General features: G+C 48.1%; 1 protein-coding gene across 1 annotated transcript; it reads right to left on the reverse strand.

Annotated features, from left to right (window-relative positions):
- Window positions 1-16,318: 16,318 nt before the first annotated feature.
- Window positions 16,319-96,829, reverse strand: LOC126526666 (uncharacterized). Its single transcript, XM_050174532.2, has 3 exons — window positions 96,390-96,829; window positions 52,949-53,060; window positions 16,319-18,466 (listed from the first exon to the last, which is right to left on the reverse strand). Exons 1-3 carry the CDS (start codon window positions 96,484-96,486, stop codon window positions 18,316-18,318), a joined length of 360 nt encoding a protein of 119 aa, XP_050030489.1. The 5' UTR covers window positions 96,487-96,829; the 3' UTR covers window positions 16,319-18,315.
- Window positions 96,830-144,179: the final 47,350 nt, after the last annotated feature.

A 144,179-nucleotide genomic window follows, 5' to 3' on the forward strand; every position in this document is an offset into this window, starting at 1 on the left:
TTATAGGTAATCTCCATTATCCTAGCTTCATCGATATTCTAGAAGAAAGTTGGAAGGCAAGGTGACTGAACCTCAAAACGATGTCGATTGAAGACAGCCTTCTTGAGCGACATGGGAGCGATAATGGGTAGGAGTGCGCCACTCTACCGCTTTGCGCCTGGCGTGAGAGCAGTAGGAGGAGCGTCGGGCTGCTGAAATGGGCCCGGCACTGTTTTTTATATCAGCCCACATTTGCAGAGTGCGCATACTTACGAGAGCAGGTCGGAGTGGCCGCGTGCGGCCCTGTATCGCGTCAACCCTCCCGAGGAGATTAGAATGGGCGCTCGTCTGGGTGCTTAATATTTCACAGGACAATCTTCAATATCAGGCATCATATTCAGACCACAAATACCCAAACAAGTGGCCCACAACTTTAAACTGCACTGGAACGGCAAAATTTGTTTATTGAACTATCTCCGATACCGGCCCAGACTGCAGACTCAAGACTGCATAACCTCTGGAATCGGCACGCGAAGAAAACATACCCTAAAGAAAAAGTACGATAAACTTGTTAAGAAAAACATGGTCTCTAAGATACCCATTAACTATTACGAGTAGCTTTTTAAATGGACCTATTGTTTTAGCGCATCGATATACTGTTCTGCTGGGTAGAATAACGCAGGGTTCTTCCGAGAACTCTTTCTGTTTTAAACACTTCCGTGGAACATATTATGATTTTCTTATCATTACTTCTTGATATCCACAAATCATTTCACAGTGGCAATTATGCACTGTTATAGCTCAAACGATTTTACTATTGTTCCACGGTTCTTCCTTTGTCTCCTCAAGGTCTTCTTAAGGGAAAGACGTCAGTATGTTTTGTTATAACAGTTTCAATGCGTCTTTTCGGAAATCAAGTCTGGGGGTCCCCAAGCGTCAACATTAAACCCTATTTTTATTTACCATATACACTATTAACCTTTCAGTAGTACTACCTGTTTCTGATAGCATCACTGCTTTTTTATACACTAATGACACCATCCTTGTATCCAGAGCACCCAATGGTTCAGATGCAATCTCGATGCTTCAAGTCGGGACATGCCGGTCTATGGATTGGTTCGTCGGAATCGTCATCGGTGTAAGCACATCAAAAACGTACTTTATAAGTTTTCATAATTCTTCAAAGAAAGTGTACTCGAAGACCGGTTTCATTACATACGTCCATCTGTTCTGCTCGCACTTGTAACCCCTATCCTTTCGCATCCTTTGTCGAGTATCTTGACATAGGGTTCGATAGCGATATTAGTGGGAACTGGCATCTCGAATCCGTTTACCGTAAAAATCGATGCATGTCATGTACGTGTTCCCATATTCTCTGCTTCATGCCTTGCTCCGTGCGCTAAGCGAATGTGCAAGCTTTTTCTTGCAGTGTGTGGCGGTATATAATTAAACTTTACGGGCATTGTTCTGTGCGCTCACAAGAGTGCGCTATTTCAGTTTTTCGCTCTTTTACACTACAGAACAGACAACCTTAGCCTTGGAAAAAGCAACGTATTCCAAGCATCAGCTCCACCCGGCTTCAGAAACCTATTACTCAAAACTGTCGTTCTCAAAGATTTTTGGCACAGGCCTGACAGAATTCCGTTTGTGTTTCCCGCTGTTTGAGACCTAAAAAACGCAACTGTATTTCTCGCCGACTTACAAAATATGGGATAAGAACGTGTGATTATTACATTCCGTGCGATCTGAACACTGTGCCGCCACGTGTGCTTCACTCCAGAAAATAGCCGAAGAAAGTGGACAGGCAGAAGAAAACGAATCAGTCGCTCAGTGTTACCCTCAAACAATAAATGCAATTAAAGGTAAATTAAAAACACCTATGTTACTTTGATAAATTTTGTGTTCACGGCCTTCAAAATGCACGAATATATTGGCAATTTTTATCAAATATTTTTTTAGAATTCTTTTGACGCTTTTTTCTTGCCCTGGAAACTCATTTAATAAAATTGACACTTTTGTTCACTCCCAGCAAAAAGTACAATGAATAATTGTATCGTGGATTCATTACGAGTATGGTAGTGCAAAGAACGAGGAGAATACAGAAATTGACAGAACGAGTTCTTCCTTGTCCTCATCCCTTTTTTTTTTTTTTCCCGCTGCCATGCTCAAACTTAATCACTGCCAACAATGCAGTCCGGTTGTCCGTTCAATTGTAATAGAAGCCTTGTGGTATCGACTATTTCTTTCTGTATATTTTTACTTCTTCCGAAACCTTTTCTTTTAGTCTTCAGAATTCTTCCACATATCCACTCCTGTCCATGAAAGCAGACACTACAATTTGGGCTCACTATGCCCTTGCTTTCATTTATCTGTTAACACATTACACGATTGAGTGCTACTTCTTTTGTATCCATAGCAGTTTGTTGGTGCCTTCCATACCCTTACAGCCAAGCTCAGTGAGGCTTTGGCAGGTCCGATTCTTGTACCTTTTTCATTGATGCGTTCAATAAAATGGATTGTTGTTGTCGTCGTCGTCGTTGTTAGGCATGTATTGCACGATTGTGCCCAGTAAGGACGGCTGCGTTCCGTGCTCGCGACCTTTCTTCTGGAACAAGCAATATTTCAGATATGATTCCTGTAACATTACTGCGCACGTGACGTGCATCACAATGCCATATAAGAAAGAGCAGGCGCTGAAGTCTGGTTACTGTCCGTTACAGTGCAATCTTTGTGTGAATGCTAACGGAGAGACGGCAAGGGTTAAGCAGGAGACACACGGTCAGATTCGGCGTCCGATGCGACGTGCGGCGCGCCGGAACGACGTCATATCCGGCTGTTTTCGTCGCACCGGAAAGCTCGATCGGACGTCGGGCATGCCGCTGCCAGGCCAGTTTTTCGTCGTCGACGACCGTATCGTCGGAAAGCGACAGCCAATGACTGTATGACTGCACGGATGGTATAAACGTCACGGTGACGTCCACCTGGGATTGGAAATACGGCCACAGCAGCGTTACTGAGGTTAGAAGGGACAGATAACCAGACGAACGAAGAATATGAACAAATCAATATCTCATGAGCTTCTGACATCGGTTCAATGTGGACCAGCTGTGTGCGACCAGCGATCAGACATCTACAGGAGGAACGGCGCTCGACTGAACTCTTCAAAGCGCCAGGCCTCGTCGTGTCGCAAGGTAAGTAGCCGAGAGATATTTTCTAACACAGTGTCCTCGCGCACGGCGTTACATGGCACATTTGTTTGTTTTCACTGTGTTCATGTACCACGTTCTCTCGTGGAAGCAAAACACGCGATTCCTTGTATTCAAATCGCCTGCTTCCTCATTCCTGGTAGCCCACGCCAACTCAAGAAAGGAAAAAAATAAAACGCGGTACGCGGTACAAGGAAGAGGCAGAAAAGATATTTTGATCAGTGAGCAAGATGTTGCTCGTGACACGGCTGCATGCATCCGTGCTGCTTGTTTTGAGATGAACGCATTATCGGTCTCCTTTTCGTGGGGATGGTTGATTGCAGCGCGCACTTAATTGTTTTTGACAAGAAGCAAGGTGCGTGCGACGTGATTGTGAAAAACGGGAGGGAACAGGATAAAGAATATCAGGGACTCTTCTTAGCGTGAATAACATGCCTCTCTAATTATGTGCAGCCAGACACAGCCTTTCAGAAGTTTTCGTGATCTCTTCCTATGGTCGCGCTATTTCTCATTCTTAAGTGCGCTAGCACGCGATAGTGTTACCTATGTGTGTACCTGTCAAAAGGGCATGTTCCATGTGGCCGTATTTATTTATTTATTTATTTATTTATTTATTTATTTATTTATTTATTTATTTATTTATTTATTTATTACGAACCTCAGGCCTTACATGAAGCATTATAGAGGGGAGGGGCTATAGTATATCAGTACATATAAAATAAATACAAGGAGAAGTGAAGAACATAGTTATATCGCGAAGAAAATACAGCAACTACAGGTAAATGAGCACAAAAGTAACACAGCAGAAATAAACACTTAAAAATCAACTAATAAGAATAGAAAATGCAAACGCGGAATAAAATCAATGAAAGAAACGATAGCAATAGGTGATAACGTGGTAGTGACACAGTTTTGAAGTAGGTTTATAATTCGTGCTATTAGTGCTCTGGGAAAACGGTCTGTATTTGTGATAGCGACAGTGATACAGGCGGGAGGTTTAACTCCAGACATGTTCTCGGCAAGAATGAGCATTAGTATGTGACTGCGCGCTGCGCAGGTACATGAACTTTGACGCGATGAGCGACACGTGCGGAGATAGAAGATGCTGCTGTAATGTACCGGGACTTGAGCTCGTGGTTATGATAGTAGATTTTGTGAAAGAGGGAGAGATGAGATAATTTTCTTCGGGAAGAGAGAAGGGCAATGCCAAGAGCAAGTTTCATGTTAGTAACGCTAGCAGTACGATGATAATTGTTAAGAATGAATCGGGCGGATCGATTTGGCCCAATTTCAAGGATATTTATTAGTGTAGCATGCCCAGCGTTCCATATCGAGCATGTGTATTCGAGGTTAGGTCTGACATAGGTGACGTAGAGTTGTTGTTTTAGTTTGGGTGGAGCTAAAGAAAAGTTACGTCTGAAATAGCCAAGCATGCGGTTAGCTTTTGGCGTAATATATTCAATGTGTCTTTCCCGTGAAAGATTGCTAGTCATATGCACACCGAGGTATTTTGAAAAATATTACAGGGTCAAGGGGAGTATTACTAAGTACGTAGGCGGGGCAAGCTGACATGTTACGGGAAAGTCTTACTGTTTTGCATTTAAAAGTGTTAATTTCCATTGGCGAAAGCGCGCAGCATGCAGTAGTGTTATTGAGATAACGCTGGAGTGATCCGCTAGAGTAAGTCCTTTGCAGCGTAATCCTTAATGAACGCGCGGAAATGACCGGCGAGTCCAAGGAAAACACACCGTGAGTGTAGGTCATATGGCTTGACGAGCTTCTGCATCCTTTGTACAGACTCCTCTTTTGTTGTATTAGTTTTCTCGTCAAAAACTCTTCCTAGGAAGACAACATTCGTTTGGAAAAATTAACTCCTTTTGTTAAGATCTCACTTTGACTTTGACTTGCTCAGGGCCCCTAACACGTACTAATGGTGTTTTTTTTTTCATGTTCTTCTCTTGTACGTGAGTATATGATGATGTCAATGTATACGTTACAAAACTTTCCCAGGAACCCATCAAGAATGTCATTCATCATTTTCTCAAACCAAGTTCCAGAATTCTTCCAACCGAATGGTAAGCGGTTGTACTCGTACACATGGAAAGGTGTTACAAAAGCAGTATACTGCTTGTAATTTTCTTGTGCTGGCACCTGCCAGTATCCTTTACAGAGGTCGACCCGAGAGAAAAAATTTTGTCTACCAGTTTCATTGAAGATGTCGCCTATTCGTGGCATTGGAAAAGGAAACAAATTAGTCAGGCCGTTTATCTGCCCGTAATCTGTGCAAAGCCGAACTGAGCCATCGTCTTTCGGTAGTATGGTGGTTGGTGACGCGAAAGTGGATGTTGAAGGCCTTATTTGCTGGAGTTCGGCCTTTAGCAATGTCTTTTCCTCGTGGGAGAAACTATACGCCGTTTTACGCACTACTGTGGCGTCACGAAGCTTAAAGGATACCTCGAGGATATCTGCTGCTGGCGGGTACGTCTTAACACAAATAAGTTCGGGAAAATTTGTCATTACCTCATCAGCATTCTAAATGTTCGATGCGAATTTTCAAATCCACACAACTTAGGCTTAAATGATCAGTCAACGGCCACTTCGCCTCTCCAAGAAATATTCATCTTCAATCGCTTCATGTCAGGTCCAGATAAAATAAACACAAAGTCAACACCCTGCATGACACGGGAATCTACTTTCAAATGATGTCCACCAAATCCGACTTCTACATCTGTGCAGTGTTGCAGCCTTCTAGTTTTTCTAGCATAGTTTTAAACACTTACTATTCTTTCTTCATACACCTTGCTCCGTAGAACAAGTTCCTGTTTTACCAGGCTTACCGATGCTGCAGTATCAGCCAGGGAGATCTCACTTTTACGATTTACCACCGTTTAACAAATTAAAGGATTTGATTTCAAAAGGTATATATTTTCCATCGTTCCACAATGGTCGGACTTGGTATTAAGATACTCTTTCGCCATGTGCGTCAGTGCTCAGTGGTAGAGTACTATGCCTTTTGATGGGACCATCAATCAGACAACCGCTGGACACATACTTACGGCAAGCAAGCAAACCATCCGTGGAGGCTAGACGGTGTACACGAACCGCTCTTTGCGGTTCCTGAGTCATGCCTTGAATTATCAGCGGGAGGATTACAGAGTCCGGTAGATTATGGTCGGCAATGCAGAGTAAACGTCTGTTCTCGAAAAAATAATTCAATACTGTCTCTTCTCTGTGTCTGAAAGCTATTGCGTCGTCTCACCTGTCAACCGGATTTCGCCCAAAGCGGAAAGAAAACTATTTTTCCATTTGTGCCATGAATCACGACATTGACTGACGATTCGCATATCCCACCATTTTATGGCATTCCCAGATAAAGAGCAGCGCATGTTACACACTTTTTCGTCCAATGACGTCCAGTGTTTTTGTGCACATGCGTATTCATAAAATCTGAGCCACAAGTTCGCGGAACAGGACTCCCCGTCGAAACTATCAGGCATAATCTCTTCTCGGTGTGGTTTCCGTGCTCTTAGCGAGTCGCACACCGCTTCGAGAATCAGTCGCTGTTGCTCATACTGCGTGGTCTGTTGCTGCAACAGCGCTTGCAACAAGGCGTTATTCGTGTGCTCAGTCTCGTTCTTCGAATCTAACCTTGAATCCACGGGAAACATAATCTCAAACTCAGACATAGAAGCAGGAATTCGTACCGCACCTTTCTCAACGAGGGCCGCTTCGTTCACTTGAGTTTTCTCAGTGATGATGCGAAGCAGTTCCGATGAAGTCACTGATTCCTGAAGAAGCACTGGGTCTTCGCCATCAAGCTGGTAGGTCTTCACGGTCGCCTGCCCATCTGTTCTTCTTACCAACGTTACTTCAAGCTACACGGTCGGCTGCACTAAGTATAAAATACTGTTAAGAATGGCCATACGGGGTGGCAACACGCCAGCTTTCAGCCCGCTGCACGTGTTCCAAGCCCACCAGTCGGTGCGCCCTTCCGAGAGCTGCGAACGGCCGGCAGCCACGAGGCGCACGATCAACTCCGGAAATTGGTACTTGGCCGCACCACCCGAGACAAAGCAGTTCTACGAGGCCCTCTGACGTCGGCACTGAAAGCTGGGCAGTACCGAGAACTGCGGATGACCGGCAGCCACGTGACGCGCAGTCAGTTCAGGAAGGTGGTACTTGGCCGCACCACCCGAGACGGAGCACGGTTCTACGAAGCCCTCGGTCGTCGACTCCGGAGCCTTTGTGTGTATGAGTTCGCACCTGTGTGTTTGCGTGTGTGTGGGCGTAAACGATACTGCGGAACGAGTCCCCTCGGTCGTTGACTCCGAAGCCTTAGTGCGGGGCGGCGGCAAGTTTACAATGCTTGGACGAACCTTCCCGACCATTCCTGCTCCGTCCTCGTCCGAACGATGACGTCGAACTATGACGTCAAGCGGAGAGCTTATAAGCAGCGTTTGCCGGCTGCTAGAGAGTGCTCGTGTCGTGATCGTTGTCGGGAGCTGAGTGCTCCTTGTCATGCTAGAAATGAACTAGTGAGCTGTGTGCTCGTAAACTGTTTGCTGTATGTTGGTTTTGCGGGCTCCATATGGGAGTCGCGCTAGTCTGCCAATGTATTTTGCTTAATCTGTTAATATATAAATAAATCCTGTTCACCGAATTCCTGTCTACGACCTTCATCTCCTTCAAATGGTGGCAGCGGCGAGATAGTCCGACGACTCCTACATCTGGTCGACAGCGGTAGGACCGTCCGACAACTCTTACATCTGGTTGGCAGCGGAGGGATCCGACTACGGCTCCTAGATCGGCCTACGACTCGGAGACAGCAACGGCAGCTGACGGACGTTGGCACATGGTGACCGGCCGGCATCCTGATCAAGTTGGAGGCGACTTGAGATTGACCACCTCTTGCAACTGACTGGATACGGCGGGGAAGGACTGGTGATATGGTGCTGCTTCAGTGGGTAAGCGTTTGGTTTTGGCTGTAAGATTTACCAGGCTTCCATTTCTCTGTGTTTTTGATTTGATTCGCTGGGGATCTTTTACTTGTATTTTGATTTGCGTGGGTATCGCAGCAAGTATTGCGTGACAGCAGAGCCAAAGCTTGAAGTAGCGACCATGGTCCTAATGTGTTTGACGAGGGCTGACCTGTTGTGGTTGTGTGAGGATATAGAGGTAAACGTAGAGGAGGACTGGACGGAATCAGAAATTCGTAAGACAATTCTCGAAAGTGAGAATGATTTGAAATTCATAGAGCAAATGGGCAAACGAATTCTAAGTAAGAAACGAGAACAGGAAGCAATTAGGCAAGAACAGAAAGAATTTGAGCAAGAACAGGAAAAACCTAGGCAGGAACTGAAAAGCATTACACAGGAAGAAGGCCTAACAGAAGTAACGAGGCGGTACATTGATGCATTGAACAAAGAGATTCAAGGTCTTGAGCAGTCAATCGAGCGAAGTCAACAGCGGCTTGAGTAATCTGTAAGCTGGACGCAGCGAAAGTGGCAGGAAGTAAATAGCAGATTTTGTTCAAAAGCCGAGGAAAGTAGTAGTACCTGTGAGAGTAGCAGCACGTTCACAAGTGAACTCGAAGTGCTAGCAGCTAACGAAGCCTTAGTGGCAGCAGAGGCCGGTAAAGGCCAGAGTGAGAGCGACGAGGTGCTGTGCCAACAGATGACTGTAGAGACAGCTAGGCCAGCTGCGAACAAATTGGCACAGTTACCGCGCGTGTGCGTCGCATCTCATGGTATCGAGGTCGTTAGCGAGGTACAGAATACTACGGACTTGACAGACGCGAGCACCCATGTCAGGTCAGATCTGCCTGCAGTAGTCAAGTGCGAGCTGGACGATGCAGTTGAGAATAGTTCTCGGGGTGGCGAGCTCCGTAGCTCACGAGAGCACAACTGCATTGTTCAGGGATCGGTGCGGCTCTCCGCCAGTCTAGATAGCCTAGATAGGGATGATTCAGTTGTTAATCATTCGGACTGTGCGCGTGAGACAGCGATCGATACCGACGGGCTGTGTGCAGATGCACAGCGTGAGCTGGGCAATGTAGTAGAGGGCAGTTCGCAAGAGTGCGAGTTGTCTAACTCGAGTAAAGCCTGCTGCATTGTTCCAGAGTCGGTTGGGCTGTCCGCCAGTCGAGGCGAAGTGACAGTAGATCTAAATGTAAATCACTCAGTCTGTGCGGGTAAGAGACCGATCCGGGCCGACGAAATGTGTACCGGCCAGCACGAGGCACGAGAAGGCGACATGAAAGAGAGTGCAAAGAGAAAGCGCCGAAATAAAAAGCGTGGTAAAGACCGAAAGACGGTAACTAATGGAGCGCCGCCAAAGATGGCGAGAAACCCGAAAGGGCAGGGCGCGAGGAAAAAGGTGCGGTCGTCACTGACGATGTTGACGCATCGAAAACGTTCGAGCCACCGGTCAAAAGGAGACCGAGAAGCATGTTCTGCACGGACGCGGACAAAGGGCACGGAGCAGTTAGACTCCTCGTCGTTCCGTAGTTCTTTTTATAGCTCAGCGTGCAGTACGAAGAAGCGCAAAGTGGCAAGACGAGACCAGGTGGGGAGTAGCGACGCGGTCAGTCGAGGTCATGTTGAAAGCGGGGCGCGAGGACGCAAATTGGCAGGAGACCGTAACATCTTGGGGGAGCTGATAGTGAGTCAGCCCTTTTGTTGTTCCCCGATAGCCAGAGTAGCTTTCAAACCGCGGCCACCTCGGGTCCGACTGAAAGTATGAGTCAGACGAAAGCGTTTGGAAAGGGAGGCCAAGAGCCCTTCCGTAGAAACATGTTGTTTTGTTTGATTTTTTGAGCATCGGAGAATTTTCGCGAATTGAGACTGGGATTTCTTTCAATGTGTAAGGTTTGAGCTTTGTTTGTGTTTTCGTTAGAGAAGCTCCGAGATTTGAAAGATGCGTTTTATGTAAACCTATAGTCTCGCGAGATGTTCATTACTGAGTACATAGGCTTTCTTTTTTTGTGTGTGTGAGTAACCTGTAGGTCAAGGTTATCGTTGAGAGGCCTATCGTAACGCGCGTGTGTGTTATTTAACCTTCTTTCTTTTTAAGTGTTTTTTGAATTTTCTAAGGTTAAGCGCGTAGATTTTCAGTAAGTGCACGATTTGCACTGAGAAGAGCTCTTAAGTCTATTAGCACGTGTCCTGTGTGGACGGAAGGAAGCAGAACGTTGATGACTGGGTTGCTCGTGTGTGTCGAGGGCAGCCGTATTCTGACTTCTCTGGTGCGCGTGCGAAGAGCTAGTTAGTAAAAGACACATTTGTTCAAAGGTTCCTCTGTGTTGCGTAAGTTACGCAAGTTTGGTTGTTTGTTTAAGGAACGTGTCCTGTGTGGACTAAAGGAACAAATGTGAGTCAGCGTGATGAAAACTTTGTAGAATGCAAGTACGTGTTCGGAATAGGGACCGCAAAGCTAGCGCGATTGTGATTGCGTACCTGTGGAGTTGGCCAGACTGTTCAGTGGCAACAGTACGTGAGATAAGTAGGCCACTGTGATAGGCTAAGAATAGGCTGTTCGTGAAGTTAAGCTGCTTAAGTCATGTTTGAGTATAGGTGTCTGAAAGGCTTCGGTTTAATTCTGCGTAAACCTTTACTCTTGTGCAGTGCGACGGTCGGGTTTGGTCGAACTCAGGAGGAACGTGAACGCTCGCTTTGGTGGCACGAAATTTTGGGGCAAAATTTGGGATTCCCAGTTGAGTGACTTGCATGGAAATTGTGATAGGAGCCCTGGTGGGTTAGCAGCTAATTCCGGGCGTTTGAACGCTGAGCGGTATTGTGTTGCCGGGTCGACTCTTCTGTGCCAGTTGTTGTAAGATGGTTGAAGGCATTCCAAGTACGCAGGGGTTGCAGAGAGCAAAGCCATCGTCTTGCTCGCCAGCCATTCTCTTCCTGCCCAGCGGTTGCCAGCACTGGTCAGGCGAGATTTTCCGGGCCATGGAGGAGCTGTTAAGAATGGCCATACGGGGTGGCAACGTGCCAGCTTTCAGCCCGCTGCACGTGTTCCAAGCCCACCAGTCGGTGCGCCCTTCCGAGAGCTGCGAACGGCCGGCAGCCACGAGGCGCACGATCAACTCCGGAAATTGGTACTTGGCCGCACCACCCGAGACAAAGCAGTTCTACAAGGCCCTCTGACGTCGGCACTGAAAGCTGGGCAGTACCGAGAACTGCGGATGACCGGCAGCCACGTGGCGCGCAGTCAGTTCAGGAAGGTGGTACTTGGCCGCACCACCCGAGACGGAGCACGGTTCTACGAAGCCCTCGGTCGTCGACTCCGGAGCCTTTGTGTGTATGAGTTCGCACCTGTGTGTTTGCGTGTGTGTGGGCGTAAACGATACTGCGGAACGAGTCCCCTCGGTCGTTGACTCCGAAGCCTTAGTGCGGGGCGGCGGCAAGTTTACAATGCTTGGACGAACCTTCCCGACCATTCCTGCTCCGTCCTCGTCCGAACGATGACGTCGAACTATGACGTCAAGCGGAGAGCTTATAAGCAGCGTTTGCCGGCTGCTAGAGAGTGCTCGTGTCGTGATCGTTGTCGGGAGCTGAGTGCTCCTTGTCATGCTAGAAATGAACTAGTGAGCTGTGTGCTCGTAAACTGTTTGCTGTATGTTGGTTTTGCGGGCTCCATATGGGAGTCGCGCTAGTCTGCCAATGTATTTTGCTTAATCTGTTAATATATAAATAAATCCTGTTCACCGAATTCCTGTCTACGACCTTCATCTCCTTCAAATGGTGGCAGCGGCGAGATAGTCCGACAACTCCTACATCTGGTCGACAGCGGTAGGACCGTCCGACAACTCTTACAATACGAGTTAAAATGCACTCATTTATTTACAGGGATCCATCTTGACCACTTCTTTTTCTTCTTCCCCTTCCTGTTCTTGTCTCTTCAGTGTTGTTGTTCTTCGCCGGAACATCACATATTTGATGTATCCTAAAAGCAATATTTTCAATTTTGACATATTGCATTGATTGGTTTTTATCACGTGATAGATTTTTTGTGGTATGTGTCGTTATACCTTTTTTGCGTTCTTCTCAAGCGTCTAGATTATTGGTAATATTGCTTCGAGGCAGCTACCATGCAATACAGTCTCGCATTTTCATTCTGTTTCTTGCAGTTGCTGTGATATCAACTTATGCATATCTATAGTCTGTTTATCCGATAGCATATGCTCTTTACTATGCTAAATAAAAAACTTTAGCACACTCAGCGTTCTTGCTCTTCGTCATTGTATGTGTACTTAGAATTTGGTTTACGTATGTTCTAGTCATTGTTGATCAATTTCTAGTTCATTAAGAATTGTCTCTGGGACTTTTAGTTCTTCTTGATGTGCTTTTATTTCGATTTACATTGCATTTCTGATGTTTTGCTCAAACCTTGCATAACTATTACTTTTTCAATAAAGTGCTGCTCTGTGATATTCTTTATACATGCCCTCTAAGGTCAGAAGCCCTGGCCTGGCTGATTGTCAAGACGCGCCCATTTCTTAGCCGGATGTCATCCCCATTTTGGCTGTAAACATTGCTGCATCCGAAAGGCGGTATTCAGGATTCGGTGTGTGGAAATGTTCCATTTCATGCGACTTGGTCGAGGACGCTTCGAGTTTTATAGGCAACAGTCCTTGGTGCTACGCCAGGAGCTCAGTAGTATTAGACACCAACGCTTCGGCTCACCTGCAACCCGCGAAAACGAGCTTCACATTATCGTAAATCTTTCCAAACTACTTCCAGACCATCTTTTTGATAAAGTCTTAAAACCGCTTAGATATCGCACATGAAGAGCGCTGGCAAATGGATTATTTGTGTATTTTCTAATCCTATTTCAAGAGCAGATTTTCGAATACGTTTTGAAGAGCTGTTCTAGATGGTCTGAAAAAGTAATTAAGCCGGGCATTCGCCGACATATACGCCATTTCAACAATGAAGTTTTCTTATTCGTCTCTTCTTTAAAGGGTGTTGATCATCTCAGACAGAAGCTATAAAAACGTTATGTATCTCTTTTGTGCTACATAGGACGTCCGTCCGAAACCTCTGTGAATTCATTGGGCTGCCCAACTACCACCACCGTTCCCTACCCAACATCGCCCGAATCGTTATACCACTGGCCAAGCTTCTCAAGACCGCTAAAATTCCGCCCGCTCCATTGTGTCCTGGACGCCCGACGCCGAAAAATTATTCCAAGTTGGCAAAAACGCAATGGCAGATGCCACCTTGTGCATCCTTACATGGATGCACATGGGTGCACCCCCTACATGTTGCACCAATGCGTTTTATCACAGATAGATCTATTGCGGTTGCCGGCGTCATCTTACAACCGTTCCAGTGCAATTCCTGCTGCCCCCTCGGGTTTTTCTCCCATATGCTGGAGCTTTCAGAAACACGCTACAGCACGTTCGGTCGGCAGCTGCTTGCAGTGTACTTGGGCATTTGACATTTCCGGCACCTGCTGGAAGGAACCAGCTGTCACGTCCTCACGGATCACAAGCCTTTGACCTTTGCTTTTCGTGGGGATCACAACACTTATACCGCACGAAAGATACGGCACCTCAAGTTCATCTCCGAGTTCACCGTGCATATCGGGTAAATTAAGGGGCCAGTCAACTCCGCCTTTCCTGATGCCTTCTCCTGTATCGACACAATATCCACGGGCACACTTGACTTAGAAGAAATTGTCACGGATCAGTGTTCAGACGTCCAATTTTGGGACCTCCGGTCCTCTGCTGCGTCGTTAGCGCTGTCCGACGCCTCTTTCATTTTTAAAGCAAAAGCTTTACTGGCGGCGAACTGGCGATTCCGCCGTAGCCATGCTCCGATGAGGCACATGACGTCACACTGCGTTCCTCGTCGTTGCTGTCGCCTCCGCTCGCTTCGCAAGCTGCGTCGCATGCCTGATAACATGTCGGAGGATTGAAAAGGAGAGCTCGCGTGCGCCCCAATCATAGTTGAACCAGCAGTAATTCTAATAAGCAGGAGGAAGCCTGGAATCGACATCGGAACGAGATGACAAGGAAACGCATAGACCAGATAACAGACGAACAACGCGCCAAACGACTGCGGCCGCAACATAGTTAGACAACCAGACTAACGTGGACTTGCAATCAAGATTAATCAAGGCTAACCATGCTATGCCTTAGCTTTCGCTACGTATATCCTGGCATAGCCGAGCTACACCACTGCCAATTTTCTTTAGGCACTACCACTTGCGACTTGTCAAGAGGCCGAACACGCCCACTCGTTTAACTCCGACTCCGCCATAACGTATTTGGCAAGCTACACAGCGCAAGTCATCCTGCAGTTGGTGCCAACCAGCGTCTGGTTACTTCCCGCTTTGTGTAGCCGAGTTTGAACTCTAGATCACGCGCGCCACTGGGCTTGCGAATGCCTTCAGTGTAAGCGATCCAAGAGGACGCGACACATGAAGTCACCAATTCACTCATTTCGTCCACCGGACGCCTCGTTGGACTACATTCACATCGACATAGCTCGTTGCCACCATCCCGAGGTGATCGCTACATACTCACTTGAGTAGGCCGTTATACCCGCTGGCCTGAAGCCTTTCCTCTCATTGACATAACGGCACTTACAGTGGCTTCCGCGTTTGCAGTGGATGGATCTCGCGCCTTGGATGCCCCTGCGTTGTTATGACCCATCGCGGCCGACAGTTCGAATGTGATCTCTTTCGCGAACTCATGTGTCTTCTTGGCGTCCGCCATATCCATACTGCCACTTATAACCCACCGCCAAATGGAATAATTGACCGCCTTCACCGTCAACTTCACGCCACCTTGATGGCCCACCAAGCTCGCATTTCTTTCGTCCTGCTAGGCGTGCGCTCCTCCTTCAAGGAATACAATTCGGAGATAGTTATGACCATTCACAAAAAGGTTTTCTTACCCGCTGATTGTTGACATGTATTGCCTTCTAATTCATATCGATTCTTGCGTTTCCTAAATATGATTAAAAGCGAAAGTGAACATCACGCGGTCATCGAAGATGTTCAGATGCTACTGTTCAGACATTAAGCACAATACACAATGACGTTGTTTACTCTCCTTACACAGGCTTTCACCGTTTCTCTGATGTTCACAGCTTCCAAAATTCTTCTCAGGTGAAAGTACACCTTGGTAGCCGAGATTTCATCTAATCGGGCAGCGTTACTGGCAAATGAAGACTAAATGTGGCCCACGGAACTGATCAGCTCTTTTCACGTAGCCGCCATCTTAAGTGCGCACATGGAGGGAGGAAAAACTCAGAAGTGAGCGTCGCGCAATGCGATTGAAGCCAAACCTGTCGGCGCAACACGTGACCGCACGTCAAAGTGCGCGGTTGGCTTCGGTGTTCCCGCTCTACAGGCAGTGCCACGGTAGAGCAGCCGAACAAGCACGCACCGAATAAAAACTACTGGTATAGCTACTGGGAACCAAACGTCTCAGCAAATCCCCATTATTGCTCCGTGGTCTCGACGCAAGAGGTCACGTGTTGGGCCAGCACTCAGCATAGAAACTGGCTACAGGGAGCATTCGCTCGCCAAGGCTGTCTGCGTGACGTAAGGCTCTCTCCTAAATTTTCCTTTCTCTATGCGTGTGCACAGCGAAATGGATTGGATGCAGTGTCCACGTCCGTGCGGCTATGGCTCAAAAAATGCAAAATACTTGCATTTACTTTGAATTGTGCTTCAACTGTGTGTGCCTCAAGAGGTTATAAAACAATTTTGTTTTCAGTAGCACACAATTGTCCTTTTATTAAGCATTTAATCTAAAATAAAGTTGTCATAAGGGTTGTTTAGGAGTAAAAAACAAGCACAACATGCTACCGGAAAAGATGAAGGGTGCTGATTGGGCTGTTTAAGAAATGTCGAGGGTTGTTGCCCCCATTCACATAAAGTGCCAGGTCAGTCTGACGTCCGCACTTAGGAATAACTTCAGTTTCGAACCTTCACTTACAACGAGTGCATAGACAGAGGGACTGAAAGAACGACGAATACAAGTGCTCACTTCAACTGATTTTTATTTTGAGTAACAAGCATATGCACCAAGACACCAAGATAAGAGCGCCCCTTCCAAAGCACGAAGACAGCATGATTACGCATTCAAAATTCATAGGAACCATCACCGCCTCCTTAAGATGAAGAAGCGCGCATGTGCGACGTCAGAGAAGCAAGTTCTTTATCTCTTAATGCAATTGACGGCTTACTAACCGAGTCATCTTCAGGGATAACTGCTGCTTCAAAGATAAGTCTAGTGTTTTCATTAGGATACCTAGCTAAGATACTAGTCTTTTCAAAGAGCGCAATACAGCCGCATTGTGCGCAATGGACACCTAGAAACCTTTCCCGCCCTTTGCGCAATTTGTTGCTATTTTTTTGCAATCTAACATCTAGACACCTTAAAGGCGGTCATGGTTTCTTTGAATTTTGAATGCGCACTCGTGCTGGCTTGGTACTTTGGAGGGGCGCTTTCGTGTTGGTATATATGCGTGTACTCAAAATAAAAATCAGTTGGAAGTGAGCGCTTCTCTGTGTCGCTCTTTCGTTCCCTCTGTCGATTTACGCGCTGTAAGTGATGTTGCCAATGGAATACCAACTAGCCCGTACCCCAATCCTGCTTCCGTTTGGAATAGTCTTACGTTATAATGCCACAGAACACGGTCCTGCGCGACGGTGCGTTTATACGCAGTACCATATCGCTGTGTGGTATTTTGTAGCGACACGCACTACTTGTCCCTTGTTGCTCTGCACTGCAATACGGTGCGCTAGTTGGTAATGCACACTGCAGTAACAACAACGCGATAAATGAAGACTGAGGCTCAGACAACACAAGCGTTTATAGACAGCGCAGGTGTCGTGTGTGTTTCAGTCCTCGTTTCTAACACTGCTTCCACTGCACGTCTCTGCGCTGTCCTTCTCACCTACAGTGCGAGGGCCACGCATGCGGTAACACGGTGGCGGAGGCTGAGTCAACGCTCATCGAATGACCGCAATAAAAATAACCATGTTCTACCGTGGACCTCTTTGCTATCGTTCACGCACATAGGTTGCGTTGTGCACCATGAAGCTTACGTGCAGAGGGACGCGTGGCAGTAAATTAGGGCGGGCACGATCACGGCCACATCTGTTCACGCTGTTGCTGCATTTAGGGGTTAAAAAGTTGCCAGTAACTTAAGTATCGTCACGTAATTTGCATGCAAAACTAGGAGCACTTGTCTAAGTTATCAGCTGAAATTACAACTTCATCTTAGTCCACCTTAATTCTACTTAGAGAGTGGGCCCGATCGTTTTTTTTTTTTTTTTTTTTTTTTTTTGTGGTGCGGGCCTCAGCGTCCAGACAACGCCATCGCTGTTCACCGTGGCATGTCGCAGTGCGAGCAATGAAATCTCCAGCGCCGGAAACGTGACGCCCTTGGGTTTTGCCAGCGCAGGATGACAACTCCAGATTCACTAAATTGGGGAGCATTTACTTCCTTCCCGTTATTATCCGCGACACCCAAATCAGCCACCAGCATTGCGATGAATTATCCTATTAGATTTTAGTTGCCACACACAGCGCTGCGGTGGAAGACCCGTCGCCGTCCAAGTAAGGTACCTAGGTGAGTTTTAGGCAGTGCCATTTCCCCTTTCCCGTCCTCTTCATCTGCCTTCTACATAGAATGCCACCAGCACCCTCACAAGATTTTGTCAGAATCGACGCGCGTGTCAAGACAAAGAGCTTTTGTATCTTATAACGTACTACATTCATTATTAGTTCTCGTTTTGAAACTATCCGTGCAGTAAATTAATATACACGCGTATGTTGCGTAAACCATGTCTCAGGAAAAAGCTTAGGACACTTTTCATGTCACTTGACCGCAGTAAGCCAGCCACGTACGGGCAATGCTGGAAGAGCGGGGGATGAGGAGTACGGCGGATAAATGAAAGAATGATGTTACCTTGAAACTTCTTATCTAGGAACTCGTCGACCTAAAGACATACATGTACAGCGCTACCAACCTTTTGTGAAAATATGGACACTTCATTTATTTTCTATCACAACCATATCCATGAGTGAGTATACCATGAGTCACTCTGAATTGTGTCATTCTTTTGTGGAGAAAAGGTATGGTATGGAGGTGCGAAATTATCAAGTGTGCTTGGCGAGAGGATTGACTTGTGCAGAATCTTGCACCGACTGGTGATGCGGGTGACAGACGATCTTTTCGCAGCAGGCTGGAAATGCCCCCGTTCCGTGTGTCACGTGACATCCGGCATGCGGCAAACCGACAGCGATGCACCTGGTAGGCAGAGGGGAGGGAGGAAAGTAACGCAACACGTCACTGCTTCGTAACATACACGGACTGCACCGTCATCACGGGAGGCGAAACTGACGTTCTGTACCGCGTTTCACAAGTAGTTTGCAGCAGTAGGGAATGTACGAGGCGTACACGGGTAATATCCTTGCGCAGCGGAATATAGTTCCGCACGTAACTAAAATACACTTTGGTTGCTCTAGAGAATTTTATATTTGTTCGCTACGTGATACGGTACAGTGATATATGACACGATAGGACTTGTGCGCATGCGCTGTCATATTCCGCGAACTACTGTGGCGGCTACCCACGGTAACTACAATAGCCACCCTAACCGTGATCACCTAGCAACATGGCAACACCCGTACCGCGCCAACCGCCTGCTTCGATCCGAACTTGCGTTTGTTACTGGTTCTCCCCCTGTGAGCAAGAAACAAGAGGAAATATCCGTCATCAGTAAGTCCCATCTCAAAATGAGGTGAAAGCAGTAGGTATACTTTCTCGCAATTATTCAGATCGGCTGTTTCTTTTCACGCCGCTAGGGCTGCAAATACGGCGCCGATTCGTAAAATTGATTCGTTAAATTCATTTCAAGTTAGCAGATGGCGCTACAGCATTAGCACTGGTAATGTGTTGACTATGCTCAACGCTATAAAGGTCTCCCTGTTCACTGCATCATGAATTTGCTACCACGCTCTACACTCTAAGCAGTTTTACAGCTTTATGGATATATACAGGGTGTTCAGTTGTCGCATAGCTAACACTTTCACATGTAAGGGGTAAGGTCAAATTGTTGATGGACACCAATGATGGCATCTTTTTTGCCCACTTTTTCTTGCAAGTAAAAATGATGACAGTTGAGACAGGCGACATGAAAAGCGATTTAAATAAAGCTTCACGTCCATCCCTGTGAAACTTACTTGTCAGAAATTTCTATACTGCTAAGGCTGTCTAAATAATTACATAGTTTTCAACTACGTCTTTTGTCATCGCACGTGTAGTTAAAGCTCCATTGCCCTCTATACATCTTTAAGGCCCTAACGGTAGGGGTAAGGTAAGGCCCTAACGGTAAGGCCCTAACGGTAGGGTAAACGGTAGGGACAAGTAAACACCCGTAAGGGTGTAAACATTTTCACAGTGAAGCACTATAGGTGATGACAGTAGCGAGCAAGCGCCAAGTAGACGCCAAGAAGACGCTATGGTGCAGCAAGGGTATTGGCCCTTACTGTCGGGTTCAGCAGGCTGCAGTGAAAGCGTACAATTTAATCCTCGCTGTCACATGCATGTACACGCAGCTTAGGGTTACGGTGGTCGTGGCAGTTTTTGCCTCAACCACCAACCATGGAGGCAGGATAGCAAGCAATCGCTCAGCAGACAACGCGGCGCGGATGAGCACATCTCGAGGGGCATTCGGCCTTCCCATTGAGTAAAAATTCGTGTAGCCTCCGGAGTGCTGCAAAGAAGTACTACGATAGAGACATGATCGTCGCCTGCACAATAGTCATATTTACACCTACAAAAAGAAAGCTGCTGCACATGGTGTTAGAACGCTTGCAAAAGTTCGCCCGTATACTTTAGTTCACCCTTTTTCATGTGCTCACCATCTCTCTCTTAACGATCACTGCACTCACTGGCTATGGCTTGGGATAACGCATGCCCTAACCATTTAGCTCCACTGGACACACTTAAAATGAGGCCATCCGTGCTCGCAATTTCCAGCTAACTCCGGTGCAACCCGTTTGCACTCTCGAAATAATAGCGATATTCTACCATTGATGCCGAGACGGCGGAAAAGGGGTTGTGTCGATTCTTAAAAGCAATGAGGCGACAAAAACATGAAAGGAGCCTTCACATGTAGGCGGGGCGTTGTCAACTCTGGGGACTTGAACTTCACAGAAAACCATACAGGATTCGTTTAATACGTCTTTTCAATAAAAAATAAATTCTGACGTTCTGCGTGCAAAAGAACACAATCTGTTTATGAGACACGCTGTAGTGGGGCACTCATGTATTAACATTGGTACGTACGGTCATTGAACGTGTAGCAAAATCTAAGCACATCAGCGTCCTTGCATTTCGCCCTCATGAAATTACGGACGATGCGGCCTGGATCAAAACCGCGGCCCGGAGCTCAGCAAAGCAACGCAACAGTCACTAAGCGACTGCAGCGGCCTTATTCATTCATTTACCCCCGCCGCGGCTGCTCAATGGCCATGGTGTTTGGCTGCTGAGCACGAGGTCACGGGATCGAATCCCGGCCACGGCGGCCACATTTCGATGGAGGCGAAATGCGAACACACCCGTGTACTTAAATTTAGGTGCACGTTAGAGAACCCCAGGTGGTCGAAATTTCCGGAGTTCTCCACTACGGCGTGCCTCAATCAGAAAGTGGTTTTGGCACGTTAAGCCCCATAATTTATATTTATTCATTTACAAACTCCTGGGAAGCTCCAAATAGGTGTACTATGTGAGTAGGGGCAGTACATAAGAAATGTCACATCACATCCCTTTACTACCTTAAAGACCCTCTTTAGGGGATATTACATAAAGGGTGCGCTAACAAATAAGGTTACAATACGTCTTTATACTGAAAAGTGGGCTCTAAAAATCCTGCAAAAATTCATGGACACGTGATAGCTGCACTGTCTCGGGAAGCTGACTCCAGTCCACTGCTGTGCGAAAAAAAAAATGAGGCACCGTAGGGGGTAGTGGAAGCACGTTAGCGTGCAATTTGATACGGATGGGCAGTGGCGTGGGATATGCGCGTCGGTGGGATGATATAGGGCGCACATTTGAGGCAGTTGCGGAAAAACTTGCGAACGAAACAGGTTGGCGATGCGGCAGCACACGAAAAGATTTAGAAGACCAGTTTCGCGTTTATGCTTACGTCATATGAGTATGAAGAATGAATACGCCTAGTGGCACGATTTTGCACGGATCCCAATTCGTTGATTAAGTATACCTCCTGCGGACTCCACATGGGCACCGCACATTCTAGTTTAGATCTGATTAGATACGCGAGAAGCTTTATGTCCTGCGGGGCGTGACGCAAGTGACGCTTGAATAGACCGAGACATCTGTTCGCTGATGAGGTGACCTAGGTGACCTGTGCGCCCCAGGAAAGATCGCAGGATAGGTTATTTATAGGATTGGACTTGTTCAACAGATGAGTTAGAGATTGCGTACAAAAAAAGCAAAGGATTACGCTGACGTTAAAATGAAACGAGTTTTCGTTTAGTGGGATTACGCTTAATTAGCCGAAGATCGTACCACTCCTGTACAGGGTTAAGGCTACTTTGGAGCGCAATTCGATCAGAAAGGTTAGTAATTTATTTATTTATTTATTTACTTTGTTACCCTCAGGGCCCGAGGACATTACAGAGGGTAGTGGGTACGTTCGATAAAGTAGAAAACGAAAAAAGACAGCAGTACATTTCTATAAAACTAAAAAGAAAAAAAAAGGTGACACAAATACAATAAAGCAAATTAACAAGAAATAGCGCACAGTACATGGAGAAAAAAAGAAAAAGAAACGCTGAGCGTAAAAAGCCCAAAGCGATCTTATCAACGAAGAAAGAAAACAAAAGAAGTGAAGGTCAGAACAGTAATATATGCCTACAAAACAAAGATTGGTGGGATCAAAGAAAAGGCTAAGCAAAAATAAGAAGAGTGACAGTGCATCCAATACCACTCGCGCAAGGACGGTTGCGATGTCTCACAGCGGCTTTCAGGCAGCACTTCAAACCACCTGCACAGTTCGGGTAGATTTTTATGTATTGTTTCGTGCCTCGTATAGCACGTCGGCGAGGCCATTAGCAGCTGGGTGATACGGTGAACAATACGGGATTGTCATTCCTCCCATCTCCCGCCCACTTTGCAAGCTTTCTGCTTCGAAAAGCAGGTCCGTTATCACACACTAAGATCGTTGTGCTTCGAAAACACCCAGCCTTAAGAAGAGCTATGAAGCTGTTGGCGTCTTCCTTTCCTGCCCTGACCATAACAATCCTTGTACATTCATCAATAGCAAGCAAGAAAGCTTGTGTTTTCCTGACGTCTTCCCCTTTCTGAGCTCCGCGAAATCCAAATGAACGACTTCGAACGGTATACTTCAATGCTTGGTGGTCATCATTATATCTGTCGACTGCCTGAACTTGACTTTATTCTCCTTGCACAGATGACACTTTCGGATGTAGTTTTTGGTATCATCCTTCATGCCTGGCCATGTAAATCTCTTGAGCACATTATTGCACGTGCGCCAGAAGACATAATGCCCACCGGGTCTTGGGGTGTCATGGTAGAGATGCAGTATTTTGGGAACCATTGTGCCTGGAACACGATATTTGCCATCGATAAACTTCATTTCTTCGGTGCCCTCCCAAATCTTCACGTGATTAATTTCTTGAGGGTAGTCAAACGTGTTCAGTACCAGCAACCTGGGCAGTGCATCAGCGCCGGCGAGGAGACCGGGGCGATGGCAAATGACGAAATCAAACTGTTGGAGATAATTTCCCCATCTAGCGATGCGTCCTCTTGGTTGTGTCATGCCAAGAAGGTGAGTCAGTGCCTGGTGATCCGTGAAAAGGGTGAATTTCGCGCCTTCTATGTAAGTTCGAAAATACTGCACAGCTTTCAATCCAGCCAGTGCTTCTTTTTCTGTTGTAGAGTAGTTGATTTCAGCGGGCTTGAGTGTATAGCTGTAGTATCCGACTACATAATGCTTTTGGTGCTTAGTCTCCGATGATTTCTGGTAGAGAGTGGCGCTGGTCGCAGAATATGAGACATCTGTATTCAGCACAAACGGCAAGAAGTCTGGTATCTCTAGGATAGGGTCCGACGATATCATTCTCACAAGTTCACCGCACGCAATCTCACAGTCATCGTTCCACTGGTAAGGTATACCTTTCTGCATCAAGCGTGTGAGACATCTCGTCTTAATGGCATAGTCTTTGATGAAGGACCTCAAATATCTGGCTTGACCTAGGAAAACACGCAGTGAGTGTATACCATAGGGCTTCACCAATTTTAAAATTATTTCAACCGATTCCTGCTTTGTACTTTTCGTGGACCCGCCAAGAACTATTTATTTATTTATTTATTTATTTATTTATTTAAAATACCTTAGAGGCTCTATGGGGGCATTGTGTAAGGAGGGTTACAAAATCAAGGCAAATCAAAATGAAGTGCCTTCTTCCAAGGAACATCACTTTTTCTTGGAAGAAGGCACTTTATTTTGATGTTCACTTTGAGATGTGCAAGACTGAGAGCGTTCAAAACTTGTGAAAAGTGTTGCGTATGTTCCTCCTTTGTTTTTGAATAAACAAGAACTACGGCTTTGTCTCTAAATGCCAGAAGTATTAAAAATAAAACTAACGCCCTTGAACTACTACTCCTTTCCTATGACCCGCACATTCTTGTTCTTTCAGAAACATGGTTACATGATCAAATAGGTAATGATGAAAATATTCCCCCTGGCTATCACATTTTTAGAAGGAATCGTGGTTCAAGGGGCAGGGTTGTCACCGTTATTGTGAAGTCATTTGTCCTGTCGTTTGTGTTCTTCTTCTTGAGTCCTGGTCGTCTGCGCCTTGCCTTTACTACTTCAAGCATGAACCAACTAGCTCAAGCAAGAGTTTCTCTTGACCAACTTCCGGATCACGAAAGCCTGTTTTTATATGTGTCATGTTTTGGGCTTGACCTTCTTATTATGCGCGATATATCGTGCTCCTGATTCTCAATTATCATTTCTTGAAACCTTATATGACCACTTGTTAACCAAGCGTGAAAACAATGTGATTATGACGGAGGATTTCAACCTACCAGGCTTGGACTGGAGGGGTTTAGCTTACAGGAGCTGTGCCTCTGGAGTTGCAATTATGGACACCATGTCTCCTTTAAACTTTAACCAAATTGTGCGTGACTGTACCCATAAAACGCTGTCTTAGATTTGTTCTTTGTCAGTGAATTGTTCTCTAATGGTGAACTCAGGGTCGAGCCTAGTATTTCTGATCACCATTTGCTTTCTTTTCCTGGTCGTACCACTTGCGTTGATAGTACTCGAAATTTGTCTCTTCCCTACGTCCATGATTTTGACCGCACTGACGACGCTTCTATTATTGATTATTTGGATGATGTACTGCTGCGTACTAAAGAGGGTGATGTACACAGCTTATGGGAACACCTCAAGGAAGGGATATTATTTTGTATCAAAATTTTTGTACCTCAACGGAAATTGAGAAATAAGCGTCGAAACCCTTGGGTGAGTCGTGATATTATTCATTTGAAGCGGAGACTTCAACGTCTTCGGCGACATCATTCTACATCTTCTCATTATTTGCAGAATTTGAAAGATGAATTAGCACAGAAACTGTCAGCTTCGAAATCCCATTATTTTAATGTTACTCTTCCTTCATTCATAAAAACAGATCACTGCAAGTTTTGGAATTACCTTGGCCATCAAAAAGAGGTCATAAGAGAAGTTAAAAGTGATCGTGGGAATCTCGTTACCAATGAGAAGGAAAAAGGTCAGCTCTTTAATGGATACTTTCAAACTGTTTTGGGGGGCCTTTCAGATATGGTTTTTGATGCACCGAAACGATTCATCGATCCTGGCGAGGTTCCTGTCGTTACCACAGAATGTATTTTGTCTTTGCTTCGTAGAATAAATATTCGGAAAGGTCATGGTCTTGACGGCATTCCAAGTGCTTTTTTAAAGCGTTATGCGGACCAGATCTCGGAGCATGTTGCTAAAATTTTCACTTTATCTCTACAAACCAGTGAGTTGCCTAAGGATTGGAGGAAGGCTCGTGTTGTACCGATCCATAAAAAAGGAGATAAGTTACTCGTGACTAATTACCGGCCGGTATCAATTATTTCCACATCCTGCAAACTCCTAGAGCACATCGTGGCCCGTTTTATAAATGACTTTTTAAAGGAAAAGGACATCCTATCACCTTTTCAGCATGGATTCAGGAGGGGCATGTCAATCACTACTCAACTAATTACGACGGTTCATGACTTTCTCAGCGTACTGGATAACTCGGGACAGATCGATGTTCTTTTTCTCCATATGGCGAAAACTTTTTACAAGGTACCACATTCAAAACTTCTTTATAAATTGCAGTTGATTGGTCTTCCGCTGTATCTTGTGGAATGGGTCAGAGGATACTTAAGTGGTAGAACGCAGTCTGCTGATGTGAATGGCGCCCTTTCTAAATCGCTTGCGGTTACTTCCGGTGTTCGTCAGGGTAGTGTCTTAGGACCTTTGCTGCTTTTAATATATATAAATGATTTAGTAAATGTAATTCCACGGTCAGTGTCAATAAGATTGTTCGCAGATGACTGCGTTGTATATAAAGAAATAACATCAGTAGGAGACCATCAATTGCTCCAAGAATCTTTGCTTAAGATATGTCACTGGTGTGAGGAATGGAATATGGATTTACACATTACTAAGAGTATGCTTCTCCGAGTTACGCGAAAAAGAAATGTTAGCTATTACCAATATTGCCTCCACAACAGTCAAATTAGCGAGGTCTCACAATATAAATATCTAGGAATAACTCTTAACGACTGATTAACCTGGGGCACTCATATCTCTGAGATCTGTTCAACTGCATTCTCGAAGCTCTGTTTCTTGAGGCGAAAATTAAAACATACTCCTAACCATATAAGCTCATGGCTTATAAAACTTCTATCTGGTCCAAACTTGAATACTCCGTAATTTGGGACCCTCACACTAAGAAAGACATCTATTAATTAGAGCTCGTTCAGAGAAAGGAAGTACGCTTCATTTTTCATAAATACAGGTCAGACTCCCCAACGCAGCTTATGAAGGACAATAATATCCCGTTGCTAAGTACACGTAGAAAACTGAACCGCACTTCTTTCCTTCACCTGATTTGTGGACCAGTTTGACCTTTCCCACATTCCAGTCATCTGGTAAAACTCCTCCTTCAAGCGACAGTGAAAACAGCATTGAGAAATACACTGCAATTATTATTTTTTGAATTTTTTTTACTGTTTGGAGTTCATTTCGCCTACGCCATCCGTTGATAAAAATTAATTTTGTCGATGAAGGATGAAATGCCAGTAGCAAGGAATGTCACTGAGGCCATCGTTGGTATTGTTGAAGTAGGTGGCGTCATCACCATCATCATCATCATCATCATCATCATCATCATCAGCCTGGTTGCGCCCACTGCAGGGCAAAGGCCTCTACCATACGTCTCCAAATACCCCGCTCATGTACTAATTGTGGCCATGTCGCCTCTGCAAACTTCTTAATCTCATCCGCCCACCTAACCTTCTGCCGCCCTCTACTACGCTTTCCTTCCCTTGGAATCCATTCCGTAACTCTTAATGACCATCGGTTATCTTCCCTCCTCATTACGTGTCCTGCCCTTGCCCATTTCTTCTTCTTGAATTCAACTAAGATGACATTAACTCAAGTTTGCTCCCTCAGCCAATCTGCTCGTTTCTTATCCCTTAACGTTACACCTATCATTCTTCTTTCCATAGCTCGTTGCGTTGTCCTCAACATAAGTAGAACCCTTTTCGTAAGCCTCCAGGTTTCTGCCCCGTACGTGAGTACTGGTAAGACACAGATGTTATACACTTTTCTCTTGAGGGATAATCCCAACATGCTATTCGTGATCTGAGAATGCCTGTCAAACGCACCCCAGCCCATTCTTATTCTTCTGATTATTTCCGTCTCATGATCCGCATCCGCCGTCACTACCTGCCCTAAGCAGATGTATTCCCTTACCACTTGCAGTGCCTCGCTACCTATTGTAAATTGCTGTTCTCTTCCAAGACTGTTAAACATTACTTTAGTTTTCTGCAGTTTAATTTTTAGACCCACCCTTCCGCTTTGCCTCTCCAGGTCAGTGAGCATGCATTACAATTGGTCCCCTGAGTTACTAAGCAAGGCAATATCATCAGCGAATCGCAAGTTACTAAGGTATTCTCCATTAACTTTTATCCCCAATTCTTCCCAATCCAGGTCTCTGAATACCTCCTGTAAACACGGTGTGAATAGCATTGGAGAGATCGTATCTCCCTGCCTGACGCCTTTCTTTATTGGGATTTTGTTGCTTTCTTTATGGAGGACTACGGTGGCTGTGGAGCCGCTATAGATATCTTTCAGTATTTTTACATACGGCTCGTCTATACCCTGATTCCGTAATGCCTCCATGACTGCTGAGGTTCCGACAGAATCAAACGCTTTCTCGTAATCAATGAAAGCTATATATAAGGGTTGGTTATGTTCCGCACATTTTTCTATCACCTGATTGATAGCGTTGATATGGTCTAGTGTTGAGAAGCCTTTACGGAATCCTGCCTGGTCCTTTGCTTGGCAGATGTCTAAGGTGTTCCTGATTCTATTTGCGATTGCCTTATTTTGGAGGCAGCGGACAGTAAGCTGATCGGTCTATAATTTTTCAAGTCCGTGGCGTCTCCTTTCTTATTGATTAGGATTATGCTAGCGTTCTTCCAAGATTCCGGTACGCACGAGATCATGAGGCACTGCTTATACAGGGTGGCCAGTTTTTCTAGAACAATCTGCCCACCATCTTTCAACAAATCTGCTGTTATCTGATCCTCCCCAGCTGCCTTCCGCCATTGCATAGCTTCCAAGGCTTTCTTTACTTCTTCCGGTGTTACTTGTGGGGTTTCAAATTCCTCTAGACTATTCTCTGTACCATTATGGTCGTGGGTGCCACTGGTGCTGTATAGATCCCTATAGAAGTACTCAGCCACTCGAACTATCCCATCCATATTAGCAATGATATTGCCTGATCTGTCTCTTAACGCATACATCTGATTCTTGCCAATTCCTAGTTTCTTGTTCACTGCTTTTAGGCTTCCTCGGTTCTTGAAAGCATGTTCAATTCTATCCATATTATACTTCCTTATGTCAGCTGCCTTACGCTTGCTGATTAACTTGGAAAGTTCTGCCAGTTCTATTCTAGCTGTAGAGTTAGAGGCTTTCATACATTGGCGTTTCTTGATGAGATCTTTCGTCTCCTGAGATAGCTTACTGGTATCTTGTCTAACGAAGTTACCACCTACTTCTATTGTGCACTCCTTAATGATGTCCATATGATTGTCGTTCATGTCTTGAACACTGCGGTCATCTTCCTGAGTTAAAGCCGAATACCTGTTCTGTAGCTTGATCCGGAATTCCTCCATTTTCCCTCTTACTGCTAACTCATTCATCGGCTTCTTATGCACCAGTTTCTTCCTATCTCTCCTCCGGTCTAGGCTAATTCGAGTTCTTACCATCTTATGGTCACTGCAGCGCACCTTGCCGAGCACGTCCACATCTTGTATGATGCCAGGGTTAGCGCAAAGTATAAAATCTATTTCATTTCTAGTCTCGCCATTTGGGCTCCTCCACGTCCACTTTCGGCTATCCCGCTTGCGGAAGATGGTATCCATTATCAGCATATTATTCTGTTCTGCAAAGACTACTAATAACTCTCCCCTGCTATTCCTAGTGCCTATGCCATATTCCCCCACTAACTTGTCTCCAACCTGCTCCTTGCCTACCTTGGCATTGAAGTCGCCCATCACTATACTGTATTTTGTTTGGACTTAACCCATCGCCAATTCCACGTCTTGATAGAAGCTTTCGACTTCCTGGTCATCATGACTGGATGTAGGAGCGTAGACTTGTACGACCTTCACTTTGTACCTCTTATTAAGTTTCACAACAAGACCTACCACCCTCTCGTTAATGCGATAGAATTCCTGTATGTTACCAGCTATATTCTGATTAATCTGGAATCTGACTCCTAGTTCTCGTCTCTCCGCTAAGCCCCGGTAGCACACGACATGCCCGCTTTTTAGCACTGTATATACTTCTTTTGTCCTGCTAACTTCACTGAGCCCTATTATATCCCATTTACTGCCCTCTAATTCCTCCAACAGCACTGCTAGGCTCGCCTCACTAGATAACGTTCTTGCGGTAAACGTTGCCAGGTTCAGATTCCAATGGCGGCCTGTCCGGATCCAGGAATTCTTAGCACCCTCTGCTGCGTCACAGGTCTGACCGCCGCCGTGGTCAGTTGCTTCGCAGCTGCTGGGAACTGAGGGCCGAGGGACTGAGGGCCGGGCCGGGGTTGACGGAGGGCCGGAGCCGGGGTGACTGAGGGCCGGGGTAGGTGGCGTAGGAAATCGTAAATCAGCTTCTTTAGTAAATATGGATGAGAACGCGATGTTAAACATTTCCTGCGCTGCCCCTTTAACATCTTAAACATTTCCCCACAATAACCGTCGCTCACCTCTTCGCCGTTATCATTCTTAAGTGTAATGTCTGTTGGTTGCGGGTTTATGACTTCCCAGAGTTTTCTAGGCTTACTTATCAGAATTTTAGTTAAGTCACTGTGTTAAAATGTCTCTTTAGCATTTCGAATTGCAGTATATAGTAGCATAGTATAGTAAATACCTATCCCATGCGCCCGCACTTCCATTAAGGTTCGCAGTACAAAAAAAAAGTCGTATTTTTGTTGTTGTTGCTGTGTTTCTAAGCTTTTTGAAAACCATGGTTTGTTTTTATTGGCAAGGAAGTTCATCTTGAAAAATGAATTTATTAGTTAGCTCTATTATTGTGTCCTTAAAGGTTAGCCAATTGTCATTAAGACTTTGGGAGTCGAGACTGGATTCAAACGCAGGCAGGAAGTGTCGTAGTTTCTTATTAATTGCATCGTAATCGGCTCATTGTACAAATGAACGTGTCATGTTGTTGGAAAGAAATTAAATACAGTATGAATTACTTTGTGATCACGGATTTCACGTAAGTGGGCGTTAGATTTTAAGCTTTCAAGGTTATTTGTAAGTATCAGGTGTAAAATGTTCGAAGACTCATTATTGACGCGTGTTAGTTCGGTTACCATTTGGCTAAGGTTAAACTTTCAGGCAAACAACGAGAAATTCCCTCGCTTCAGTATTTCATGTGATTGGTGATGTTTGATTCCGCCAGTGAATATTGTTAAAGAAGTTAAAATCTCCTTAGAGGAGAAAATGTGTGGTATGGTGTTTATTGGTAAGCTGGGATAATATTTCATTAGGTTCACGGGCGAAATCTGGATACGTCGGAGGAGTCTGTAGCATACGCCAAGTATTACTGTTTCCGGTGGGGCACGGCACATTACCCGCGGTGATTCAAGTTGTGAAGTATTGTTGATAAGAGAGAATGCTAGCTCTTTGTTAGTCGCGATGAGTACGCCCCCGCCACGTGAGTTTCTGGGGTTATGACGAAAAATATTAAACTTCGGCAAGTCAGTCAGGGCCTCTGTATCTAAAATGTCAAAAAGATATTACTGTTTTTGACTAGAACTAAGACAGGGTAAGATTACGTTTCGCAGAAATGAAGAACAAGCAGCAACGGGAAGGTAAAAAATACATCGAAAAACAAAAGTAAAAGAAACTGAGTTGTATAAAGGGAAGAGGTGTCAGAGTATGAACTACGAATACTACATGCGTTGTCGAAAGTTAAGAGATAGAAACATTCAGGAAATGTAGGGCAACTATAGTGATTATTAACCGCCAATACAAGTTAACAGTAGATAGGAATGCGAATAAATACTAAGGAGTTAGTAGGAACAGCCTGCTGAAAAAGTTGTTGAAATATAATGTTTTGGGGCGGGGAATAGGATTTGCTCTGTTGTGGCGAAATACCAGCCCGCAAAAGTAGGCAACAGCAGTCTGCACTCTTGTGGGCGCTACCCGTGGGCGCTACCGTGCTTGATCACGTGGTGAAGCATCCACTGCTTGCCTCAAATTCCTGCGTTGCCGCCGCGTTTCCCGCGCAAACCTCTATTTCGCGAGATATTGTAGATGATGACATACAGCTTCAGAGAACATGCAAAAGCGCTTCGGGAGCTCATTAAGCTGTGTCCAAGCGGCGCGAGCAGGACTATATGGGGCTTGTTTTAAAAGCAGGACCGAATATGTATTCCAAGCTATCGAAAGTTTCCACTCATGAATTGCATTAGATTTATAGTCTCTTTTACTCTTCGTTCGTCATTTGGCAAATATTCTGAAGCAGCCGCTTGTCACATTTCTGACTCAGCAAATTTCCTCAGTGCGGTCACTGTCCGAATAATTCTGCCGAATCGCTCACGGGTGTGCTCAGTTTCGATAGATTTGTTCTTGCTGCGCGCATGGCTTGAAACGTGACTGTTTTGTACATTATAATACATTGTATCAAAGATGTATTATCGCTATAACTCGCTTACTCTTATGAACCGTCACGAAATATTAAGCTTCGACCATTCGTGCGCTATTGGTGTAGTGCGTCATTTGTTGCGCGTATATGGTGCAATATATTTAATTATTCGTCCATTCGCTTATCGACACGTTGGCGATAGAGTGGGTGCACGATTCCTTGCCGGTTGGGTGTGTAGATACTGTGTATAGATGTGTGTAGATACTGTGCGCGAAACGCACTATGACAGGAAGCGACGCTACTCCCTTTGTCAATGTTTAACGAGTGGTACTCACTCTTGCCGATGTTTCGGGGCTGAAGCACTTTCCTATAAGGTTAGCGATACAACGCCGCCGGATGAGCGAATTTATGTGTCTTCTAAGAAAGCCGTATATCTCGAAGGGCCGGTAACACGTAAGGACAGTTACAGCAACTGTTCGCGAACTTGGCTACACAGATAATTTTCATTTCTTAATATGTCAGTCACTATTGTTGCAGCCAACTACTCCATGCGCCTTCAATCCACATTATTCAATCAGGCATGCTTGGAGCACAGTGCGTTAGCAAAAACTCAGTCGCATTTCTGACAGCCGATCGCACAGAAGCAAAGTGGAAGCGGCAACGATTTCGTATTCGTGCGCTGTCGCTGAGGCGACGTGTGGGGCGCCACCGAAAGCGCCATCTCTTTTGCCTAGAACAAACTGCTCCGCCAAAAGGGTGACTACGCACTTGCTGGCGGAGTCGAAGCCGCTCCCCCCCCCTCCATCCCCCCCGCGCTGCCTGACCGCTTCACTCCATATACGACGTACAAGAATGAACGACAGAAAGCTGAGCTAGTTGGTAAGGATTCATTATGCAAAAAAGGTAAGGCCAGCAGACAGGACACAAGAGTAGAGAAGTGGACAACACGAACACCGACTATCAACTGAAGCGAACACTGAGGCCAAAAAAGAAACACACAAAACTCATCTGAGCAAGCTCAGGAATGGTATCACCACGTGTCAGTCGGGTACATGTGCCGTTCTACGTGAGAGATAACTGTTAAGGCACTTAATTTCTTCTTTATATAAAATAATCGAAGGCTGACTGACGTGCGCACTTCCACCAATATAGATATAACATGCCTCTACCATAAGACGCGTATCTTCATTCTTATGCCTGTAGAATATCGCGCATTCATCTAACTCTGGCCAGCAGTTACAATATTGGCAATGTAGGCAAAGATTAGAAGGCGATCCACTGATTAACGACCTTTTATGTTCCATTAGCCTCTGATTGATACACCGCCCTGTTTGCCCTACGTAGAACTGGCCACAGCTAAAGGGAACATTATAAACCACGCCCATACGACAGTCAGTAAAACTGTTGTTCTTATTGGGCTTCACTGGACAAATATCTGCTCTTTTTTTGCATTTTACCTGCTCCTTTTTCCTCTGTACGGCAGCGCATATCTTACCTAGCTTATTGCGAGCAGTGAAAGCAACATTAACATCATATCTACTTGCAACTTTTTTTAAACCTGTGCGACACTGAATGAATGTACGGAATAGCCACTACTCTTTTTTTTGCTATTACAGTTTTCTGTAATCACGTACGTCCCCCTAGAAACCGACTTCTTTAGGTGCTCAGCCACAGTGGCCACTGTTACGCTAGGACAACCTGCTTCTAATAGGCACCGGACCTGCGCATTAAAACTGGCGCTCATTTTGTGCATGCAGGATCTGGTGGGAGAGGACTTAAGGCACGACATCCAATCCGCCAGCCATGCCCGTTCAAGTCAGCGCGTCCCAGCTGCGTCACTGCCTGGTCGGCCGTCTCTGTCTTAGGAGCTCGTGTAGCTGAGGGGGTCGGCATCAGCGGCCACTCACTGTGACTGGGCGGCTCTAGCCGGGCGATGTCTGCCTGGGGGTTTCCTTCACCTATTTGGCTCCCACTGTTCCCACTGTTCTAGCCGGATCTTCGTAGTCTCGGCGCGTGCAGCTCGGTCCTGCTCGGTGAGACTAGTCAGCGCCAGGCTCTCTGCCAGGGTGCACAATCGGGGATCTGCGGGAAGTCTCGGACTTTGTTGTAGCACGAGGACAAGGGTTTCTTCTGGTGCAACGCACAAGAGGCACGTCGGATCCACGCCGAATAGTTCTTCGCGGCGTTGGTTTGTGAGGAGAGCGCCAGTGCGGGCTTGAAACAGCAGGGCGCTGCCTCTATCTCCTCGGTAGTCTGGTGATGGGCACGTTTCCGGCTTGTGTTGGTAATATAGTGCCAGGCTTTGCTTTTTTTTTCACTGTCGTGCGCCAAATCGTTTCTTCAGCATCATTGATTTCCTTGATGACTGCCTTGCGCCAATCTGCCTCTGTCTTAGTGTCGTGGTGTTTTGAATTTTCGCTATATTTCGTGTCTAGGGACGTGTATTTCCGAATCGAAGCCGTCTTGATCTTTTTGTATCTTAGGTGTAGGTACATTCTGCGACTGTAATTTGTGTTTGCCATGAATCTGAGTCTGCCCGCATATTGTAGTTTGGACCTCGCCTCCCTTGCCTCGTACGAGGACCAGCTCATTTCCCCGCTTACTGCTGCATTTGCAGTGGCTATGCTGCCCCCTAGCAGTCAACGGCCTAGTTCTGTTTGGGGACGCTCGAGGCATTTTATGGTTTCACTGGAGTAGGCCAGCACATCGTCTGCGTATGTTCTCGCTGGTACTGCCACTCTCTTCCACAGTGTGCGTCCGACAGTGTACGGGTTGTATGAATGTCTGGCCAAGTCCCAGATGCGGGCTTTGAGGCGATTAGATTTTTTTACTAATGCATTTTGATACGGATCCAGAAAGTTTGGTCGGTCGCTGAGAGTTACGCCGAGGTATTTGTATTCCGATGTTTTTTTGACGAGGTTCCCTTGGAGGGTGAATTCGTTGTTAGTGTTGCTTGTGTTTATCCCCATCCACTGTGTTTTGTCAGTGTTAAACCTTAGCAGGTCGGGCTTTGTGACTTGGGAGCAGATGTCGAGCTGGTGTTGGAGGTCAGCTGCTGATTCTGCTAGCAGCACAATATCGTCCGCGAATGCGAGACATGAAATTTTGGTGCATTCTTCTTGGTTGTCGGTTGTTATCGTGGACAGACGGAGGCCTGGTCCTTTATTGTGTAATGTTTGGAGTAGTTGTGTGATGTATATGTTGATTAATGTTGGGGACAACGGGCGTCCTTGTTTTAGTCCTATCTTTTGCTCGACTTTCTTCGACCTTAGTTCTTGTAGCGTGTACACTGCTGTGCAATCCGTGTAAAGATTCTTGAGCAGGGCTAAGCTACTGTGTTCCCTACTGTGTTCCCTACTGTGTCCATGGGTGGCGCCACATCCCTGGCAAGCGCCGTTGTAGGAGTCACGTGGACGTTCGCGCCAAGTGATGTTGTGTGGTCGCCATCTCTCCGACAAAGCTACGTTCATTATGTGTACTACGTGCGGAATATAGTAATTCCCAGTACATAACAGTATGTACAGTCACAGACAACTTCTTATTCTTCACACATATCGCTTCTTCAAGAAACACTCCACTCCCAGTTCTTGATTGTCATGAAGGAAACTTTGCAGTCTGAAAAATAGATGGACATATGCTCGACTTGCTGTACCAATGCCTGGTTCGGCGTAGCGCACCTCTCCTCTGGATTCTGGCGGCGACGGCGCTGGGCCTCTGCTCGGGCAGCTCGTTTTGCAGCAGCGGCAGACGAAGGACTTCCAACGGTTGCCTCGCTCATGGCTCAGAAAGAACCGGCTGAGAAAAAACTATTTGTATAGGCGAACGGATTATATTATGAAGTATTATAATTAAATGTATTACAACATATTAATGTATTACATTAAATTATATCATAATTATTATATTATATTATAATATATTATATCATGTATTATGTGAGCCTCGGGCCATCCGTCTTGTGCGGAACATTTCGCACCAGCCGCCACAAACGGAGCGTAGATTGGCGCAACTGCCTCGCTTAACGGGAGGTCATTGGAGGCAGTACGTAGGCGCATAGGAAAGTTGCGCGGCGAAGAGATGGCAGCGACTGACTGACGACGCTGGCTGGAGTCAACTAAAGGTGGCTCTGCGTTTCGGCTTGGGAAGCGCGCACCGTGATCCGCTGATACCGAGGCGGTGCTTCGGCGACCGGAGAACCCCGCGCGCTCTCGCGCCGTTGCCGCTACGGAGGAGGGGGAGGAAGGGGTACACGCATTGGCGAAGGGTGGCGGCTATGCGTTTCCGCTTGCGCAGCAGCACATCACCGAGATCAGCCGCCACCGAGCCGGCGCTCTGATTGCTGCCGCACATGTGTGGCATTGGAGGAGGAGCGAAGACAGGAAGGCTCGCGCCGTGCACGAGAGATGGCGCCAGGAGCGCGCGCAGCTAGAGCAGCACGCCGGCCCCGGCTATGAAGCTGGTTACGGCGAGGCACAACGGCGACGGCGACGCGAAACGATGGAATGGGCGCCGAAGAGCTGCGCTCTAAAATGCGCCTGGAGTGTCCATATAGTTGCTATCAGGATAAGTGTTCAACCTTGGCTTTCCTACCGTTTATAGCTGAGTTGCAGAGTGGAAACTGTGGAATGGGAATCATTCCGGAATCACTCCACATTTTTAAATACCTTGAAAGGAATAGAATAGTCGGGCAGATGAAATAGGAAACGAATGGAAGTCGAGATTACGGAATCAGTTGGAGTAGAATGGCCTCCTACGAGCGTCCTGAAGTCCCGAGTATGTCCTGGAGTGCTAAATGTTCATTTCAAGCAGATACTGCCAAAACTACAAAACCGGCACATTTTCCACTAAGACTACTGTAGCATAGCCATGGCGTGGTCGCAATAACGCCAGACCAGTGAAGCATCAGCGCAGTCAGTAGAACAAAATCAACGTTTAAGCAAAGGTGTAGAGCGTATTTATACGTAGCCGAGTGGCAGGCAGGAAGATAGGAAGGAGCACGTGTTAGTAGTGATAGTCCGAACTCTGAAGGATCGTCAGATGAGGCGATAAAAGGTGCGCGCACTTCGAAAACACGTCAAGTTGCAGCAACTACATAAGACTTGGCCAATATATTGTATTTCTCCTATAAGCACTTCTCTGTATATGTAGCCCAATAAATGCTTTTCACCACCACCTATCGGTCTCTTTCACCACTTGCCTGTGGGCTTCTATCTCGGCCGCGCTACTTATAAACACTGTATTCTGTACATTTTACACTTGTGAAGACACCAGCGATAGTGGCGTAGTGGTTTTGGCATAGTTCCGCTAAGCCCGAGGGGATGTGATTAAATATACCGGGCGCGTCGGCCACATTTCGATGCGACCACAATGCAGAAACGTGCGTGTACCTTAATTTGCGCGCACGGAAGAGAGCATTAAATGGTGAACTTAAGTACGGCGTACCTAATAATAATATCGTGGTTTACGCACGTACAGCCCCAGAATTGAATTTAAACTCATAAAGCTCTTCTGGGTTACGATGTCGAAGTGCATTTAAAGACAGCAACTTCTAATTGTCAAGGAGTATTTGGTCTAGCATTGAAACGATTGACCTAGGACACAAGGATGCAGATAAAGAACGACGTCGCAAATGCTTGCACATTGCGCGATTTCACAGTTATTTAGAACATGTGTCATGTTATTTTACACACTGTCATGTACCAAGGAAGCGCAATAACAATAGGCCAGAGGGGTCATCCAAAAAATATGGCACCCATTTATATGCCACTAGACGTGAACCAAGAAAGATCGCTCTGCAAAACATGCAATTGCGTTTCGGTTTTATGCTAGGTATCTAGTTATGCATGACATGCACAACGACGTAAGACTACTTTCTGCTTTGCTTTACTCAAATAATGATTTACGGCAGAATTACAGGTTTTAAGAATGGTGGACTTTATTTAGAAGACAAACCTTGTATGTTGCTTGTATCGGAGCATGCGGCACAGTCGAGAACCGCCGAACACGTGTGCAGATAAACTGGATCCAGGCTCACGAGCGGGGAGCTGTACGCTAGTATTTGACAAATCAGTGTAGTACGATGGGATAAATTAGCCTCTTGTTTGGTTCATTCCTAAATTAAAGAAAAACCATGTAAGCATGATAATGCGTAATATCACTTACGAAAGCCTCATTCATTATAGACCTTTCTTTACGATGGTTTGAAGAAGACAGACAGTGACCCTGTCTACTGTTTCTGATTTTCCTATGCAGAGAGTAACAAGGGGCTTCGAAAGTGGAGACTACATGACACCCTGTCACCTCAAATGGACTTGTTTTGGGTATGTACTGTTCGCCAGAAATGAATATATCTTGCCATCACGTAACTTACCCATGGCTTCTAACTCACGCAGCTAACATATGTTTGGTGATGGCTTTTGGCAAGGAATACAACAAAATTTTCGGAATAATATCTAATCTATTTGCTTGTCTAGTCCTGTTACACTGGTGATTTTCTTCAATACTCATTGTATATGTGCTGGTAAACGAAGGACCCTTAAGAGGAAGCTTTAAATCGGGCCCAACTCCGATGCGGCCTATTCAAATACATGTAAAAACGCAAAAACGTTTTTCTGAAATAGCACCTGGACCGATTTTAATGAAATTTGTTGCATCTGAGAGAGAAAGTTAAATTCTAGTGACTGTTGGAAGCGGAATATTGATTTAGGGCTTGAATTTTGTTAAAGAGATGTTCAAAAATTCAGAAGTTTCAAAAAAATAGAAGCACGAAGTTTACAAATTCATAGCTCTGCATCAAGAACAGATATCGCGGTTCTGTAAACAGCAGCTATTAGATCATTCAAAGCGGACAAACTTCATATGTCATTTTACATCTTACTTGAAATTGTTACGTTGTTTACGATGGTTCTGCAAAAGTTGTAATTACATATTATTAATTTTTTGAGATTCATGTGTAAGATGTCAAATTTGTCCGCTTTAGATGTGCTATTAGGTACAATTAACAGAATTGCGATATCATTTTTTCTTGCTGAGTTACGGAGTTGTAAACTTGATAGTTTCGTTTTCTGAAAATTTGCGATGTTTGCCAAATTTTAATAAAAAATTTACGACCTAAATCAAAAATTTGAAACCAACAGTCACTAGATTTTAAGTTTTTCTTTTAAATGCAACAAACCCCGTCAAATTTGGTGTTGTGATTGCCGAGAAAAACGAATTCTCCTTTTACTTGTATTTACATAGGAGCACCCGAGCTAAAGCTTCCTCTTAATAGGAAGCTTTAGCTCGGGCCAAACTCCGACGCGGCCTATTCAAATACACGTAAAACGTAAAAACGTTTTTATTAGATAACCCCTGGACCGATTTTGATGAAATTTGTAGCATTTGAAAGAGAAAGTTCAATTCTAGTGACTGTTGGAAGCGGAATTTCGATTTAGGGCTTGAATTTTCTTAAAACGATTTTCAAATATTTGACAGTTTGAAAAAGAATAGAAGCACGAAGTCTACAAATTCATAGCTCTGCATCAAGAACTGATATCGCGGTTCTGTAAACGGCATCCATTAGATCATTCAAAGCGGACACATTCAATATGTCATTTTACATCTTACGTGAATTTGTTACGTTGGTTACAACGGTTTTGCAAAAGTTGTATTTCCCTATCATTAATTTTTTTTTATATGCATGTGTAACATATCAATTTTGTCCGCTTTAGATGTACTATTAGATGCAATTCACAGAATTGTATTATCATTTTTAGTGGTTGAGTTACGGAGTTGTAAACTTGATAGATTTGTTTTTTGGAATATTTTAGATTTTTGCCAATATTTAATAAAATATTGACCACCTAATTCGAAAATTCGAAACCAACAGTCACTAGATTGTAAGTTTGTCTTTTAAATGCAACAAACTTCGTCAAATTTGGTGCAGTGGTTGCCGAGAAAAACGAATTCTCCTTTTACATGTATTTAGATAGGAGCACTCGAGCTAGAGCTTCCTCTACGGGTGCTGTATAGGCATGTACTCTGCAAGGAACAGGCATGTACTCTACGTTCCGATACTTCACGTAGTGCTTCGTTTGATGGCTCATGATCGTTTTTACAGAACATAGATAGACCGCGAAAACCAAAATTGACAGAAATGTTGTTTTAAAGACAGTGTATAATAGAGTGATTAAAGGCAACAACGCGCTACAGAGATAACAGGCCACAATTTCTTCTGCGCAAATAGTGTACGTCATATTAGTTATTACGCTGGTAAGGCTATTAACATACATTCGTACTAGACACGAAAACCTTAGGTACTAAGCAACTACAGTCAAACGCCCTTATAACGAAGTTATGGCGCGCCCAAAATATTTCGTTATAGTGCAAGCTTCGGTGCAAAGATCGCACACCGTAGTGCCCACACTAGAGCAAGCTAAGCGCGTTCAACAAGAAAATGTCGTTAGTTTCTTGAATTCAAGAAACACTTATGGTATCTTCGACTGGTCGCCTCCATCCCCCGAAGCAGAGTCGGGCAGATCCGGCGTTCCCCGAGCTCAGAGGTGGAGGACAAGCGCGCAAGCCGAACGTGCGACTCGTTCTCGGAGGAGGAAATGGCAGATGTGGAACCACGTGACTACTGCCAACGTCCAATGATTCGTCTATCCAAAGCTCCCGGCGCTGCCGGGACGACCGGCGGACGCGCCGGCGGGACGAGCGTTCGTCGAGCCGCCAGCATGCAGCGGCCTAAGTTGCCTAGGTTACGGTGGGCCGTCGCCAGCAGCAGCGACGCAGCGCTGCAATAACGTTTCAGTCTCGACGACTGCTCCGATGACAGGGCTCGGAGCACCTCAGAGCGCTCGAAGATGGAGGAGAGCAATCGAGAGGAACCAGCCGAACGCAGGGCGCGCACCCTCTTTCAACCAGTCGAAGACAACACCGCTCGCGAGAGCGCTCCAGAGCGCTCAGAAACAACCAGCCGAAGATGGCATGAGTGAACGAAGCCGCCAAGTTTTTGTATAAGCTTATTACGCCGAGGTTCACGGCATTATCCGCGGGAGCGACGCGAGGTAGAGCTGCACAAATGCCACTGCCGCCTCCCCTTTCACCAGGCTCCTTCGTTTATTCACAAGCTATTCGTCCCTACTAGCAATTCCTTTCGTTGGCGTTCGAGCCGTTTCCGCTCTAGATTGCTTTGAACACGTCGCCGGTCGCCAGTTATGATTACATCGTCACATCGTCATCAACCGTGACGTATTTGTCAGCCGTCGAACCCGGTGCTTCGTACAAGCAGCGCACCAAGTGAGCGATTTCGGGAGTGGTGCAACAGGTCTGTAAATCTGCTTGTGCACTTTTGTTAAGAGAGTTGTAAGCGCTGCGGTTAGCGCTAGCGCGGAGCGCCGCGATCAGTGGCGTCTGCGGGCAGCAGTCGCGGCACCGCTATAGATGGCGGTGGTGGTGGTGAAAACTTATTTGGAATAAATTTGCTGCGGAGAGACTCCAAGTGGTCGGACTTTCTTGGTTTGCGATGAGCGGCCCCTCAGTTCAGGGCCCCGCTTGCGGCTGCCGCTCTGCGGACCCGGTCAATCAGATTCAGCTGATATTCCAGGCTCTCGCTGGCCAGGAGCTCCTCCCTTCCCTCCGCTGTAGGGTGTTGTACAAGGGGGTGGGGAGGTATGGTAGTACGCCAGTGATGGCCTGACATACCCACGAGATATGGTATAGGATGGCCTTAGCTGAGCGCCATGAGCAGCGAGGAGGGTATATGTTCTTTATTGAAAATGTGTAAATTGGGATTTATGTCCGCTTGGATTTGCCTCCAACTGACCGATTTATTTAGTGGGGTGGGGAATAGGTTTGTCTAAGTCCTCCATAGTGGTTCAAAGTGGCTGAGTAGTCGCACGCGACGGGAACGGCTTCCTCAGGAGTTGGAGGGTGCTCGGCTCGTATACCCTCGAACTACCTATCCACTGCCTGATTTTCCTCCAGCCCCATGTGTCCCGGGGTCCATATTGACACGTGTACTTGTTTGTCTTAATCGGGCGACACGTTTCACCGCCTAACCGTTTCACCGTTATCGTACGACGCAGGATGCGCCTGCATTTATCGGAAGTTTCTGGAATGTTATCGATACTTCCATCCGCTGTCTGTGACCGAGCCTTGTGTAATCTGATCGCTTGTGTGCGCGACGCGAATAATGTAGAACTTTGTAGAAGGCACGCGGGTCCCAGCGATTACTCTGGAACATTCGACGACTGATGTATAAAAGTGGACGCGCTTGACCCGCTCATCAGATTTTCGACGATCGCCGACCGTGTTCGCCACTATCGTTGTGCTATAAGCGTAGCCTGCTTTTGTGGGCACAGGTTCGCCCAATAAAGGTTAGTTTTGACCTTCACAGTATTGCTACTGTGTTCTTCAACGTCACCACCACGTGACATCTAGTGGAGGTGCTTTTCGTTCATGTACCGGACGCCCCCGACAAGCCGTTATCCAAGCCCAGACCGCAAAGAGAACAACGTAGTCCCGGACCATCGAGCAAGTAGCCGTCTTCAACAGCTGCCCCCGGAGCACGGACTTCTACCTGAGAAGACCAAGAACATTGTGGCCAAGGCAACCCCAATGGCAGCCCCAGCGTCCCCCATCGTGCTGCGGCAGCCCAGGGAGCCTCCGACGTTCCGCGGTTCAATATTCGAGGACTCGGAAACCTGGCTTGAGACGTATGAGAGGGTCGCTGCATTTGACAGCTGGAACAGCGACGACAAACTGCGACATGTCTTCTTCGCATTGGAAGACGCTGCCGGGACGTGGTTTGAGAACCGAGAAGCCACTTTGACGACCTGGGACCTTTTCCGAAGCAGCTTTCTGCATGCGTTCTCAAGCGTCGTACGCCGAGAACGAGCCCAAGCGCTACTGGAAACACGTGTGCAGCTGCCCAATGAGACCACCGCGATTTTTACAAAAGAAATGAGCCGCCTATTCCGCCACGCCGACCCGGAAATGTCCGAGGAAAAAAAAGTCCGCCTACTGATGCGTGGTTTAAAGGAGGAACTTATCACCGGAGTGGTACGGAGCCCACCGCAGACCGTCGAGGAGTTTCTTCGCGAGGCCACCAGTATCGAGAAGACACTGTAAATGCGGTACCGGCAATTTAACCGTCGCACTAACTCGACAAACTGCGCCGGAGTTCAGTCGCTGGCCACCGACGACCTGCGCGAGACTATCCGAGGGGTCGTGCGGGAGGAGCTACAAAAGCTGTTCCCGTCATCACAGCCTCAAGTAGGCTTCAATTGCCAATGCCGTCCGTGAGGAGCTCCAACAACAACTCGGAGTAGCCCCTGAATCGCAGCAGCCTCAGCCGCAAGAGATGACATACGCCGCTGTAGCCCGCCGTCACTTTCCCCCTCCGCGCCCACGGCGGGGCCCAGTGACGACACAGTTCCGTCGTCCACCACCACCCCCGCCGCCAGCACGCCAACCCGTCACCCCACGCGGCATTCCAAGGAAGACTGACATTTGGCGTGGCCCCGACCACCGTCCGCTTTGCTATCACTGCGGAGAAGCCGGGCACGTCTACCGCCGATGCCCATACCGGGAGATGGGACTCCAAGGGTTCGCCGTTAACGCGCCGCGACCTCAGATTGGCCAACGATCTCGCGATATCGCCCATTACCTCGCCGCCACTCTGTGGAGCCCTCGACGACCGTCCCGTTCGCCGTCGCCAGGCCGCTACCTGTCGCCGCAGCGCCGACCATACACCGGCCCAGCCCGGGACGGCTCTGCGAGCCCATATCCGGAAAACTAAAAGCAGCAACCGATGGAGGTGCGGTTGCTGTTCGTCGAACTGACGAAGATCCTCCGCCGCCGACGAAGTCGACGAAGAGACCATCTCGACGACATAATAACGACACGCCGCCGTTCCGATGAAGTCAGGAAGCCAAGACTACACCGACGAAAGACGACTTGACGACGCGACGTTCCAACTTCAGTTGAACACGACGCAGCCGTGATCCGACGCCAAGACCTAACTGCAACGCCTGACAAAGAACCACCGACCTCGACGTGGTTCTCGACGGCCACGCAGTTACCGCCTTAGTGGGCACAGGGGCTGATTACTCCGTCATGAGTGGACACACCGCCGCCGAGTTGAAGACAGTTAAGACTACATGGGAAGGCCCTCAAATTCGGACTGCTGGAGGACACCTCATACCGCCGACTGGAATGTGCACGGCAAGAATTACCGTTCATGACCGGACTTGCCCTGCCCCCTTCGTTATCTTCCAACAGCGTTTACGAGACGTCATTCTCGGCATGGACTTCCTGAACCAACACGGCGCAATCATAGACCTGAAGTCGAAGTCAATAACGCTGTCAGAAGATAAAGCGATATCGCCGGAGAGCTCTCGTAGTCACCACGCCTTGAGTGTGCTCAAAGATCAAGTGAGTATCCCGCCGCGCTCCAGCATTATTATTTCCGTCGGCACCGAAACACCCGCTGACGTAGAAGGCGTCATCGAGGGCAACCAACATCTGCTGCTCGACCGTGAAATTTGCGTCGCAAGAGGGATCGCTTGACTGCACGGAGGAAACACGGAAGTGTTGCTGACAAACTTCAGCCAGGAGTTCAAGCACATAAACAAGGGCACGACGATCGCATACATCGACGAAATTCTGGAAACCAGCAATGCGTTTGTCCTCTCGGAATCTGTCGCATCTACACCAACGACCGTAGTTCCCGAGCCAGACCTCGACATAAATCCAAGTCTCCCCGTGATTAAGCAGCAACAGCTCAGAAGTCTGCTTCGACGATACAAAGGCTGCTTTTCGATGTCATCGAGGATTCGACAAACACCAGTCGCAAAGCATCGCATATTAACCGAAGAGTGCGCTCGACCACTCCGCCAGAGCCCTTACCGAGTTTCGACGCGAGAACGCGAAGCTATAAGACAACAAGTCGACTAAATGCTGCGCGACGACATCATCCAGCCGTCAAAAAGTCCATGGGCGTCTCCTGCTGTTTTAGTGAAGAAAAAGGACGGCACCTTACGTTTCTGCGTCGATTATCGTCGACTGAACAAGATCGCGAAGAAGGGCGTATACCCCCTCCCACGGATAGACGACGCATTGGAGCGGCTCTGCAACGCTAAATACTTCTCATCGATGGACCTGAAGTCTGGCTTCTGGCAAATAGAAGTCGACCAAAAAGATCGCGAAAAGACCGCCTTCATCACACCAGACGGCCTCTGTGAGTTGAAGGTTATACCATTTGGACTGTGTTCGGCGACTGCTACGTTCCAGCGCGTGATGGACACGGTTCTAGAAGGATGGAAGTGGCAGACCTGCCTTGTTTACTTGGATGACGTCGTTGTCTTCGCCGGAAATTTCGACGATCACCTTAAGCGGCTTGCGACAGTACTAGAGGCCATCAGATCACCAGGGCTTAGTCTGAAGCCGGAAAAGTGCCGCTTCGCTTACGGCGAGCTGCTGTTTCTAGGCCACGTAATCAGCAAGTCTGGAGTCCGCCACGACCCGCAGAAGACAGCTGCCATCGCAAAGTTCCCGCAGCCCATCAACAAGAAGGCAGTGCGTAGATTCCTTGGCATGTGTACCTACTACAGGCGCTTTCTCAAGGACTTTTCACGCATCGCAGAGCCGCTAACGCATCTAACCAAATGGGATGTCAAGTTCAAGTGGGAAACGCCGCAAGCCGACGCATTTCAAGAACTCAAAACGACGCATGCAGTCGCCGCCGGTACTTGCACACTTCGACGAGAACGCCGATACCGAAATCCACGCTCACGCCAGTAGCCTAGGCCTCGGTGCGGTCCTAGGCCATAGGAAGGAACGACTTGAACGGGTGATCTCTTATGCTAGCCGGTCGCTGTCAAAAGCGGAAGGCAATTATTCTACGACTGAAAAGGAATGCCTCGCCATCATTTGGGCTACAGCAAAATTCCGCCCTTACCTCTATGGCAGGCCATTCAAAGTCGTCAGCGACCATCACGCGTTGTGTTGGCTAGCTAACTTAAAGGACCCTTCAGGACGGCTGGCGCGATGGAGCCTCAGACTGCAAGAATATGACGTCACCGTAATATACAAGTCCGGAAGAAAACACTTTGACGCCGACTGCTTATCACGCGCCCCCATCGATCCCCCGCGGCAAGACGACGAGGACGACGACGCCTTCCTTGGAATAATAAGCGCAGAAGACTTCACTAAACAGCAGCGAGCAGACGCGGAGCTAAAAGGCCTGGTCGAGTATTTGGAAGGGAACACCGACATTGTCCCTAGGGCATTTAAGCGCGGGTTGTCTTCGTTCACGCTACAAAACAACCTGCTCGTGAAGAAGAACTTCTCACCAGTCCGCGCCAGCTACCTTCTTGTTGTACCATCAGCGCTGCGTCCAGAAGTATTGAACGCCCTACACGACGATCCAACCGCTGGGCACCTCGGATTCTCCCGGACGCTCTCGAGGATACAGGAAAGGTATAACTGGCCGCGTCTGACCGCCGATGTCGCCCGTTACGTCAAGACATGCCGCGACTGTCAGCGACGCAAGACACCACCGACAAGGCCCGCAGGATTACTACAACCGATCGAACCTCCTCGCCGACCATTCGAGCAGATTGGGATGGATTTGTTGGGGCCGTTTCCGACGTCAACATCCGGGAATAAGTGGATCGTTGTGGCGACGGACTATCTCCCCCGCTTCGCCGAAAGTAAAGCTCTACCAAAAGGCAGCGCCGCCGAAGTGGCGAAATTTTTCGTCGAGAACGTCCTCCTGCGACACGGTGCCCCAGAAGTACTCATCACCGACAGAGGAACGGCTTTTACAGCAGAGCTTACCCGAGCCATTCTGCAATACAGCCAGACCAGCCACAGGAGGACAACTGCCTACCACCCGCAGATGAATGGTCTCACGGAGCGCCTGAACAAGACCCTCGCCGACATGCTAGCAATGTACGTCGACGTCGAACACAAGACCTGGGATGCCGTCCTGCCGTACGTAACATTCGCTTACAACACGGCGGTGCAAGAAACAACACAGATCACGCCGTTCAAGTTGGTTTACGGCAGGAACCCGACGACGACACTCCCCGCCATTCTGCCACGCGTCACTGACGAAGAGAGTCTTGACGTCGCTACCTATCTCCAGCGCGCCGAAGAAGCCCGACAGCTCGCCCGCCTACGGATCAAGAAACAGCAGCGTACCGACAGCCGACAATACAACCTCCTACGACGCTTCGCCGAGTACCAGCCCGGCGACCGTGTTTGGGTATGGACCCCGATACGCCGACGAGGACTGCGTGAGAAACTATTGCGACGCTATTTCGGACCCTACAAAGTCATCCGGCGTATTGGCGCGCTGGACTATCAGGTCGTGCCAGACGGCATTTCGCATGCATAGCGGCGCCGCGCACGATCTGAAGTGGTCCACGTGGTGCGTCTTAAACCATTTTATGGACGCTGACGAACTTTCCTTATTTTGTTGTTTTCTTTGCTACAAGTGCTTTTCTTTTACTTTCGTTTGTTTGCAGCATCGGGTCGATGCTTTTTGAGAGGGGGGTATTGACAGGTGTACTTGTTTGTCTTAATCGGGCGACACGTTTCACCGCCTAACAAATGTTATCGTACAGCGCAGGACGCGCCTGCATGTATCGGAAGTTTCTGGAATGTTATCGATGCTTCCATCCGCTGTATGTGACCGAGCCTTGTGTAATCTGACCGCATGTGTGCGCGACGCGAATAATGTAGAACTTTGTAGAAGACACACGGGTCCCAGCGATTACTCTGGAACATTCGACGACTGATGTATAAAAGCGGACGCGCTTGACACGCTGATCAGATTTTCGACGATCGCCGATCGTGTTCGCCGCTATCGTTGTGCTATAAGTGTAGCCTGTTCTTGTGGGCACAGATTCGCCCAATAAAGGTTAGTTTTGTCCTTCACAGTATTGCTGCTGTGTTCTTCAACGTCACCACCGCGTGACAATATGATCCGAAGCTGAATCTGGGAGGTTGGGGAGGTGTATTGTGATGCTCGTCAGTGTGTGTCACGCTCAGAATGGAACTGTGGATAGGTTGGCTGATTTGCCTTTGTGGGTAGTTCCGGCAAGCCGCCTGGGAGTCCGTCAGAACTGTGAACGATCGTCTATGTCTGTAGCCGTGGGCAAGAGCGAGCGCAATGGCTGTTTCTTCGGCCTCGGTGGTGTTGTGGCTGCGTATGGAGGCACTGGTAAGTTGTTGGAGTGTGTTGTCCAGAACTGTGGTCACTGCCTTGGAGTTCGCTACACGTGGCGTTCGTTTTAAAGCGACGAACTAGCCGTCTGGGACGCCTAAATTTCATCGCTCTGCAGGTATATTTGCGTAGTGGCCGTGGTTGTAGAGGCGTTCACAACACGTATGAAATGTAGGATCTCGGCCGGTACGTTATCAGTCCTTCGTTATAGTAGATACGCGTATCATTTCGTTGCAGTAGCGCTCGTTGCAGAGGCGCTCGACTCAATAGAGCAAGCGTTTAAGTTCCAGAACTTGGAGGAGTGGAATGGACCGGCTCAGCAACTCCATGAGTTGGAAAGGTCCGCCTTTCACCCTTCCGAGGAGTTAAATGTAACCCAATTGCGACGACGACAATTCGGTAGAATGAAATGCCAATAATATGGAGGGTACCATACCGCTACTCTGCGTGGTTTGGAGCCGATATATGAAAGCTTAAAAAGGTTACTCGCAATCTTGGGAGGACCAAGAATTGCAGATATTTCATTATTACAAGAAGTAGGCGCCACATTATGGGAGCGGTGTACCGAAAGATTTACGGTTGTATGTTAAGCAGCTACTTCAAAATAATTACGCAATACTATTCTTCCTATTGTTACGCGTTGTTCGAGAAATTAAGTTGCCTGTCCCGTACCTCGCCGAATAAATATGCGAGGCGCGGTGTTCATGCTTCATTAAAGTAGGAAGCCTCTTGTTAGTTACAAGTGATTAATGCTTAGTTTGTGCATATTATTTGCAACCTTTGTAGGAAGTCACCTATTTAAGGTTTCTCTAGTATCATACTCCCCTAACCGTAACGTTTCATAAAATCCCAAAACAAACGCAGCAGTCACCTACGTCAAGCTGAGTGAAAATAGTAAAAATACTTAGCTTATTCGGTGGCGAAACTTTTACATTCGGGGCGTAACAACAAGCGTTTCGGATAAGTACTGAATCTTCCTATTTTACCCTATTTTCATGTGTCGTAAGGGGTTCGTAGTTGATTTTTCCAGTGCCCTCAATCAACTGCATACGCAGGGCAGCTATTTATATTTGGTAGAAGTAAGGGGCACGTATGCGTTATCGGTAATACGTAGGGCAAGTGCAAAGTTTGTGGGTTCATTGCGGCCCTTCAGGTAAATTACGTATCCACATACCGCCAAGTGTTATGATTGCGTTTTACTAGCGACGCAGAAGTTAGCCGGCTGCCTTGGTGTAACTACAAAAGCCAGAAACATCGAGTTCAATGAACACGGAGACAGCACCGTGCAAAATTTGTGTGCAAAAGTAAATAAATGCGTCTAGATGATATACAGCCTTTGGAAGAAATTTAACAAGTGCTCGAAAGCTTTATAAGACCATTTTACGCCATGTTGCCCAGTGTCATGGAAGAACGCCATATTGCACAAGTTTATCGCGCAGCCCTGGCACGGCCAGCAAGGCTACCGGGACGAAACATAGCAAGAATGGCCAGACCGCTATGGATAACCCGTGTGCCAAGATGACTGCTTGTGGATGAGTTAAACCTTTTGCAAAAACATTTCTTACTCAACTCTTGGAAAATCTCCTGCTGCCGTTATGAGCTACGTTTTTCAGTGCCCTGAAAGAACTCTGCATTAGGCAATTTATATTTACCTGTAACATGAAGTGCATCCTGTCATAAAATTTTAACGTTTCTAGCCTGATTCAAAGCGTTGCAAATACGAATTGGAAGTCACTTAAGTATCCTTATGCGATTTCAATGCGAAATCCACCTTAATCCACCGTAATCCAATTTAAGCCACCTCAGTCTACTTTAATTCACCTTGCTGTAATTTGTTCTAGCTTTGCTTATTCCTAATAATGCACTTTATTTACTCACAATTACTATTTATTAACGTTGTCATACTATTTACTACTTTCTGTATTACTACGGCGGTAATACACGACGCTGAGGACGTCAGCTCGTCCCCATTGGCTGCGCCGTCACGTGCCCAAGAACGCAAGCACTAAGCCACACGTTTAGACAGCCGGATGTCTGATACGTGACGCGTGCAATGACGCACTAGACACACTTTTAGTCGACCACAACCGAGGAGCCGCCGTGGCGTCGGGAAAGCGCGCCCGTCTCGCACCCTCGAAGCGCGGATTCGACTCCCACGCGCACCGAAATTTTCTTTCAAATGTCAATAATTTGCTTTCTGTTCAGGAACCTACTTGTTGCACGTGAGGTCTGTCCGAGCATTTTTCGACGTGCTTTCGCTCTTTGCGCAGTCGGCCATTTTTGCTACCATTCCTTGATCCCGTTGAATTTTCCATCTCATGCGACATAATATGTCTTCGCAATACTAATTACTGGACCTTTTATTTCTCTGTATTTCAATACGTAATACGACTAAACAAACCACTTTGTTTTTGATTGGTGAAAGTAAGGACGACAGAACGCTAAAAAATTTAATTTTGGGGTAACCACTTTCTGATTATGAGGTACGTCGTAATGGAGGACTCCGGAAATTTGGACCCCCTCGGTTTCTTTAACGTGCACCTAAATATAAGCAGACGGGTGTTTGCGCATTTCGCACCCATTGAAATGTGGCCGCCAGGGGCGGGATTCGATCCCGCGACCTCGTGCTCAGGAGCCCAACACCATAGCCACTGAGCAACCACGGTGGGTACGACAGAATATGCCCAGTAGGTAAAGTTCAAAGTTAGTGGGTTTTTCGTGGCCTTTGCAATAAATTACGTACGCAACTCCTCAGGTGTGTTATGAGGCTGTTACGAGCGCGCCAACTTTTAGCCCGTTTCCCGGCAGAATTAAAAATGCCACTGAGATAAAATTTAGCAAATATGAGGGAAATGGCAATGGTAAATATGTGTGCGTATAGAAAGGCGTGCGCATTTCATCCTGCCTTTTAATAAAATTCTTGGACAAGTACTTGAATGTTTCATATGGCCTTTATCAGCGTTGCTTAACTTATTTGTTAGATAACGCTACATTACAGCAAGTCGACGTTTGGTAGAAATGGAGATGGTTTAGTGCAATACGTGATGAAGCTTTAATGTTCCCGGCTTCGTTAGAAATACCTGCAATAATTATAGAATACTCTTTCTTTTTCTCTTTTGCGTGCGTTATACTTGGTTCGCAATATGTTTCTCCAGTGTCCCCGGTAAAATAAGAGTGCCCCTTCTTTAGATTCATTTGAAACAGAAGGCACGTTAAAAGTTATGCGTAGACGAAACTCAGACAGAGAGGTGGGATGTTACACAGTAAGGAGTATGGTTGGCTACCCTACACTGGGGAAGCGAGAAGGCGAAGAGAAATGAGGGCGACACGGCGTGCACGGACCGTAATACAAAGTCGGAGGCACTCGTACCAATTGGACGTTCTCAAAAAACACAAAAGGGCCTTCACTGCCTGCTGAGCCGATGATCGACGGGGACGATCTTCTAGTAATATTTCGTCTGGTATTACCAGTTCTAGTATTATCTGTTAATCAGGATATAAAAACCTTCTTGGCGACTAAGCAACTTGACCCCCAACTGCGCTGAGCTTGCACTTCCATTGCCCAACTCATTGCATATAGCTTCCCCAGCACTGCAGGCCAAGTAAGAAATGGAGTGCATAAAAACGCGTGCTTTCCCGCCTCTACAGAATAATTGTTGTCTGGTGGTTTCTAACGCCCCAAGGTGGCTCCTAAGCTCTCAGATACAAAGCCATGTAGGGGTCTTCAAAACATTTTCGTCCACATGGGGTTCTTAACGTGCACCGACGCCTTACTGCACGAGCTTCTTTTAGAGCGCAGTTCTTAGGCACTCGTTCCTTTCACCCGTCAACATTCCGCCTACATTGATGCCTTCAGGCAGCATGTGTGGGTTTATTGACCAGTGGCCTTCACCCAAAAAGATCACGTACTCGTGAGGCCTGCGGCAGAAAGGAAGTTCCACGTCCACCGCCAAGGTTTGTGAGTGGTCGCACTGGCTAACACTCTGAAGGCTAGTTCTAGTAGTAATAGCATAAATACTTTAAAAAGTACATGGGGAAACGGCGCCGCGGTAGCTCGTTGGTTAGAACATCGCACGCGTAATACGAAGATCGTTCACCACCTGCGGCAAGTTGTTTTTTCATCCACTTTCACTGCCATTAAGTTATTATTTATTTAATTCAATTAGAAAGTACAAATAATTTCCCCTATGTTGTCCATGGTATCTTTTATTGTTGGCTTCTGATGATCTGTTTACTCAGAGGTCGATCATCTAGTTTCCTGAATATGTTGGGCACAGATTGTCCTTGTGCTTCAAATTGAGGACTGTAGCACAATAACTGGTCTGTGTGTAAAATTACGGCATTACCAGTGAACTAAGTATGCAAGCTATAGGGAGCTTTGTAACTCTGTTTTACCAACAACGCAGAATTTACACTCCTGCCTAGGGGGAACTACAAACGCACACGAAGGTCACATCTAGAGAAAATTGTGGGAAGGTTATAGCCAAAGTTCTGCCAAAAAATATCTGAGTGGATTAATTACTGCTTGTGTAAAGATCCTTTCAAATATTTGATAGCGTTATGTGTGGGCAGGACTTGAAACAGGCCAGTCATATTGGGAAAACGTTTTAATGCATGTGATTTGTTTACACGCAGCTGAAGTCGCTATTCCAACTACTGGTGTCTTCTTCGGTACTGTACGTATGTTCCCGCTTTATGAAATTGGTTTCGTTACCATCCGAGATTTTGTTTTCCTAGTTTCGGCGTCTATAAACTGAAATTTTCACATTACACATAAGTTGCAAGTTAGCGTTTGCGCATGTCGTTATGTGTTTTGTCGTCTATATCATACCACATGAAAAATATAACTGGTGTAGTTTATCAACTGGTCCGAATCAATGTTCTGCTTCAGACCTTTGGTTTGGGTTCATGGGCAATTTCGCCGGAATACGCAATCTATTGCGCTCAGAAAAAACGAACAAATAAGGGTCTCGTAAAATAGGACGGCCGAAACGTTTTGCTTTGTGGATTGTTGCCGCCGCCTGTCTGCTTCCGCCGTGCCTTGTCAGAAAAGCCGAGAGGAGGTCAAACACGCGCTCACCCTTCGACGTAGACCACCTTGTGACGGGCATCGCAGTGGAAGGACTCGCACGGCATCTCGCTGTGCAGCGTCTCGTTGTTCTTGATCTTGCGCTGCTCGTACAGGCAGTTGTCTGCGGGTGAAGAGAAAGCGTGCAGTAGACATTCGTCACCGACTCGAAACATGCGAAGCGTAGAAAGGAGAAAGTTGAATTGTGTGAAAGGTCGAGCCTGCACTGCATTCCTTGTGCAGCCAGCCAGCGGCAGAGGAGAAGTCACACGTAAGAAGATTTTGGGTGCTCAGTAAGAATATTCATGCTCGACGAACAAACGGCTTTAACTTGATGGTGCGCCAACATGGCAGCCGCGACGACAGGGTGGAAATGCTGCTGGCGCCTGGGCTAGAACCACAACAGAACCCCCAAACCATGTAGTCGCCTACTGAGTTTGATATATAGCATCAGGGGCGGGGCTAGTAGGGCTTCTTGCAGCGGGTGCATTCGCACCGAGAAATACTGCGGTGTTTTTACCAGCAGTTACGTTAAATTGTTCTTTATTTAGGGTCAGTAAAAAAAAGGTGTTAGACCTTAAAATGAACAAACTGTGTTATGTGGCTGTTAATACGTTATTTAAGATTATTTTGCATTTCGTTGTTTTCCTTTTTCTCGTCTTTAATTTGCCACCCGTCGTGGTGCCTGACGCGCAGAATTGCGCTGGGTTCGCGCAAACCATGGCTAAACTCACAGCGCGTACTGCTGGTACACAAGCTCACGCACATGAAAAGACCGGACATGGCGCTTTTCTTGTGCCCCAGCAGTTCGCGCTCCGAATTTGGCCATGTTTCCATACCACCTCACCCATTTTTCCCTTTTAATCAGGTTATGAAAACCTTCTTGGCGACTTAGCCACTTGACCTCGAAACACGCAGAGCTTGCATTTTCATTGCCCAACTCCTTGCCTATAGCTTCCACAGCACTGCTGGCCAAGTCTGAAATGGAGTACATAAAAACGCGTGCTGTCCCGACTCCACACAGTGATTGCTTTCTGATGGTTTATAATGCCCCAAGGCGGCTCCGAAGCTCTTAGATACAAAGCAATGTAGGGGTCTCCAGAATATTTTAGTCCACATGAGGTTCTTAACGTGCACCGACGTCTGACTGCAGGAGCTTCTTTTAGAGCGCCGTTCTTAGGCACTCGTTCCTGGGTTCACCCGTTCCGAGCGAACGAGCACAGCGAAAGATGAAGGAAGGAACGCGGAGTGCTAGACAAAGGACGCGAGCCGCGAACGCTGGATACCAACGTGAGTGGCCCCTTCAGTCACGTACGCGTGGAAACCGGCGTCTTGCAGACCCACCTGACCAATCGGTGCGTACTCGTATTTGGGTTCAGCCGCACCGATCGTTTCGTATTATCGTCTGCTCCCGTCAGCTCACGCTCGTTTTGTTTGGTTTGCTTGACTTGGTCTCGTTAGCGCTTGTTTCTATTGTCACGGTTCGCGACTGTTTTGTAATTTCGTTGTATGCGCTACGGGAATTGTGCTTTCTGGATGCGCCCGTATAAGTCGTTTGTGTCTCACTTCGTCCTCATCTGCTCAGGGCCGTGACCATTGTTTTTAAGTCATGAACCAACAGCTCAGCAACAAGTTTTCTGGAAGCTATGCGGTCATGTATAAAAGTCGACGGGCTTGACCCGCAGATCAGATTTTCGACAATTGCCGTCACTGCTACGTGTTTATCTCAAATTCCTTGCCTCAATATATCGCGAAATAAAAAACCACGCATAGAGTGACGCTCAAATTGCGGATTAGGGGGTATCGTAATCATCGGTGAATTTTTTTTTGCATTCCACCGCCACAAGCCTGGATGTGAAGCTTTTCTCATACGACCGCTATATTGTAGCGATTGCTTATCTCGACTCTATTCCTTTCTTATGATCGACAGTTCACAACTAGCCAATGCTCGTAATAGCACAGGCGGAGCTTTCCACAAACCACCCAAGAAGCGCCGAAACGAAAAGAGTTGGAACAGAATCGTAACATCCCAGCTCTTAATTTCTATTAATGAACGCAGTGTAAGAAGATGGTAATTAATAAACTACAACAATTCAATGCTTGCCAAGTTTGCGATCCAAAACTTCTCTTTCCTAGGAACGTGTAAACTCTTAGGATTATTCCAGTTTTAAAGAAGAAAAGTTTTACAGTCGAACGTGCCAAAACCACAATCCGATAATGAGGCACACCGTAGTGGGGGACTGCGGATTAGTTTTCACCAACTGATACTTAAGATTCACCCAGTGCACGGCACATGGGGAATGTTACACCTCTTCGCAATCGAAATGCGGAGGCCGCAGCCGGGATTTCTTTCAGTCGGCAATAGAACTTACGGAAGAAGTTGTGGTTGCTTAACGGCTATGGCGTTGCGCTGCTAAGCACGAGGTCGCGGGATCAAATCCTGGCCATGGCGGCCGCGTTCCCACAGGGGCTAAATGCAAAAACTTCTGTGCGCAGTGCTTTGTGCCTGTTAAAGATCCTCAGTTGGTAAAAAATCCGCAGTCGCCCAATATTCCGTGTCTAACATATTCAATAAAACATAAAGGTGCTTTTCATTTTCGCTTGAATCGTCTCACGGCTAGGTAAATATTTATCGCTTCACAAAAATAAGTTTAATTTTTTACGAAAATGTGCGCGTCCGCATTCGCAGCAGTGGCAACGGGTGCGACGACAGCGCTAAGCTTTTTTTCCTATAATAACGCTACTCTGGAGCGACCGGTCTTCTCGGTGTACGTAATTTACAGGACAATAAAATTCTGTTCGTGTCGTCTGTTTTATAGGCAGCTGCAATCTTGCGCCTTGCGAGCGACTGAAATGGTGACATCCGCTATGTTTCCAGCCCTGACTACATGCGTCATTGTTCGCTTTATTTATATTTTCTTGTGGATATTTAGGCTTGAACATTATGTGTTTAATTTCTGCTCCATATTCACGTTATTGCCTCAGTGGAAAAGTTCAGCGACGATTAAGATACTTCTTAATGCGAAATTTTAGCGCAGCTCCATACGCGTTTTCATCTCGCGATATATTGGATGGCGCGGACAATCTGTCTGACATCGTGGACAATTGTGGACAAAAGCAGCGAAGTGTGCGCGACAGCCTCGCTAATAGAGAGATGGCGACGAGAGAAAGTACGTGGGCGACGCGTGGGCGACGCGTGGGCGCGATTCACAACAGCCGCCGCAAACAGACCTCCGCTTATGCAGCGCTTTGTTTCCATATATGGTATCGTTGGACGCGCTCGCCGCATGCCGTCGGTGAACAGCCGACGCGCGCTACTCTGGCACCATCTCGTAAGAAACGTCGACGCATAGCGGCTCTACGCTTTTCTGCTCACGCTTTCTCCCTGCCCTCCTCCTACATTTTCCGCATCAAGCTTCCACATTAGCCTTCTCCTCCGCTTTTCTCCTCGCGCTCTGTTCGCTTTTCATCCCCGGCTGCACGCCGCGTTCGCTCTTTCATGCGTCGCTCGCTCGGTTAGGCCGACGACGCCGAGGCGCGCCGAAGCTCAACGCAGGAACGAGCGCTTAAAATCTGCGCTCTAAATTACACCCACTTCGCCAGCGGCATTGCAGTGTCTGCAAGGTGGAACATGACGCTCACTTTTTACGCCAGCTGTAGAACGTTCCGTATCCGCAAGACCAACCAATTTTTCACGAGACGCCATCGCTAACTTCTGAGGTTGATACCAGAAACACAAGGTGCGGTGTCCACTCGCGTGTTTCTAACAGACTGGCTAGCGTTTTTTTTTTTACTTTCTTTCGTGGTTCTTTTTGATTGCTACTTTTAGTGCTAATAAAACTGTTGCTTTAACAACAACCTCTTGACTTAGACGAACTGGTTCATCTTGACAGTTCTTATAGAACAACGCAAAAGATGACAAAACATACGACAAGAATGGCCGGTGCTGATGGTGTTCAACAGGTAAATTTAGCACGCTAAAATGATTCACTGCTGCGTTTTAACGGCGCAAAAGCTAGTTCTCGCTAAAGAGCGGAAACAATTAGCGCGATAAAAGGCACATACACGAGGAAGGGAGACAAAGTCGCTTTATTTCCTTTTCTTGTGTTTATGACTCTTATCGCGTTGATTTACCTTCTCAGCTAACATCATCATCATTATAATCCTGGATACGCCCACTGCAGGGCAAAGGCCTCTCCCATACTTCTCCAGCTACCCCGGTCATGTACTAATTGTGGCAATGTTGTCCCTGCAACCTTCTTAATCTCATTCGCCCACCTAACTTTCTGCTACCCTCTGCTACGCTTCCCTTCCCTTGGAATCCAGTCCGTAACCCTCAATGACAATCGGTTATCTCCCCTCCTCATTACATGTCCTGCCCATGCCCATTTGTTTCTCTAGATTTCAACTAACATACCTTTAAAGCGCGTTTGTTCCCTAACCCAATCTGCTCTTTTCTTATCCCTTAACGTTACACCTATCATTCTTCTTTCCATACCTCGTTGCGTCGTCCTCAATTTAAGTAGAACTCTTTTCGTAAGCCTCCAGGTTTGTGCCCTGTACGTGAGTACTGGTAAGACACAGCTATTATAAACTTTTCTCTTCAGGGATAATGGCAACCTGCTGTTCATGATCTGAGAATGCCTGCCAAACGCACCCCAGCCCGTTCTTATTCTTCTGATTATTTCAGTCTCATGATGCGGATCCGCAGTCACTACCTGTCCTAAGTAGATGTATTCCCTTACCACTTCCAGTGCCTCACTACCTATCGTAAACTGCTGCTCTCTTCCGAGACTGTTAAACATTACTTTAGTTTTCTGCAGATTAATTTTTAGACCCACCCTTCAGCTTTGCCTCTCCAGGTCAGTGAGCATGCATTGCAGTTGGTCTATTGCTTAAATGATATTGCGCGACATAAGAACGACACGGACGTGAAAGAAGACGACACACCAAGCGCGAACTTTCAACTAAGTTTGTTGTGCCACTGCGTCATTTTATACATGGCAGGCAACGTAGATCGCGCATGCGCTTACAAGGAAATGAAGTGCGAAGTCATGTAACATGGTTACGTGTCATGTCATGTAGCAATGTATTGATAGGTATGGTGCTGTTTCCTTCCAGAATGAGGCCGGCATATCTTGCAGTCAATTTTTAGAACATTTACAGATTTATCTTAATTCCACCTTTATCACTTGGGATAACCAATGTTTTTTTTGCAGAAGAGCGGAGTTTGTATTGGCTCTTGCATTGCTCCCATTCTTAGTGACTTGTTTTTATCCTGTTTAGACCGTGACATTTCTTTACAAGTGCAAGGCATTGCAGTTTTTAAAACATTTAGATACGTTGATGACTTTTTAATTTTCATTGACTGCTCTTCTGATGCCTTCATTCTGGAAACTAAGAAAGCGTTAGACACGTTTCAGAAGTGCTTAGTCCCCCTTCAAAATACTCATGAGATGCCGGTAGATAGGTCTCTTCGTTTTCTTGATCTTCGCCTGAACTTTCAGGACAGCCACACGTGTTGGTCGTATGAGCCGCGAGCCAACAAACCACTTCTGCCGTATACGTCCGCACATTCTAAGCCTGTTAAGCGTGCCATCATCAGTTTGTGCTTCAAGAATGCCCTTAGCAAGTCTTGCTGTCATGTTGTGGACGCAAGCTTAGCAGCGCAAACTTTACGGTTGTCCCTGGCTGGATATCCTAGGGTTGTGCTAGTGTCTGTCGCGGAACGCATCTTAAGAGAAGCGCGATCCAGCACGCAGAAGTCAGTTGCCGATGCCCCTCCTGGCATACGCCCTAAAGTAAGTGTCATACCATACATGCACGGGATATCCCACAACATGAAAAAGATTGCCCAAAGGGCGAACGTAAGAGTTGTTTTTTCTGCTCCCGACAAGCTCGGCAAGCTTTGCAGGCTGACTGATCCAAATCCGTCCCTTCCGATAAGTGCAGAAAGCATCGCCGAAAAAAGTTTGTCGAGTGTGTACACCGGGTGGTGTACAACCTCCCGCTTTCATGTGGGAAGAAATATATCGGACAAACTGGGCGTTGCCTCAATGATCGGCTCCGCGAACACAGCAACAATGTAAAAAATGGCTCAGGTGGTTTCTTGGCGATCCACTGTCGCGATCATGGGTGCAAGCCTCTTGAGGATCCATGCACGACTGTTTCCCGTGGCAGAATGCCGCTCATCCGTCAGATATCTGAAGCGCAGATGATCGCGAAATTGGGTGATGCGTGTGTTAGCTTCCCGTCTCTGGCTCTCACAGAAAAAGAATTACGTTACTTGGATGCGGCGTCACATGACACGTAACCATGTTACATGACTTCGCACTTCATTTCCTTGTAAGCGCATGCGCGATCTACGTTGCCTGCCATGTATAAAATGACGCAGTGGCACAATAAACTTAGTTGAAAGTTTGCGCTTGGTGTGTCGTCTTCTTTCACGTCCGTGTCGTTTTTATGTCGCGCAATATCACTTAAGCAATGGATTACCAACTTGCCCGGAATGCTGCTCTCATGCAGTTGGTCCCCTGAGTTACTAAGCAAGGCAATATCATTAGCAAATCGCAAGCTACTAGGGTATTCTCCATTAACTCTTATCCCCAATTCTTCCCAATCCAGGTCTCAAAATAACTCCTGTAAACACGCTATGAATACCATTGGAGAATATTGTATCTCTCTGCCTGACGCCTTTCTTTATTCGGACTTTGTTCCTTTCTTTATGGAGGACTACGGTGGCTGTGGAGCCGCTATAGATATATTTCAGTATGTTTACAAACGGCTCGTCTACACCCTGATTCCGCAATGCCTCCATGAATGCTGAGGTTTCGACTGAATCAAACACTTTCTCGTAATCAATGAAAGCTATATATAAGGGTTGGTTATATTTCACACATTTCTCTATCACCTGATTGATAGTGTGAATATGGTCTATTGTTGAGTAGCCTTTACGGAACCCTGCCTGGTCCTTTGCTTGGCACAAGTTTAAGGTGTTCCTGATTCTATTTGCGATTACCTTAGTAAATATTTTGTAGGCAACGGACAGTAAGCTGATCGGTCTATAATTTTTCAAGTCCTTGGCGTCCCCTGCTAGACTCGCCTCACTAGATAACGTTTTAGCGATAAACGTTGCCAGGTTCATATTCCAATGGCGGCCTGTCCGGAGCCAGGGATTCTTAGCACCCTTTGCTGCGTCGCAGGTCTGACCGCCGCCGTGGTCAGTTGCTTCCCAGCTTCTGGGGACTGAGGGCCGGGGTTTGATTGTTGTGTTCATATGGGAGGTTGTGGCCAAGTACTGCACCAGGGTGGCCAATCCTGCTCTGGTGAGGGAGTGCGTTACCAGTTCTGGTCACCGGGATCAGGCCGCACTCCATCCCTGTTTTTGCAATTTTATCAACACGCGGGTTCTTTTTTTAATCCGGTGGAAAATTGCGCGGCACCGGGATTTGAACCACGGTCCTCTTGCACGCGAGGCGGATGCTCTACCTCTACGCCACCACTGCACTTGCTATATGTAAGACCAACTAGCCGAACAATTAATTCTTCCGAAGGTCATGTCTTATATGCTGGTCTCGTCCTCGTCTTTAGAGCTGTTCTATAAGCATTGTCACCGTATTTTTCAGACTGCCCCATTTAGAAGGCCGAGGTACCACGAATCGAGAGAAATACACACTTGCCTTTTCCAAGTTCCACATTTTTAAAACATCATCACCACCCTGATTTCAAAAGATGGCCGTTTTCATCTTCTTCAATGAGCACTAGCTTAAGTACAACGAAGTTACCCCTACATTTCTATAAGGGCTCAGCGTGTAAAGCAGCGTTCTCCTTTGCTTGGTCCCATGAATCCTATAGAGCAGAGATCTCAAAGGGAGACTACACGGAAACATCAAATAAGTTTCGACTACTGAAGTACTCTTGCAATATTTCCGTATATGCTAATTTCGCGGTGATTCACGGATTATTAGAACAGGAAATAGAGGCCAAAGTTATACTTGTTCAAGTTGGCGCTGGACCTCAGCGCCGTTAAGGCAATGCGACAGCACACATTTGAAAGCATATTTTGTTATTTGTTTCGTTGTGGCAGGGTAGAAGTGCATCAAAAATCTCATGTTCGGTTTCGTGACTCCTTCAGAAGACAATACGCTCCACCTTTTAACCACAATGAATTAACAAGGATTGAAGAGACTCAAAATCCATAACGTCGCGTCAAGCTGGTGCGGTGTTGCCACCCGTATTTTATTTTTGCGCATTTTGCGGCCAATCATTAGGCTTCTTCTCGCAGTAAGAGTGGCTTCTTTGGCTTTGTTAGAGAGAGAGGCGCTTCCCTTGTTTCCTTTCGTCCTTCCTTGTTTGCGCCATAGCGATCATATTTATGGTCTACTCAGCAACGAAGAGGGAGGTTAGCCAGTCCGGTTTACTACCCCGCACGGGGGAGAGGTGAAGAGGGAGGCAAGGGACACGGTTGGTCGACCTCATCCATCATCGACCCAGAAAACTGCGTGTGCTCTGTGGGGATGCGCGAGTCTCACGCGTCCGCTTACGTGTTGTTTTCCCCGCATGTTTAGCTTCTCCTGTAATCTGGCTTCTTCGCGCAGCTTAGTGCTGGCGGCGGTCGGTCTGGTTGCGGCGCATTACGAGATGGCGCGACTGTGGCGCTGCTAGGGCCACCTAACGGCAGGGTTAGTCGGGCGCGACAGGGAGCAGGCTCTTTGGCTCCGGATCGGCTGCGGCGCGCGCCTTCCGCCCGTGCGCCGATCCACGCTTCTGCGAGACCGTCTCGCGAGGCCTCGTTCGAACGCGCCACCATTCGTGTGACAGTACGCCCAAGCGACCAGGCGTTAGTGTCCAGCATGGGGCGAACTTAATTGCTCGCTATCCGGTCGCAATAAGTCGCACTTCCTAGATTTGTCGTGCGCCCATCGGCAGGTTTTGTGGATAGCAACTCGGCTAGCAGGCATTGATCTATGAAAGGTGCCATAAATGCCCTTGTGATTGTTTGCACTACTGTGTTGTCGTTCCTTTGTCCTGAGAGTACGAGTGAGAACCCCACAGCTCTCGTGACTTTTCTAAAATCGACGGACCTGGGTTCAGTGCTATGCGCGTTATCTCCTACGCCTTCTCAATTTTTTAAATTTTTATTCTTGGTATTTTGCAATGGTATCTTACTAACACCGCTGAAACAATCGTTCCACTTTATTGTTCCCTTAAGGCAGTTCCTCTCGCGAATATGCTTTTTAATGATGCATTTATCTAAACTTCTAAATAAGCAAGCTGTTTTGTTTTTCTGTTCTTCATAAAACAATCTTGCGCGCGAAAGGTAAGCCGTTGCTGAAACACCATATATTCATATTTGATTTCCATCGAAATTCACACCTCGATTGCGAAACCAGACTTCGGCTGAGTCGCCAGAGAAGACGGAACCTCGAAGACAGTTTTCTCGCTGTCGCATCGGCGTCTGTACGTGACGCGAATGTGCAAGCGGCGCACGCGGTAATAAGAAAGGCGGGGGAGTCCTTGGCTGTCCCGCTTTTGCACAACGCACATCCGCATGACATCCACGTGCGTTTACAGGATCATGCACCCATGTCACTCGTGTAGAGCCGATCTCTGATTTACGCGGAAGACAGGTTTACCGAATCGCCGCGTACTCATCTCAGCGTTCCATTCGGTTTGCGCAGAATGGGCGCTCCGTAATGCAAGGTTTCTTTTTTTCCCCTTAAGTATCCATGCATCGTTTCGTTTTTCAATCTTTGTTGTTATTTCTACCACACGGCACATTTGTTCTTTTCTTTTCTAGCCTAAACTATAATATTTGCTCCTTTACTTTCATCCAGCCACATCGAGCAAGAGGCAAGATAAATGCCAGTTGAGCTTCTAATCATTTTACTACAACTGCATTATTACCGGTACAGAGAAACAAACTGGAGATTGCACAAATAGCTCATGGGGAATCGAAAAGAAGGTTTACAAACCAAGGAACCAAACAAGTCAAAGCCGAAAGCTTAACAATCGTAAAACTCTGCTGCTCTGCAATTCCCTCGTAAGCGTTTCAATAGAACCTCTTAAAGTGTGAAAGGTAGTTCAACGTGGTCCAGACCCTATGCTACCTCGAGGTGCTAGAATTTAACTTCATCTCTGAATGCTACGCATTTCATTCAAAATGGTGCAGGGGCTGTCTGATAGAAACATTTGTGCGCTTCCCGCGTATTACAGTACGCGGCATCGGAGTTGGCCCCCAGTTCTTCTTTATGGCAAACTGAGTAGAAACCGTAAATCAGCTGATACCGATAAACCATTTGTTTCAAATATCTATATTCGTGAATATTGAGATAATTGGGCTTATTAGTACAAGTGAAAATGAAGGCAAAAGTTCTATTTCCTGAATTTTGTACCGGAACCCTAGCTCCGGCACGTCATTGTCACGTCATGAATTGCCATGTATTTTTTTCGCACTTGAGCAGTTTCCTCTTACAATTTTTAGGCTTGGAAAGTTCTTTGCATGGCTCCTTTACTATACAATGCAGCGGTTTTTTTTTTTTATGAAACATTCACTAGGCCAGAACCGGGACCGTCAAAATACATGACGTCAAGGCGGGCAAGTGGTGGTGGGGAGGTCTCCTCAAGCCTCTTTCTCACGCTAAAAGTGACTTTTTTCCGTATTGCAGAATTTTCTGACACCGCTCAAATAATGCTTCTCTATAGTGTCCATTACTATCAACAGCTAACAGGGATTGGCTGAGCCCTCTACTGTCGAAGGTAACCAGCGAAACAATTCCAGCACGTTGGAGGCCGCCTAGGTGGCGGCTCGGGCGAGGCGCCACCGTTCCGTCCCACGCAGAGCCGCACGCTTCAACAATGGGCAACAAATGCGCGAACCCACCGCTGAAGTGCCTCCGTCACGCACCCCTGTGTGCCTTCATTTTGTGTCATTCTATCTACTTGCGAGCATCTGCCTCTCAGCAAACCCCGAATTAAAAACACGACGTTCCAGAGAAAGAAATTCGCTCGCGCGTTTCACTTGGACGTGCGCAGCACTGTACGGTATACGCCGTTAAAGTGTACTGGACCACGTATTCTGAAAAAAAAAAGGCAGATTTCCGTGGAGTTTGTGACCGTAGCCAGTAAAGCAGTAGAATACGATGTTGTCGACATATGCTAGTGTGGCACAAGATGGAAAGCTGAGCGCCAGGCTGCGTTGTGAGGCTACGGAGATACAGTAATGGCGCATGTACTTGTTTATCTTTTTTCGGGCGAACGCTTTTCGCCATCCAACAAATGCTATCGCTCAGCGCGGCACGCGCCCGCATGTGTCGGAAGTTTCTCGAATGTTATCGATGGTTCTTTCTGCTGTCTGTTGTCACCGAAGCTTGTGTAATCTGATTGCATGTGTGGCCCGAATCGTGTAGAACTTTCTGGAGGACACGCGGGCACCAGCGAATATTATAGAACGTTCGATGGCTCGTATATAAAAGCCGGCGCGCTTGACCGGCAGATCAGTATTCACCGCTATCGCTGCGCTAGGCGTATAACTTGCTTTTGTGGGCACAATTTCGCCCAATAAAAGTAAGTTTCGTCATTAACAGTATTGCTACGGCGTTCTTTACCCTACTATTATGTGAAATCTGCTACGTGCCAGCTTTTTGTCAAGTCATTTGGTCCGTAGATTTTTACAGCCGACTGTGTATGTTTACCTATAGCTCTTAGAATATGCAGTGCACGGACGTCTAAATTTACGGCTTCAGTAACCTCATAAGGAAAAGGCCAACTAATGACACGGACTGCTTATAAAGAACAACAAAAGTTTTCGCGCCTTTACTTTCGCTGGCAAATTTCATGTGCTACGACCTCTATATTTGTGACCATTGTATCGTTTCCACACAGCCCGTAGGGATTTATTCATATACTGCCAAAGCCTATAAGCGGGCATGCTAACTGCAGCCGCAACCTGGCAGGACACCCAGATAAACATATAAGCATCAATTTCACTGTATTCAAGCGTGTGCATGACACGAAAGTGTCCCTAACATGAATCTGCATGCCTTCAGACAGAGGTCAACAAACCGTGTGACACGGATGAGTAAGTGCACTATTCAATGGCACTCTTAAGAACAGAAATAAAGAATAATTGTTCAGACCACCTGGAGTCACGTAGTAGTCTAGATTTTATTTTTTTACTGCGGGGCAAGAGGAAGACGACGCAGACGGGCAAGCGCTGTTCCGGTCTGTCTGCCCTCATTTGGGCCCATGGATTACGCTGCACCGTAGTCAAGTATGCATCATCCAACTAGCCCGCAGTACTACTCCTCTGTACTCCTACATTCTTTAAAAGCTAAAAAAGGTGCGTTGCGCGGTTAGGAAAGAAGATCGGCACGTATATAAAAAGACATTGCCTCTTTGTAATAAGTAAGGTGCTATTTCAGCGACAAAATGAACTGGGCTAGATATACAGCAAATATACGATTGAATGATATGAGATCGAATGGTAACACGAATAAAATTCACTTTTGGCAAAAGAAGTCGGTAGTAATACAAAATTCGTACCATATTATTGTTATAAGCACCATACTGCTTCCCTGCACTAACAATGCTAGGCGAAAAATAATTAGTATTTATACAAGTGGGTGGCTTGGAGCGAGTAACAGGAAATCTGACGACACGAGGAATTGATGCTGTTTGATTAGCCTGGATCAGAAAGTATAGTCTTACTTTCTTCATGAACAGAAAAACATTTCTACAAGTTGGAGTCATTTGTACAGAAAAAAAGCTATACATTTACCACACAGTTACTATATGGCTATTACCAAATTCGGGACCGAACCCGAATCCAGAAAGTACCAGATATGTCGTGATCCAGACTAATGCAAGTGTAAGGTAACTAATGACATGGAATTTCGGTTAATTTTGTTACGAGTGAAAATTGCCAAGCGAAGCTTATTCCGGAAAGGGTGTAGGGTATTAAGTTTCTACAACGTTAATACTCGAGCGTCGGGCACTTGAAGAGAATATCTAAGCAATCTCTTGCATGGCAGCTCGTCGGTCGGAATCCGGCTGAATACAGCTTGAAACAAAGTGGCGGGCGAGTCTAGACTTGCCCACAGCAGCCGTGACTTGGCTCAATGAAACTTGGAGGGCCGCGCAATAGCGTGCGCAACGATACTACGCTCCTCTATGTTGTGTCGCGTTAGAACAGGCGCCGTCTGCTGCAACCGCTTTTGACATTACTAGTACGTGACTTGAACACGACGTTGAACCGAAGCTGCCGTCTCTCGCGTCGTATGTGGTGCGATTATTCATTGCGCCGCCGCCCGTTTCTATATCGGTGTCTCGGTGCCCTTTTGCTGACGACTGCTGCTCTCTCTATCACGTTGCATAACGTCCCGACAAGAAGAAAGTAAAAGCCGAGGTGTAGTCTCTGAAGCCGGCGTAACTGGCAAACAGGCTTCAGTGTCGCAAGCGGGCATAAATTGGAGCCCGGGATTACTCCTGGCTTTCGCAACAGCAGCGGGAGGGTGCGTTTGTACTGCCGCCCATAAGAGCTGGCGACCTGCGTCGCGAAGTCCGCTCCCTTGACCTTCGCCTGCTGACCTGTGTGGCCTCGGGCCAAGCCATTGCGGAGCTACTCTTGCATTGTGCAGCTAGCGCGAGTTCAAGTTAGAAACGGGAAAAGGCTTTAGTTACCTTGTGCTTTCCTAACGAGTAAAAAAGCTCTTACATAGCATTTTAGCGGAATAAGTAGTTAGACCAGACCCACATTATGTATTCGAACGTATCCGTGACGACGTGTTCCTGGCATTCTCCGCAATGTATTATGCCAGACTGAATCATTTTTATTTCACGATCAAACCGATAACGTTCAGCGGAACTCCGAATGCAATATCTTATTTGATCTGCCCGCGGGGCCACCTGGCTGGTGCTTGCTGCTGCTGAGGGAGAGGGCGCGAGTTCGATTGCCGGCAGCGGTGGCCACATTCCGTCTTGAAAGAAACGATGAAAGACTCCTTCCTACACAGGGCTCTGAAAGCACAGCAAAGAACTCGAAGCAGCTGAAATTTATTCCGACATCCATGCTACGGCGTAGGTGATAGGCTGTGAATTGCTTCGGGTACGTTAAACATTATAAGTTAATAATTTCCTTTTTTTCTTATTTCTCGTTCAGCCACATTTTTGAACGTTATTGCTATGGCTACCAATGTGTGCTCTTTGGCCCTTCTGCTGACAGCTAACATATTGAAAGGAGTTCTGTGACCTATGGTATACTTGGCAGTCCTACATCCCCCATTGTCTAAAGAACTACCTCAGTTGTCACCAATAAGCATCAAAAGCAAAGAACACTAACTCATGCGATATGCATCAATGTAAGCGTTCAAAATATTTCAGGTTCTACTCCTGACAGGCTCGCCACTTATGTTGTCACGTTTCTCGGCGCATAACATTCGGTTATTCAGAAGATTATGCTTAGCGTTGTTTGCCTCAAGTGTTTTTGTTTCAGTTCATATATGTTTGTGTCTGGTTCTTCTCTATGTTCAAGCTCTTGCCTCACGCGACGGAAACCATGACAAAGTAAGTGGCGAGCGTGACAGGGTTGTCTTGTTTTTTTTCATTTGTTACAAAACGTCGTGCTGGGCTAAACATTAACAGAGACAACTTAATGGTTACGGCGGAAAGAGGAAAGAGGAAAGAGATAGCGAATATTTTACTAGAATAAAGTGTATTTAATGTGAAATGCGCGAGAAGTGTGACATTGTAGAATGAGTTTCCAATGAGGAAGTAGAGGGAATGAGCAAACAATTTGCTGTAGCTGTGATAGGTTATACGCAAAGGGAACATTATTAGTTTTCTTATGGTAGACCGAGAATTTCCTCGTAAAATGCTCCGTGTGAGGAAGACAGAGAAAAACATCGTATATGCAAGGAAGGGCACGAAGATGTAATTAAGCGATTAACAGAACAATTGCGTTTGTTGAATGGGTGAACTTATGGCGTTTTACGTGCCAGAACCACGATCTGATTATGAGGTACGCCGAAGTGGGGGACTCCAGAAATTTGGACCACCAGGGGGTCGTTACGTGCACCTAAATCTAAGTACACGGCTGTTTTCCCATTTCGCCTCCATCGAAATGCGGTCGCCGTGCCCGAGGTGACTAACAGAATAAACCAGGATGTCCCACCGAATCGGAATTGAAATAAATAATAACGGCTATCCGTTCGGCACGAAACGGCTCAAGCATATAAGGGGGCAACGGGTGCTCAACCGTTTGCACGATCGCTCGAATAATTACTTTTTTCAGTCGGCACACCCTACTAGCAGATTGTTACGGCTCACGACTTACTTTTTCTGTGAGAATGAAGAGAGACGATGTGCTGGTAACGACGGCCACCAACCACACCTCGGCAGAGGCTCTTGCAAGTCGGCCATACCAATTTCGCTCCGCGGCCAAAGCGTTGCTTTAAGGGGCTCCATGGAAGGACCATTTTCGGTGATGCTCCCAAGTCCACTTATTACAAAAACTAGATAAACACGGTGAGCGGGAAAGAAGATGTCCTCGAGGCTCGACACCAACGAGCTCAGCCGCATCACTTATCGTAACCATAACACTGTGATCACCAATGAATGCCGTGATCTTCTCAGTAAGCGGCAAGCGGGGCCGTAAGTGGTACGCGAAATCCGCTTTTATTACGTGCCATCGTTCAACGCGCGTTCGGGGCTTAGTGAAGCAGAGCTCTTCCAGTTGTAGAAATTATTCGTGGTGCACAGTGTGGGTGCTCTTGACTTTTTTGACGGCCAGGGCCATGTGCACAAGAAATGCCCATGTAACTTTCGCGCCTCATCATCATCAGCAGCAGCCTGGCTACGCCCACTGCAGTACAAAGGCCTCTCCCATACTTCTCCAACTACGGCAGTCATGTGCAAATTGTGGTCATGCTGTCCCTGCACACTTCTTAATCTCATCCGCCCACCTAACTCTCTGCAGCCCCCTGCTACGCTTCCCTTCGCTTGGAATCCAGTCCGTAACCCTTAATGACTATCGGTTTGCTTCCCTCCTCATTACATGTCCTGTCCATGCCCACTTCTTTTTCTTGATTTCAACTAAAATGCCATAAACTTGCGTTTTTTCCCTCACCCAATCTGCTAATTTCTTATCCATTAGCTTTACACCTATCATTTTTCTTTCCATAGCTCTTGCGTCGCCCTCAATTGAAGTAGAACCCTTTTCATAAGCCTCCAGGTTTCTGCCGCGTACGTGAGTGCTGGTAAGAATAGTTGTTATACACTTTTCTCTTGAGGGATAAAGGCAACCTGCTCTTCATGATCCGAGAATGCGTGCCAAACGCAATTTCGCGCCTCAGCTACTTATAAAACAGCAGCAAACTGAGCGCAATGTCAAATGCTGGCTTCTTTCTTCGCTGCAGGCTACAAGTTTGAAATTGCTTTTCACGTAATGAAGTGTGAATTCGCGCAGTGCATACTACAAATGAATGTCAGAGTTCACTCATCACCAATCTTGCAGTAAAAAAAAACAGTAGCAAAACGACACAGCTCGACTACCACAACAAAACGACTATCACAGTAACGAGTGCACAAGCCACGCAGACCTTACGCTGATGCAGGGATATGAAGTACCTATGTCTTTTGTATGTAGATGAATATTTCAATCCAGTTGTGTTTTCCGAAACTTCGTGCCTCCCATTTATGAAACTTGCGCATGCTCCATCTGTACAAGTCGATAGTAGTATCGACCATATCGCCATGGGGCAAGATAAAATAAGCTGCGCCTAACGAGTTCGCGAAGTGGTTCAAGGTTGTGAACCAGTTCGCGAATCGTTATTCAGAAACTTAACGCGAACATAATTGGAGCGCGTTGAACCTAAACCTGAACCGATAGTTTTTTTCGGTTTGACACCCTGGAAGAAACATGGGTGCTAAATCTGAAGAAATCAAAGAAAGATGAGCAGCATTAGACACAAGCTAAGGATCCTCTGTCACAAACAGGAAATGAAGCAACGGAAAAGAAAGAGGGTTCCGATGAGGAGGCGAACACGAGACGTATTACAGGAAGCCTTGGTAGCAAGTATAATGACGGCGGCAATGGGCTAACCCGGAGCGGGTAAGATTGTGACTTAGAAAATGCAGAAGGCGACATACAAGCGATGAGGTAAGTACCCAGGACGCTTGGAGAACCACCGACGACGCGGGTATATATTTTTGATATCTGTTCTCGCTGCTTAGTTCCGGAGGTCTAACCTTATATTTGCCGTCATACCGCATTATCATCGATTCCTCTCCATTTCTTTGTGCTAAATTGCAAATTCGAGCCGTATGTTTGCACACGGTCGAGCTATATTGCACTTTTATTACCCCCCTTACTAAATGCCCTGTCAAGGGGCCTGCAAGGTATTTTCAATAAATAAAATAAATAAATAAACATTTTACATTAATATCACAGATTGTGTGTTATTTGAGTAAAATATTTCAGACTGCAACCCAAGAGATAGCTATCACTCATAAATTCCGAAAATTTCATTGTTTCAACGGTTGTCCGCTGCGAGCGTTTCTCTGTTTCACATGCATCCCAATTCATCATTTCCTCTATTCCTCTGTTTTTCAAGTACGCTGACGAATTTCCTCAATGATTCTCCCAAAAAGTTCTGGCGTTACTTAAATCCTAAAGTACATAATGAAGGTGATCAGTCATCGGAGGAAAACCGAAATACTGCAACCACACTGAGTGACTACTTTTCTTCCATTTGCACTGCAGACGATGGAAATGCACCTCGCAATAGCCCCTGCACCGACAAGCAAGTAAAGCCCTTTACTGGACCGATGCTGAAGTCTTAAACCTTCTACTAAATTTAGACACTAAAGAAGGACCGGCGCATAATAACATTTCTAACACATACCTGCGCAGATATGACAAGTGGATTGCGGAGTTTTTAGTAATACTCTTTACTAAATTCCTGTCATCCTGCACCCTTCCTAAATAATGAAAACAGCTAAAATAACATCAATCCATAACTCAGGAAGCAAATCAGATCCCTCAAACTTCATACCAATCTCACTAACCAGCACAATATGCAAGCTACTTGAGCACATCATCTTAAAGCACATAACAACCTATCTAGAACCTATCTACTCACTTGCTTGGCCAACGCCGGGTTGCAACTTAACCTGAAGAAGGGTCGACTTGCTGTTCGTCAGCTCACAATTTTAGGCCATGTCGTGTCAAAGGAGGGCATTCGCTCGGATACCGAGAAGCTACGTGCTGTTACTGCATTCCCAAAACCTACCACTATGAATGAGCTACGCAGTTTTATCGGCCTCTGCTCTGACTTCCGGCGACTCGTTCGAAACTTTGCGTCAATTATATCGCCTCTCCCGCAGCTCCTTGGTGGCACTAGATATCTCTCATCATGGTCTCCAGCGTGTGACGACGCCTTCACAACCTTGCGCCGTCTTCTCACGACGCCACCCATCCTTCGCCATTTTGACACTCAAGCGCCAACCGAAATCCATACCGATACAAGCGGTGTAGGCCTTGGTGCTGTGTTGGCACAGCGTCAACCTGGCCACACAGAATACGTCGTCGCATACGCGAGTCGCACGTTAACCAAGGCGGAGACCAATTACAACGTTACAGAAAAGGAGTGCTTGGCCATTGTGTGGGCGCTTGGCAAGTTTCGCCCATTTTTATACGGCCGATCGTTTGACGCAGTGACCGACCACCATGCACTATGTTGGCTGTCCACGCTCAAAGATCCATCGGGCCGCCTTGCCCGCTGGGTACCGCGAATCCAAAAATATGACATCCGCGTGGTTTACCGATCCGGGCGAAAGCACTCCGACGCTGACGCGCTATCCCGATCGCCGCTTCCCCCAAAGGCCAATCACGACTCCTCCTACGAGAGCAAATTATCCTCTCTGGATGCTGACACTATCGCTGCTGCACAGCGTAATGATCCCTGGACTGCATCTCTGCTCGACCTTCTCTCGGATACGTCGAAAGTTCCGGCGTCACGTACGCTTCGGCGCCAAGTTCCTCATTTTGCGATTCGAGAACAGCTACTATATCGACGCAACTATGCCCCAGAGGGACGCACCTGGTTACTCGTCATTCCGAGAATCTTGCGATCAGAGCTCTGCTCCTCGTTCCACGTGGACCCTCTGTGTGGCCACGCGGGAGTCTTCAAGACCTACGAAACACTTCGACACCGCTATTACTGCCATGGAATGTACAATTTCGTTCGAAAGTTCGTCCGCTGTTGTCATGAGTGCCAACGCCGCAAAGCGCCACCGTACAACTCCACCGGTGAACTCCAGCCTTCACAATGCCCATCCCGACCTTTTGATCGCGTGGGCATAGATCTCTACGGGCCACTTCCGTTTACTCCTACCGGCAACAGGTTGATAATCGTTGCGGTAGACCACTTAACCCGGATGCATGGATGCAGTTCACGGATGCACGGATCTAGGATGCACGGAGCAGTTCCCGAGCTCGAGCCTCTGCTGCGCGCTTGATGCTGCCGGTGCTGCTGACCTTGTACGCACGTTCGTTATCTTCCTTACAGTATTTTCTGTTCTCGTCATCCTTCCGCCGCGCGGTCGCCCTACAGACCATATGAAGTATCCTCTTGGACAGTTGTACTGTCAACATCCTATTTCCGGACTCTGTAGGGGCCGCGGAAACGTCAGAAAAATCGGGCAATTCGAAAAAAATGAATGCATGCCTTTTTTTTATTTATAGATACTGCGATCTGAAATCAGATCATAGCAGGGTTGGTATACATAGAAATATACAAGCATGTAAACACATACAAATCTATCACATATGCAGGCATTTTCAGACATTGGTGAAGAATACATAACATACAAGAAAAAAAAACATACAAGCAGATAACGCACACGAATTCATAACATTTGCAAACATTTGTCAAACATTGATAAGGAATTCTGGGTAACAATATGAGAATTAAGATTATTCCAGTCTGTTATTGTCCTAGGAAAAAAAGAATATTGAAACAGTTATTCCGTGCGTTGATGGGGGTTATCGATAAAGCATGCCTTCGTCTCGTGTTATAAGATGAGTAAGTAAAGAACTTGGAAGTGTTAACCTTATAATGGTCGTTTACAAGTTGAAAGAGGAACTTTAATCGACAGATACGGTTGCGCACAATCACCGGGGGTAATCCACTGCGCCTTACGAGCTCACCAACAGACGCGCGGCCGTATGAACTAAAAACAAATCTAACTACCTTGTGCTGTACACGTTCCAGTTTTTTTTTTAATATTGGTTAAAGTGAATGGGTCCCAAATAATTACGGCATATTCCAACAACGGACGAATGTAGGAATTGTACGCCAGTAAACGAACATCAGACGTAGATGATTTCAGTGAGCGCCTCAAGAAAAACAGTTTACACAAAGAATTCGCAACAACAGTATCTATGTGCTTCGTCCAGGAAAGCTCATTGGTTATCCATAGGCCCAAATATTTGTACTCTCTTACCTCTGATAGAGATACGTTGTCAACATTATATGCAAATTGAAGAGGTTCTTTCTTATGTGTGATTCTCATAAAAACAGTTTTTTCAAAATTAATAGACATTTGCCATTGTTCGCACCAAGCAGTGACCTTTGCCAGGTCATTATTTAGACGCACCTGATCATCAACAGAAGATATCTTTTCATATAAAATACAGTCATCTGCGTAAAGTTTCGCGGAAACTGAAAGTTCTGCGACTATGTCATTTATAAATAATAGAAATAAAATTGGTCCCAAAACTGATCCCTGGGGGACTCCAGACGCAACCTCTGTGTTGTTAGAAGAAGTATTGTTTAAGGTGACAAATTGGGGTCTGTTAGTAAGATAGGCTCTGATCCATGTAAGTATCTGCTCATTTTTTATATAATACCCTAATTTATGAATTAATTTGTTATGTGATACCTTGTCAAATGCTTTACGAAAATCCATGAACACAATATCTGTTTGCTTCCCTTCATTAATTGCCTGTGCGAGATCGTGAACAGTCTCAACTAACTGAGTACATGTAGAAAACCTATGCCTGAAACCATGTTGGGCATCTGTAAGTACCTTGTGCTCTTCTAAGAAACCTAATATATGTTTATGAATTATATGCTCCAAGAATTATATGCTCCAATGAATTTATGCTTTCAAGCGCCTCAAATCGCCACAGGCATGTCTGAAAAAAAGCTCTGAAGGCCTGCCAGAACACTTATTAGGCATATCGGTGGTGTTAATGTGATAGCAGACGGCATGTGCACGCATGTATAATCAAATACATACTGTGTCCCGTGACAATTGCTCCTTCCCACGCTTGTTGAGCTTCACCGCAATACTTTACGTATGCTACACCGCGTCACATTGTTGTACTGAGACAAAGCTGACATTCAGGAACCAGCATAAGGCAATGCGCCGTGCTTTCAGAGTTTCCAAGCCATTCTGGAGGATTGCAGAGGCGGAATCGGTACCATTGCTGACAGCGGCGAATTCTTTCAATGAAAACCATAGCATCGCACGGCAAGAAGTTTAATAGTGAACGTCGAAACAGCTAGGCCTAACGTTGCCGCGGCTGGTGGCTACGGGTGCTGCAGTGGATCTGTCTGCCACAGCACCGGTTCGAGGCGGTAAAATAATCAAAATTGTGGCAGCGCCGCCTTTTATTATTGCCGTTCGGGACCTGCGGTCACGGCATAAAGTACGGAAAATCGGACGGCAAAGGGTTCTTGCGTCCGAAATTTCAGACGTTTCTATATATCGACTCTATCGGGCACGTGGTTGTGCCTCGAAGCCGTCAGAATTATCGGGCATATCCCAAAGATCGAGCGTTCGGAAAATCTGTAATTGGCTGTACAATGGCAACTCCTCCAGCAGACGACACGGCGTGAAAGGCGATTCGTTGCGATCCCTCTCTGTTGCTCTAAGCCAGTATTAGCGCGACTTTCGTTCCCTTTCAATAAAATAGTTAATTTTGCCTCATAGAAGCACAAATTCTCTGGGTACTTCCAGACTATTCAAAATCCCTCAGAATTGTTGGTTTTCCCCGTTGGTGGACACCCTGCACTTATGCTTTCCCACACTTCACTATCTGTTGGCTACATACGGGTGTGAGTAAAAAATCGGGCCTCTCGGTTCCCTTCTCTCAAAGGTACCCGACCCTTACTCGATTGTGAGCCAAAAATTGGTACGGAAACAGAGTTTCCAGTGATTGCAGTTCGACGGACATCTTTAATATATAGTCCAGTGGGTTAACCTCTGCACACGGCCATATTAAGCTCCCCCCCGGGTCTCATGAGTTAATGACAGTGTTAGCCCCGTGCCGCCGAAAATGCGGCGTCGATGACCGGCGTCCAGCGTGAAACATCGCTTGGGCAAAAAGCATTTCGAACTACGCATACCCAAGCACGGAGGCCCTCCATGTGGCATAAGCAAACCACTGAACTAATTGAATTTCATCATAAAAAATACGTCGAAAAATCGCAAAGTACACTTATACGCAAGCTACAGACATGATAGCGTCGGATTGTAATTTGAATATAGCATATATGGACGATAACGAACTAGTTCCGCACACAATGTTCGGCTTCAGACCTAAGCTATCAACACAGGACGTGCTCCTTCATATATATGAATATGTACTCCGAAATGTTCCTACCTACGGAGGAAACGTAATAACGGCCATAGGCATCAGAGGGGCATTCGACAATGCAAGCCACGAAGCAACCCTCACGGGTTTGAACGACCTGAACTGCGGACGAAGGATTCACAGTTACGTCAAGGCTTTCCTGTCAAACAGAACGGCAACCATAGGCATGAGAGCACTCAGGTCGGAGAAGTTTCAAACAACTAACAATGGAACACCGCAAGGGTCGGTCATCTCGCCCATGCTATTCAACGTCGCAATGATCGGACTGGCACGAAGATTAGGGAAAACTGGTGGCATACAACACGCAACTTATGCCGACAACATCACCATATGGACCAACACAGGCACACACTGCGAAAAAGAAGAGAAGCTGAAGAAAGCGCCCACCTGTGTACAAAACTACGTTAAACAAAGGCAATTAGCGCACTCGACCGAAAAGTTAGAGCTCCTACAAGTATGGAGAGAAAAACAAAACCGAACGCTCCCGACCAATGAGGAGCTGCCGCTTAAAGTCTACCAGAAAGGAACACATACCCGAAAAGACAATCATACGACTCCTAGGAATGTGGCTACACTCAAACCAGCACTGTTCTCACACGCCTACGCTACTAAAGGCATCTATCCAAGTAGCATGCATGATCCCGCGCGTCTCGAACAGGCGCATGGCTTGCGAGAAGAAGGCAGACTCAAGCTAGTTAGAAGTCTGGTTGTCAGCCGAATGACATACAGCCTCCAGTACCACAGCAGTATCAATAACGAAATCGAAAAGGTGGATCCGATAACATGCAAGGCGTACAAAACTGGGCTCCTACTACCCCACAACGCATCAACCGAAGAGCTCATAGCCCTGGGACTGCAGAACACGTTCGCAGAACTACGAGAAGCGCAACTCACAGCCCAAATGTGCAGATTGAAGCAGACAGCCACAGGCCGAGCTCTCCTCCGGAGACTCGGCTACGTTGAACAGATACGGGAAATCTGGAGGACCGAAGCTATCCCCGGCGAGTACTGCAGCACGCTTAATATGGCACCAATCCCAAGGAACATTCACCCCAATCTCCATAAAAGTCGCAGGGAGGCAAAGGCCGAATACCTCTAGAAAACTTACGCTCCTCAAAAGACAACGGCGTATGTGGACGCAGCCATATACACCAGACAAAGGGGAACCAAGAATGTAGTAGCAACGATGGTCGACTCAGCGCTACGAGAGAGAACCAGCGTTTCGCTACAAGACTGTACGGTAGTCGTGGCTGAAGAAGTGGTCGTTGCTGTAGCGGCAGCGGAGTGCTATCGGATCGGACAGTCTCTAACAATACTCTTGAACTTGCAAACAGCCTGCCACAACTACTCGCATGGCAAAATCAGTCACCGACCACTTCGCATGCTCTGCTCAGTAGACTGTGAAACACGACGACAAACAGGCATACAACCACATGAAGCGCTCACATAATAGTTTGTATGGGTACCGGGACACACGGGTTTGGCAGGGAGCCAAGAGGCGGACAGGATAGCTCGAGAGTACGTCCAACGTCGACAGCCTCGAGGAACCCACGCTTGTACCCTGGTGGTACTCGTCCATGTTAGACAATTACAGAGGTAGCACGAAGCCGCACTCCCCGCCGCACAAGTCCCTTAGCAGGGAAGAAGCTGTCGCATGACTCACACAGGGTCGTACCCTAAGCTTAACGTGCAAGTAAAATGCTCCCCACACTATACAAGGACAAATATCCATAATGCAATGAGGAACCCACATTATACCACATAACATGGGCATGTCAACAAACTGATGTCGTGCCAATCATGTCACACCAAAGTGCGGAGCAATGAGATGAATTGCTGTCGAGCGACCTCTGTGACGACCAGATAGGTGTAGTGTGACGTGCACGACGGACAGCAGAAGCCAGCGGAGCCATGGACTGAGGGCAGCGGACCACTGCGATAGAGGACGAACGAAGCTGCGGGTGAGGACCTCCGAAGAAAACACAAGGAGGAAGGCTCCCCTGAAGAATCCGGAACACCAAAAGAACACCTGTATTACTAGAGCTCAATAATGTTTTCACTCACTAATTAACCCGCAGAACATAATGTTACATAAGCTGCAGTTATCGGGAAGAGAAGCACTCAGGGATCTTAAAATGCTAACGCGTTCCACTCTTAAAAACAAAGCTTAAGCGTCCTCCAAATTTTCCGTTGCATATTATAGGGCGTGATCATTTTTAAGTTCGACGTAATTTTGAAATACCACCTATGGCAGATAGCATAATTCTTTTTCTTCAGTTCGAATATTTACAGAGACGGGTCATTGACGTTGCTCAATCAACACTTTTTGTGATATTACTGGCACAAGGAAACGAAGCATATATTCAACTTAGCAGCGAAAATTTATTAATCTATTGATTAGTTACTTCATCCCAAATTGATTTGTAAATTGCACATATTGCAATTTACAAATCGTAGCCAGTGACTCTGCGAGATCTTTCGACATATTTTCCAAAATGTGGGACTAATGCGCGTGCAGCGGAAGGAGACCGCACCGCCTTCCTCGCCTGACACCCTGCCTCGTACGTTACAGCAGAGGGCACGCATCAGGGTCACGTTCCTTTCTCTCGATTAGGCGAAATTGAACCGCTTTCGCCGGCTCACCCTCCACGCACTCTAACATACGGCGTACGACGACGATCTTATCGCCCTCGGAATTTATACTGCCACGTAGTAGTGACGGTGAAGTGAGCAGAAAAACTGGCAATGACGAAACTAACGTTTTATTGAGCGAACTTGTGCCCTCGAAAACAGGCTACACTAAGAAAAAGGCGACAGCCGCGAACACAGTCGGCAACCGTCCATAATCTGATGTACAGTTTAAGCGCATCGGCTTTTATAAACGAGTGATCTAAGCTCCAGACTAATCAGAGGTGCCCACATGTCTTTCAGAAAGTTCTATACCATTCGCGTCGCGCATACATGAAATAAGATAACACAAGCTTCGGCGACAACAGACAGCGGATAGAAGCATCGATAACTTTCCAGAAACTTCGGATACATGCAGACGCGTTCCCGCGCTGTGCGATAACATTTGTTAGGCGGCGAAACGTGGTCGCCCGATAAATATAAGTACACGTGTCAATACCACCCTATTAAAAAGCATCGACTCGATGCTGCAAACAAATGAAAGTAATAAAGAAAAGCACTCGTAGCAAAGAAAACAACAAAATAAGGAAAGTTCGTCAGCGTCCGTAAAATGGTTTTAGACGTACCACGTGGACCACTTCAGATTGTGCGCGGTGCCACTGTGAATGCGAAATTCCGTCTGGCACGACCTCATAGTCCAGTGCGCCAATACGTCGGATGACCTTGTAGGGTCCGAAATAGCGTCGCAATAGTTTCTCACTCAGTTCTCGTCGGCGTATGAAGGTCCATATCCAAACACGGTCGCCGGGCTGCTCCTCGACGTAGTGTCCTTGTAGGTTGTAGTGTCGGCTGTCGGCACGTTGCTGGTTCTTGATCCGTAGGCGGGCGAGCTTTCGGGCGTCTTCGGCGCGCTGGAGATAGGTAGCGACGTCAAGATTCTCCTCGTCAGTGACGTGCCGAAGCATGGCGTCGAGCCTCGTCGTCGGGTTCCTGCCGTAAACCTGCTTGAATTGCATGATCTGTGTTGTTTCTTGCACCACCGTGTTGTAAGCGAAGGTTACGTACGGAACTACGGCATCCCAGGTCTTGTGTTCGGCGCCGACTTACATTGCTAGCATGTCGGTGAGGGTCTTATTCGGGAGCTCCGTAAGATCATTCGTCTGCTAATGGTAGATCCTTGTCATCGTGCGGCTTGTCTATCTCTTTTTCAGAATGGCTTAGCTGATCTCCGCTGTAAGGGCCCTTCCTCCGTCGGTGATGAGGGGGACATTATGGGGACTATGACGCAGCAAGATGTTCTCGACTAATTTCGCCACTTCTGCTGCACTACCTTTCAGAAGAGCTTTCGTTTCAGCGAAGCAGGTGAGGTAGTTCGTCGTCATGATTCTCCACTTATTTCCGGACGTTGACGCCTGAAATGGTCCCAACAAATTAATCCACATCGGCTGAAATGGTTGATAAAGAGGCTGGATGGGCTGTAGTAATCCTGTTGGTCTTGTCGCTGTCTTGCGTCGCTAAGAGCTTCGGCATGCCTTGATGTAACGGGCGTCGTGGCGGTCAAGCGTAGCCAGTAATACCTTTCCTGTATCCTAGATAACGTCCGGGAGAATCCTAAATGCCCAGTGATCGGATCGTCATGAACGACGTGCAGTACTTCTAGACGCTGCGCTGAGGGAACGAGAAAAAGCTAGCTGGCGCCGACTAGTGAGAAGTTCTTCACGAGTAGAATAGTTTGAAACGAGAACGAAGACAATCCTTGCTTAAACGCCCTAGGTCGGTGTTCCTTTCCAAAAACTCAACGAGTCTTTTTAGTTCCTGGTATACTCGTTGCTGTTCACCGAAGGCTTCCGCGATTATTGTACAGAGGAAGGCGTCATCATTGCGGTGGCGGGTCAATTGGCTGCGCGGGATGGGCAATAAGCATCAGAGTGTTTTCGTTGGACTTGCAGATTACACGGGCGTCATATTGTTGCATGCTGAGGCTCCACCGCGCCAGGCGTCTTGAAGGTTCCTTTAAATTCGCTAGCCAACACAACGCGTGATTGTCGCTGACGACTTTGAACAGCCTGCCATACAGATAAGGGTGGCATTTTACTGTAGTCCAAATGATGGCGGGGCATGCCCTTGCGGCTGTAGAATAATTGCCTTCCGTTTCTCATAGCGACCGGCTAGCGCAAGCTACCACCCGTTCATGTCCGTCATTCCTCTGGACTAGGACGGCACCGAGGCCTCGGCTACTGGCGTCAGTGTGGATTTCTGTATCGGCGTCCTCGTCGAAGTGCGAAAGTACCAGTGGCGACTACATGCGTCATTTGAGTTATTGAAATACGTCGGCCTGTGTCGTTTCCCACTTGAACTAGACACCACATTTAGTTAGATGTGTCAGCGGTTCAGCGATGCGTGAAAATTCCTTGACAAAGCACGTGTAGTAGGCACACATGCCAAGCAACCGACGCACTGCCTTCTTGTCTGTGGGCTGCAGGAAGTTTGCGATGGCAGCTGCCTTCTGCGAGTCGGGGCGGACTCCAGATTTGCTGATGACGCGGCTCAGGAACAGAAGCTCATTGTAATCGAAGAGGCACTTTTCCCGCTTCAGAGTGAGCCCTGACGACTTGATGGCCTCTAGTACTGTTGCAAGCCGCCTAAGATTATCGTCGAAATTCCAATCCAAGTAAACAAGACAGGGCTGCCACTTCAATCCTGCTAATACCGTGTCCATCACGCGATGGAACGTTGCAGGCGCTGAACAGTCCGAATGGCATGACCGTAAACTCGTAGAGGCCGTCTGGTGTGATGAAGGCGGTCTTCTCACGATCCCTCTCGGCGACCTATATTTGCCAGTAGCCAGTCTTGAGATCCATCGACGAGAAGTATTTAGCGTTGCTGAGCCGATCTAATGCGTCGTCTAGCCGTGGGAGGAGATATCCGTCCTTCTTAGTGATATTGTTCAGTCGACCATAATCGACGCAGAAACGCGAATCGACGCAGAATCGAGAAAACAGGACATGCCCACGGGCTTTTCGACGGCTGCATGATGTCGTCGCGCAGCATTTCGTTGACTTGTTGCCTTATAGCCTCACGTTCCCCGTCGAAATTCGGCAAGGGCTCTGGCGGAGTGGCCGAACGCACTCTTCGGTTATTATGCGATGCTTTCCGACTGGTGTTTCTCGAATTCTCGGTGACGTCGAAAAGCAGTCTCTGAATTGTCGGAGATTTCTGAGCTGTTGCTGCTTACTCACGGGGAGACTTGGATTTATGTCGAAGTATGTTTCTGGAACTGTGGTCGTCGACGTAAATGCGGCGGAATCAGAGAAGACGAACACACTGCTGGTTTCTTCAATTTCCTCCATGTATGCGATCGTCGTGCGCTTGTTGACGTGCTTTAGCTCTTGGCTGAAGTTGATCAGCATCACCTTAGCTTTTTCTGCATTCAGTAAAGCAATCCCTCCTGCGACGCCAATTTCACGATCAACAAGTAGGCGTTGATCACCCTCGATGAGGCCTTCTACGTCTGCCGGTGTTTCGGTACCGACGGAAATAACAATGCTGGAGAGAGTCGCGATGCTCACTTGATCGTCGAGCACACCCAAGGCGTGGTCACTACGACAGCTCTCTGGTGGTATCGCTTAGTCTACCGACAACGTTATCGACTTCGACTACCGGTCGATGATTGAGCCGTGTTGGTTCAGGAAGTCCATGCCGAGAATGGCGTCTCGTGAACGCTGTCAGAGGATACCAAAGGCGGCAGGGTCGTGAACCATAATGCTTGCCGTGGAGATTGCAGTTGGCGTTGTCACGTGTGCTCCAGCTGTCCGGATTTTGAGGGCCTTCCCATGCAATCTTAACTTTCTTCAATTGGGTGGCAGGGGGTCCACTCATCAAGGAATAGTCGGCTCCTGTGTCCGCTAAGGCGGTGACTGCGTGGCCGTCGAGAAGCACGTGAAGGTCCATGGCTCTTTGTCTGGCGTCGCAGTTAGGTCTTAGCGTCGGATCACGGCTGCATCGCGTTGACGTGTGGCTGGTACGTCGCGTCGTCAGGTCTTTGGTCAGTGCAAACTTTGCTTCCAGGCTTCGACGAGATAGCGGCGTGACGTTGTTATGTCGTCGAGATAGTCTCTTCTGTGTCTTCGTCGGCGGCGGAGGATCTTCGTCAGTTCGACAAACCGCAACCGCACCTCCATCGGTTCTTGCTTTCAGTTCCCCAGATATGGACGGACTTAACATATACTGGCCCCGGGCTGGGCCAGCGTATGGACGGCGCTGCGGCGACAGCCAGCGGCCTGGTGACGGCGAACGGGACGGTCATCGAGAGCTCCGCTTAGTAGCGGCGAGGTAGTTGGCGGTGTCACGAGGGCGTTCAACTTCCTGAGGGCGCGGTGCGTTGACGGCGAAACCTCGCGGTAAGTACATGGGCGGTAGATGTGGCGCGCTTTCCCGCAGCGATACCAAAGCACGCGGTAGTCGGGGGCGCGCCAAATGTCTTTCTCGGGCTGTTTGGCTGCCCGACAGGTGGGCGGGGGTGGCTGCGGCGGCGGTGGAGGCGTCTGGCGACGGAATCGCGGCGTCATGGGGCCCTGGCGCGGGCGCGGGTTGGGAAATGTGGTGACGGGCGACAGCGGCGTATGTCATCGCTTCGCGCTGGGGCTGTGGCGATGGCGGTTGCACTTCAGTAGCCCCAAGTGATCGCTGGACTCCTTCTTTGACGATGTCGGCCATTGAGGCCACTTGAGGCTATGACTTTGTGAAGTGCTTCTGCAGTTCCTCGCAAATAACCGCTCTGACGATCTCTCGCATGTCGTCACTGCCGAGTACCTGAACATTGGTGCAGTTTTGGCGATTATATTGCCTTGTCAGCATATCGAGCGTCTTCGCAATGGTTGGGGCTTCAGAAACAAATTCAACAACATTCCTGGGCTCGTTGCATATCAGTCTGGCGAAGAGGTCTTGCTTTAGCCATACATGAGGAACCGATTTTTTCTTTTCTCCTCACCCTATCCGGGTCGGCGTGGCGGAACAGATGCATCATCTCCTCGGTGAAGATCGCAATGCTCTCGTTGGGTGAAGGTTTACTCGGGCTTCTAGCATAGCTTTGGCACTTTTCTTGTGCACGACGCTTGTAAAGCCCCGCAGGAAGCCGCTACGGAAGAAGTCCCATGTTGTCAGGGTCGACACCTGGTTCTGAAATTATTGAAGCGTGTACTTACCTTCATCGGGCGACCACGTTTCGCCGCCTAACAAATGTAATCCCACAGCGCGGGATGCGCCTGCATGTATCCGAAGTTTCTGGAAAGTTACCGATGCTTCTATCCGGCTGCCTGTTGTCGCCGAACCTTGTGTTATCTGATTTCATCGCGTGACGCGAATGGTGTAGAACTTTGTGGAAGGCACGCGGGTCCGAACGATTAGTCTGGAACATTCGACGACAGCTGTATAAAAGCCGACGCGCTTGACCCGCTGATCAGATTTTCGACGATCGCCGACTGTGTTCGCCTCTATCGTTGTGCTTTAAGTGTAGCCTGTTCTGTGGGCACAGGTTCGCCCAATAAAAGCTAGTTTTGTCTTTCACAATACTGCTACTGTGTTCTTTAACGTCACTGCCACGTGACATCTGGTGGAGGTGCTTTTGGTCCATGTACCGGACGCCCCCGACAAGCCGTGATCCAAGCCCGGACCGTAAAGAGAGCACCAACGTAGTCACGGACCATCGAGTAAGCCGTCGCCTACAACAGCTGCCCCCGGAGCACGGACTTCTACCTGAGCACACCAAGAAGATTGTGGCCAAGACAACCACAATGGCTGCCCCAGTCTCACCCATCGTACATCAACAACCCAGAGAGCCCCCTACCTTCCGTGGAGCTACGTCGGAGGATCCTGAAACCTGGTTCGAAGCCTTCGAAAGGATCTCGACCTTCAATAACTGGACCTCTGAAGATAAGCTACGATACGTGTACTTCTCCTTGGAAGATGCCGCGAGGACTTGGTTCGAGAACCGGGAGTCCACCCTAGCAACATGGGACCTGTTCTGCAGTAACTTCCTGAGGACGTTCACGAGCGTTGTCCGAAAAGAAAGGGCCCAAGTTCTGCTGGAAACCCGACGCCAACTACCCAATGAGACGATCGCTATCTTCACAGAAGAGATGGCCCGTCTTTTCCGGCACGCCAACCCGGAAATGTCGGAGGAGAAAAAAGTCCGCTTCCTGATGCGGGGCGTCAAGCAAGAACATTTCGCAGGACTTCTTCGTAACCCGCCGAAGACCGTTGCTGAGCAGCATCCAGCGGAGCCCTGGACTAAGGGCAACCGACCGTTGTGCTAGAAGATGGACGATTCCATCTAAAGACCGCAGAAGACCAGCGAATCTAGAGCTGATAAAGTTTTTCACTCACTCACACACTCTGCAGAGGCATCGACGATTGAGAAAACTCTGGAGATGCGCAGCCGGCAATATAACCGCCAGGGGCTCACGCAGCAGTAGGCCATCCAAGGACTGGATTCCGGTGACCTTCAGGAGACCATCAGGGCCATTGTGCGCGAAAAACTGCGCAAGGTCCTGCCTCCGTCGCAGCCCCAAGTGGCTTCGATCGCCGACACTGTGAAAGAAGAGGTGCACCGATGGCTTGGAGTTCCCGAGCTGCAACTACAATTACCGCAGCCCCAGCCAGAAGCGATGACATACGCCGCCGTCGCACGCCGTCAAGGTCCCCCTCCGCGACCACGCCAGGGCCCTGCAACGACGCAATTCCGTCGTCCGCTGCCACCAGCACGCCCACCCGTCGCCCAGCGTACCTACGCGAGGAAGACGGACATTTGGCGAGCCCCCGACCACCGAACGCTCTGCTATCACGGCGGAAAAGCCGGCCATGTGTACCGCCGATGCCCATACCACGACATGAGACTCAGAGGGTTCGCCGTCAACACGCCGTGCCCACAGCTTGGGGAGCGCTCACGTGACATCGCCGATTACCTAGCCGCCACTCAGTGGAACTCCCGACGACCATCCCGTTCGCCGTCACCAGGCCGCTACCTGTCGCCGCAGCGCCGACCATACACCGGCCCAGCCCGAGGCCGCTCTGCGAGCCCATATCCGGAAAACTAAAATCAGCAACCGATAGAGGTGCGGTTGCTGTTCGTCTAACTGACGAAGATCCTCCGCCGCCGATGAAGACGAGGAAGAGACCATCTCGACGAAATAATAACTACACGCCGCCGTCCCGACGAAGTCAGGAAGCCAAGACTACAACGACGAAAGACGACTTGACGTTGCAGCTTCAGTTCAACGCGACACAGCCGTGATCCGACGCCAGGACCTAACTGTAACGCAAGACAAAGAACCACAGACCTCGACGTGCTTCTCGACGGCCACGCAGTTACCGCCTTAGAGGACACAGGGGCTGATTACTCCGTCATGAGTGGACACGTTGCCGCCCAGTTGAAGAAGGTTAAAACTGCATGGGAAGGCCCTCAAATTCGGACCGCTGGAGGACACCTCATTACGCCGACTGGAATCTGCACGGCAAAAATTACCGTTCATGACCGGGCTTACCCTGCCACCTTCGTTATCTTCCAACAGTGTTCACGCGACGTCATTCTCGGCATGGACTTCCTAAACCAACACGGCGAAGTCATCGACCTGAAGTCGAAGTCGATAACCCTGTCTGAAGATCAAGCGATACCGCCGGAGAGCTCTCGCAGTCATCATGCCTTAAGCGTGCTCAAAAGTCAAGTCAGCATCCCGCCTCGCTCCAGTATTGTCATTTCCGTCGGCACAAAAACACCTGCCGACGTAGAAGGCGTCATCGAGGGTCACTAACGTCTACTGCTAGACCGTGAAATTTGCGTCGCAAGAGGGATCGCTCGACTACACGGAGGGAAAGCAAAAATGATGGTAACCAACTTCAGCCAAGTGTTGAAGCACAACAGCAAGGGCACGACAATCGCGTACATCGAGGAAATTGTGGAAACGAGCAATGCCTTAGTCCTCTCAGATTGTGCCACATGTACCCCGCCGACCATAGTCCCCGAACCAGACTTCGACGTAAATCCAAGTCTCCCCATAAGCAAGCAGCAAGAGCTCAGAAGTCTTCTCCGACGATACAAGGACTGCTTTTCGACTTCATCGAAGATTCGACAAACACCAGTTGCAAAGCATCGCATAATAACCCAAGAGTGCGCGCAACCACTTCGCCAGAGCCGTTACCGAGTATCGACGCCAGAACGTGAAGCTATTAGGCAACAAGTCGACGAACTGCTCCGCGACGACATCATCCAGCCGTCGAAAAGCCCGTGGGCATCTTATGTTGTCGTGGTGAAGAAAAAGGATGGAAACTTACCTTTCTGCGTCGATTATCGTCGTCTGAACAAGATCACGAAGAAGGACGTACACCCCCTCCCACGAATAGACGACGCATTGGATCGGCTCTGCAACGCTAAATACTTCTCGTCGATGGACCTCAAGTCTGGCTACTGGCAAATAGAAGTCGCCGAAAGATATCGCGAAAAGACCGCCTTCATCACGCCAGACGGCCTCTACGAGTTTAAGGTTATGCCATTTGGACTGTGCTCGGCGCCTGCAACGTTCCAGCGCGTGATGGACACGGTTTTAGCAGGATTGAAGTGGCAGACCTGTCTTGCTTACTTGGATGACGTCGTCGTCATCGCCGGAAATTTCGACGATCACATTAAGCGGCTTGCGACAGAATTAGAGGCCATCATGTCATCAGGGCTCACTCTGAAGCCGGAAAAGTGTCGCTTCGCTTCCGATGAGCTTCTATTCCTAGGCCACGTCATCAGCAAATCTGGAGTCCGCCCCGACCCGCAGAAGACAGCTGCCATCGCAAAGTTCCCGCAGCCCATCGACAAGAAGGCAGTGCGCAGATTCCTTGGCATGTGTGCCTACTACAGGCGCTTTGTTAAGGACTTTTCACGCATCGCGGAGCCGCTAACACATCTAACGAAATGTGATGTCGAGTTCAAGTGGGAAACGCCGAAGGCCGACGCATTTCAAGAAATCAAACGACGCATGCAGTCGCCGCCGGTACTTGCACACTTCGACGAGGACGCCGATACTGAAATCCACACTGACGCCAGTAGCCTAGGCCTCGGTGCCGTCCTAGTCCAGAGGAAAGACGGACTTGAACGGGTGATATCTTATGCTAGCCGGTCGCTGTCAAAAGCGGAAGGTAATTATTCTACGACTGAAAAGGAATGCCTCGCCATCATTTGGGCTACAGCAAAATTCCGCCCTTACCTGTATGGCAGGCCATTCAATGTCGTCAGCGACCATCACGCGCTGTGTTGGCTAGCTAACTTAAAGGACCCTTCAGGACGGAAGAATATGACGTCACGGTAATCTACAAGTCCGGACGAAAACACTCAGACGCCGACTGCCTATCACGCGCCCCCATCGATCCCCCGCCGGAAGACGACGAGGATGACGACGCCTTCCTCGGTATAATAAGCGCAGAAGACTTTACTGAACAGCAACGAGCATACCCGGAGCTAAAAGGCCTCGTCGAGTATTTGGAAGAAAACACCGACGTAGTACCTAGGGTATTTAAGCGCGGATTGTCTTCGTTCACATTACAAAACAACCTGCTCGTAAAGAAGAACTTCTCACCAGTCCGCGCCAGCTACCTTCTTGTTGTTCCGTCAGCGCTGCGTCCAGAAGTACTGTACGCTCTACATGATGATCCAACCGCTGGGCACCTCGGATTCTCCCGAACGCTGTCGAGGATACAGGGAAGGTATTACTGGCCGCGTCTGACCGCCGACGTCACTCGTTACGTCAAGACATGTCGAGACTGTCAGCGGCGCAAGACACCACCGACAAGGCCAGCAGGATTACTACAGCCGATCAAACCTCCTTCCCCACCATTTCAGCAGATCGGGATGGATTTGTTGGGACCGTTTCCGGCGTCAACATCCGGAAATAAGTGGATCGTCGTGGCGACGGACCGAAGGGCAGCGCAGCCGAAGTGGCGAAATTTTTCGTGGAGAAAATTCTGCTGCGACATGGTGCCGCAGAAGCCCTCATCACCGACAGAAGAACAGCATTTACAGCAGAGCTCACCCATGCCATTCTGCAGTACAGCCATACAAGCCACAGGAGGACAACTGCCTATCAGCCGCAGACGAATGCTCTCACGGAGCGTCTGAACAAGACCCTCGCCGACATGCTAGCAATGTACGTGGACGTCGAGCACAAGACGTGGGACGCGGTCCTGCCGTACGTAACCTTTGCTTACAACACGGCGGTGCAAGAAACAACACAGATCACGCCGTTTAAGCTGGTTTACGGCAGGAACCCGACGACGACGCTCGACGCCATGCTGCCGCACGTCACCGACGAAGAGAATCTTGACGTCGCGACCTTTCTCCAGCGCGCCGAAGAAGCTCGACAACTCGCCCGCCTACGGATCAAGAACCAGCAGCGTACCGACCGCCGACACTACAACCTCCGACGACGCTTCGTCGAGTACCAGCCCGGTGACCGTGTTTGGGTTTGGACCCCTATACGCCGACGAGGACTGAGCGAGAAGCGTTTGCGTCGTTATTTCGGACCGTACAAGATCATCCGACGTGTTGGGGCACTGGACTATGAGGTCGTGCCAGACGGCATTTCGCTATCACAGCGGCGCCGTTCACGACCTGAAATAGTCCACGTTGTGCGACTCAAGCCGTACTACCAGCGATAATGAACTTTGGGACTTCGCGTAACTGACCTTTGGACTTTGTTTCTTTTCGTTGTTTTGTTACTTATGTTTAAGTGTCCTTTTGTGTTTCGCTCTCTTTGTAGCATCGGGACGATGCTTTTTAAGAGGGGGGTATTGACGCGTGTACTTATCTTCATCGGGCGACCACGTTTCGCCGCCTAACAAATGTAATCACACAGCGCGGGATGCGCCTGCATGTATCCGAAGTTTCTGGAAAGTTATCGATGCTTCTATCCGGCTGCTTGTTGTCGCCGAACCTTGTGTTATCCGATTTCATCGCGTGACGCGAATGATGTAGACCTTTGTGGAAGGCACGCGGGTCCGAACGATTAGTCTGGAACATTCGACGACTGCTGTATAAAAGCCGACGCGCTTGACCCGCTGATCAGATTTTCGACGATCGCCGACTGTGTTCGCCGCTATCGTTGTGCTTTAAGTGTAGCCTGTTTTTTGGGCACAGGTTCGCCCAATAAAAGCGAGTTTTGTCTTTCACAGTACTGCTACTGTGTTCTTTAACGTTACTACCACGTGACACTATGCTCTGGCGGGCCTTCTCAGACGAAGTATACATGCCGCAGCTTGCCGTTGCAGTCCCAATTGTTGCGAGTCGCGATTCGTTTGTAGGTCTCCAGCCAGGATTCCGGGTCTTCTGTAGCTGCTCCATGGAAGGTTGGTGGTTTCGAGGTTGTTGCCGCAGAATAGGGTACGCTGGGGCAGCCATTGGGGTTGTCTTCGCCACGATCTTCTTGGTCATCTCAGGTAGAAGTCCGTGCTCCGGGAGCAGCTGTTGCAGTTGGCGGCTTGCTCGATGATCCGGCACGGCGTTGGTGTTGTCTTCGCAGTCCGGGCTTGGATCACGGTTGTCAGGGGAGTCCGGTACATGAACGAACACCTCTACCAAATGCCACGTGGTACTGACGGTGAAGAAAGCAGCAGTACTGGGAATGACGAAATAAGCGTTTTATTGGGGGAACTTGTGCCCTCATAAACAGGCTACACTCAAAGAAAGACGATAGCGGCGAACGCAATCGGCGATCAGCGAAAATCTGATCTCCTGGTCAAGCGCGTCTGCTCTTACATACGTGGTTCTCGGTGGTTGCCGGAGTCTTCCAGAAAGTTCTACGCTATTCGCGTCACGCACGCATGAAATAAGATTACACAAGGATCGTTGACAACAGACAGTGGATAGAACCATCGATAACATTCGTGAAACTTCCAATAAATTCAGGCGGATCCTACGTTGTGCGAAAACATTTCTTAGGTAGTGAAAAGCAGTCACCCGAAAAAGATAAAGGAAGTACACCTGTCAATATGAAACCTCACGGCGACGCCAGAAATGCGCCTGCAGTGTCCATAAATTGTTATCGCAGGAAAACGAAACTGATTCTTAATAAAATAAAAGCTCAATTTAAGGTAACCAGCCACACTGCCATTGAGCGCACGTTCTTTTTTAATGCATGGTGCAAAGAAAATCATCATCATCATCATCAGCCTGGTTACGCCCACTGCAGGGCAAAGGCCTCTCGCATACTTCTCCAACAACTCCAGTCATGTACTAACTAATCGTGGCCATGTTATCCCTGCAAACTTCTTAATCTCATTCGCCCACCTAATTTTCTGCCGCCCCCTGCTACGCTTCCCTTCTCTTGGAATCCAGTCCGTAACCCTTAATAACCATCGGTTGTCTTCCCTCCTCATTACCTGTCCTGCCCCTGCTCATTTCTTTTTCTTGATTTCAACTAAGATGTCATTAACTCGCGTTTGTTTGCTCACCCAATCTGCTCTTTTCTTATCCCTTAACGTTAGACCTACCATTCTTCATTCCATAGCTCGTTGCGTCGTCCTCAACTTAAGTAGAACACTTTTCGCAAGCCTCCAGGTTTCTGCCCCGTACATGAGTACTGCTAAGACACAGCTGTTATACACTTTTCTCTTGAGGGATAATGGCACCCTGCAGTTCATGATCGGAGAATGCCTGCCAAACGCGCACCAGCCCATTATTATTCTTCTGATTATTTCAGTGTCATGGTCCGGATCCGCGGTCACTACATGCCCTAAGTAGTTGTATTCCCTTACCACTTCCAGTGCCTCGCTACCTATCGTAAGCTGCTGTTCTCTTCCGAGACTGTTAAACAATACTTTAGTTTTCTGCCGACTAATTTTTAGACCCACCCTTCTGCTTTGCCTCTCCAGGTCAGTGAGCATGCATTGCAGTTGGTCCCCTGATTTACTAAGCAAGGCAATATCATTAGCGAATCGCAAGTTACTAAGGTATTCTCCATTAACTCATATCCCCAATTCTTCCCAATCCAGGTCTCAGAATAACTCCTGTAAACACGCTGTGAATACCATTGGAGAGATCGTATCTCCCTGCCTGACGCATTTCTTTATTCGGATTTTGTTCCTTTCTTTATGGAGGTCTACGGTGGCTGTGGAGCTGATATAGATATCTTTCAGTATTTTTAAATATGGCTCATCCACACCCTGATTCCGTAATGCGTCTATGACTGCTGAGGTTTCGACTGAATCAAACGCTTTCTCGTAATCAGTGAAAGCTATATATAAGGGTTCGTTGTATTCCGCACATTTCTCTATCACCTGATTGATAGTGTGAATATGGTCTATTGTTGAGTAGCCTTTACGGAATCCTGCCTGGTCCTTTGGTTGACGGAAGTCTAAGGTGTTCCTGATTCTATTTGCGATTGCCTTAGTAAATACTTTGTCGGCAACGGACAGTAAGCTGATCGGTCTATAATTTTTCAAGTCTTTGGCGTCCCCTTTCATATGGATTAGGATTGCGTCAGCGTTCTTCCAAGATTCCGGTACGGTCGAAGTCATGACGCATTGCGTATACAGGGTGGCCAGTTTTTCTAGAGCAATCTGCCCATGATCCTTCAACAAATGTGCTGTTCCCTGATTGTCCCCAGCTGCCTTGCCCCCCTGCATAGCTCTCAAGGCTTTCTTTACTTCTTCCGGCGTTACTTGTGGGATTTCAAATTCCTGTAGACTATTCTCTCCTCCATTATCGTCGTGGTGGTCACTGGTACTGTATAAGTTTCTATAGAACTCCTCAGCCACTTGAACGATCTCATCCATATTAGTAATGATATTGCCGGCTTTGTCTCTTAACGCATACATCTGATTCTTGCCTATTCCTAGTTTCTTCTTCACTGCTTTAGGCTTCCTCCGTTCCTGAGAGCTTGTTCAATTCTATACATATTAAACTTCCTTGTGTCAGCTGTCTTACGCTTGTTGATTAACTTGGAAAGTTCTGCCAGTTCGATTCTAGCTGTAGGGTTAGAGGCTTTCATACATAGGGGTTTCTTTATCAGATCTTTCGTCTCCTGCGATAGCTTACTGGCATCCTGTCTAACGGTGTTACCACCAACTTCTATTGCACATTCCTTAATGATGCCCATAAGATTGTCGTTCATATCTTCAACACTAAGGTCATCTTCCTGAGTTAAGGCCGAATATCTGTTCTGTAGCTTGATCCGGAATTCCCCGATTTCTCTCTTACTGCTAACTAATTGATCGGCTTCTTATGTACCAGTTTCTTACGTTCCCTCCTCAAGTCTAGGCGAAGTCAAGTTCTTACCATCCTATGGTCACTGCAGCGCACCTTGCCGAGCACGTCCACATCCTGTATGATGCCAGGGTTAGCGCAGAGCATAAAGTCTATTTCATTTTTAGTCTCGCCATTCGGGCTCCTCAACGTCCACTTTCGGCTATCCCGCTTGTGGAAGAAAGTATTCATTATCCGCATATTATTCTGTTCTGCAAACTCTACTCATAACTCTCCCCTGCTATTCCTAGAGCCTATGACATATTCCCCCTCTGACTTGTCTCCAGCCTGCTTCTTGCCTACCCTGGCATTGAAGTCGCCCATCTGTATAGTGTATTTTGTTTTGACTTCGCCCATCGCGAATTCGACGTCCTCAGAGAAGCTTTAGACTTCCTGGTCATCATGACTGGATGTGGGGGCGTAGACCTGTACGACCTTCAATTTGTATGTCCTATTAAGTTTCCCAACAAGACCTGCCACCCGCTCGTTAATGCTATAGAATTCCTGTATGTTACCAGCTATATCCTTATTAATCAGGAATCCGACTCCTAGTTCTCGTCTCTCCGCTAAGCCCGGGTAGCACAGGATGTGCCCGCTTTTCAGCACCGTATATGCTTCTTTCGTCCTCCTAACTTCACTGAGCCCTATTATATCCCATTTACTGCCCTCTAATTCCTCCAATAGCACTGCTAGACTCGCCTCACTAGATAACGTTCTAGCGTTAAACGTTGCCAGGTTCAGATTCCAATGGCGGCCTGACCGGAAAATAGGCGGGGACATTACGTCACGCTGCCAGCCTTGGCAAGCGAACGCTCGGTGAAGCCAAAGTGCTGGCCCAACACGTGACCTCTTGCGTCCAGATAACGGAGCCAGAATCGAGATTTGCTGAGGGTTTGGTTTCTAGTAGCTATGCCAGTAGCTTTTATTCGGCGTGCGATTCTTCAGCTGCCCTGCCGTGGCTTTGCCAACAGGGCCGCAGCACCAAAACCAACCGCGCACTTTGACGTGCGATCACGTGTTGGGCCACGAGGCTTGGCTTTATTCTCGCTTCGGTATGCCCCCGCCTATCATTGTAATCATAACATCATCGAAATCCTACATGAAACGTTTAATGCGGTATTTAAATTCATACGAACTTCTGGGGATCACGGCATTTTTTCGTCTCCGCACACCACCATCTGCTTTACACTGGTCTGTATTTCCCGCCAATATGCCGTGAGGCGCAGCCGAAGCGCGAACCAAGAAATTGCAATGGTGGGACTGAAATTCAAACATATTTTTCTCGGTGAAAACACGAATCACTTCGATTGAAATTTCCATAGGGAAAGTAGCTACGCTTCTTAACTATATCCGTTTATCTGCGTAATTTTTTGTGGACCACCTCAGTGTGTTACCGACGTCTAAACATAGGCCAAAATAGCATTTGTGCCACTTTCAGACGTTTCTTGTAGATCATGTGCGCAGCACAGAAGTTAACATAAAATTTTAGTGGATAGCCCATATTAGGGACATTTCTATGAAAATAAATGCGAGTTTTCTTCCTTTACAACTGTCTGTAAAAACAATTCTCTGAAACCGCAATACTTTCCGCATTTTTACCTCGTTAAGGATTAAAGAACAAAAATATTTGTGATAACGTTTTTAAATGAAACAAATAAATGTTCAGACAACGTAAAAACGCAGATGTTGAAAGAATGCGCGACACGGTCAACTTTCGGCAGACTTTGTTTAGCACATGGCTTTCCGTCGTTTCGTTCGTGAAATTGAAAAAAACATTACGGGGTATTACGTGCCAAAACCACTTTCAAATTATGTGGAACGCCGTAGTGGAGGACTCCGGAAATTTGGACCACCTGGGTATCTTTAACGTGCACCTAAATCTAAGTGCACGGGTGTTTTCGCATTTCGCCCCAATCCAAATACGGCCGCCGTAGCCGCTGCTTCCGCGTTCAACTTTTGCTCTGCTTGTTCGCTCGGTTACGCCGCCGAGGCTCAGCGCCGTCGCTCAATTTTCAATATTATTACTTACGGTGCGCGCTAAAAACACGAAGCAGAGAGACGAAACACGAGCATTGCCCCAAAACTAAACCTTTATTGCATTGCCGTCACTAAACGCAGGAACGGGTGCCTAAGCTGCGCTGTAAAAAAAAAAAAAAAAGAAGAAGAAGAAGCTTTCTTGTCGTGAGCGCACTGTAAGCCATGCTTCACTTCAATACGAGAGACAGAATGAAGTTGTATACAGGCACGACTTGTGTGAAGCTGCTCGTTGTTCTGTAACACTCTCGTCGATATTGTATCGTGTCACACGCAGCAATACAGCAGCACTACCATGACTTGAGCACTTTGTCCAAGGTCATGATTTGTATAATAATATAACGCTTGAAAAGGGGGCAAACGCGTATTCAGTACTTATCGGCAAAGAAGTTTTCACCTCGGCCGCGCATCACCGATTCGCCCCTTTCCCTTACATGAACTCGCTGGACTATTTAGCACCCTGGTAAAATCATATGTTCACTTTCGAACGCTTTTATGTTCGCGATAACAGCTTCGCCATTAAACAAAAGCTTAAAAAACAAATATTTCGCTTCTCAGTTAACAAGGGCTCGAAGTTGCTACCGCTGATGAGGCGCTTTAGTGGCGCACACGGCTATCCGAAGTGCGGCACGATAAAATGCTATCGAAATTTAATCCTTTATGATGCAAGTTATATTCTGGTGATTTAAAACATTCACCACATTTGGGCCATCTTCAGAACCATACAAAGCGTACATCTGTAGATTAAATTAGGAGTTTTTAATTATTTAGCGAACTTTCTGAAGTTTACAGAATGTGCGAAAACTGACAACAGGAACAGCAGACATGAGAACGACTATGTCGTATCCAGCAGGCTCGAAAAGCACCTATCCAGTCACTTTTAAATTATGCCTTCTGCAACACATTGCGAAACATAGTGAAAGAAGTGATCGGGGTGCATACAGCGACGTACTCACGCCGAGCAAGATATCCAATCTTCCCAACCTTCCCAATCGTATTACTGAAGCATTTTGCACAAGTTCAAATTTGCATCACAAATGCAAGTAGACGTGTTTCAGGCTGTAGGCTAAGCCCTTTAAACGCCAATACGTTCATCAATGCTTTTGCTGTTGATGCACAGTCTTGTAGTCAACTGTTGTGTACACAGCACGAGAAAGGGATACACGACGACAACATTTTTTTTGCGAACAGTGAACGCTTAAAATTTTTTATCATGTCGCAACACAACAGCGGCCAACAATGGTACACGCCTCGAGCCCTGTGTGTCTGTTTTTTCAACAATCATTCTCTCTCTTTCTCACCACATAAACTGCATTCGAGCGGCGACGTCTGTGTGTTACTCATTCATTTATATGTAATTCAAAATTAGGTTAGCGCCTCTATTGACACCGTCTACTACTCATTGCAGGGCAAGCAAAACTAAAAGCATAAAAAAATAATATTTCTACAGACTGGCAAGGTAGGGCACAGAACGAAGTAAAACTACACTAACAGACGGTAATTTCGTAAAGAAGTTTCGTTCATCGAATTGCTGACGCCTCTGCGCGTGACTCAATAAAGTATGACAAAATCAGACGTGAGCTACACATATACGAGCTGTGAATATTTGCGCAAGTACCTCATTCTGTAGCCCCATTGTTAGTCATCAGCTAAGAATTTTCTTTTTTCAGAACGAACGCTACATATTATGTACAAGAGTGTGCATAAACCATCTACGATGATTGCCTGAATGAATGAGTGAGCGAACGACCGAACGAACGAGCGTTTTCCTTGCCGAATCTGCCCACCGGCGAACCACGAAAACGGGCGATAAGAGGCAAAGAAAGCTATTCGCTTCAATGCACGTGGCCGCTCACCTCCGTCCATGGTGGCCGGGGCTACTGCAACGTAGCCGTGGCAGCAAGTGGCGCACAGGACAAAGGCTACGGCGATGCTCAGCTGCGTTCTCTGCATCTCGACGGGGCGGCGTCTCAACAGGAAACTGATCTCCGTCCGCCCGAGGTGTGGAGAGACAATTAGGCGCGCAGTCGCCGAATGCTCGATATTCAATGGTCACGTTCCTTTCCTTCTCCTCCGCCTCGATGGCTGCAGTCCGTTCTCCACTCGCTTTCAAAGCGCAATACCGGATTTGGTTACTCGGCGCAGAAAGGAGGCTTCGAAGAAGAGTGGAAGAGGCTTTCTAACGTCGACGTTCGCGTGTGCCGACATGCCCACTGCGGAGTGCCGCCGTCCCTCAGTTGGTTGATCATCCGTGGCCCACCTGTATTGCGTGCGCCGCTACAGTCATCGACGAGTACGCCGGGGGATGCGGGAGACACGCTCGGTGCACTCCACCTATCCATCACTCTACGCACTGACGCTTGGCCAGCCAGTGTTGTTAAGAGTGTTGTCAGAGCACGCTTGTACACATGCCTTCCTAGTAGCAGACGCTTGTTTTTCACTTCCCACGTCCTGGTTTCGCCGTAGCACCGAGGGGAAGAAGCTTTCTTCGCCCATTGCTTTGCCGATCTATGGCCTTGCAGAGTTCTACCCATCCCATACCTAATAAACACACGTTAGGGTCTAGACGCAAATGTTCACAAAGGGCTTTGAAAAATTCTTCGGAAATTTCAGCAAATATTACTCTTTGATAAGGACAGCCTGATCACGTCAGCGCTGTCCAAAGCGCCGTTTAACTCTCAGAAAAATAACAGTAGCCACGACCTCTTAGCTAACTAAACAAATTTAAAGCGTGTTGCTTATTTTAAGTCACCTCAGATCAAATGCAACAACTAACGTAACCTTTCGCGGTGCTAACCATTAAAAATTGACGGTGTCCAACCGAACCAGAACCTAAAACCATACTCTAACTGAGATTTTGACGCGAAATTGAACCCAAATTCGCCCCATCATTCTTGGAATATGTCACAACCTCAACCCGAAAGAAATGATAACGGTCACCGGTTGGGGGGAGGGGGGGGGGGGGGGGACACGAAACGGTTCTAGCATAGAGGGCGAAAAATGTTATCACTAGATTGCGCGATTCTGCGAATAACTGCTTATTCTGTCGCCTCACCTGATGAGTTGTTGACGAGTTGAGAATGACCATTGCGTTGTGAGCGAGTAGTGTGGCTAAAGGACGACTTTTTGCTGCTAACCCCGGCAGACACCCATGCACGTCTGGGTCGGTCATATGCCAATTGTGTTCAGGTTTTAAAGTTTTTAAAGGTTTTAAAGGTTTTAAAGGCCTCCGCGGAATTGCCTCCAAGGAAAGCATATGTCGCCTTGAAAAAGACAAGTATACTTGTCGAAACGCTGGCACCCGCTTTCACCTTGTTCTTGTTTTGCTAATCGTCTTGAATTTCCATCTCCCGCTTTCCCTCTGTTTTGCATGTATGTGTGTATGTATGTATGTATGTATGTATGTATGTGTGTGTGTGTGTGTGTGTGTGTGTGTGTATGTATGTATGTATGTATGTATGTATGTATGTATGTATGTATGTATGTATGTATGTATGTATGTATGTATGTATGTATGTATGTATGTGTGTATGTATGTATGTATGTATGTCACGGGGTAGTGACGGTGAAGAAGGCAGCAAAAGTGAGATTAACGAAACTAGCGTTTTATTGGGCGAACTTGTGCCCTCAAAAGCAGGCTACACTCAAAGAACGATAGCGGCGAATGCACTCGGCGATCGTCGAAAATCTGATGAGCGGGTCAAGCGCGTCGGCTTTTATACATCAGTCGTCGAACGTTCCAGACTAAACGCTGGGACCCGCGTGTCTTCCACAAAGTTCTACATTATTCGCGTCGCGCACACATGCAGTCAGATTACACAAGGTTCGGTCACATACAACGGATCGAACCATCGATAACATTCCAGAACCTTCCGCTACACGCAGCGCGTCCTGCGCTGTGCGATAACATTTCTGAGGCTGTGATACGTGTCGCCCGATAAAGACAAGTCCTTCTTAAAAAGCATCGACCCAATGCTGCAAACAAACGAAAGTAATAAAGAAAAGCACTCGTAGCAAAGCAAAAAACAAAATAAGGAATGTTCGTCAGCGTCCGTAAAAGGGTTTAAGACGCACCACGTGGACCACTTCAGATCATGCGCGGCGCCGCTATGAATGCGAAATGCCGTCGGGCACGACCTCATAGTCCACAGTGCGCCAATACGTCGGTTGATCTTGTAGGGTCCGAAATAGCGTCGCAATAGTTTCTCACTCAGTCCTCGTCGGTGTATGAAGGTCCAAACCCAAACACGGGCGCCGGGCTGGTACTCGACGAAGCGTCGTCGGAGGTTGCAGTGTCGGCTGTCGGTACGCTGCTGGTTCTTAATCCGTAGGCGGGCGAGCTGTCGGGCTTCTTCGCGCTGGAGATAGGTAGCGACGTTTAGATTATCCTCGTCAGTGACGTGCGGAAGCATGGCGTCGAGCCTCGTCGTCGGGTTCCTGCCGTAAACCAGCCTAAACGGCGTGATTTGTGTTGTTTCTTGCACAGCCGTGTTGTTAGCGAAGGTTACGTACGGCACGACGCCATCACAGGTCCTGTGTTCGACGTCGCCGTACATTGCTAGCATGTCGGCGAGGGTTTTATTCAGGCGCTCCGTAAGACCATTTGCCTGTGGGTGGTAGGCAGTTGTCCTCCTGTGCCTTGTCTGACTGTACTGCAGAATGGCTTGGGTGAGCTCCGCTCTAACGGCAGTTCCTCTGTCGGTGATGCGGACTTCTGGGGTGCCATGTCGCAGCAGGGCGCTTTCGACGAAAAATTTTGCTACTTCGGCTGCGCTACATTTCGGCAGAGCTTTAGTTTCAGCCAAGCCGGCGAGGTAGTCCGTCGCCACGACGGTCCACTTATTTCCGGATGTTGACGTCAGAAACAGTCCCAACAAGTCCATCCCGATCTGCTGAAAACGTCGGCAAGGAGGCTTGATCGGCTGTAGTAATCCCGCTGGTCTTGTAGGTAGGTGGTGTCTTGCGTCGCTGACAGTCTCGGCATGTCTTGAAGTAATGGGCGACGTCGGCGGTTAGGAGCGGCCAGTTATACCTTTCTTGTATCCTCGCTAGCATCCGGGAGAAACCGAGGTGCCCGATGGTCGGATTGTCATGTAGGACGTTCAGTGCTCCTGGACGCAGCGCTGACGAAACAACAAGAAGGGAGTTGGCGCGGACTGGTGAGAAGTTCTTCTTCACGAGTAGGTTGTTTTGAAGCGTGAACGAAAATAATCCGCGCTTAAATGCCCTAGGGAAAACGTTGGTGTGCCCTTCCAAATACTCGACGAGGCCTTTTAGCTCCGGGTCTGCCTGTTGCTGTTCAACGAAGTCTTCCGCGCTTATTATTCCAAGGAACGCGTCGCGGTTCTCGTCATCTTGCGGGGGCGGGTCAATGGGGGCGCTTGATAGGCAATCGGCATCAGAGTGTTTTCGTCCGGACTTGCAGGTTACAGCGATGTCGTATTCTTATAGTATGAGGCTCCATCGCGCGAGTCGTCCTTTATATTCGCTAACCAACACAACGCGTGATGGTCGCTGACGATTTTGAATGGCCTGCCATATAGATAAGGGCGAAATTTAGCTGTAGCTCAAACGATGGCGAGGCATTCCTTTTTGGTCGTAAAATAGTTTCCTTCCGCTTTTGACAGCGACCGGCTAGCGTAAGCAATCACCTGCTCGACTCCGTTTCTCCTCTGGATTAGAACGGCACCGAGGTCTAGGCTACTGGCGTCAGTATGGATTTCTGTATCGGCGTACTCATCGAAGTGCGTAAGTATCGGTGGCGACTGCATGCGTCTTTTAAGTTCTTCAAAGGCGTCGGCCTGCGGCGTTTCCCACTTTAACTCAACATCACATTTAGTTAGACGTGTCAACGGCTCGGCGATGCGTGAAAAGTCCTTGACAAAGCGCCTGTAGTACGCACACATGCCGAGTAATCTACGCACTTCCTTCTTGTCGATGTGTTGCGGGAACTGTGCGATTGCAGCTGTCTTTTGCGGGTCTGAGCGGACACCAGATTTGCTGATTATGTGGCCTTCTTAAGCGAAGCGGCAGTTTTCCGGCATCACTAGTGAGCCCTGATGTCTTAATGGCCTCAAGTAGTGTCGCAAGCCGCCTGTGGTGATCGTCGAAAATTACGGCGAAGACGACGACGTCATCCAAGTAAACAAGACAGGTCTGCCACTTCAATCCTGCTAACACCGTGTCCATCACGCGCTGGAACGTTGCAGGCGCCGAGCACAGTCCGAATGGCATGACCTTGAACTCGTAGACGCCGTCTGAGGTGATAAAGACGGTCTTTTCGCGATCTCTTTCGTCGACTTCTACTTGCCAATAGCCAGACTTGAGGTACATCAGCGAGAGGTTTTCACCGTTGCAGAGTCGATCCAATGCGTCGTCTATTCGTGGGAGGGGGTATACGTCCTTTTTCCTGACCTTGTCCAGACGACGATAATCGACGCAGAAACGTAGGGTTCCGTCCTTTTTCTTCCCCAAGACTACAGGAGATGCCCACGGGCTTTTCGACGTCTGGATGATGTCATCGCGCAGCATTTCGTCGATGTGATGTGTGTGGTGCGCGACATGTTGCGGTGGTCGGGACTGACAGAAGCAGACGAAAAGTAGTGCGCGCGCCGAGGCGAATTCCGTGCTGGCAGGAGAAAACGACAACGCCGAAGAGCGTCCGGTGCGTGAACACGCGGCGCAAGAAAAAGAAGCCAACCAATTAGGAAAGACCACGGGGCGCAGGCAGCCAATCGGAAAATGACTAATCGGCCAGAGCGGAAGAAAAGGCGAGGCGCGCTGGCAGAAGAGGGGAGACGCCGGGAGAATTCCAGGAAGCGACACCAGGAGAAGGTCGGCCACCGGACCGAGAGTTGAAGCCGGGCCGTCGGGTTCCGGACCCGAGCCACCAGGACTTCACCTGACCGGGGCCTCCTGATAACCCGTTCCTATACGCGTCGCCAGTCTACCCGAGCGTGCCGCCAGCTGCTCAAGGCCGGCGAGCTTCTGCGCCCGTGGGCAGGACGCGAGCAGTCGTGCTACGGGCCCGAATTCTACGCCCAGCTGCCCGGCCAGAACGCCGCCCCCGCTTGCCGTGCCACCTGATGCCCGAGGCCAGCGTTCGAGCTTCTGTGCCCGTGGCCAAGACGAGAGCAGTCGGGCTACGGGCCCGAGCTCTACGCCCAGCTGCCCGTTTAGAACACCGCCGCCGTCCGCTCGTGCCGCCAAGCCGCCTACCTTTTATCTCCGAGCCAGAGCTGGCGCGCTCCGGTCGCCCGGTCAACCATCCTACACCCCGACCTTTCGTGAGACCGGCGCAACTCCTTTCATCAACTTGTCTCCACGTCGAGACTGTTATGCGTCCCTGCCGTCATGGCAAGCCCGGACACGCGCACTAGTTAACGTCATACTAGCCCCAAGTCTGTTTCTTACTGCCGTAATGTATGTTTGAGTGTTTATTTTATGCTATTTATTTGAAGCCTGTTTCTAGTTTCATTAAAAGTTTGTGTGTGTTTTCGAAACCAACGGCTTTGTCCCCAATTGTGCATCACGGTCGACTTGGTGCCTTATAGCTTCACGTTCTCCCGTCGAAACTCGGTAACGGCTGTGGCGGAGTAGTCGAGCGCACTCTTCAGTTATTATGCGATGCTTTGCAACTGGTGTTTGTCGAATTCTTGATGACGTCGAAAAGCAATCATTGTATCGTCGAAGCAGACTTCTGTGGTGTTGCTGTTTAATCACGGGGAGACTTGGATTTATGTTGAAGTCTGGGTCGGGAACTACGGTCGTCAGGGTAGATGCGGCAGAACCTGAGAGGACAAACACATTGCTGGGGTGCTATGCAGGATGCGCCGAGTTTCTCGTTCACCCGAGTTTTACCCGAGTTTGCTCGACGGCAGTCAGTTAACGGAGACAGCGTGAAACGCGCAAAGGCTGCAGGCAAAAAAATATGTAGACAAAAAGCCGCGTATGACAACATGAGCGCACCCCGCGCGGCACGCTGCTTCCACGTTTCAAGCGCAGACGGCTGCACAACGAAACGAGCCAGCGCCGCGTATTGTTATCAACGGATTATCGCAACTTAGCAATACCGTGACTGCCCCGCTGTCTGTCTGCAGACTTGCCGTGAGCCGCTTGCCACGCCTTTCCCGGGCGCGTCAAGGGCGTGCCTCCTCTTTCGGCAACTATCTTTATATCCTCGATCGAATGCGAATACAGGGTACATGCGGCGCATTCTTGCACCTACGCTTTCGCTCAAACGAATGCGTTAAAATACAACAAATAAAATAATGAACATTATTATTTCTTTAAGTGTCTGTTTTTCGTTTTGAATGCTAGAAATTCTGATCACAAACGGAGATCGAGCAAATTATTAAATTTTGCACTTCTTGCCGCTTGTGGCGACAGTGAGGAGAAAGCTTAGAAGCGAATAAATTGAAGCGGGTCGCACGCACGAGGCAGTTCATACGGTGAGAAGTCGCCTAGGGGAGCTACAGTGCTATTCTCAATAATGTCAGTGATTACCAGTCCTTCTCTATTAGGTGAATAGAAACGCAGCGCCGTGGTACGGCTGTTCATCGCAGGCGCCTTAAGGCGCCCGCTTTACCAACTAAAAACGATACACTAGTCATAAATACGGGAGCAACGGCAGTCGCTGCAAAATGGCGGCCCGTAGTGCCCGTAGTGACGCAGTTTAGTGAAAATGTACCAGTTTATCTTTGTGCGTGAAGCCTCGGCGATGCATTGCGAAGAAGTGCGTGCTTCTCATCGACACAATTCATCGCTTGTCATCGCTTGCCAAGTGAAAGTGCCTCTGAGCGCATGTACGCAGTATTTGAGTGTTTTGTGCGCACCAAGGTGCTTGCGGATTACTTATGCTGGAGCCAGCAGCGATCGCAGAAGGATATCGTAACGACACCGCAGCAATTGCATTTTGGCAGGTGAGGGCTCTTGTGTGCGGTTATGAAATGAGACTTGGAACTGAGGAAGGTGTTGGAACTGTTGAGTGCGCAGTGCTTGTGATGAAGAAATGCCATTGCACTGGGTCTAAAGAGCGAGCGATTCTCGGACGCTGATCGTGTTTACGACGTTGTGGCTCTGATACATCACCGATGACAGAGCGGCCATCTCAAACGACTGCTGCGATACGCACTCCTCAGCATCGTCGTCACCCTCACCGCATCGACGCCTTGCAAGCAATTACAGTGACGTGCCGATAATTATTTGCTTTGCGCTACGTCGCCACAATGCAGGCAATGAAACCGTGCTGTGGGGCCATCTCAGCCCGAGAAGCCAGCGACAGTCAACGCTTTGTTTTTGATAGTAGTGCGCAGTACATCACCGATGACAGTGTGTTGTGCGTGTTTTATGTCGGTGGTGAATATTGTTGATGCCTCTCAGCTCGGCACCGCGTCGCTGTTGCCGAAAGATAAGTTGGGCGTGGCCCAACCGTGGTGGGTGCGCGCACAAGAGTTACATGCCTCGCGCAGGGCGTGACCTCTGGCTTTGATTGACAGGCGAACTCCTGCTCAACTCGTACATCGCGAAACCCCCTCCGAGTGCAACTCGGGAACATGGCGGCGGCAGCCTGTGTTATTGCAGCCAGCGGCAGCAAGCGTCAGTATGACCGTCTGTACCCGTTCGCGTACATGACCGCCGTGGAGTTTCAGCGTCATTTTGGCCTGTAGAAGACATCAGTGCGCTGGCTGTGTGACGAGCTAGGCGAAGACTCTCGTCTGTGGAGACAGCGTGGCGGGCTTCATTCGCTCACCGCTGAAGAGCAAGTCCTCTGCGCCCTCCGTTTCTACGGGACTGAGAGTTTTCAGGGAAGCGTCGGCGCCGAGCGTTACATTGGACGTCATCAAACTATTGTGAGCCTCTGTGTCAGAGATGTCTGATGCGCTTATATCAATAAGCGCATCAGGCAGTGCGGAAGCGGTGGCTGGCTTTCCCGAAGACTGCGGCTGAGCGGGCATTTATAGAAAAACGCTTCTTGCTTCGCGGAAACATTACGAACGTAGTCGGGTGTGTCGACGGAACGTACGTAGGAATTAAGGTGCCTTCCATGTCAGCGTTACTGTGATTAGCATTGAAGCAATGTCTAGACGCACCATGTTGCCAAATTTGTCACTTCTGTGTAGCCGACTTAAATTTTGTGTTACCGACGTCACACATGCGGCAGCCTATGATACTGACTTTTTCGCTAGTTGCTGACTTTTTACCGATTGTCCTACTTGTCTATCAGGGTGCCTTCCAAATGGCTCACTTTTTTGGGGAATGAGGTTAATGAAGTATAAATAGATAAATGGATATCACAAATTGTGTGAAGTACCCTGTGAATGCTAATTTCATAAAGAACTTGGTTTTTTTTATGAGATTACTTAGTACTTAGTACAAGTTAGTATGCATAATGCTGAATTTTGGTCATGCGTCATTTATCGGCCACACTATGAAACAGCAAGGCATTGAACAATTTGTTGCAGTGCGAGATGCGGATGTCGCGCCAAGCCGGTTGTGCCTATGCATTTATGGCAAAAGGAAAATGCATTGAGAATCTTAGTGTGCTGGCTTGCATGAAGAAAATACTTCAGAGTGGTTGCAGTGTTCACTGTTCGTGCATGTGAAAGTGGTTCAGTGTATTTTCTCTTGGGGGGGCAGCGTTATTCTGTATGGACACATATTATATTTTCGTCTCATAATGGGGCTCTAATTCTTCAGCAGTAGAACAATGCAGATCCAATGCTCTGCAGAACTCTGTGTGCGTGACGATGTCGTGAACCACCAAGGCAAAATTACATATCGGGAGAAATGTGGTGCAGATGCCAATGAAAAGTTGGTCTTTAACCCGCAATGATAAAAATAAAGATTGCAGAGCAAATAGACCTTTTGTACAGCTTTAGAGCAATGATTACACAAACTGTGACATGCTCAAACGTGTAAAAGCTTGCCGCAATGCCAAAATAGGATGAGCGATATGCAGCATATTTTGGCATTGAACATGTCTGGTAAATGCTATTTTTATTGTAAGCCTCAAGCCTCGCTGTCACGCCTTTCCCTCCGGCACTCCCTTTACTGAAACGCTGCACTGTCTTTCTATTGGTGTCATGATGATGATGGTAACGGCAGCAGTAAGGCTGGTTAATGCTTGCCCCTTTGATTCCTGCGAGTTTAGTGGTACAGAATATGGCACGTGCATACACCTGTGCCGCAAAATTTTATGCTTGTGGTGATTTGTTGGAAAGCTAATTAGTGCTGGGATATTTCAAAGATGTGCGCCATTGTGGCTTAATAACTAGATCATTGGTGAGGTTGAAGACTCGTTGTATCGGTATAGAAGCTTGAAGCTGAATTGCACCACAATTCGACGGGACACAAAGAAGGGAAATACACACAGCAGAACGCTCTGCTGTGTGTGTTACTCTTCTTTGTGTGCCGTCGAATTGTTGCGCGATCCAACTTCAAATAGAGCATTGGGCCTCTTTGGTGCAGGACCGAGGAAGAGAAATACACACAGCAGAACGCACTGCTGTGTGTGTTACTCTTCTTTGTGTGCCGTCGAATTGTTGAGCGATCCAACTTTAAATAGAGCATTGGGCGTCTTTGGTGCAGGACCGAGGAAGTGTGAGCTATTCGACACCATGCCAGCGCCTGGCCACACAATTATGGAAGTCTGAAGGTTTGCAAACAAAGCTTTGCTTTCAAATCCACCTGCTCATGTAATACAAACACTGATTGAAAGAACCATCATACAAAAATAATGGTGAAATGAATGGCCTTTGAAAATTTGTATGTTGACACTAATGACATAATAGGTGCCACAGCGAACTCGACAATTGTACTGGACAGAGCACTTTGTTTCCTACATGAAACACAAGCTTTCATTACATGCTGTGCAGATAACCAAGCTCAGTTTGTTTTAACGTGGTACACAGCATTCACTGTAATCTGTTTTCTATTCTAAAGTGCCAAACACCACCTCTTTTTCAAGGATGTCATGGGAATATTTGGCGAGAACTGTTTACAGCCCCTCATAATGTAAGTGTGGCCAGCCAGCTTTGCTTGGGTGCCTTATAGATTTCTGTTCCTGATCATTGTGTGCTGTCAAGTTGCTAAAGTCTATGCAACCACTGCAAGGCATTACGTGATTCTATAGTCAGATACAACTTTAGGAGGCCGCAGAATCTGCACTTCAACGGCAGGTGAACACAAGCCTGCACCAACGGGCACACACTCTACACTGACATCTTGCCGCTGGACGCACTAATACCCGCTCATTGGAGAGGGACTATTTCTTTATACGTGGAGGCAATCGGCTGCTGTGCTTTGGTCATCTGGGCGGGGCCTCTCCTGTCTTGTGAAGTTGTATCCGACTAGAGGATGCCGCTTTTCATACAACACAAAAGGAAAAAGTGTACAATTATTTGGCCAATGAAATGGATACATCACAAGTGAGCTATGCATGGGCTTAAGCTGTGTGAAAATTAGTACATGCAAATATATGACATTGTTAAAGCATATGTGGTATCGAACATGCATGTAATGGCACGTTTAAATCGGGGAGTGTTGCATTCATGTGCACAGTGTATAGGTGATAGCATTATTAAGGTCATGCCGTTTCCTGTCTTTTCATTGTGAAATACACACACCGTTCATCTTGTGGCTAATCAACACCCACTGTATTCTTGCACATAGAAAGAACAAACAGCAAAATGATGTATATGCTGCATTAGTGTCTTTTTCATTTACACGGTCCAGGTTGTCGTACGTGTTTGACCATTTTGAAGAGACATCAAGTGCATGTTACAAGTGTCCCAATATGCACAGCACAATGTTTACTGCAATAATTTTATTCATGCTCTTGAATAATACACAAAATAATAAACTGAAAGCTCCTTTATAAGGTGTGTTCTGGGGGCTCGACTGGAAAGCAGTGAGTGCACTGATCCTACTGTTGCAGAGCAGCCCTCTGGACCTTGCCACACTCTCAAGAGCACGTGCCCGGCGCTCGCCTACTGCCACCAGGCGGTTGAGTGCCTCCAGCAGCAGAATGTTTTGCTGCAAAAAAAAAAATGGATTGTTGGAATGAATCAACCGCATATAAACCATTATTTACAAATAAAGATGCTCATTGCACTATTGGTACTAACTGCCCTTAACTGTGGAAGCCTTTAGTGTATGCCATTTTATATGCTGATGATACCACTATTTCCATGTATGATAACTCTTTAGCAACCTTACTCCTTAAACTGAACAATGAACTAGCGAAAGTCGTTGAGTGGTGTCAGGTAAATCATATAATTTTAAATCCTCTCAAAACTCAGTTTATGTCATTTAAAACAAAGCAGAAGATCGTGCCGTTTTCCCCGCAGGTAACTCTCGACAGTCACCTTATTCCTGCAGCATACTGTGTTTTGTTCTTTGGCATAAAATTAGATTCTCACTTGAAATTTACTAATCATATTGCGTTTGTTAAACAGAAAACAGCTTTCGGCATAAGAGCTCTCATAAAATCACGTGCGTTCTTTCCAGAACACGCATTATTATCTTTATACTTTGCGTTCATTCATAGTCATATCACCTATGGTATTGCTTCCAAGGGAAATACGTATAACTGCCACCTCTCGTCTATTCAACACATACAGAACCAGGCTATTCGCATAATCACCAACAGTTCTTTTTACTCAAATGCTCTCCCGCTACTCCAGGCAAACATTATACTACCTGTATCTGGCTTGTTTAGGTATCATATAAGTGTTTTCTTTTTCAAATTACATATCAAACAGCTTCTTTACGAATTTGTGGACTACAAATTACTCACTAATACCAACCACACTAGGTTTGCGCATAATTACAACTTTTTATTACCTAAATGTAACACAAACTATGGGAAAATGGCATCCTCGTTTCCAGCATTAAAAATATGGAATGACCTACCCCATTTACTTGGCAGTGTCTTCCATCCAATCACAAGCTCCTCTTAGACGGTCAAGAACAACAAGCGGCGTCGCAGAGCGGGCGTGCAGGTTTTGGCACAAGCCTTGCTTGCGTAGAGGCGTCATTTGCCACACGAGATCACCAGAAGCAATGCGAAGGATTTCTTGGCGAATGCCACTTTGACAGTATCTATCTAGCCGCCTACGTCTTGGTGCTCTCATAGTCGTTTCGTTAACTTGGTATGAACAAAAGATGGACATAGTATGATAAGATTGTACCAGGATATAAATGATCCGTCATGACATGACTGTCGCGACATGTGTGTCGTGTATTTCATGAACCAACCACCTACGTCTTGGTGTTCTCATGGTCGGTTCGTTAACTTGATATGTACCAAAGCTGGCATACTATGATGAGATTATATCAGGATATAAATGATCGGTCATGACATGTATGTCATGTAGGTCATGAAACAACCGCCTACGTCTTGGTGCTCTCATAGTTGTTTTGCTAACTTGGTATGAACAAAAGATGGACACAGTATGATAAGATTGTATCGGGATATAAACGATCGGTCAGGACATTTGTGTCATGCAGGTCATGAAACAACCACCTACGTCTTGGTGCTCACATAGTCGCTCTGTTAACTTCGTATGAACAAAAGATGGACATAGTATGTTAAAGTTGTATCAGGATATAAATGGTCGGGCATGGCATCTGTGTCATGTAGGTCATGAAACAACCCCCTACGTCTTGGTGCTCTCATAGTCGCTTCGTTAACTTGATATGCAGCAAAATTGGCATAGCAACACAACAGTGTACGATGAACATAAATTATAGGTCATGACATTATAGTTATGAGATGCGTCTCATGTCGGCCATGGAGCCAACGCCACCGTCTTGGTATGTACCACAATAGGCATATTATTGGGGCGAGCTCCACCAGAAAACCTGGCGCCACCGTCAGCGTGACGGGGCATGAGGGATCAAGTGGACACAGCGGCCGCGTTGGCTGCTTCGGAAGCGCCGAAGCGAGCTGAAAACGAAAGTTTTAAGTCCCACCTGGGCCGCGGATCTGATTAAGTGGTGAGGCTTTACCGCCTTGGGTGTCACGTTTCCGTTATGAATTAATGCACTGGATTACGAAAAAATGCAGAGGGAAAACGCACGCTGAGAAGATCAATAAACATACAGTGCGACGCAACTTGAGAAATAATATTGAAGTGTCCATGAATTTAGAAGCCAAAAAAAAGATTGAATCGTCGCGACGGCACATCACAGTCGCCGTAGGCGTCGAAGTCTCTATAACGAAATTATTTTTGAGCAGTTCTCATAGTGTCCACGCAACAATAGTTGCTAGTGTGCTGTCAAATGCTCATATGCTGCGGCCTACAGCTCAAGGCACGGTGCGAAAACGCGCTCACAGAGAAAGCAAAACATTGTGTGTGGACATGCATACAGACGCGCAGTCGGTCGCTGCGAACCCGTTCGATCGCTGCACTGAGGCTTCACTCTGTTATGCCCCATTTAATTATACAGACAGCCCGCTATAAGAACATATTTCACATAGCTTACTCACAGCGTTTGCCTACCTTTCACGCAAGAAACCGGTTCGGGAGACTCCATCGCGGCGAGCGCGCACAGTGGCGTTCGCTGTACCTATTCGGTAAAGAGATAGCGTCTGTAAACGATTCTGCGCTTTCAGTTTGCCCAAGATTATTATATCGACAGTCAAAAACTTCCTTCCTTCCTTCGAGAACACCTACATAAATATCCAGGAGGGCTGCCGCGTGGTGTTTTTATTGAGCGCCGTAAGCGATACCTATGAGTAGCGCGCCGCGTGATCCCTCATAAACGCAAGGAAGGCGCTTCCGACAGATAGCGACTCCGTAACTCCACGCCCCCAATAAGAAGGGGAGAGCCGCGTCCGGTGAGTGAAGCGATCGGACGCATGTCCCCTCGGCTCCGTCATTTTTCGACAGAAGCCACGGACCAATTCGTCGAACCCTACCAATTTTGCATCCATCGGACGCAGCAAGTTGCCCGGCACACAGGGACATCCCTTTCATCCAGGTGGGCCAAATTTTTCGCCAACTTAGAGCGGACTTTCACTCGTGCTTGGCGGCGCCGCCGCTAAGCCTAACGGCTGTACCGGCACCCGGCGTCGAAGAAGCCGCTCTCCGCACCAACATGGCGAACTCCCCACCTCAACGCGGCTACGACCCGGAGGCCATGGCCTGGTCGACGATTCCTCAAGCCAAGGAACCCAATTCGGCAACATCGGACCAGCTCCGGAACGAAAATCTCCTGCGTCTCGTTGAGAGCCGCTCTCAGCGCCGGAACGCCAAATTGACGGCAGACGCCACAACGACAACCGGCAAGTCGACCTCACCTCAGTACGGTCCCGTCTCGCGTGTGGCCAAGGACCGCCAACTTAAATCAACATGGAGGCCCAAACCTCTCCCCAAGTTCCAACCCGACGATTTCGTCGTGATCATCAAGCCCCGAGCCGCTGTGGCCATCGGGAGTGCCTTCCAATATGGTGATCTGGGCCTGGCCTTGTGTGCCTACCTCGGACCGCAAATGGCGGCGGAACTCAGCTTCGTCTTTTCCCGCGAGCAAAAGCTACTCATTGCGAGCACCAAGAACGCCTACGTGGCGGACCGCCTGCTTGGTAATTTCGTGATCAAAGCGGCTCAGGGAGACGTGCCACTGCGGGGCCATCTCAAGCAAAATGGCGAAGAAATTTGCTACGGCGTCATCACTGTGGCAAATCAAGAAACAGGGGAAACTCTGAAAGATGGTATCCAGTGGAGGCATGGCACCTTAGAAATTCGTAAATTTGGAACCTCCAATAAGGCTCGCCTGACTTTTGCCGGAAAAGTGAGGCCCTGGACAGTGAATTACAACTCGGAGATTGCCCAAGTGCAGCCCTACCTACGCACTATCCCTGCCTGTGGTGTGTGTGGCACCGTGGGCCATAGAGCAGACTCATGTCCAAATACAATGCAAGACAAGTGCGGCCTGTGTGGACTGCAGGCTCCTTTCATGGTAGGGTTGCGGGCCCCTCATGAGTGCAATCCGAAATGTGCTGTTTGTGGTGGCGGCCATGCCACAAACTCCAGAGACTGTAATGCCAAGTACCGCCTCGACACCAAGATGGCCGCCCAAAAGGGCGGAAAACCTGGCGCGACGAGGAAGAAGCCAGGTCAGCAGCATCGCGCCACCGGCGATGACTCAACTCCCCGCGGTGACGTCACCAACTCCAAGGAGCAAGCGTCCCCAAGCGGGCGTGACGCTAAGGGCGACCAAGCGCCACCACCGCCCCCATATGGCGGATCGGGGAAGCAAGCCCACTACCAAGGCGAGACCGATGCCTGGGCAACTGCGGTCAAAAAAGGAAAACAGGTGAGCGGCTCGGGCAGGGTTGCCTCTTCCTCCCAACCACGTTCTCCTTCCCCTAGCTCGACGACTGACGCCGAGCTTCACAATTTGGTAGCATCTCTCCGGGTCCAAAACGAGATGCTACTTGCCAAAATTGAAGCCTTAGAAGCTAAAACCGCTGCTCCCCCCCAATCTGCACCCCTAGCAGAACCCATGGAGAGCGACGCGGCGGCGCCGGTGACGTCGGACGCCTTTGTGGCCAATCTTGAAGCACGTCTTAACGCCAAATTCGAGACCCTTATCGGGACGGCAATGGAACGCATCATTGCCAAGGTCATGGAGGCCCTTCCTACCATGATTGCCCAACATGTCGCGAATCTCCCCCGCACGTCTCGCAGGGCCGGTCTTCTTAAAGATGTATCCGGCCGGCCCTCCAAATCGTCGCGTCGAGCATTTGATCTGGAAGATGATGAGGACAGCTGCCCCCTATCAGGAGCTGAATTTCAGCCCCTGGTTGCTGGCTCCGGGACAGCTACCTTCCCTCCTCTAACCCCTAAATCCGAAATCCGAACATGGCGGGACAACCTCGGTGTAGGTGTTCCCCCTTATCTAAATTGGCATATCCGGTCACTGTAACTCAATGGAACTGCCGAGGAATACGGTCTCGTACTAAGCGGGCCAACCTTCGGCTTTTCCTTTCAACTTTTGAGCATATGCCCGCCGTGGTGGCCCTTCAAGAGCCAGGAAGGGGCGCCACCTTAACAAACTATACGACGTTTCAGCAGGACCCCTCGTCTTGTATATGCGTTCATAAAAATTATACTGCAAATATGGTCGACTTAGACCTCCACCTTGAGTTTTCCCATGTAATGGTGACTCTCCTCCCCCTCCGCAAACAGGACTCACCATTGCACATTCTAAATCTCTGCTGCACACCCAAATTGCCGAATGTATCATTCTCCGACCTTTTTAGCCGTGCGCTAAGAGTTGCGGGTCGGGACCCCCTCTTGATTGTTGGCGATTTCAACGCCCCCAGTCGAGTCTGGGGCTACCAGCGTGAAGAGAAACGGGGACGCCAGTTGGCGGAGCTTGCGTCAACGTTGGGCCTCACTCTTCACACGGACCCCGTCCACCCAACCCGTATAGGCAATTCCGTGACAAGGGATACATGTCCGGATTTGACCTTTACCCGCAACATTCAGTATGCAGACTGGGTCAACACAGAGGAAAGCCTCGGTAGTGACCACTGCATCCTAAACACTACAATTCGGACCAAGCCATTAGCAAAGCCCACAACACAGGCCCGACTCCCAGATTGGTCCAAGTTTAGGCAAAATTACAACACAGCGACATCTATACTCGAGCAAGGCTACCAGTCATGGTCCCAACAATTGGTTTCTAGCCTTCGCTCCACCGAAACCAAAATTCAGCTTTCCGAGGCGGTATCGGACGTGGATAACCACCTCCTCCACCTCTGGGAAGCGCGGCATTGCCTCGTTCGCCGGTGGCGCCGACAAAAGCATAACCGCAAGCTTAAGGCTCGAATTGCCGAGCTCACCCAGCGGGCAGCCGAGTATGCGGCCCAGCTCGCAGACGCCAACTGGGTGGATCGTTGCAACACGGCGGCGCGGCAGATGTCCAGCAGGAATACCTGGCGGCTCTTCCGCGCCCTTATCGACCCAACGCAGACACGCACAGAAACTCATAAACATCTACAACGTGCCATACACAGTTTTCACGGCAACACAACTCAGCTAGTGCACAAGTTACGGGGCCAATATTTGTGCACTACCCAGGACCCCTGCGGATCGGCGTACTCTTATGCAGGTTCGGAGAACGCTGAGCTGGATCAGCCGTTCCAGCTCCACGATTTGCGGGCAGCCCTGGCGAAAATGAAACGTGGCACAGCCCCGGGTCGGGACAAAATTACAGTTGAGAAGAGGTTTATTGGCGGCTCCTAAGGCAAAAGCGCACCGACCGGGAACGGCGAGACAGCCCGAAGCACTGTCCAAAAAAAGGCGACAGTAATCAACAGCGCGAGCGGAGCCGCGCCGCGCGTTGGCGATGTGTCTGCGCCGCGAGGCGCGTCTTCTTCTTCACAATCTCCCCGGGTATCTCATTCTGGCGCCCCTGAAGTGGCGCCCCTGAAACTACTTCAGGGGCGCCAGAATGAGATACCCGGCACCAGACAAACAACTCAACAGAGAAGAAGCCGTAATCTGGCAGCAACTACAAACGGGCACATACCCGAACTTATACATTCTAAATAAAATTTACCCTACCCAATATGAGAACACATGCCCCTGGTGCGGGGACAAGCCCACGCTATATCATATCACGTGGGCCTGCCAAAAAGCAAAAGAAATAACCATAATAGAAAACCCGAGTGCGGAGCAGTGGGAGAGGATGCTTTCCAGCGACATCCTGAAAGTCCAGCAAGGGCTAGTAAGGCGTGCTCGCACGGCAGCTACCCTCAGTGGGGCCCTGGACTAGGGGCACCAACCCTGCAAATCAAGATGGAAGAAGCCATCTGAAGAACCGATAACTCCATATGTAAATAGAGCAAATAAACGTTTTTCACCACCACCACCACCACCCCCGGACATAGATAGATAGATAGATAGATAGATAGATAGATAGATAGATAGATAGATAGATAGATAGATAGATAGATAGATAGATAGATAGATAGATAGATAGATAGATAGATAAATAGATAGATAGATAGATAGATAGATAGATAGATAGATAGATAGATAGATAGATAGATAGATAGATAGATAGATAGATAGATAGATAGATAGATAGATAGATAGATAGATAGATAAACTTTATTAAAATAATAATAAAAAAACAGCTAATGGTCGGGGCCCTTAGTCCAGGGCACCGCTGGCTCTTGCCATCTTCTCAGCTCTCTTCACCAGCTTGAGCTGGTCGTCGAGGGCCGAGCTGGACAGCAGTGCCTCCCATTGCTCCCTCGTGGTGTTCGTGTCTGGGTGTTCTATGTTGTGTAGTGTGCACTCCCACGTAATGTGGTATAGGGTTGGTGTGGCCCCACACCATGGGCATTCGTCCCTCTAGGCTGTGGGGTGTATCCTATGTAATATGTGTAAGTTCGTGTAAGTGCCTGTCTGGAGCCCCCGGACAAAAAGAGCCATCCTGGCGCCTTAATAATCAGGAGGCAGAGGGTCGTGGTAGGGCTTGAGACGCGAGACGTGGACAATGTCACGTCCACGCCGGCGCAAGTCTTCAGGTGGTGACAGTGGCTCAATTAGAAAATTCACCGGAGATGTTTGCTCCAAGACTCGGTAAGGCCCTTCGAATTTTGGGACGAGTTTCGAGGAAAGCCCCGGAGTCTGGAAAGGCACAGACAACCACACAAGAACGCCTGGAGCGTAGGTGGTGTTCGGAAGCGTGTCGGTGCGGTTTTCTTTCTGGCGCTGCTGTTGCTCGGCCGTAAAGGAGCGCGCTAGCTGGCGGCATTCTTCGGCCTGTCGGGCGACGTCGGACACAGGTAGACACTCGGAGGCGTCAGAACGGTATGGAAGGAGCGTGTCGATGGTATGTAGGCTGGCGGCCATACAGGAGGAAGAAAGGTGAAAATCCCGTAGTGGCCTGGATCACGGTGTTGTACGCGAACGTGATGAATGGAAGGATGCGGTCCCAGTTACCATGATCAGATGCCACGTACATCGACAGCATGTCACCAAGTGTGCGGTTAAATCGCTCTGTGAGTCCGTTCGTCTGGGGATGGTATGCCGTGCTTGTCCGATGAATAATACGGCATTCCGAGAGCAAACTTTTGACGACTTCGGAGAGGAAGGCGCGACCTCGATCGCTGAGGAGTTCTCGAGGTGTGCCGTGTCGAAGCACGAAGCGATGTAGAACGAAAAAGGCTACATCCCGTGCCGTAGCACTTGGTAAAGCAGCAGTTTCGGCGTAGCGTGTCAAGTGGTCAACAGCAACTACGATCCACCGATTGCCGTCTGGCGTCATAGGAAGCGGGCCGTATAGGTCGATGCCGACGCGATCGAAGGGTGTGGCAGGGCACGGGAGCGGCTGCAAGGCACCAGACGGGCGTAAAGGCGGCGATTTGCGGCATTGACAGTCAAGACAGCACCGAACAAACTTTTGTACAAAATTGTACATGCCGCGCCAGTAGTAGCGGTGGTGAATTCGTTCGTACGTCTTGAAGACTCCGGCGTGCCCACACTGTGGATCGTTGTGGAAAGCGGCACATATTTGTGACCTTAAGCTGTGGGGAATCACCAGAAGGCCTTCAGGAGAGTAACTGCGTCGGTGGAGCAGCTGGTCACGAATGGCAAAATGAACTGCTTGGCGTCGGAGGGTTCGGGATACAGCGATGGTCGATGATCCAGATAGTCGAAAAGAGAAGCGATCCACGGGTCACGACGTTGTGCGGTGGCAAAGGAGTCCATGTCGAGAGATGAGATGGAGTATGCGGAAGTTGTTCCGCAGGCCGAGTCTGGAGGTAAAGGTGAACGAGACAGGGCGTCGGCGTCGGAGTGTGTTCGCCCACTGCGGTATACGACGCGAATATCGTACTCCTGGATGCGTAATGCCCAACGGGCTAGGCGGCCAGTGGGATCTTTCAAGTTGGCAAGCCAACAAAGCGCGTGGTGATCTGTGATCAGGTCGAATGGGCGCCCGTACAGGTATGGTCGGAACTTGCCAAGTGCCCATACTAAGGCCAAGCACTCTTTTTCGGTTGCGCTGTAATTGGCCTCAGGCTTCGTCAGCGTGCGACTCGCATAGGCGACTACGTATTCGGGGTAGCCTGGCTTTCGTTGGGCGAGGACGGCGCCGAGACCGACCCCGCTGGCATCTGTGCGTACCTCAGTTGCAGCCGACGGGTCGAAATGGCGAAGAATAGGTGGGGAGGTGAGAAGACGACGCAGCGTAGCGAAGGCGGAGTCACATGCAGGGGACCAGGAGGAGAGGGTGGTGTCACCGCGCAGAAGCTGAGTCAATGGCGCCATGATCGATGCGAAATTCCGAACAAAGTGCCGGAAATATGAGCATAGGCCCACAAAGCTCCGAAGTTCTTTGATGGTCTGAGGCTTCGGAAACTCAGCGACTGCTCGAAGTTTTGCAGGATCGGGTAGAACGCCGTGCTTGGACACAACCTGGCCTAAAATGGTGAGCTCTCGCGCGGCGAAGCGGCACTTCTTGAGGTTGAGTTGGAGGCCAGCGTTCGTTAGACAGGTCAAAACAAGTCTGAGGCGGAGCAGGTGAGTCGGAAAATCAGGCGAGAAAACCACGACATCGTCGAGGTAACACAGACATATGGACCGCTTGAGGCCACGCAGCGTGTTGTCCATGAGTCGTTCAAAGGTGGCAGGGACGTTACAAAGCCCGAACGGCATTACGTTAAATTCATATAAGCCGTCAGGCGTAATGAATGCGGTTTTCTGGCGATCGGCTGCAGCCATCGGTACCTGCCAGTACCCCGAACGCAAGTCAAGGGACGAGAAGAATTCTGCTCCCTGAAGACTGTCGAGGGCGTCGTCGATGCGCGGCAAAGGATAGACGTCTTTGCGCGTTACCTTATTTAGCCGACGGTAGTCGACGCAAAAGCGAATAGACCCGTCCTTCTTGCGAACGAGAACGACAGGCGGTGCCCAGGGACTGTGCGAAGGTTCAATAACGTCACGGCGCAGCATATCTTCGACTTGGGTGGTAATGACACGACGCTCTTCGGCCGAGACGCGGTAGGGTCGTTGACGTAACGGCTGATGTGAACCGGTGTCAATGTAGTGCTGCACTTCCGCCGTGAAGCCCAAGTGAGGTTGTGAAACGTCGAATGAACTTCTAAAGTAGTGCAGGAGATCAAGGTCGGCGCGTTCGGCAGGTGTGAGGGTATCGGCGATGGCACTCGAGAATGCATCCTTGGACGTCTCTTCAAGCGCGGAAATCGAAGACGACTGGCCGGAGTCGACATCAAAAGAGTCTCCGGGGACGTCAACCAAAGACGAAGAGTCGAGGAGTTCCACGATGCCAAGACATTCACCAACGAGCAATGTAATAGGCGCACAGAGGGGATTGCAGAAGTATATATTGCTGCAGCCGCCAGCCATGTCAAGTGTTGCGAAGGGTAGTCGGAGAGATTTACGGCTCATGAAGACGTCGGAAGGTGTGAAGAGGACCGTTGCATCAGTGATGGCATCGCAAGAGACGGGTACGAGAGCGAAGGAGCCAGGTGGAATATCTGTGTCCTCGCGCACGGCAAGTTTAGAAGGGCGGTCACAATCTTCGTGCAAAGGTGCGTCACAAGGGGAAAATTCAACTTCGGCGCGTGCGCAGTCGATCACGGCTTTATGACGGGATAAGAAGTCCCATCCGAGAATGACGTCATGCGAGCAGGTGGGAGGAACAATGCACTTGACTATGTAAACAATGCCGTGAATAAGCACACGTACAGTACAGGCTGCGTGCGGAGTGACGTGCTGAGCGCTTGCCGTACGAAGCGACAGTCCAGAAAGCGGCCTGGTCACCTTGCGCAGCGAACGGCACAGTTTGGCGGCTATCACAGAAACGGCTGCGCCGGTATCCACAAGAGCGAATGCAGGAACACCTTCTACACTAATTTCGACCACGTTAGCAGGACAGGCGCGAGGACTTAGACAGTTCGAATGGGGCGCAGTTCTTGCCTCGTGAACTGCGACGTTCAGTTTTCCTGGTCAGGTGGTGCGGGTCGCCGACGCATTGGGGAGAGCGAGCGTCGGCGAGGGGATGGCGAGCGACGCGAAGGAAATTCTGGAAGGTCAGCACGAGCATACGGTTGGTGGGAAGGAGTGGCGTATTGGCGAAAGGGCTGGCTGCCGTACTGGGAGGGCCGAGAGGCGTCGCCGATCGCTTGAGGCCGACGTCGGCAATATCGGGCGACGTGTCCGGGAGTGCAGCAAGAATAGCAGATGGGACGATTATCAGGCGTCCTCCAAGGATTAGCTCTCGGTGCGGTCCAAGATGCAGCATGGGCTTCCGGTGGCACCGGTTGGGAATGGGTCGCGAAAGACGCAGGCGGAGGCCTGCGTACTGCCTGCGCGTACGTAAGAGGCGCAGCCACAGGCCGGACTGGCTGCGCATAGGTGGGAGGAGTCGCGACAGGCTGCACTGCCAGAGCAGAGTTGAGATTCGTGGCTGCAGGCGGCTGATGGTGTGCGGAGGGGACAACTTGAGCGATCTCTTCGGAGATGAGAGAGCGGAGCGTGTTTGGAAGACGGGAGGTGGGCTCCTGAGTGAAGGGGACTAAAGAAAGTTGGCGGGCAACTTCCTCACGCACGAAGTCCTTGACCCGTTGAAGTAATGAGCATGGGTCGTACATGCTGTCAAGGCTTGCCACCAAGTCGTCGCTGCCCAGAGCACGCCGAGTCGAAGCGCGTTGCTTCCGTAACTCATCATAACTTTGGCATAGGCTGACGACTTCGGACACAGTGCGCGGATTCCTCGCTAACTCGCTAAATTACTCGCTAACTTACCCGACCCGGCCTACCAGTCCTTATTGGATTACATCAATTTAATCTGGCTCAGGGACGCGCCACTCCCCAACGATTGGAAAACCACTCTGGTCACTTTCATTCCCAAACCTGGCAAGGCCATCAACACGGACAACCTTCGCCCCATCTCTCTCACCTCGTGTGTGGGCAAACTAATGGAGACGATGGTGCGTGACAGGTTGTCCGAGTTCATGGAAAATCAACACATTTTCGCAGACTCCATGTTCGGATTTCGCCCGCACAGGTCCGCACAGGATGTTCTGCTACAACTCAATCGGGACATCCTTGACCCGGTCGAATGCCCCCACAACGATAAGGTTGTACTCGCCTTAGACTTGAAGGGGGCCTTCGACAACGTTACTCACGAGGTAATACTCACCAATCTTTCACAAACCGGCTGCGGACGCAACGCGTTCAGATACATTCGGCAATTTTTGACAGATCGTGACTCCTACATCAAAATCCAGGACACTGAACACGGTCCCTTCCGACTTGGAACCAGAGGAACACCACAGGGTGCAGTGCTGTCTCCTCTCCTATTCAATCTGGCTATGATGCACCTGCCGGCCCAATTGGGTGCTGTCGCTGGTGTGCAGCATGCGCTGTATGCCGACGACATCACCCTGTGGGCCACGCAGGGCTCACTCGGAGACATTGAGGCCAACCTGCAACAAGCGGCGACCATAGTGGACCGTTATGCTCGCCACTGTGGCCTGCAATGCTCCCCTCAAAAGTCTGAATTTGTACACATACGCCCCTCACCAAAGTGTACAGCCAAAATTGAGCTCTTTCTGGAGACAGGACCAATTCCTGAACACACAGAAGTCCGGGTACTGGGGCTTTTCATTGCTCAACATAGACGGTCGAACACTACCCTGGCCCAGCTTCGTAAGGTGGGGGACCAGGTGGGCCGCATGGTCCGCCGGGTTTCCAAAAAACGCGGGGGGTTGCGGTGCAAAGACGCCTTGCGGCTGGCGCATGCATTCGTGACCACTCGAATCTTATATTCGACTCCTTACCTCCACCTTCGGAAACAAGACTAGGATGCACTCGAAGTCATCCTCCGCAAAATTATTAAGAGAGCCCTCGATCTCCCGGTGAACACCTCCAACCAGCGACTCCTGGGTCTAGGCATGGTGAACACGTTCCGGGAGCTCCGAGAGGCTCACTTAACCAACCAATGCACACGCCTCTCTAAGACACTGTCGGGTCGCCGCCTCCTTGCCCGACTACACATCCAACACACCACCCTTATGGAAGAGCGAGTACGACTCCCTTTCGAGTGGAGATGCGCCCTCCACGTACGCCCTCTTCCTAACAACATGACACGAGAGGACCATAATGGTCGGCGCCTGGCGCGGGCGGAAGCCCTGGGCCGCCATTATGGGTCGATACCCGGCACTTATTACGTGGACGCCTCCGGCCCCCACCATGGAGGATGGTACACGGCCGCAGTCGTCCACCAGTCCAAAACAGTTAACGGGCTTACATTTCGCGCCCGCGACATAACTCATGCGGAGGAGGTCGCCATTTCACTGGCTGCTACCCACTCTGATTCCAAAACAATTATCTCCGACTCGCGAGGGGCCTGTCGGAACGTCGAGCAAGGCTGGGCTCCATACCTAGCCTACCGACTACTTCAAAGTTGCACCTACACCAAGGACCCCGCTCACCGGAACATAGTAGGGGAATGAGGCAGCCGATGCCGCCACCCGCGCGCTCTCTCTCCGGGCTTCCTTTCTCAACCCCCTAAATCAGGATCTTGAATTCAATCCCGCGTATTCTTTTAAAGACATTGTCCTGCATTATCAATCTGGCCATAGCCTTTACCCTCGCCCGAGTACAGGTCTATCTAAAACGGAGGAGCGGCTTCTACTCCGTCTCTATACGAACACTCTGCTGTGCCCGGCAGCACTCAAACATTTTGATCGTTCTTTCACGGGCAGTTGTCCGCACTGTGCGGAGAAGTCTTCGGACATCTACCACATGGTGTGGGCCTGCCCATCTAACCCAGCTATTGCCCCTCACCCCAACCCCACTCGGGAGGACTGGGAGGCGACCCTGCTCGGCTGCTATGACCTGCAGGCCCAAAGGGCCTTGGTCGAGCGCGCCCGGGCAGCGGCCGACGCCACTGGGGCCCCGTACTAGGGATTCCACCCAGTATTTTAAGGGCCGGGCCCTTAAGGACCGGCCCATGTGCGTGCCTCCATGTGCTTCTCGTCTGAGAGCAATAAAGGTTTTTCACCACCACCACCAATAACAAGAGTGTATGACAAACATAAATGATCGCATATGTCAAGCGTGTCATGTGGGTAATGAAACAGCCGTCTACGTCTTGGTGCTCTCATGGTCGTTTCGTTAACTTGGTATGAACAAAAGAAGGGCATAGCATGACAAGTGTGTTATGACGAACATAAATGGTAGGTCATGACATGAATGTCATGACATGCGTGTCATGTAGGTCATGAAACAGCCACCTACGTCTTGGTGCTCTCACGGTCGTTTCATTAACTTGGTACGCTTCCCGCACATTGCTTCGCATAAGATCCATTCACACAGGGCGTGGCATCTGCCGGCTTTGCTAGACTCTGCCCCCAACGCTGATCGCTCTCAAGATATGGCCGCGCGACTTCGTGCAGTTGTCACATGCGCAGTTGCAGCCGGAGTAGAACGCCGAGGCCCTCCCCTTCCTCCGGTGCCTCGCAACGTTGCATTGGTTGGGTGCCTCGCTCACGACGCAAGACTGCGAGCTTCCTTCCCACTTTCGTCTCTTTCGCGAAGGCGAGATTGACCCCCGATTATCGGCTCCCCTCGCACGGCTTCCATCGCACATACTGCCACATCCTATATGGTCGCCGCGCGTATGTGCCAGGCGATGAAAAGGACGCTGAAGTAGGGTGCGGGTAGAAAAAAACAGAGACGACAACGACGTCACGTTGACTGCTGACAAAGTGCTTTTACACGTCCTCTACACCGGCTTTCCCGTCTCCTACTAGGCTGTGATACTGGTGCAGGTGCTGGGTAGGATTTCCTCATGCTCGGATCCCCTTCGCGGAGCCATACACCGAACGCGGAATCACCTTCGTTCATCAAAACTGCTGTTCACCGGTATAGTCGCCGCCTGCTAGGCCTGACGTCCGAGTTCAACCCTTTGCAGGACCCTGCAGGAACGCGTCTACCGACTTCCGCCATGGCCACTGCAACTCCATCGCAGGTGACGCTGCAGAATCGTAAGATCCCAGAAAGTTTCCATGGTGATGCTTTTGAAGATGTCCAAGATTGGCTGTACGAATTTGAGCGTGTCGCCAGTTATAATAACTGGGGCTCCCAGCAAAAGCTGGCTAATGTCTATTTTGCACTTCAATATAGTGTGCGGACGTGGTTTGTGAACCGGGAGAGAAGTTTAACCACATGGGATGCCTTCCGCACCCAGCTGCTAGGCACCTTCACTAGTAGCGACAGAAGAGACAACGCGCAGTGCGTTCTCGAATCCCGTATTCAAAAACCAAACGAGAGCGTTGCCGTGTTTGCAGGAGTTATGGCCCGCCTTTTCCCCAGAGTAGACCTTTGATGGCCGAAGAAAAAAAGTTGCGCTAGCTCTTGCGCGGAGTGAAGGAGAAACAGTCGCCGAATTTACCAAGGAGGCTACCGCTACAGAACGGGCACTACAGCAACGTTACCACCAATATGATCGCGAGAACTCACCGGTGAATGTTTCAATTCTACCTGAGAGCTGCGGCACGTCTCTACGTGAAGTCATCCGAGAGATTGTGCGGGAGGATTGTGCCGTATCGTCGCCAGCCGATCGCTGCGCATCGTTCTTACGGCGAATGCCGTGTAGGCTACCCGCTTCAAAAGACCGAATTGTGGCGCACCGCGCTGACCGCCGGCCGCTATGTTTTCATTGCGGCGAAGCAGGACATGTTTACCGCGCGTGCCACTACCGCGCAGCTGGGTATCGAAGGTTTCCCAACTGCAATTACTCTGTGTTTGATGCTGCACGTACCTGCGACGGAAATTCTACAAACTTTCGGCCGGAAGGTTCGACGACGCCTCGATCGCGTTCCTCTTCTCCGTCTCGTTACACCCACCGACCCATCGCGATTTTTTTGACGTCTCTAGGGGCAGGTTCCCTAGCCCACGCCGGTGAAATTAAGAGGCAGCGACCTCCGGGACTGAGGTTGCAAACCCGCTAGCTTTCCAAGAGCTCCTATCACCGACGATTGAAGACTCTAAAACTCCGACGACTCCAACCACACCCCCTATAACCGACGCCGTCAGCGCCGGTCTTGTCGTTTGCATTGACGCCCACCAAGTGGCCGATGTCATCGATACTGGTTTGCATTATTCGATAATAAGTCAAAAGCTGGCCGATAGGCTGAGAAAAGTGAAGACGCCGTGAACCGGGCCCAACATCAGAACTGCCGCCGGCCAGTTAATGACGTCGATTGAAAAATGCACAGCCAGAATAATAATCACCAGTGCGACCTTCGTCGCCACCCTCGTCATTCCCTTTGAGTGTTCTAAGGAACATATATTGGGGATAGATTTCTTGAGAGAGTATGGTGCAGCGATTAATGTCCGTGACCTCGTCGTCACAATTTATACGAGCTCAGAAGACGTTGACCCCGCGGAACACCAGCGACCTTGCTTACGTATCGCCGACGACATTACGCTTCCGCCACGAAGCTTACATGTAATCTGCGACAACTTGAACACCGGGACTGGCGTCGCTGAACACATCGACGCACTGGTACTGAGTCGAGGAGTTTCCATCACCAGGGCCGTAATTAAGGTGTAGGACGGACATGCTGAATTCCTGCTGACACATTTTACCAGGGAACGTCGACACATTGTTAAAGGCACGGCTGTTGCTTACTTAGACGAATTTACCTCAATACAGGACTGCCTCTCAGTGGAGCACGCGACGTCCACCGTGGTTATGTCTGCCCCTGTGGTTGGTATCAGTCCCACCTTATCGCCCGTCGAACGCAACAGCCATGGGGCAACTGCCACATCCTATACGGTCGCCGTGGGTATGTACCAGGCGATGAAAACGACGCTGAAGTAGAGCGCGGGTAGAAAAAAACTTGGCCTTCAAGAGTGGAACGCGATAGCGTTATCGCACTCCGTTCGCACCACCCACTCATTCGCTCGGCATGCTCTTGAGTCACACAAAGACGAAACGTGCTCCTCAGCGAGCGGAAAGAACCAAATAACTCGGTATCTCGGAGAGAGAAACGATCTACGCGAGCCAAACCTTGTGGTCGGCATAGACAGCCGGGCCGCGACGCGCCATGAAGGCGGACGCGATCATGGGGCTGACGCCTCGATGGGATCTTCCTCTATCTTGCTTGAAAGCACCACGCAGATGCATGACTCTTCGCCAGCAGCCGGGCACACATCGCAGGGGACGCTTTCCCACCAGACGCGCTATGGCGCAGCGATCACGTCTGAATCGTCCCCCACCGGACGCTGCACCTAAGAATCGCGCTGTGAGCGGAAAGAGGAGCCGCGTCGCCTAAACACGAGGGTTCGAGTGACGCACGCTGGAAGTTGGAAGCGGAGAGAGCGAGAAAACTTATTAAACGCAGGGGTATTGGGGCATCCTGGCACCGGTCCCCGCATGGCCCCAATGCGCTCAAACGAGACGAAGCGGGCGAGTGGCGCGCCACCTGTCGGGGCAGCGCTATACATTGCGAGGAGGGGGTCTTCTGTCTTTGCCGCACGATGACTCTGCGTGTGCGCCAAGCGCAGAAGAAATGTAGCGGAAACGTACTTCGCTACTCGTTTAACTGCGACTTCTGTAATTTACATGCTCATAATTACCGATATACACCGCAGTATAACTTTCTGCGGCACGTTTCTAAGGCAACACCGCATTCACTAGAGGCGCTTTCGTCCCGCTTTGAAGCATCGAACTCATGGCTGAGTCATACTGCTTCTGGACGCCGCGCAGTACGGACGCAGAATTGAGGGCTCCTCGAGAGCTGCGAAAGCGGCTGACGTTGGCCGTGGTACCCCGTGTTCTGCGTTGCCCAAGGATTACCGTGTCATCTTGCCTCCGTTACCAAGAGGGGAAGGACAAAGGCGTGCAGTTGTATTGCACTGCGACGTCACTGGACGGCCTTATAGAATCGACGACTTCGGGAAGCCCTTGAAGGATGCTGGAGTAATTCAGCAAGTAGGTGGAATTGGTGCATACCACATGTGGCTGCTGAACATGAAGACAGATGAGGCAAAGCAGACGCTGCTAGACGCCGGACCGCTACTGGTGAAGAACCGGCCATGCCTCGTCATTGATCCAGCGCGGCAAGAACTCAGGATTAAGCTACATTGGGTCGCGTTCGATGTCACCTCTGAGACCATTCGACGAGCCTTCCGAGAGTATGGCGAGATAAAGGAAGTCATCAGTGATCGGTGGAAGGCCGAGGACTTTGAGGGCGCCGAGTCAACGACTCGTCTAGTGCGTCTTTTGCTGCGCGATGGTGCCACACCAGACCGCATCCCACATCAGATGCGTCTTGGTAGCGGCACTGCGCTAGTGGTTGTGCCTGGACATGCCGCGTTATGCCTTCGTTGTCACAACACTGGACACATACGACGTGAATGCCGAGTGCCCAGGTGTGCTGCTTGTCGAGCGTTCGGGCACAAGTAGGCTAATTGTACTCGCTCGTACGCCAGAGTTGCAAGCGTAGGCGGTGGAGCAGACCGGAGCGAGATGCTCATGGACGAAGAGGAAGCGGAGAGCGTGGCTGGGATGGGGGCGTCTATCAGCGACGTGGCCGCAGTGGCGGTGTCCACCAGCTCAGCAGGTTCGCAAGAGAACAGGGCTGCAGACGCTCGGGCAGGAGACGCCACTGTGGAAGACGCTTCGACAGGAAAGTACAAAGAAGGTTCGGCAGAGCGCCCTTCTGAAACCCACTCTTTAGGAAAGCAGCTGCCACTAAGTGCGTCCTGGAGTGGTGAGAAAACAGCTGAACTCAAGACCGTAGTAAGCGAGGTCGTTGCGACGATCGAAGACAGTGATTCGACGGATGAGGCTGCAATGGATGCCGAGGCAACACCTACGAAGCGCCGACTCAACAAAGCAAGCACGGGTTCTCAAGACCCCCGGCTACGAGCAACGGAGAGGCGTGGGACCGTGTCTGGAACCAAAAAGCCTCGGGTGGCCACCAGCCATCAGCGGTCGGCGTCGCTTACACGCGGCGGCGGCAAGTCGACGCCCTGAACGTCGACTGGACTGGGTGTTGCTATGAGGCAAGGTCTGTGAGGGGAGCACCGTAGGCTCGGTCTGGTGTCACTTAGAGAGGTCGATAAATATTGCAACACTTAACGTCCGAGGGCTTAGTGCCAAGAGGCGGCAAAACCAACTTCACCGCCTCGTAACGGAGCACGATTTTGATATTGTAGCCATTCAGGAGAACAAAGTAGAGAGAGAGGATCAGACAGAGCGTATGGTGCGTCCTTTCATCAGACGCTATAACGTGTGTGTTGCCCATGCGGTGGGGAGGTCTTCGGGGTGCATTTTGTTAATTCGGTATAGTCTTGGTGCTGTAGTGCAGTCGGTGACTACCTGTGAGTCAGGCCGTTTCATTGTATCTGACTTTTCCCTGTCAACAGAAAATTGGCGAGTAATTTCTCTTTATGCACCAACTCAGGCTCGAGAGCGAAAGCTTTTTTTTTGAAGAAATAGAGACGTACTTGAAATGCGAGCGTAGACTAATCCTGGCGGGAAATTTCAATTGTGTCTGTACGGAACGTGACAAAACCAGTGGGAAACACAGTGATGCAAGTACTGCTGTTTTGAAAGACTTGATTGCAGAATTTCATCCAGAAGACGTGGCTGAATGTCTTTGCGGCGGAAAAGCGGTCACCTTTACCCACTTTCAGGGTGCGAGCCATGCTAGACTTGACAGAGTGTACGTGTCGGCTGAACTAATTCAGTCATGTCGAGATTATCGAGTTACACCTGTTGCGTTTAGCGATCATTGTTTGGTTTCTTTCCGTGTTGGAAAGGAAAAAACAAATAACAAAGAAATTTCCTCGGATCTCTGGAAATTTATTGCAAGCTTGCTGAAAGACGACGAGTTTTGTGAGCAGTTTCTCAAGGCTATAGATAAAACAACTCAAAACTTAGATAGTTGGGGACATAAATGGGAAGTTTGTAAGCAAACAATTAAATTGAAAGCACTTGAAAGGGCCAGTGTTTTAAGTCACGCGAAAAAAGAACCCGAGTCTTGTTTTAGATGGAATCTGAAGCAATTATTGGAAGCTGAAAGTATACAACCCGGTTATTTCTTAGAAGACATAAAAAGCATAAAGCAAAAACTTGAGCTCATCGACCAAGAGCGATACAATGGAGCATTGATTCGAGCCAGAGCTGAAAAATGGTGCACAGGACAAATGCCAACAAAACGTGCCTTGGGAGTCGAAAAGAAATATGCTTCCCAAAATGCAATAACAGAAATAGAACATAATGGGTCACTGTCTACCAACAAAGAAACAATAGCAAGCTGTTTTTTGGAATATTACAAAGTATTGTTTTCTCGTAGCCAACTTGACACTGATAGATTTAAAAATGACTTCATGTCATTGATGCCAACATTAGCTGATGAAACTAAGGAAATATTAGAAGTGCCCATAACAGTGGAGGAAGTTAAGAATGCGATTGACCATTTAAATAATGGCAAATGACCGGGACCGGATGGCTTAAGCGCTGCATTGTACAAGGCGTTTAAGGGTGTTATCGAGCCTGTTTTGACTGAAGTATACAACGAGGCTTACGCGAACAAACATCTACCGCCGTCCTTCTTGTCAGCACACACGGTCCTAATACCAAAAACTGAAGACCCAATCAAATTACGTAACGTCACATCGTATAGACCGATTAGCCTGACAAATATAGACTATAAAACATTTATGAAAGTATTGGCTAACAGGTTGCAAACAGTAATGAAAGGTTTAGTCGGTCCACATCAAACGTGCGGAATAAAAGGAAGGACAATTATGACAAATATACACATAGCACGATCAATCCTTGAATGCTGTGACGCAATGCAACTCAGTGTCGCTATGCTGCAAGTTGACCTTGAGAAGGCATTCGACCGCATGCCGCACGATCTGCTTCTATCTATACTTGAATATGTGAATGCAGGCAATGTGATCAGCGAAGGTGTGCGGATGGCTTACGCCGGATGTACGACGAGATTGATAATAAACAAATCAGTAGGTGAATACATACCAGCACAGCGCTTGGTCAGACAAGGGTGCCCATTATCACCGCTTCTTTTTTGCATATATATTGAGCCCTTTTGTCCAAGCGTAATTACGAACAACGCGATACGTGGATTTCAGTTACATCAAGCCGAGGTAAGCCTCGGCTTGATGCTCTATACAGCTGTTTCCAGCTGTAGCTGGAAAACTTCCAGCGGAAAGCGCTGTTTCCAGCTGAAAAATGCTGTATCCAGTTGTTTCCAGCTGGAGCTGGAAAACTTCCAGTTGGAAGTGCTGCTTCCAGCTGGAAAACCAGCTGAGGTGGATTCAACTTCCAGCTTGAAAGTGCCATTTCCAGCTTTTTCCAGCTGGCTCTGGAAAATTTCCATTTCCACCACTTCCAGCTGGAAATTCATAGTCCATTTTCATGTGGGTCGGACAGCCGCCGGAGGCCGTTGTGACGCTGCCCCCTGACGCGCCACATCGGTAAAGGTTTTCTTGGGCAGGTAGGATATCCGCCTGCGTGCCTCCTTGAAAGTTATATTTTCCTTTACTTTTATCATCACAATTTCTTTTTATTTCTTCCAGGATGGGCACGACCGTGAGTATGCGGCGTGCTCCCCTTCACAGTTTACACAATGGAGAGTGTTCTCGCAAGCTTCAGAAGTATGTTCATGGGCACTGCACTTCGCACAGGTTTGACGGCCTCGGTAGCTCTGCGAACTGTGGCCGAAACGTTGGCATTTAAAACATCTGAGCGTATTGGGGCACATTTGGCCTAACACGGAGCTTGATGTACCCTGCCTCGATTGACTCGGGCAGGACACTTGATCCGAAGGTGATTATCAAGTGCTTAGTTTGGATTTCTTTGCCATCTCGCCTCATCTTAATTCGTTTGACATTGATTGCAGTCTGTCCACTGAAGCCCTCCAAGAGTTCAGCCTCAGTGAGCTCCAGCAAGTCATTGTCCGACACAACGCCGCGGGTGGTGTTCATAGTGCGGTGCGGGGTTACTGTTAGTTGGCTCTCCCCAAATGACACTAGTTTCGGCAGTTCATCGTATTGCTTCTTATCGCGGAGCTCCAGCAGGAGATCACCGCTTGCCATCCTGGTCGCCTTATAACCGGCTCCAGAAATATGAGTCAAAGTCTTCGATACAAGGAAAGGTGAAATGGTGCGCACTGGTATGCCGGGTTTTTCCGCGTGAACTACATGGAAACGTTGGAAGTTGTGGACTTGGCGTCCGAAAAACTGAAAAACTTCATCGGTGTGCCCTTTTTTCTGAGGGCGATCAGGGAGTTGAGGAAAGGAGCTCTCCATAAAGATATGTGATATATGTGATATTTCGGCAGTAACGCCAGCCACCCACCCTGGAGTTCTACAAGGGGACACTGCAGGACCTGTGAAACACGGCCTGCAAACTCCAGCTGTAAATTACCACTATAACCAAATATGAAATAACCTAGGTTGGCTATTCACACAAGGTTAACCCTTGCTGCCTGGAAAAATTGGAAATAAACGGGAAGCCAGAAGAAGACAGGAAAGGTGGAAAGTAAGGGAAAGACGAAGGTAGTAGGGAGAGAGAGACAGGAAAAGGCAACTACCGATTTCCCCCGGGTGGGTCAGTCCGGGGGTGCCGTCAACGTGAAGCAGAGGCCAAAGAGGCGTGTTGCATCCGCCGGGGGGCCTTAAAGGTCCGAACACCCGGCATCGGCTAAACCTCCACGATCCCCCTTTCCCCGGACACGGCTAAGCCGCGCACGGTTAGACGCGGGAGGGTCCAACCCCCATGTGCTCGGGTACGTGGTGTCGCAACACACCAAACGCTTGCTCACGCATACGCCCCTGCGGGGTACTAAAAAAAAGCGATTATGTCAGTAGTAAGACCACATAGTGGTGTCCTACGTATATGACACAAATAAAATCGATGTAGCAATGCTCATAGGTCACACATGGTCAGGAAGGGCAGCTAAAAATGATTTAACGCTAGCTAAATTTGTTACTTCTTGCGGCAGTGAATTCCACTCTGCGATAGTCCGTGGGAAACACTAAAAGCGGTAGACCGAAGTTTGTGATTGTGGTATGAGAATACTCGTTTCATGCTTGTCTTGTGAGTCATGATTTGTTTAACTGCATGTATTTATCAAATTCCAGCTTTGTCGGGATGTTCACAATGTTATACATCATTTGTAATGATGAAATTTCCGGCATGAATCGAGTGTTGCAAGGCCTGATCGAATTCGGATTTCACTAATAGATGTGTTTCGGCTGTAGGCGTTATTAATGGAACGATGTGCTTTTCTCTGTACACCTTCGACAAGGGTAATATTTGTCATAGAATGCGGCTCCCAAACGACATCAGCATATTTAGTAACTTTCTCACTAATGATGTGTAAGTGACAAGTTTTGTTTTACTTGAAGCATGTTTCCAACGGTGTCTCAGTAACCATAATTTGCATAATGCTTCTGATGTTATGTATTTAATGTGAGCATTCCATTTCAGTGTTTTGTGTGTGATCACACCGAGATATTTGTATCTGTCAACTCTTGTAATTGCGACATTGTTTAAGGTGTATGTGTGTTCTAACGTATTCATCTTTCTTGTTAATGACTTGCATGTTCACTTTGAAATATTAAGGCTCGTCTGCTTTTTCTGGCACCAATTGTTAATGGATTTCAGGTAATCATCCAATATTAGTTGATCTTCAGATGACTGAATATTCAAGCAGACAACGCAATCGTCTGCAAATAAACGGCAATTAAAATTCTATGAGCGTGCTCAGTCCCCGATTCAAGAAGGTTCTTTGGGCATTTATGTTATTATCAAAACTCAGTCTTACTTTGAAACAAAAATCATTCTTTCCTTATATTATGCATTTATTCATAGTCATCTTTCATACTGCCTATCCTCGTGGGGCAATACGTATTGGTCGCATCTTGGACACTTAGAACGTTTGCAAAAGCAAGCTTTAAGACTCCTCACCTTCCGCTCATTTTCATCTCCAGCAGCCTCATTTTTTGTAACCTGCATATTTTACCTCTACGCAAACTTCTTAGTCATAAATTACTCATCATTATGTTCTGTCTCATAAATCATGAACTATCTATTCCCAGTTTTACTGATCTTAGTCATAAATACCAACACCGAGTTTTCCACAAACCATAACCTTCTTTCACCTAAGGCACGAACAAATTACGGTCAAATGACAGCAAGATTTTCGTGTATATCACTTTGGAGCACGTTACCTTCTTATTTAAAATCATGTACAATGTACTCATTTTGTCCATCTCTTAAAATTTTTTGTTAGATAATCTAGCGGTTTGATATTTTAGTTTCCCTTTTGATTTCTTTGTAATAAAGCAACCTGTAATTATTTCTATTCTTTGCCGTAATTTTAAGCCCATATTGATAATGTATTTTTATCCCGATAATCCGCCATTGTCTGCCGGCTAATGTACTCATGCCCTGCATACTTTTTGTTAGGAAGTCCCTCGGACAATTTTTCCCTTGGGACCTCGGATTGCACACTTAGCCTGCACAAACGTATTGTAAACTTACGAAATGATAAGTCATGACATGAATGCCATGACCTATCATCGATGTTCGTCATCCAGTCTTGTCATATTATGCCAATTTTGGTACCTACCAAGTTAACTAAACGAGCATAACAGCAACAAGAGCTAGGCGGCTTTTTTGTGACCTGCATTACACATGTGGTGACATTCATGTCGTGACCTATCACTGATGTTAGTCATATAGTCTTGTTATACTATGCCAATTTTGGTACCTACCAAGTTAACTAAACGACTATGAGAGCAACAAGACGTAGGCGGCTGCTCTGCTAATTATTGGCACCTCCCAAGTTAGCGAGACGACAATGAGAGCACCAAGACGTAGGCGGCTAGATAGATAGAAATGCTTCGCTTTCACACGAAGTTGCTTTGAGCCAGCTGTACTACAGTATATTGAGGACGATGTTTCCTTTGGTGATCTGCAGCCACTTTCTCGGCTATGTCTGTTTCAAGCCACCAGCCTATTTTGTGGGCTGGTTACGACCATAGTGCTGTCAAAAATGTGACAAAATTGACTGACACCGACGACGACGATTATACACACGTCGCTCCAGCGCACAACGCACAATAAATTATTCGGTCCATACACCTCATTCTTCCTCCTACTCGCCCAGGAACATATTTTCTTTCACTGACATCAACTAGAGGCTGAATATCTTTCCAACATTTTTTTTTTGTTCCTCAAGCCGGTTTGCGAGAACGTGGGATATTGACAAAAAAAACCTGAATCCGGATCCAGTATGAGAGTATCCTCAAACAAGACTGATCGGCTTGTTTGTCCATTGCTAACGTGGGTGTCAGCATGGCACATGCATACATGTATGCATACTGGTCTGACCACTTCCTGAGAAACTTCGAAGGTCGCGGCACCTTTCGAACATCAGAGGAACCGCGATTCCAGTGAAAGCCGGTGTACTTATACCCTTTAAGCCGTGTCCACATCTCTGCAGTCGTGCACCGAGAGTAAGTGGCTAGTGAAAGGGTTAAAAAATCGTTCAAAGATGCATGTCTATCTGACAGCTGATACATCAAAGACAGCAAAGCTGCATAAGCAATTTCTCCCACCTTTTGCAAGTACTACTGGGGTGTGTTTGCCGGTTCAAGCACTCGCTCGAACGCAGCAGCACCGGCTGCTGCGTTCGAGCGCGGTTTTGCTTTCTATTCAAAAGGCCAGTTTATTGGATGGCGATACATATTTACCACCAACGTGGTCTTAATTGTTTGTGACATTGTTTCAACGCTATATAATTACCACAATTGGAAAGAACATTATGCAATGCTGTCAATTAGTATAACGCCGTTTACAAGCAACATTTAAGGCGAGAGCCTTAAATTCGGCGTTATGGCATCAAAATTCAATGACACCAGAATTAACGGTACCACCCACGACTACTGGCGGGAGTCGAACCTTCGAGATTTGTTGGCACCAAAATTAATGGTGCCACCATTGATGGTCGAACCTACGACCATTTGCAGGAGTCGAATCCACAACCTTTGGTGTTAACTAAGACCAACTTAATTAAGGCACATTTAAATAAGATAGAGTTAATTGAAACACTGGAACCCACTACCTTTGCTGGGAGTCGTACCCTCGACCATCAGTGTTAATTAAGGCCAGGATAACTAATGTAGGCTTAATTAAAGCAATGCAACCCACGACCTTTGGTTGGAGTCGAACGCTCGAGCTTTGGTGGAATCAAAAGTCAATGGCACCAAAATAGATGACATTGTTGGTCGGACCCACGACCATTAGCGGGATTCAAACCCAAGACATTAGATTTTAATTAGGGCAAAGTAAATTAAGCCATAAAAAGAAATCAAAAAGAAATGGGCATGGGCAGGACATGTAATGAGGAGGGAAGATAACCGATGGTCATTAAGGGTTACGGACTGGATCCCAAGGGAAGGGAAGCGTAGCAGGGGGCGGCAGAAAGTTAGGTGGGCGGATGAGATTAAGAAGTTTGCAGGGACGGCATGGCCGCAATTAGTACATGACCGGGGTTGTTGGAGAAGTATGGGAGAGGCCTTTGCCCTGCAGTGGGCCTAACCAGGCTGATGATGATGATGATGAAATTAAGCCACTCGAGCCCACGACCTTTGGTGGGAGTCGAACCCATGACCTTAGGTTGGACCGAAATTCACTGGCACCAAGATTTATGGCGCCACCATTGAGGATCTAACCCACATCCGCCGGTGGGACACTCAAACCCACGACCTTTGGTATTATTTAGGAGGGAGTAAATTAAGGTATACATAATTAACATATACTTCATTAAGGCACTGGAACGCACGACCTTTTTTGGGAGAGAGAAAACAAGTTATAGAAAGTAACAACGACTTCGAATAAGAATGCCAAGTAATTTAATGAATGTCTCGTGAGCGCGCACGCTTTCGACTTCATCCTCTTTAGCCTATGCTAAAGTGACTGTCTACTTTCCAAGGTATTGCAATCATATTCACTCCCGTGCAACATTATACAATTCTATATTTGTAACGCACCCTTTGCACGCCACATTTCTTTTTTATAATCTCTAAGCATTCCCTTTGTTTATTGACGTGTGTGTGCGTTTCGATTTTGTTCAATACGTGTAACAGCGCATCGAATTTACATTCCCTTATCTTGAAGAAGCTTGCGTGCCTGCCAGCGTCGTTGAAAAGGCGCTTGCCTGTTTCTTTGTAATTTATTTATTTATGTTTTTATTTATTTATTTATTCATTCATGCATTTATTTGTGAACACCCCAAGCGTCCCAGCGCCGTGACAGTGCGTGAGAGGTTGAGCTTAACAGGGCGACCACTGGATTGTTATGGGTACTTGGTGTAATGGCTTTCTTCAACGGCTTTCCTTAAACGAAGTGTTGCAGTAACAAGTGCAATATAGCTAGGCCAATTATTATTGTCTGGCCGTTAGTAAAAAGAATGAACGCTAAGACGCTGCTGTACGGGCGTGAAGTCTGCGTACCGCATATGCGTGGCTGTTACATGAGGTTCGGTGAGGTGACCTCGCGTATCACAAAAGGAGAGGGGGGCACTGTTGGTAAAATTTGTTAAAAATACAAAATCGGGCACATTTTCCGCGGATGCCGAGCGCGCTGAGCTGATCATATTCTTTTGGTACGGAATTTTTAGAATAACTACTTAGAAAAAACGAGTCGTTTTATTATGAATATAATTGACAGTATTAGGTTGAGTTGTGCTTCAAAAATTGCGGAAGCGTATTCTTATTTAGGGCGAACCAAGCTTTTATGAGCGAACAATTTTTTAGAAGAGCGAGCAATTGATCGACTATGACTAAATAACCAAAGACACAGTTGGGGAAGTTCGTAATCTGTTTAATGGTTAGGATCAAGTTAAGTCATTGCTAAAATGAACATCTGTGTGCGTGAATAAATCAGCAGTAGCTACAGATTGGTTGTCAAAGAGGTGGATGAGCTAGCGGTGAGCGTGCTCCAAGTCAGACGGTGGCGTACTCGTGTCCGTGCGCCTACAGACTCATGTCCGCAGTGTGACGTCGCTCGTAGTGGCACTTCGAGAATGATTCAAGGCAACATCCATTACGTCTGATATGTTGCTTGAATTGACGACTTGAAGTTTAAAGAAATAATAAGGCACACGTCTACGGCTTCTTGTTTCACTTCGCACCGAAGCGAGAGAGATGTACTTCCTCTGCTTGTTTCCACGGTCGTGAAGTCACGTGCGCAGGTACCGCAGCTGTGGCATTTTCTAGCTTGTTCCAGCGCGTGATCATGCTCTGCGATCCGTTTGTTCTGCCTCAGTATTAATGTAGCACTGAATTATACCGTTAGTTATGTGTCCATGTTATAGATCTATACAGAACACAGTCATAGGGAAAAACGATGGATGGTCGCAGAAATATTATAGCAGATCATTAAAGGGGACCTGAAACAATTGTGAACATACAAAGAAACGTTGCCGATCTGTACGAGAAGTTCCTGTGAACATGTAAGACAAATATTATTACACTGCATGCAGCAGGAAATTAACAATATCGTGTCGAAATCGGCAATAAATCGCTTGTTCTCGCTTCCGCAATGCCCTCAGGCAGCGTCAACGCAAGCAGCTGCACCCATGAACAGCTGTTGCCTGATTTCGTGCTCGCGAGAACATTTTCAGTAATGCATAATTGCCAATTTTCAATAAAGTAAAGGAAACCTATAGATGTCTGTGATCCCCAAAAGACAGAAAAATGAAATAAATTCCGCGAATCGCAAAAGGGTGCCGCCTGACAAGTCGCGCGCCTCTTCACTGTGTGCTGTGGGCTTTCTTTCACGCTTGGAAAAACTTTTATATAGCACGTATTGAACTACAGAAAGCTACACGGGGAATTTGAGAGGATGGTACACAATTTTCTCATTGATTGAGAACTGTTTCCTACCTTGCAGCACACTAAGTGGCATGTACTCAGTGGCCCAATATGACGAGAAGATCACTGAAGAGCGGCACATACCCATTTCATTTGTCATGCAGCCTGGTAAAGTGTCGGGTTGCTGGGTTTAATTCCGCTCGGCATCGGAAAAATTTAAGAAAACTTTTTGGTATTTGTACAGCGGCACTTTTCCAATGGCACATACTTTGTTACCCAAGTTGGTGTCCAAGACGTTCTTTGAAGAGCGGAACACGCATAATGGCACCTACCCAATTTCCCAAATTGGCATCCAAGAAGTTTATTGAAGACCAGCACAGACTGAGCAGCACATAACAAGAGCTCCAGGTCGGCGCCAAGAGAGAGAAATAAGAACAGCAGATTGAGCGAGTTGGTGGTTTCTCGTCATGTTTAAAAGCAGCGCTAAAAACGTACACCGGAAAACAGAAAGGAGGATGGGACACACACGGCGCTGACTTACAACAGTAGTTGTAAGACAGCGCCATGTGTGTCCCATCCTCCTTTCTGTTGTCCGGTGTACGTTTTTAGCGCTGCTTTTAAACATAATGGAGCGAAATAACTTTATTCAGGAAAAATAAGGTTAAGGGGCCGGAGGGTGGGTCCTCAGTCCAAGCCCCCAGTTGCCACCGCCATGCGTCGGGCCTGGTCAAAGAGTCTCAATTGTGTCTCCGGGTCACTCCGGGCGAGAATGGCTGCCCAAGACTCTGGGAAATAATTTTGTGTTAATTGGTGCGTTAATTGGTTAGTTGGGTTAATCCATAAGAAAGGGGATGCCAAAGAGTTGAAAAATTACAGACCGATCAGCTTACTGTCCGTTGCCTACAAAGTATTTACTAAGGCAATTGCAAATAGAATCACGAACACCTTAGACTTCCGTCAACCAAAGGACCAGGCAGGATTCCGTAAAGGCTACTCAACAATAGATCATATTCAAACTATCAATCAGGTGGTAGAGAAATGTGCGGAATATAACCAACCCTTATATATAACTTTCATTGATTACGAGAAAGCGTTTGATTCAGTTGAAACCTCAGCAGTCATGGAAGCATTACGGAATCAGGGTGTAGACGAGCCGTATGTAAAAATACTGAAAGATATCTATAGCGGCTCCAAAGCCACCGTAGTCCTCCATAAAGAAAGCAACAAAATCCCAATTAGGAAAGGCGTCAGGCAGGGAGAAACGATCTCTCCAATGCTATTCACAGCATGTTTACAGGAATTATTCAAAGATTGGGAAGAATTGGGGATAAGAGTTAATGGAGAATACCTTAGTAACTTGCGATTCGCTGATGATATTGCCTTGCTTAGTAATCAGGGGACCAACTGCAATGCATGCTCACTGACCTGGAGAGCCAAAGCAGGAGGGTGGGTCTAAAACAAAGCAGGAGGGTGGGTCTAAAATTAACCTGCAGAAAACTAAAGTACTCTTTAACAGTCTCGGAAGAGAACAGCAGTTTACGATAAGCAGCAAGGCACTGGAAGTGGTAAGGGAATACATCTACTTAGGGCAGGTAGTAACCACGGATCCGGATCATGAGACTGAAATAATCAGAAGAATAAGAATGGCTGGGGTGCGTTTGGCAGGCATTCTCAGATCATGAACAGCGGGTTCCTATTATCCCTCAAGAGAAAAGTGTATAACACCTGTGTCTTACCAGTATTCACGTACGGGGCAGAAACCTGGAGGCTTACGAAAAGGGTTCTACTTAAATCGAGGACGACGCAACGAGCTATGGAAAGAATGATGGGTGTGAGGTTAAGGGATAAGAAAAGAGCAGATTGGGTGAGGCAACAAACGCGAGTTAATGACATCTTAGTTGAAAGCAAGAAAAATAAATGGGGCATGGGCAGGACATGAAATGAGGATGGAAGATAATCGATGGCCATTAAGGGTTACGGAGTGGATTCCAAGGGAAGGGAAACGAAGCAGGCGGCGGCAGAAAGTTAGGTGGGCGGATGAGATTATGAAGTTTGCAGGGACAGCGCTTTGGACGTGGCCTACGTCGTCATCGTGGCGGGTGCTCTGCGAGGATCCCCGCTTGCCGTTGCCGGCTCGCCAGGCTCCTGCCTAGCCAGCGCCTCGATAACCTGCTGGACGGCCTGAAGTTGTTTTTCTTGGTCGTCGCTCCGCGTTGTTCCTCAAGCTGCGGCGGTATACGTCCTGAGTTAGCTTCGCTTGGGTGTTTGGAGCAATCCCATAGCATGTGCTCGAATGTGGCCGTCTCCCTGCAGCATGCTCTGCACTTGTCATGGGGGTGTGATTCTGGGTACATCCTATGCAATAGCGCCGGGCTTCGAAGCGTTCTCGTTTGTAGTTGCCTGAACAGCATGGCCTGCGACCTGCTCAGCCCTTTACAGGGCGGCGGGAGAAGTCTGCGGGCCAGCCGAAAGCCTTGGACAGTTCGTTATAGCTGGTCATCCGGTCATTGGCGCTGAACCACAACGGGCAGCCATTGCCTTGGGTGCGGTCTGTTAGTCCTCGCGCTCGGGCGTGTGCCGTTTCGTTGCGATTTGCATGCTTCTCCGACGCTTGTCCTGCGTGCGCCTGGAACCACTTGATTCGAGTCCTCTTGTCGCGGTCTGCCTGTCGGAGCAGGACGCGTGCCGCCGTTGGGGCAATTCTTCCTTTGGCGTTGTTCCTCACCGCCTGTCTGGAGTCGCTGAGGATCATGTGCCATTCTCGGTCTACGATGGCCACGGCGATGGCTATTTTTTCTGCTTCCTCCACTTGCTTGCTCGATGTGCTGGCGGTCGCCCGCACGTTGCCTACGGAGTAGACAACCGCGATCGCGAAGCCGTTGCGGCCGGCATATTCGGCTGCATCCATGTATCTGCCGCCGGTGTCTTCCGCGTGCAGGTCCGTCAGCGCCTTGGCTCTAGCGCGTCTTCTGCCTTTGTTGAATTCAGGGTGCATGTTCCTCGGCAAGCGGTCAACCCGCACGTTCCGTCGTACGTGGTCGGGAATGGGGCATTTTGGTCCCTGCTGTTCGTGATAACCGATGCCTAGACTGCACAGGATCTTTCTGCCGGCCTTTGTTGATGACAGCCTTTCCAACTGAGCGGCTTTTTGCGCTTCGGCGATCTCGTCGAGCGTGTTGTGTATGCCTAGCTGGAGGAGACGTTTCGTGTTGGTAGTTTCGGGTTGACCGAAGGGTGTCTTGTAAGCCCTCCGGATTAGGATGTCTAGCTTGTTCTTTTCGCTTTTCATCCACTTGTGGAACGCTGCCACGTACACTATGTGGCAGAGTACGAAGGAGTGTATAAGTCTGATGAAGTTTTCCTCCTTCATGACTCCATTGTTGGTGGTAACGCGCTTGAGCAGTCTGGTGGCGTTGGCCGCCTTACCCATGATGCGGGTGACGGTGTCTCCGTTCCTGCCGAGCGCTTCGATCGTCATGCCCAGGACTCGGATCTTGCTGACCGTCGGTATTGTGTTACCATCCCTGGTGCGGATCTTGATCTTTCGTCTTTCTTTTTCTCCTTGAAGCAGGAGCTCCGACTTACTTGGGGAGGAACGCAGTCCCGTACATTCCAAGCTTTCTTCGATCGTGTCGACGGCCGTCTGTAGTGTGGATTTTATGCGGGAATCACTGCCCCCGTCCACCCACAGCGTAATGTCGTCCGCGTATATCGTGTGCTCCAGTCCTTCAAGCTGGCAAAGTCTTTTGGCAACTTGAATCATAACAAGGTTAAATAGCATGGGTGCGATAACGGAGCCTTTGGGAGTGCCCTGGCTCCCTAATGTCTTCTCGTCCGTCTTCAGGTTGCGGGCTCTGAGCTCCACCGTTCTGCCGGTGAGGAAGTCTGAAATATTCGTACGATCTCTCGCCTAGGTTTAGATGGGATACCTGCGCGAGGATGGCAGAGTGCGTCACTTTATCGAAGGCGCTTTCTAGGTCGAGCCTGAGGATGGCTTTGGTGTCCCTGGCTTCGCCGTCGATCACCTCATGTTTGATAAGTAAAAAATCTCAGTGCCCTCCCACTCAGTGAACAAAGATGACCAGCAAAGCTGTGTATGTGGGCCCCTAATAGCGAACTGCATCTCCGCCGCATGTCGGCCCCGCATTGCACTGTCTTCAGAATCGGCCCACATATGGGGAGTGCTTAATGCCTGCTTCACCTCCGCCGCAGATCGGCCTGGCATGGCGTTACATTCGGGATCAGCCCACGTATGGGGAGAGCTGAACGCTTGCTTCACCTCCGCTGCGGGTCAGGCTGGTATTACGCTATCTTCGGGATCTTGCTCTACACGCGGACGCGATAGTGGGGAAAGTAGCCCTTAAAAGGAACCTTTAGCTCTGGTGGTCCTATCTAAATACATGTAAAAGGAGAATTCGTTTTTCTCCACAACCACTGCATCAAATTTTACAAGGTTTGTTGAAATTAAAAGAAAAACTTAGTCTATTGACTGTTGGTTTAGAGTTCTTGATTTAGGTCATCATTCGTTTATTCAAAATAGGCAAAAATCGCAAATTTTCAGAAAGCAATACCATTAAGTTAACAACTCTGTCTTTCGGCAATGAAAACTAATATCACAATTCTGTGCATTGCATCTAACAGCACATCTAAACCGGACAAAATTTATATATTACGCATGAATCTAAAGAAATTTAGTAATGTGAAAATACAGCTTTTGCGCAACCCTTGTTCACAACGTAACGACTTCACGTAAGATATAAATCGGCATATTGGATTTGTCCGCTTTGAATTCTCTAATGGATGCTGCTTACAGAACCGCGATATCAGTTCTTGATGCGGAGTTCTTAATTTGTAAACTTTGTGCTTCTGTATTTTTCGCACTTTCGAATTTTTGAAAATCTTTTATCAGAATTCAAGCCCAAAATAGAAATTGCGCTTCCAATAGTCACTAGAATTTACCTTTCTCTCCCGAATCCAGCAAATTTCATTAAAATCGGCCCAGGGATTATCTCAGAAAAGCGTTTTGGCGTTTTACATCTATTTGAGTAGGCCGCATCGGAGATGGGCCAGAGTTAAAGCTTACTATTAACGACTTCGTTGTCAAAAAAAGGAATAAAAGAATAAAAGAAAAAAAAGACCGCCTCAGCCGTCAATATCGCCGCCTGAGATTTCGTCATGATGGCACCGCCAACATCGGCACGGTTCCGTGAGCAGCTACCGAGCTGTTCACTTTCGTTATCTTCCTTCCCTCGGCGGCAGCCCATTCTCTTGATGCCAGCAACGCGCTAAATCTGCATCATTATTCCGTCATGCATCGCTTCTGCGACCAAGCAAACTTTCGGCGGCACACGTTCACTGCCGTATTGACACTAAAACTTTAAATTGCTCGCCTTCGAGAAAGCAGCATGAATAAAAATGGAACGCGACTATGTGGCCATGGGGAACAGGTTCACGGGGCCATACTATTGATGACAGCATCACAAAAGGCTAGATATGGTCAGGTTGACTTTACAGGTTTGGAAGGAATGACTGACAGGCTAGTTGTTTCAATGTCACATAAAAAATAGCGCTTAAAGTTAGCGCAGTTTGTGTGTGGTTCCTCCTTTGTGTCCCGTCGTGAAGTGCTGTTCTTTCTGTGACTTTACAGATGTTCTTTTTCTGCGTCAGTTACGTCTTCCAAGAGTGTTTACTTGGGAAATTTTTGTTCGCATGGCTCTTACAGAACCATATTTAGTCGAAATTTTTTCGCTTGGCTGCACAATCTCGAGGACTGGCTCCAAACTGCTCATTTTCTTTAGCTACGTAAGAACCATTACTGTAAATTTAATTAACGTAACTTTGCTAATTACGCAAACAACTTCTCAACTTACTCCGCATCTAGAGGTTACCAATCTGAACACTCGAATGATAAAACGATGTTAACATTGTTTGTATCGTTTCAATAGTTTTGTTTCGTGCAGCTAAAAGCAGCCGGCATATTGATGATGCTGTAAACTTCTTATAAAGTAAGTGTGAAAGCTTGGACAGGTTATTTTGGCACAAATCAACTTCATCAGCTTAAGCACATGGCCCAACCTTGCACGTCTGTCTTTACAACCGATTCTCATACATTATACAAGAACCACCTCAGCGCTACGGCACACCCCACAAGGTGTGCGAGAACATTGTGCGCGCTCTCGATTAGATTTCTGAGCGTTGGTGGCATCAGGCTTGGTTTCCTGGCATCATAAGGAATAAAAACAGCTTCCTGCATGGAGGAAAGCATTGGGTACATTTTCAGTACTTTGTAACATATGGATCAGCACGGATATGTACGTTAGAACGAAAAGTACTAAAATATTAAGGTGAGGGTTTGGCTGGATGTATTTTAGCTGTCTAATGATAAGATCTAAAGAAAAAAATACTGTGATTTTGTGACAATTAATGCTAACATGAAATATGAGCTCCGACACAGTACCCGTGGTGGACTGGCCCCTGGACTACAGGGCTACACTGAACCACGATATGCTGGTTTGATAAATACCAGTAATTGGAAAGTGGTTCGCTCTTGAATTTCCTGTATCAATCCGGAGCGACGTTTAACCACAGTTCCAAAGTTATCAGTTAGCTCAAGATGCGGCTGCATGTGTTTCTAATATCCAGTATGTTGTCACGGATTCAATAGCGAAAGAGCGTTATCTTATCAGATTGCGCGCGTGAAGCGAATACTGGCGTACATTCTCCATCACATTTGACGACCTTAGATTGCGCTGCAATGTACGAGCATTCCAATCTGACGAACGGACGCCTTGATCCGTAGATCGGAATCAGAGGAAGCACTTTGCGCGCAGCCATCGTTATGTTTGAGTGTCATTTTCTTTTCCACCGCAAGCTCATCTTATAATGAGTGACATTCGTGACTGACTCTTTCGGAAGTGTTTTGTTCTTGACATTACTACAACGTGAGAGTATAGAGGTGCTCCATCTTCATCGAGTGAATACTGGGAAACGGACTAGGCCTTTTCTTGCGTCTGCGTTTACACATTTACCGCACCAATTTATTTTCCATAACTTACGTTTTAATTTAGGGGCTGTAAAGCACAGCAACTTTTTATTAACAGGATGTTTTAATAACACAGAAAATTTAAATGCTTATTAGTCGGCTTTCACCTCATGGTAAAGAATTTCAAAAAAGATATGCTTATGATAATTAAGAGCCTATCCGTTTAAAACCTTTCATCGGAGTACCCTTTGCAAGGTGATACAGACATGCAGGTGGTTCGTATCGGGGACCCTCGACATATGTCCAACCGCCAAACAAAGGGTTATTCCGAATGTTTCCTTTCAGGAAGGCTTGTTACCCCCCTGCCTTTCATTCCCGTTCGAAAACAGGCGCAAGACGAAAGTGCTGCGTGAAGAGCATCGTTAGTCCAAACCAACGAGCTACCGTAACTCATCTCGCCTATAACGCTGTCAGTTAGGCTTAGATAAGAAATATATATATTTTAAATCGACGCATCACGAATCCAAAAAGAGCTGCCCGCGACCAGCCCAGCTAGGTTTCTTTCATTTCGTACTTCGTCGTAGCGGCTAATAGTAGCTCACGAAGCAGAGCATTGAGTGTGGATATGGCAGAGAAGGTGTTCTATATACTCTCTCGTCACCCACCGAAAATTGCCCGCCGTGCTACTGGCCATTCCTAGAAAATTGTATATGTGACGCCCAGCCATTTGCAACACA

Source organism: Dermacentor andersoni, chromosome 8 (genome assembly GCF_023375885.2).
Source record: "Dermacentor andersoni chromosome 8, qqDerAnde1_hic_scaffold, whole genome shotgun sequence".
Taxonomy (NCBI): domain Eukaryota; kingdom Metazoa; phylum Arthropoda; class Arachnida; order Ixodida; family Ixodidae; genus Dermacentor; species Dermacentor andersoni.

Excerpts from the sequence above, each read along its gene's own strand:
- LOC126526666 (XM_050174532.2), bottom strand. The coding sequence starts at position 96,486 with ATGCAGAGAACGCAGCTGAGCATCGCCGTAGCCTTTGTCCTGTGCGCC. Across the intron at positions 53,061-96,389 it reads CCCGGCCACCATGGACGGAG|ACAACTGCCTGTACGAGCAG; the intron begins GTGAGCGGCCAC and ends CTTCACCCGCAG. Across the intron at positions 18,467-52,948 it reads AAGGTGGTCTACGTCGAAGG|GTGCATCGCTGTCGGTTTGC; the intron begins GTGAGCGCGTGT and ends TCTGCCTACCAG.